At 39.1% G+C, this 121414-nt stretch overlaps 8 protein-coding genes across 11 annotated transcripts; 5 read left to right on the top strand and 3 right to left on the bottom strand.

Annotated features, from left to right (window-relative positions):
- Window positions 1–6921: 6921 nt before the first annotated feature.
- On the top strand, window positions 6922–11842 carry LOC116252197 (uncharacterized). The gene is made up of 5 exons (XM_031626312.2): window positions 6922–7578; window positions 9737–9837; window positions 10660–10773; window positions 10869–10970; window positions 11529–11842. The coding sequence occupies exons 1-5, from the start codon at window positions 7218–7220 to the stop codon at window positions 11697–11699; spliced, it is 849 nt and encodes a 282-aa protein (XP_031482172.1). The 5' UTR covers window positions 6922–7217; the 3' UTR covers window positions 11700–11842.
- Window positions 11843–12615: 773 nt separating this feature from the next.
- LOC116253630 (lactoylglutathione lyase) lies at window positions 12616–17775 on the bottom strand. The gene is made up of 8 exons (XM_031628557.2): window positions 17498–17775; window positions 17222–17344; window positions 17067–17128; window positions 15536–15596; window positions 15316–15395; window positions 14316–14386; window positions 14012–14101; window positions 12616–13006 (listed from the first exon to the last, which is right to left on the bottom strand). Exons 1-8 carry the CDS (start codon window positions 17633–17635, stop codon window positions 12906–12908), a joined length of 726 nt encoding a protein of 241 aa, XP_031484417.1. The 5' UTR covers window positions 17636–17775; the 3' UTR covers window positions 12616–12905.
- Window positions 17776–18790: 1015 nt separating this feature from the next.
- On the bottom strand, window positions 18791–35189 carry LOC116252897 (glycerol-3-phosphate dehydrogenase SDP6, mitochondrial). The gene is made up of 6 exons (XM_031627508.2): window positions 34653–35189; window positions 33400–33873; window positions 26422–26753; window positions 25736–25896; window positions 20920–21178; window positions 18791–19155 (listed from the first exon to the last, which is right to left on the bottom strand). Exons 1-6 carry the CDS (start codon window positions 35026–35028, stop codon window positions 18850–18852), a joined length of 1908 nt encoding a protein of 635 aa, XP_031483368.1. The 5' UTR covers window positions 35029–35189; the 3' UTR covers window positions 18791–18849.
- A 2521-nt stretch (window positions 35190–37710) lies between these two features.
- LOC116252926 (uncharacterized) lies at window positions 37711–51309 on the top strand. The gene is made up of 11 exons (XM_031627550.2): window positions 37711–38004; window positions 38087–38152; window positions 39794–39928; window positions 42360–42462; window positions 43401–43471; window positions 43583–43687; window positions 44851–44884; window positions 48584–48684; window positions 49901–49960; window positions 50738–50947; window positions 51025–51309. Exons 1-11 carry the CDS (start codon window positions 37870–37872, stop codon window positions 51115–51117), a joined length of 1113 nt encoding a protein of 370 aa, XP_031483410.1. The 5' UTR covers window positions 37711–37869; the 3' UTR covers window positions 51118–51309.
- Window positions 51310–52746: 1437 nt separating this feature from the next.
- LOC116252776 (serine carboxypeptidase-like) lies at window positions 52747–60695 on the top strand. The gene is made up of 9 exons (XM_031627301.2): window positions 52747–53292; window positions 53935–54103; window positions 54876–54995; window positions 55905–56048; window positions 56123–56273; window positions 59564–59652; window positions 59757–60015; window positions 60140–60273; window positions 60359–60695. The coding sequence occupies exons 1-9, from the start codon at window positions 52928–52930 to the stop codon at window positions 60482–60484; spliced, it is 1557 nt and encodes a 518-aa protein (XP_031483161.1). The 5' UTR covers window positions 52747–52927; the 3' UTR covers window positions 60485–60695.
- Window positions 60696–64131: 3436 nt separating this feature from the next.
- LOC116252526 (probable 2-oxoglutarate-dependent dioxygenase SLC1) lies at window positions 64132–75321 on the top strand. 3 transcript variants are annotated; one of them, XM_031626845.2, is made up of 5 exons: window positions 64132–64269; window positions 66379–66694; window positions 70576–70823; window positions 72891–73233; window positions 74585–75321. In XM_031626845.2, the coding sequence occupies exons 2-5, from the start codon at window positions 66404–66406 to the stop codon at window positions 74831–74833; spliced, it is 1131 nt and encodes a 376-aa protein (XP_031482705.1). In that variant the 5' UTR covers window positions 64132–64269; window positions 66379–66403; the 3' UTR covers window positions 74834–75321. The 3 variants fall into 3 exon arrangements, with proteins under 3 accessions (XP_031482705.1, XP_031482703.1, XP_031482704.1); XM_031626843.2 differs by lacking the exon at window positions 64132–64269 and adding an exon at window positions 65667–66228; XM_031626844.2 differs by lacking the exon at window positions 64132–64269 and adding an exon at window positions 65667–66233.
- Window positions 75322–77133: 1812 nt separating this feature from the next.
- Window positions 77134–84270, bottom strand: LOC116252527 (protein RMD5 homolog). The gene is made up of 2 exons (XM_031626846.2): window positions 84112–84270; window positions 77134–78441 (listed from the first exon to the last, which is right to left on the bottom strand). The coding sequence occupies exon 2, from the start codon at window positions 78408–78410 to the stop codon at window positions 77244–77246; it is 1167 nt and encodes a 388-aa protein (XP_031482706.1). The 5' UTR covers window positions 78411–78441; window positions 84112–84270; the 3' UTR covers window positions 77134–77243.
- Window positions 84271–86556: 2286 nt separating this feature from the next.
- On the top strand, window positions 86557–92048 carry LOC116252827 (protein METHYLENE BLUE SENSITIVITY 1). Of its 2 annotated transcripts, XM_031627386.2 has the most exons (3): window positions 86557–86839; window positions 87067–87407; window positions 91863–92048. In XM_031627386.2, the coding sequence occupies exons 2-3, from the start codon at window positions 87097–87099 to the stop codon at window positions 91873–91875; spliced, it is 324 nt and encodes a 107-aa protein (XP_031483246.1). In that variant the 5' UTR covers window positions 86557–86839; window positions 87067–87096; the 3' UTR covers window positions 91876–92048. The 2 variants fall into 2 exon arrangements, with proteins under 2 accessions (XP_031483246.1, XP_031483247.1); XM_031627387.2 differs by lacking the exon at window positions 91863–92048 and having other exon boundaries at window positions 86560–86839; window positions 87067–87778.
- Window positions 92049–121414: the final 29366 nt, after the last annotated feature.

Raw genomic sequence — 121414 nt, 5'->3', positions numbered from 1 at the left:
ATTTTGGAACCTATAATATACTTCACGGTTAGTGCTACATACGCAAACAGGACTTGCATACGACCGATAGATCTTTTGATAGGAAAAATATTATATTATTGAAAGGCATGTTATTATAAGACATGCTTGAAACATACTGTTTTTGTTCCAGGCTAGATTGTGATTATATCAAGTGATTAATTGATGAATGTAAGAACAAGGTGTTATGTTAATTGAAATAGGACAAAGTGTCTTCGAAACACTAACATGTGTGTCAATCACATTATTTTTTTCTTGTCAAACACCCTTTGAAAATACTTCTCCTGACATAAATAAAAAAATATTTTAATGCCGATAAATTCTTTTCGTGTAAGATAACACACCTGTTTATCATTCTAATCGTGGATGTGAATCATAGGTGCTGGCTTAACTGGGCGCGTACACAATGAGCCAGTACTTATATTTAGAATCATTTGCATATAATTGCGGAGGTCAAATGATTTGCTGGATGTTGGTTTTGCAAATATTAGTTTGGGATTATATATCAACTATTAGTAAGGCTTTGATACGAAGAACGACGTGCCTTACAACACGTTTCAAAAACACAATGTTCTTATTATATAAATGTCATGAGATCAACTTTTATTACTCTTTCGTTTGAAATGGCAGAATAGGACCTTTTTTAGCTTCGTATTCACTTGTGAACTTTAGTTCGGATGATCAGCTACTTGCAGAATCTGCCAACTATGATTCGTTTGCTTGGCTCATTTATCAGACCTTATCAGTGATAGATTTAGCTCAGCTCAAGCTCAGCTGGCAAGGAGCTTAGGGGAAGCATGGAAGAGGCTTAAGTTAGTGTTGACCTTACCGGAGCTAGTACAGCGTTGAATTGGTCCCAAATTGAAAATATTGCAAATCATATTTTTATTTTGGGTGAGAGTGATTGAATTTGAAAATAAACTTGTATTTAAATTTGTGGATGCATAAATGGGATGCACCACTAGAGTAAACACATATTCAATCGGGTCAGTACAATACACAGTTGTAGGCAACCATCGTCTGTTTCAAATTTTTGTGACGTGAGAGTGCTGCAAAAAAGAAGACATTGATGAGCAAGTTGAAGCATGACAGGGTACATAGTAAAGACGTGGGAGTGCTACAAGCCATATAACCTAAGAGTGCTACAGGCCCTGTAAGGATGAGAGATTGGATGGAAGTTAGACCTTCTACTAGGTGATGGAAAACCTATTATAATCAAAAGTTGTGGGAAAACACATAGTAGTGAAAGAAAAAAAAATATTAAGATCCACCCACCACAGTTACAAATTCAAATCGAAGATAATGAGATCTTCTAACTGAAGAGTCTAACTTGGTTATTGTGTAGAAAAGCCTGAATTTAACAACTGATAGTGGTGAATAGACTATAAAAAGAAAAACGTGAATGATGTCAAGCCGATCTGAATCCAACCATTATGTCTTTTATAGTTATTTCAGAACGTTAAATCTGAATCATACCATGAGAAAATAACAGTAAGGAAGAAGAAGAAACTCAATTGGAAGAATCGTAACTTCTATGTATTGCTATTGACAACTTTTCATCCTAATATACACGGTAGCAAGAATTTAGGGATATGGCGTTACAACGGTTTCTTTGTTACAACAAAATTTGGAAACAATATCTTGACTAATAAAGAAGATTTTATCTTCAAAATCCAAACTGATTCGGTAGCCATCCTGCTAGTCATCCTACACTCCCCCTCAAGTTGGAGTGTGTAGATTTGTGACACCCAACTTGGCCTTCAAGCTTTGGAACATATCTCTGCCCAATGGTTTTGTGAAAATATCAGCCAGCTGCAATGACGTGGATACATGCTGAGGTTGAATTACTTTTTGTTGAACCTTCTCTCGAACGAAGTGACAATCCAGTTCTATATGTTTTGTTCGTTCATGAAAAAGTGGATTTTTGGAGATATGCAAGGCTGCTTGATTGTCACAATATAGGCTTATTGGTTTGTGATGGTGTACATCTAAATTCTTTAATAGTGCCTTCAACCATACAATTTCGCATGCAGCAGTAGCCATTGCTCGATATTCCGCTTCTGCGGATGATCTGGCTACGGTAGTTTGCTTCTTTGACTTCAATGAGATTGGACTTTTATCGAGAAAAACCACAAAACCACTTACTGATTTCCGACTTCAAGGACAACTCGCCCAATCAGAATCACAATATGCTCTTAACTGCATTTCACTAGATGATGATAGAAAGATACCTTTTCCAGGAGATAATTTTAAGTATCTTAATATACGAAGAGTTGCTTCATAATGTGGAAGTCGTGGTGATTGCATGAATTGACTTAACATATGAACTGAATATGTTATTTCTAGACGAGTAATGGTCAAATAGATCAAGCGCCCTACTAACCTTCGATACATAGCTGGATCTTTAATCGGTTCACCTTCTTCTGGAGTTAGTTTCAGTTTTTGATCCATAGGAAAATCGGCTGGTTTTGCTCCTAATAGACCAGCGTCAGAAAGAATCTCCAATGCATACTTTCTTTGATTTAAAAATATCCCGGATGGCGCTCGAGCAACCTCAATTCCTAGGAAATACTTGAGATTTCCTAGATCTTTTATATGGAATCTGGAGTGTAAGAAGGTCTTGATTGAAGAAATACCTTGCTCATCATTTCCTGTAATAATAAGATCATCCACATACACTAGGATAGCAATAAATTGATTTCCAGAGTGTCGAGTGAATAATGTGTAATCTGTATTGGATTGAATAAAATGAGCATCCTTAAGGGCAGTCATGAGCTTGTGAAACCAGTTACGTGGTGATTGTTTAAGTTCGTACAAGGACTTATGGAGGCGACAAACAGTCGTACTGGAATACTCCCCCTCACGAAGAAGACCTGGAGGAATGGTCATATAAACTTCTTCGTGCAGCTCCCCATGTATGAATGCATTACTAACGTCCATTTGATATAGGGACCATTGACGAGTTGCAGCAACCGCAAGTAAAGTCTTCATGGTAGTAAGCTTTGCGACTGGAGCAAAAGTCTCATGAAAATCAATACCCTCAATTTGTGTATACCCTTTTGCTACAAGTTGGGCTTTGTAGCGTTCGATGGTACCATCAGACCTCTGTTTGACTTTATATACCCAACGACAACCAATTTGAATTTTATTTGGAGGTAGGGTAGTAAGGGTCCAGATGGTATTTTGTTGGAGAGCATGGATCTCATCAGCCATAGCTTGGCGCCAGTGTTGATGTTGCACCGCTTCCGCATACGAGGTAGGTTCAGCATCACTCAAAATAGAGGTTAAAAATGCAAAGTGTTGTGGAGAAAACTTAGAATGGTAAAGATAATTTTGAATAGGATACCATGTACCTGAAGATGGCGTCATGGAGTGAGGATCCTTAGGCAGCGAATCTGATACCATTACGTTTGAGCACACATACTGATTGAGATATGAAGGTGGGTGGCTTGATTTTCGTATGATGGGTTCAGATTGGGATGAAATGGAAGAATTATGATGGTTGACTGGTTCTGTAGAAACGAGATGAGTAGGTGGAATGGATGACGACATTGGTGGAGCTGGCTCGGGCGCACTTACAATTGGAGAGTCACTTTCTTCACTCATATAGTCTTCTTGTGGTGTTGGCAGCACAGGTGAGTTCAAACCATCATCATTTTGAAATTGGAATGGGAACCGGTCTTCGTAAAATACCACATCGCGGCTTATAAAAATTTCTTTGGAGTCAAGATTATAGACTTTATATCCTTTTTTATTTGAAGGATATCCTACAAAAATGCATCTATATGCACGTGTGGTAAATTTATCTCGGTGTACACTCATATTTCGAGCATAACATAGACATCCAAATACACGCAAATCTTCATAGATGGATGTTTTATGAAACAAGAGTTCAAAAGGAGATTTATTATTCAAAATAGGGGATGGGAGACGATTAATCAAGCTGTTAAAATACATTCGCCCCAAAACTTAATAGGTAAGTATGCATGAAAACGAAGCGCTCGGGCGACTTCAAGTAAGTGACGATATTTTCTTTCAACTCTTTCATTTTGTTGCGGTGTCGCAACACATGAAGTTTGGTGTTCGATCCCATGCATATAAAGAAATTCTTGCATATTATTTGCAAGAAATTCTGAACCATTGTCACTTCGAAGACATTTAATTTTGGTATGAAATTGGTTTTCTACCATAGCATGGAACCGAGTGAAACAAGAAAAAGTTTCAGACTTAAAACGCATCAAGAAGACCCAAGTTGCACGAGAGAAATCATCAACTATAGTGAGGAAGTAATGCGCTCCAGTATGTGAGGGCGTGGCATATTCTCCCCAAATATCGCAGTGAAGTAATGCAAATGGAAAACTCGCTCTACTACTACTATGAGGAAAGGGCAAGCGAGAGAACTTAGCTTTATGACAAGCATCACATAGAAATTCTTGCTTGGAAATAAGAACATCAGAATTCAAAGATTGAGTTTTGTCAAACGACGGATGTCCAAGTCTCATATGTCAAACATGAGATTTATTAAGGGAAGAAACAGAAAGAGCATGAGAACTGGCCGGTAATCGTAGATGATACAGTCCGCCGCATAAGCTACCCACTCCAATCAGCCTCTTCGACAAACGGTCCTGAAAGAGACAACAAGATGAGAGAAAAACAGCAGCATAGTCAGTGGTTTTGGTGAGTTTAGGGATTGACAATAGATTGTATCTAAATTCTGGTATGTAAGGTACATCTATAAGTATGAGGTTCGGCTGGAGTTCTATGGTTCCTGTATGAGTAGCTGAAAGTTGTTGGCCATTTGGAAGATTAATAAGGCGAACTTTGGGTAGAGGAATGACATTGGTCATCAAGTGAAGTTGGGGAGTCATATGGTCTGAGGCTCCGGTATCAATAATCCATGGTAAATGATGGGAGGAATTGAGCATCTGCGACGTTTGCAGCAGCAGGTTTGTCATCAGCACTAAGCCATGCCGTTAATTTGCTGAGTTGATCTTCAGTCAGCTGAGAGAGAATTGTAGCAGCAGTAGTGACATTTGCCGAGGATCCATGTTGAGTGTGTCCGCCTTTACCCATTTCAGATGAAGCTTTAGATTTGGGATGGTTAGGCGGGTAGCCATGTAATGCATAGCAGCGTGCTTGGATATGCCTAAGTTGACCACAGTGGTCACATTTTGGACGTGGCCTGTTCTTCATGTACTGTTGTCCTCTTGGCTGAAAGTTTTTCTTATAAGAAGGTAACGAATTTACTGCTAAAGCAATATTTTCAGAACTTAAGAGCTGCGGAACTAGTAGTCGCCGAGTTTCCTCTTGCAACACAAGGGAGTAAACCTTGTTAATATTGGGTAATGGATCTATGGCAAGAATCTGGCTTCTAATGTTGCCATACGATTCATTGAGTCCCATCAAAAATTGATACACTTTCTCACGATCTTGACAGGAATTGAACTCTTTAAAAGCACCACAAGAGCATGTAGGAACAGTAGAATATGAAGCAATTTCATCCCATAAAGTCTTTAGACGAGTAAAATAATTTGGTAAGGAATATTGCTCTTGTCGTAGATCAGAAACCATCTTCTTCAATTGGTAAATACGGGAAGCATTACCTTGAGAAAAACGATCTTGTAGGTCATTCCATACCTCACGAGCCTCATTGGCATAGATAACGCTGTTAGCGATTTCCTTTGAAAGTGAGTTGAGAAGCCATGAATGCACCAAATCATTGCAGCGGATCCAAGCTTTGTAGTCTGGACTGTTTAACGAAGGTTTGGGAATGGAACCATCAATGAACCCAAATTTGTTCTTTGCACTTAAAGCCATCTTCATGGCCCTCTGCCATGTTGCATAGTTGTCACCGACTAAAGGGCTGGTCACAAGGATAGCACCAGGATTATTCGAGTGATGCAGGAGAAAGGGTGACATGTTGGCTTCAATTTGATCATCACCATTATTGTGAACACCCGACGCGGTAGCCATGAGAGCAGGACAAAAAACAGGGCACAACAGAATGAGAAACAGGGCACAACAGAATGAGAAACAGGGCACAAAACTGAGAAACAAAAGAGTAGAAAACCAACTCTCTTACCCACACGGGTGCTCTGATACCATGAGAAAATAACAGTAAGGAAGAAGAAGAAACTCAATTAGAAGAATCGTAACTTCTATGTATTGCTATTGACAACTTTTCATCCTAATATACACGGTAGCAAGAATTTAGGGATATGACGTTACAACGGTTTCTTTGTTACAACAAAATTTGGAAACAACATCTTGACTAATAAAGAAGATTTTATCTTCAAAATCCAAACTGATTCGGTAGCCATCCTGCTAGTCATCCTACATACCATTCCGTTGAAGCAGGTTTGCCATTTGCAAGACTCTTTGCTGAAGCCTTTTAACCTTTTGTTGCTTATTGTAGATAATGAACTGTATACCAAATGGAATCCCACATATACCATGTGGGATTCATTAAAAGAAAATATTTTGAAGGACTGAGGTCCTTGTGGACCCATTTTTGCTATAAATACATCTCTATGTTGTTGCAATAAAAGGATGAGGGCCTACCCCAAGCAGTCATTGTCCTGAAAACGGAGTCGTTGAAGTTCACAATCGTTATATAAGAAAAAGGTGATCCAAAGTTTATTACGGGAAGAACGATCACGTTTCTGAAACACGCAGGTGGAGAAGAGTAAGCAACCTGGTGCTAGTTACATCTTTCTTTGAGTTAGTGTCAACAGGGACGTTTTTTTTTTTTTTTTTTGTGAAATTCGCAGTTCTATTCAATGCTCGAATCAAAATAATTTATGCATTCTTTTGGATAAACAAACAGAAACAAGCATTAGCCTTTGCGTGGTTCTAAAACAATAAAATGGCGGAAAAAGGAAAGAAGCTTTAATTTCCGCGGTCCGCGGGAACGGAGGAGCTAACTCTACGGAGGTCTGGATTTTCTAATTTCTCCAAAGGCCGGATGGGTCTCTGTGTTCTTGGCCTCTGTACGTCAACCTTCAAAGTTTTACCAACTTGTCTGCGGCCAGACCTGTCCTTATGTTCGTTAGCACAATTGGCTGCTCCGGACGACGCGCTTGACTCTTGCGTGCTTCTCCAACGAACCCCTGCCACCAATTCTCTCCCCTTCCCCCTCCATATGAAGTCTCCCTCTTCCCCATGAATTTTCTTCTTAGTCTCTCATCGTCGTGATCATCATGTTCTTAGCTTCTCCGGTGATGGCGGACTCCTCTCCTATGTCTCACTTATTGTCGCATTATTCTTCGCTATCGTTTTCCTTCTCGACGTCCGCCCGTATCAGGGAGTCCTCTGCAGCTTGTATTCGGGCGGTGTTTCAGTCATCATCATCATCTTCTTTTTCTTCCCTGATCGCCACGACCGCCTTCCATAGATCCTCCCTTACCTTGTCTTCTTCATCGGATCATCGTCGGAGAAGAAGGAGAGCACGACTAACAATGGTTCGGGGGAGCGCCAGAGATGACGACGAGGGCGAGCCTTTTGTTGGGGACGATCAATTCGGCCTCTACCCTTGGGATCCTTCCTTGTCCGACAATAGCGGTATCTTTTGCTTTTCGTTCACCGCCATTTGCTCTCCTTTCATATGCACAGATTGGAACGTTCTATTGCGTTTTCGTCTCCTCTGTCATGCGTACGCGGGATTCTTACACCCGAAATAGAATATTAACAATTCCAGAACAAAAAAAATCAAAGTGCTGCTACCTACTAAATTCTTCGAACTTCTAGTCGCGTAAACCAATTGGAACCAATCGAAGAATTTCTTTCCATGAAACCAAGTTCATGTGAAATGTGGTCTGCCATATCGTAGGCTTGCAGCAACACCAGTCAAAGGGCATCCATACGAAACGTTCCGCATAAATCTGTGAAGCTCCAATTCCATGAGACCAAGGATTTCATTCATGGAAAATAGTTATAACGTGAAAAGAAAAAAAGGAGAGCTACCACATGATTGGTTTCTATAGGCAAAGGAATGTTGTAAATCTCATTCCCAAAAATCGAAGTGTTGCCCAACTCTTCGTGGTAGATTGAAGCATTATAGTCAATTAGGCCATCATTGGTGTGTATATGGGAATTTGTTTTTGTTATGGTTGGTTTCCATTAGTTTCTGCTGTTCATATATTACCAGATGGCTCGGTTGTCGAGTGGTTGGACATTTTGTCATGGAATGACTGGTGATATGGACATTTATATGACACGAAACAAGAATGGACTGGAAAGTGGTCGGGTAGGATAAATGAAAATTTATTCGGATAAATATTTAAAACATTGTAATGTCTTTTTTTCTTAACCCGAAAGATGAAGCACGCATGGGATGGTAGAGAGGTAAAGTTTTTTTTTTTGGTTGGTGCATCTATGTACTCAAGAATGTGTAAGCAAATATTGTTAGCGAGTCGAAAGCCACAAGGCAATCATGAAAGAATTTGTCCAAGAGGCTCACTGTCGTCTGTCAAACAAAAATTGCTTCCTGAAGGACTACAAATTTTTTTAGCAGTTTCCAGCAGCTTATTGTATACGACTCATGACTCATGCATTTTCTGACGGCAACGCAATTGGATGTCAAAATTGTTTGTTCCAGAGCTGGAAAAACAAATTTTCTTGGTGTTCCTGTGTTCTTCAGATGTAGCATTCATCTGCCAATGCCATTTGTGCTGTACACGTGTTTATGGATGTGTTGGACGTATTTGTTGGCTCCTATTTTGTACGATTTGAGTTATTTCAATTTCCATACCAGGTGGCTTGTGTTTGTACAATTTGAGTTATTCCAATTTCCATGCCAGGGCTAGTGGACGAGATTCTGGATTGTGTCATGCCTTTATTAATATGGGGTTCTGGTCAAATTTATAGGGGCTAAGTCTTAATTCACATGAACTCAACTAGTTAACTGGACAACTGCAGCTTGTTAAAACTTGGTTTGAAGCTGTGGTTGTAATGGGGCCACAGGTAAGCTATCTTGATCATGACCCATACCTTGGTTACCTACCCTGCATGTCACCTAAAGTTTTACCTTATAGATTAACAGTGTAATAAGTGTACTAGTGCAATCACACATTCAAAAAAGCGGTTTCAGTTGAAAGGAGAAAGCACTAGTGCTGGGTTAACCTTATCCTTCAAGGATCAGGGGAAAATATTTTGTGCCAACATTTGTTTTGGATGGCTAAAATGCTGTTACTTGTGCCCCCGGACTCTCGGAATGCTCTATCACATTCAATGTTGTTGTACTGAAAAATTGGTATATGCACGACCATGGAGTATCCTCATGTCAAGGAATTCAAAACTGTGTCTTATTTGAGGCTAGTATGCTCTCTTATGTAGTGGAGGAATAAGCAGGGACAGATACAAATGTGCATACTGTTGACTGGTTCAAATATCTTTCTCATATACTGCATCCTTTTCTCTCCTGAAAAAAATGTTTTGAGTTTCAAGAATGTCCATTATTTCCCTTATGTTACTCCTAGTAAGTTGAGAGGAAAGAGAATAAAATGTCTCACAAGATAAAGCCTCTCTGGTATGGAGTGATCAAAACTATGCAAACGTTGGCAATCTTACTTTGTGGGTTCTTTCCTTCTATTTATACAATGCAACTGAATGTTTAATAACTGAATGAGCAGAGGTGACATTTTTTTTTTTCAACGTCAATGAGAAGCAAAGCTGATATGGCTTTTAAAACAATGACTAATGTTTCTGCTTGCATTTACAGGTATTCAATGGGTGCAGGATGACAGGGTTACACTTTTTACAACTGATGGGCTTGTGCAAATTGGAGGCTCCCTTGTCCCAAAAAGGGTCCTGTCATATGACGTATGGTTGAATGTTTTTCTTTTCCGATCTTCATTGCCAAAAGAGCACTTTATGATTTTATGAGGCTGCCTTCCCTTTTTCAGCAATGCCTGTTTCGATGACAGTCACAACATACCGTAGGATCTGAAACACAAGGAGCTAATTTAAAGCGGCATTTAATTGCTAGTTGCTAGATATTGCAAGTTAGGAAAAAAAAATTCCTATGGTCGTTGACAATGACATGACAAACTTACGTCTTTTGAGCATGTCATAATTCTTAAACATAATTGGAAATTAACTTCTGTATAGAAGAGGTGCAGGATGTGTTATCCTTGAAAAGGCCATTGAGTTTAACTCTGTAAATTTAGTTACCATCAAGGAATTCCTGGGCCCTTCAACTTTAGTCTAAAGCAGTTGCTTGTTGTTTGATTTGGTGTTAGGCTTTTTCCTCACAAGGACTTCTATCATATATTCAGGATTTTATCATACACTGCTCTTTCACTTTTACAATTAAATTTATTTTCTTTGTAGGGTTTGCTTCCATGCCTAAATCTAGAAATGCATGCAGTAGTGCAGTTTTAGCACTTCATTTACACTTGTTCCTGTTCCAAATGGCACTATCGAGAACCAATGATTTTGATTTATTATATAGATGACTCTCTTTTTGGAGGATTTCCAAATTAATATGAAAATAATTTCTTAGTAAATTTTCATAGCTGTTGTGATAGGTGTTGGGATTTCGTATAGCCACTGTTCTGCATCTTGTTTATTGATCTAGTTACTAGTACAATATTGTTTATATGATTCCTCTCAACCTTTATTCTCGCATCTGCTTGTTGGCAGAAAAATGGAAGAAAGCGAGCAACTCAGAGGCTCCAGCGATTTCAGGAGAGTGACTACATGGATCCAGAGCAGAAACTCTGTCTAGGGGCACTTTTTGATATTGCTGCAACAAATGTATGGGATCTTTGTCCCTTCTACGTTTCAGTTACATACTGTTTTCCATCATCATCTGGCACCTAATGGGTTCATCATATGTAACCATATGCTAGGGGCTGGACATGGGCAGAAAATTGTGCATATTTGGCTTTTGCCGCTCCATTGAGATGCTCAGTGATGTTGTAGAGGATGCAGTATTAGAGCATGGTGGGGAGGTATGTAATCCAGTTCCTAATTTTCTATGCTAAAGCAGCAAAGATATGTGCATTGCATTTTTTATTATTTTGTGATTCCGCATTACATTCCTATATATATCTCTCGTCTTAACTGCATTATTTTTATCATTCTGATAGATTATTGCAACAAAACACAATTTATTTCAAAAATATCATGATGTGTCACTTTTTCCCCAGAAAGATACCATTTCTATGCTGCATATTCTTTTCTTTTCTTTTTTTTTTGTTGAAAGAATGATCAATGGAGTTTAATTTGCGCTGCTTAATGTAAAAGGGTTTGAGTTTGGACCCTCGTGATGAATGGGAAAAAGGTTATTAGCATGTATTGTTTAGATACCTGCAGACGTGACACAGCCACTGTCCTGACTGTAGCATAAATAGCCTTCACTCTTCAGCTTTGTTTGGGAGCTACTTTTGTCGATCCCATACTAGAATAACAGTTCCTACTTGGTTCTCATAAAATATAGCACTGAGTTACTCACTAATATTCATGTCCTGAAGTTTTTCCTCAGTCCATGCTATTTTTCTGTGTCCCAGGTGGTGGTTGCAGAGAAATCCAGCTCTGGCGGCCTGCAGGAGAGGCTTACGATGACTGTAGCAGTTCCACTCTTGTGGGGTGTTCCTCCTGCTTCTGATAGGCTCCACGTTGCTGTTCGAAGTGGTGGTGGCATTGTTGAAAAGGTCTACTGGCAGTGGGACTTTCTATAGCCAATCTTCCCCACTCCCCTTGTATATGAATGTAATTTCTGTACAATTATTTATTCTCTGTGGTCATTCATCCTCTGTATATAACCCTCATGATCTACGTTCAGGCTCTATTTTGCCTTGTAATATTTAGCAGCCCTTATGTATGTATGTGTTCCTAAAGCTATATGCATGTATACCTGCAGACAAAGCTACGTTCATGTATACATGCACTGCATGCTTCAACGAAAGGTGAGGCTCTTTTCTTTTTGTAGCGAGAACCCTTGATAATTGATATTATATGACCCTTCCAATATATCACGAAGGAAAACCCCATGAAAAGCTTAGGAATGGTTGAGTTTTTAGAGGGTAAAAAAGGATAAGAATGGTTAGTTGAGCAGGGTCTTTGTATCCCACCTTTTATGACTCCATATTGTTCTTCACGTGTGGTGGTGAAAGGTGAAAATTCGTTACCGGTTTCAACAACCCCATGAAAGGAATGCATTAACCATAGGCTGAACAAATTTGCTGACCTGCGGCAGCTTTCTCCTACAAACTCTAGTTGGTATACATTGTTACATGGTCTTGCAACGAATCTCACGAATTTTCGGTGATGGACGAGGAACAGTCGGAGGCAAAAAGCTCTCAATTATAGCTTCCGTTGACATTGATTTGCTGTTTAATTAAAAATATAAATTTTCCAATATGCTGTCTTGAGTCAAAAGTGAAAAATCTACCTGTATGAATTGGAAATTGAGGTTCACAGATGTCCTCTAGATCTTTTCGTTTGAAGCAATTGCAGGAGTTGGATAACTATTGAATAATTACCATAATCCAAGTAAAGCACACACATACAAATATATATATATATATATATATATATATATATATATATATGAGAAAACAACACGTCCTCAGAAGGGATTGGGCATTGGCCGAATTGCTGCAATTTCCATGGGTTAACTGATAGAATTTAATTTTCCGCAAAACCCAGATCAAGGTCACCAGTTATACAGATCTTAAATCTTAATAGATTGGTTGGTCCCCTTATTTTGATAGTCAAATATACGTGCAGTAGCTGAGATACTGTATTGCTGAGGTTGAAAGTGGGAGGACAAAACATAGGTAAACAGTACATATCATTTGGAGGACTCTTGGCGATCTTCTCACTTCGACCATTTCAGAAGACCATTTCAGAAGATAAAAGAGTTAGCTGAACATTTGATTTCCTCAAGCGGCTTCAGACGTGGTAATTCCAATTCTCTTCAGGTCAAAGATTTCAATCCAGTAACCATCAGGATCCTTGATGAAGGCTAAGCCTTTCATCTTTCCTGAAAACCAATTTGCCCGTGCAGTCAGTTAGTTCATTTGAACATTCATGACCTAGGATCTTACGATAATTGGCATATCACATCATACCCTTAGAAATTGAAGGCTTAACATGGATCTCTAATCAAGCAGTTATACCAACGATGCAGTTGCTAACAGCACATGATCCCCAGATGAAACTTGGATAGCCCAAGCATCATGCTATGATGTCTCATATAATTGAACTTTGGAAGTTCCAACACGCAATGGAAGAAGCGAACGTTATCTAACCAAATATTAACACTTCACTCAACAATGCAATCAGAAAGGAATCACAGCATTATGCCATTATCTTTATCAAAATGCTCAAATATACAGCAGAAGATTCTTAACCAAGAGAAAAGAAGAAAAAAAATTGAGGCTTAAAAATTTGAGAAATACTGAACAATAGCAACTGAAGGAAACTACTAGGATCTACAATTTTGAGCCACCAGTAGACGTGGTCAGGCTGTAGCAACATCAGGACACGCACCACAGATTAGCTAAGCACCTACCGAGTTACACTGTACCACTTGTTCAGGTCACCCTCATGGCCACAATCAAATTGAAAAGGTTGGACCAACTTCACATAGGGGAACAGTCTGAGCCAAACAAGGACATAAGCAGGTCGGACAAGATCTTTTCAAGGTGATCAGTCTTTTCTTCACTAGGATTAAAGCATGAAAGATGTATGAAATGCCAAGGAAAGTGCAGATGGGTGGAGGTTCCGGTTGCTCATATGCTTAACGTCCTTGCCACACAAAGACATCTATGCTACAAGAATTCCCATGAAATCATTAACAATTTTTACAGAAGGCATTCATTCAAATAAAATATCAAACAGAACCTGGTAAGCTTCACGTGTGCAGTTATTTCATACACATCTTAAAGAACCAACAGAAAGCATATATCAAAGCTCCAGCAGAAGAGAAAAAAACTGCAACTGAGATCAATGGCACGTTGATCATGTATGAGTAAATGGAACTTACCATCATCAGGTTTTTTCACGAATTCAACTCCCAAACTTTCAAACCTTTCACATGCCTTGTAAGTGTCATCCACAGTGATGCCAATGTGCCCTGGGAAAAGAAAAGATGATGTCACATTTCTTTGAGCACTGATTTACAGTTAGATTTTAGAATCTCGTATGCAACACATAGCGACTAGTTCTGGGCCTTCTGGCATATTCACAACAAAGTGTTGTGGAGTTGTCAAGAGTCAAGACTTTCTAAGCTTCTAAAACATAGTTGGACCATAATGATCAGGTGAGAATTAACACAGAGAAATACATACCAAAACCACGAGGTTCGGTGTTACCATTATGGTAACCTTTGAACTCAGGATCGCTTTCAGTGCCCCAATTACTGAAAAGATCAATGAACATATTTGGCATTAAGGAAGCTTGGAAAATAGATTTGTGAAAAAACAGGAACGTAAAAGACTCAAAATTACTTAATTCCTAAAAATTTTAGTGCAATTTCAGATAATTTGGAGCTTTTAACGAGCATATAAACCATTTCAGTTATACACTTTACCTGGATGCTGCTACCAGCAAGCATGTCCACGTCCAACAGTTTCGACAGACACTTTTGGATAACTCTTAGTATACCAAATCTAATTTCCTGTAGAAAGCCTCATGTTCTTTTATAATAAATTATTAATAATTATGCAAAGCTACATGCACCTGAACAGGTTCTCATTGTCCTTCACTCATGCTTGACAAATTGAAAAGATATCATTTTTTGTATCACATGCATTGCTCATGTGCCTTATCAAGTTTCAATCTTCCAAAACATATTATACATGAGTGCCTCTATGTATGCATGAGTGTGCATAGTTGCATACTGTGTGATCTACACTAATTGCCCCTCCCTAACTAAGCTAAAAAATTACTGCATTTGGACTGTATTAGCTTTATATATATATATATATATATATATATATATATATATACACACACACACTCACACACACACATATTATAGAAAAAAGTAAGAGATTATTTAAATAAACTGTATGAAGCATGTTCTGTACTAAACAAGCAACGACAAATTATGCATGAGTTTCAGATCACAGAAAACCACAGATACCCATGAATTTTCTCAAGCACTATCGCATAGATATGGACGTAAGCATGTTGCTATGTGTGGACACCATACGCCACTTTTAAAATCTAGGCTCTCATGTCTGTGTATAAGTAGCATGCACATGTATAACATAATAGCAACTGTCAAATAAGCTAATCACCAATAGCACTTTGTCAGCAATAGAAGAAAAGTGTTTCTTTCATTACTGCGTAAGTTCAATAGTAGCCTTCTTGCTGAAAGTCCAGACCGTTCGTTGTGCCGGATCAGTTGGAGCTACCAAGGTATCCTAAATGAAGTCATAAATGGGCAAACATTATAAACAAAATCCATGTGGACCATAAGCTATAAACTAACTGCTAAAAATAACGCATACATTGGCAAAGACAATGAAAACTGCAACAGGAGTCAGGAGCTATAAATATTTACTTCATATCCCATAAAGTATAAACTGAACTTCATCTCTGGAAAGTCCAATCGCTTAAGTAACCTGTTATGATGAAGAGGAGTCATTTAGATAGATAAAATCCCTGTACAACTGAAACTGAAATATTAAGGCCAGACAAATATAACATCGCCTTGTCTGCCAGTGGAAACATGTTCCACATGGAAAGATCAAGTGATCTCCTCGAGAAATAACTTCTTTGGCACTAAAAGAATCATATAATATTGTATTTCAATTGGCCACTTGCTATTTAACAGATCAAATTTTTAAAAGGTTGAAAAACATGGAGGACGGGATTCATGTCCCTCTGAAACATCTTTGTGGCAAGAGGCAAAATAATATCTAGGAGGGATATCTACATAGTACCTGATAAATTATCTTTTACCCATAAATTTTGTACTTAATTGAGTGATCCACAATATGCAAGAAGACAGAGACAAAACTAATGACCCAAGACCAATGCAGTCAACAACAACCTTTCTTGCTTACACGGCTTCCATGATCCTAAAGTTGAAATAGGTTGACCACTTACACCAGAAACCCACACAAACATACTCAACTTCAAAGCTTGAGAAAGAAAAGGCAGCATAATCAGAAAAGATGCAGGCTGCATGCTATGTTTTGACTAAAGAATAATAGGGAACAGGTATTGTATAAAATTGACCATCTACTGTTGTAGCACCAAAATAGAATGAAGCATCACTAGAAAGGGTCACCGATCTATGACTTCTATGGAATGAATACTACAGAGAAATAAAGCATCAATTCAAGTAGATGAAGCCGGACCAAGTAAAATGAGAGTAGCTAAAGATTATGTTTATCATGGAACCATATAAACAATGAACACTATCTGAGAAATAACCAAGACTGCGTTTTGCATGAATTTGGTGCCTGCCTCCCTGTGGAAAAAGGGAAAAAAGAAATCGCCAACTCAGTAACTCAGTTATTCTGCTTGTTCCCAATTCTGATTTCAACTTTCTACAGTCGTTATGGAGAACAGTACAATCCATAGATAGATGGATGATGCACACCAAGAGGTTGCTGAACACCTAAGACTACTCGCACATGCATGAAAGGAACAGTATAACAGTTAAAAAACAGTTTAGATGACATAGCAGACAATCAAAATCATCTGATTTCCTAGAAATGTGGCTCTCCATAATTTATTCAGATGCAACATCATCCAAATCAAATAGAATTGCACTTCATAATGTAGCTCGCAGCTTATGTATTTTTCTGTAAAGTGGAATTCACGTAGTGCCTTGCCTTAAACCGGAGATATGGACTAAAATGAGAAATTTGGACTAAAAACTAAGAGGGACCACGAAGGGATGCTAATGAAGGAAGAAGCTCTCGTTCTATCAGATGACAATAACTCCGTTCTCATTTTTCAAGGTGCTACTAACTAATAATAGTGATGACCAACTAAAGTTCAAGGATGACACAGACTCAACTAGAACACCTAGAAAACCATTACTCAACGAGAGGCAGAATTTTCGAAATGGAAAGGCTTACTTCATCCCCAGAACGCGAGAGTAGAAGTCCAAGCTAACTTTCGGGTCCTTGATTCGGAACATCTGCCATTCAAAGTACCACGACCATTAAGCACAGCGAAGAATGTGCGATGAGAAACTGAAGAACGGAAAAGAATGTACGGATGTACAACTCACAGTCTGCTGCATGATGTATCCCTTGGTGGCTTCATCAGGCTCCTCCTGAAGACCTGGGTTGTTGCTAGCAGCTTCCTTGGGGCCAGTCGCCATCGAGCAAAACGGTCGAAAAAATCGGAACTTCTATAAAAAGTGCCAGAACCAAACAAAGATGAGAAGATCCAAGAAGGATCCGGTCAGAACTAAATCTAGAAAAAGCAAAAGAAAGAAAAGAGGAACGAACCCCAAAAAAATATATAAAAATATAACGATGACGGGAGCAGGTAGAAGAAAAACCTTCTCTGGAGAGGCTGGAAGGAGGAGGATCGGCCGGAGGAAGGAAGATGTTGGTGGGCACCGGCAGAAGCGTTCAACAAAGGAAGAAGAACGTGACAGCGACAAAGAAGACAAAGAAACAATGCCCAAGGAGGTCATCCTAACCAAGCCCAACAAAGAACAACCTCATGCCTCTCTTCCTCGTGGCGCGTAAGCATTGATTTTAGTAAGAAACGTCATAAATTCAAGAGGACACGTGTCCGCTGCTGATTTCGATCTCTATCTCCCGCCTATCCCAGACTCTCTAGTCTGAGCGGTCAGTATGCCCTGTTTCTGACTGATACATCATTCGTGGATTCGTGGTCGCTTAATGGTATCACTGTTAGGACTTGGGCTGGAAGAGTTTGATGATTTAAAAATCGTCCCAAGTATGAAGCATTCAGAAGGCTAAAATTTTGAACTTTACTGGAATCACTCGGTTTCCCTGGGAGCAATGGATGATTTTGTGTGACACCGAAACCATCAATAGTTGATCATGTAAAGAAAAATTTTACAAGAACGTGCTCACCACTTGGTTTGGTCGTAAATTTAGATTGCGTTAATTTAACTGTGTAACTTAAGGATAATAAAAGGGAAAAGTTTTAAACTAAGTATATTTTTCTTACACCAAAATTGGCGTGCTTTTGTAAAAGATATAAGTTCCATTTTCACGCACAAGCACTGAGTGATCTAATCCACTTTGTGACACCGTATCTTAGCGGTAAGGGTACAGTTGGAATGAGAAAGACCAATAACAATAGTGTTAGTTTTCATTTTATGATTAGCTAATGTTGTTCTTACTGTAATTAAAAAGAAAAATTGGACAATAGAACGATTCACCCACATTAGTATCGGCCTATGCAGTCCATTTCGCTGTCTCATTCAGTAAAACGATACGGCTGATACCACAGTACTGAATAAGCAGACACCTTAGTGAAGAAATAAACAAAAAGGGAATGGAAGATACGTGATCCAGTATTGCTCCAATAGCTAGAGAGTTCCCCAGACAAGATAGGCTTTCAATGTAGAACACAACAACATATTAATGCACCCGAAACAATCGGCGACTCTCCAACTTACACGACCAAATGAGAACAATTATCCAAATTGCACTGATCCATCGCAAGTTTAATGAGACTGTAAGGAACGATGGGGGAAATGTACATTTTAGGTAAAAGAAAGAAACCATTATTATTTTTTTCCAGAGAAGGGCCTTTGAGGTGAGGTAACGAGGTATCCCTTCTTTTGGGATACAATGAAGCAATGGTGGAGATATATTAAGAAATTGAAATCAGTTACTTGTTTATATGAAGGTTGTTGTGCTTGGGAATAAATTAGTAACCCGTATGCTTTCCATCACGAAACTGTGCATTTTTTGAGGATTTGAAGGTTTCAAGGAAGGCCCTGGCATTCTGCAGTTCCTGCTTTCGCCGTGTCTTATCCCAGTTGTGCTCATCAGCCAGGATCTCAACTACGCGAGGCAATGCTCGGCCCGCTGCATCAGTGTCAAGAAAAGCAAGACGGCTTCTTCTAGCAATGAAGTCAACAGCAGATTCACAATACTCATTCCGAGCACAGTAGGCCACCTCAGCCTCCAGAAACGGGTATCCATGAGCAAGCCGTTTGCCAAGATTTTCATTCTACAAGACGACCAAAAAGTTCATTAGTGTATTTGGAGAGCTTTCATGATTGCCCAGCTTCAACGTTGCTAAACTTGACATTAACTTTCACAAATGCTGAATAGTAGCATAATGGATTCTGTCATATAGTATCAGACAGTAACACAACGCTTTTACCTCATCCTATTTTGCTGACTGAACTTATTATAGGCACAGAAATCATAAACTAAGTCGTCAATATTGGAAGTCAGTAGGTTTCAAGGTCCTACAAACTTAAAAAGATTAATTAAGTATGGTCATTCCAGCTCAGTCTAAGTCGATTAACTATAAATAATTAAATAGATATATTTATATAAAAACAAATGTAGAAGAATATATGTTATCAAAGAATGTGCATATATATTTATGTCAGTGATTAATCGACTGAGCTTAGGCTGATTATTTGATTGGCTTAACAAATTAGTTGCTGGTTTCAAAGTTGAAACACAGGTCAGTCAATAACCGACTAAACCAACTAATGACACTAGTCAGTTGACTGCTGACTAGTTGAGATTTTGATAACTAAGACAAACAAATAGAACTTCTACCATTGGCGGCAATGCAGAGCTTCACATACAACAGTGTGTGTGTGCAAGTATTAGACAAACTATCAAATATCCTATTTAATAGGAAGTTACGGTCTAATTTTAACAAACCCACAACAGGGCTCTACTCATCCCGTAGGGACAACTTACTAAGATCACCAAAATGACAGGATATCACAAATGTGGACATACATGGGACAAATGTAGGCATTACCAAATCTAATATGGAAGTGCCACAGTCGAAGTCAGACTCAGATTTGTACTAGAACCAAAAAAGAAACTGAAACCTAATCCAAGTCTGACTATTGGGGTGATGGTCGAGTTTCTGTCAGATGAATATGCAGAAAAAGTTTTGGCTTATTCCACAATTGAAAGCTTGTGGTATGATTACATTAAGATGTTGAAAGGTGATCCATGTTGTGCAGTGAGTGGCAAACTTAAATGGTAAGACCTTTTCTCTTAAAGGTTAAAAGCAGTTCTAAGCATCTGCTCGCACCATAGGAAGAACCCGAGTTTGAATCCCAATTTGACTTGATTCTGCATACCAGATTACATCCGCCCCTAATTACTTAATCAGCGCTACAAGTTTACAGCCAAACCCACAAACCAGAGTCAAGTCAAGCAGATGCATGACCCAAATCATTTACATTCTCAATCGCAATCCCATGAGTTTTGAAACCCATGCCGAGACAATGCCTGCCAAGGCCAAAGGTGTGTGTGTTCGGCAGCAGGTACCTTTTTGCCTGTGGGAGTGGACACAGGGGTTTTACCACTTGCAGTGCAATGCCAATGTAAAGTAATCCATAAGACTATTAAAAGAAAAAAAAAAAAGACAAAATATAGGAAAATGTTGCCCATCACAAATTGTGTCCTTTTCCATGAGGAGGAAGTGACCAATCATGTGCCATAGATTATTAGAAGCATCATACGGTATCAGTAGATACCTAAATGCAGTCGTGTATACCAGGGTAGGCCAACCAACAAGTGAAATTCATTTGGTAGATCACATGCCGTATAAGCATATGCAACAGTGTAGCCTCTCTCTCTCTCTCTCTCTCCCTCTGTCTCTCTCTGTGAGCAACAAATTTACTAAAACAGGATTATCATTTCCAGTGATTAAAAATTTGACTAATATCACCAAACAACCCATACAAGAAAGCAAGAGACAAGCAGGAAATTGGAAACAAGGAACAAAACTCACCTGTGCTATAATGGCTACTCTCTCTGCCATTGTGCCATATGCATGTGACAAATGCTTAGCTACGGCACTGTCAATAGCCCCTGGCACAATTTTTCCAGAGGATGACTTCTTCATGCGTGTATACTGTTGAGCAAGTATGGTAAATGATGCAGGATCATAGCCATCTCCACCAAGTATTTGAAGATTTTGAGTCACACAGGAGTTTGATGGATTCAATTTTCCAGATTTTATAGCTAAATTAACTGAATCCTCTGCCATGCTGAAAAAGAAAAAAATGTTAAGACCAGAAAAAATTGACAAAAATAACCATTAAAAGGTCCAAGGAAAACACCAACAGGATGGTTTCCACATTAATGACACTGAAATTGGATATCGTGAGAAAATAAAGCAGTTTTTCAAGCAACGGTTTAACATGCTAAAATTTCATAGAAAAATCTCCGCAAGCAAGCTAGAGTCAGACGAATGCATCTAAATGCATGACATGCAGTATAGAAGCAACTCAGCCAGGTCCTACAGCAGCTAATATAATTGCAAGAAGATGGTGTAGAGTACTGGAAGTCTATGACTTCAAAGCGCAAATCAACTATCAAAAAGAGGAGTTGCAACTCTGGAATAATCATCAAAACTATTTATTGGACACAATACAATTCACATAATTTTAGCAACTATCAAAAAAAAAAAAATTACAAGGTAGAATCTTTAAGCCTCAGTGAAAGAATTAGCATGACTTTTCAGATACTAATCAATCTTCAATCCTATGTCACATGGGTGCGGGTGCGGGATTGGCAAGTTCTAAAAAAAATTGGGTGCGGGTGCGGCGAGAGAATATAAATAAATAAATAAATAAAAATATATATATATATATATGTATATATATATTATACACATATATATGTTATTTGTTATCCAAGTAATTTTATTTGTCTATATGTTTAAACTTTTTTAGTTTTTTTTAATCAATGCAATGAAAACTCGGCCAAAACATTTTCCACAATAGCCAAAACTCATTTGATGCCGTGTCGGGCCGCACCCATACCTGCACCCACATCGGTGCGGGTGTGCCACGATAGTTGGCCGCTTGGCGCACTCGTATGACTTAGCTTAAACCACTGAAGAACTTAGATTGCCAATGTATTTTTCTGTAAGATTAAAGAAATTCACATCCTTGAAGTAACTAATTTAAGGTCCTTCAAACTGATAGGAGGGGACAACTTTGTTGCAGGAGAAGACATGAGAAAATGCTCATCAATTAGGAAAGAATTGATCACTGATCATTCCTGACTACAAACCTAGCATTTCAGTAATAAAGTTTCAGTGCCATGTTTATAAATGGTCTTAAAAGCTTAAGGGGAAATATTGAATGTGGACTTTATAACCATTCAAGATATTGCTGATAGAACTTTACCAAGTTAGTGCTATGAATTGCTGATAACATGAACAGAAGTAGAGAAGAACCCAGATTGATAATCCAAAAAACAAAATAATTGTTAAACAGATGTAGCAAAAAAGACAATGTAACATGTCTAAAACTACTCATAATGTAAGTAGAAAATTACTGTTTTTATTAAAATGATGAAATGACACTTGGTCTACACTTTTATGATTTCATACTCATTGTATGTGAACCTGAAAATAACATCTTGCTGGAATTCATGGATGGAAACTATCAGAACATTGTATGCATCAATAGTGGCAATTAGACAGTCTTTGTGACTTTGCCACAACATCTTTCAGAATTTCGACCTTCATCTACGGCTGGGCCCCGGGCTGGGCCGCCGGCGGGGGCCCGGGTCTGGGCAGAAAAAAACCCGGGCCCAGCCCAATCCGACCTAAAAAATATTATTTTTTATTTTTAATTTTAATTTTTTATTATTAAAAATATATTTTTTATATTTAAAATATTATTTTAATAATTTAAAATTTTATTATAATCGGACCGGGCTGGACCCGGGCCCGATACCCGAATATCGGGCCTAGGCCTGGGCCCAAAACCAACCTGGGCCCGGCAAGGCCCGATGCCCACCCCTACCTTCATCTTTATCTCCTTTAGTCAACCCTCTAATGGTTACTGTCAACAATGAAAACAGTGATTACTACCATTTGAGATCTAGGATGCAAAAAATTGAAATTACAGTTTAATCAGACATTAGCTGATAGAGATAAAATTACTGTTGTTATCTGTATGAAATTATCAATGTTTAATCTATATAAGCCCGTCCACAACTGGAAGAAATGATTTTTCCTTTTTTCAAAGCAAACAGCACAGGTTTCTCAAATATAATCATGGTTTGCATCTGCATTTTCCATTTCTCAAAAGACATGATTAGCATGCAAATACCAAATGAGCGAGCCGTAACTCCTTGTTCATTGGCAGCTGAAGCTAGCAGACGGATGTCAAAGTTGAGTAGATTCACCAAGTCACGGCACAAGACTAGATAGAAACACACAAAAGAAATGCAGTAAAATGACAGCAAGGTCAAATGAGCACTCAAGAATGAAAAAGAATACTGAATTTCTCTCTTAGAATATAAGATAAAGAATTACACACAAGTGAGGAGCAAACCCAATATACACAAAGGAAGGCTAACCGTAGCCATTGGAGAGTCTTCCAATAGCTCTCGCTGTTCTAGGATTTCAAACGGCTAGTTAAGTTTGTTAAAAGACCAAAGTTGACCAAAACAGGAAAACAGAAAAATTAGAAAACAACACAAAGGAAAACAAAAATAAAATACATCTATCGATCTCATTGCCTTATGTAGATAGTATACTTAAGATATTATATATATATATATATGTATGTAATATATATATATATATATATATATATATATATATATATATATATATATATGTTCCATATAATGGTAATGTATTTATACATGTATGTATATACAAAATATACTTGGTATATACAATACCGACTACTATCTCAAGCTTTTAACAATGGAGTCCTGTCTAGCTCTTCCAGAGTGGTATCTCACTGATGGCTCAGGTCCCCTCCAGAAGGAGGCCTTTCTGCCTTCCACCTAAGCTGCATAGGAACGGCCCAAAGACAATCCCAGGGTACAGCAAAGCTTAACCTTCTTGAAGTTGAAGGGCTTTTAGGAAAATCCAGTTAATACGGCATTTCGGTTCCAAGTTTGTCTTTCCCACAAAATATTGAGGCCCTCTTTGGGACCAGCCTAAAGTTGTGCTGTTCTTGTGACAATTTCTGATGGCATTATCATGAATTCATAATCCCCTAATCTATGGTGAGTTTCGCTTGCAAATTTTTAACTACTCCACTGTATTTTCCCTAGAGCACAAAAAATGATCCTTGATAATAATTGTTGGCAGCCATTAGCAATTCGCAAACAAGAAAGATAGTAAGATATGTGAGCCTACGAAATCAAGCAAAGTCGAAAGCCAGATGAAAACTGTGAAGTTTTCAATATGATCCTGCTGCTTGATGACAATCACAAAAGCCGGAGTTTTGAGATTAGAAGATATTGATCACGTGAACTGTAATCTATCCTTGAAAATGAAAAGCCAGCAAATTGTAAATAAGTTTTGTCAATCATAACCTCTCACGAAGATACAACAGCAGAACAAATTTGAACCAAATACCAAAAGGAGATGGAAAATAAACAAGAACCTTGGTTCATAGAATCTCACAGAAAGAACTCCTTCCACAATGACAGTATGAGTGTATGACACTTTCCATGAGCCCCAACAACTTGATGCAAATGCAAGAGCTAAAAGATCACTTCATGCAAGATATCATGGAAGCCCACATCATCATAAGAACAAGTACAGTTCTCATGTTGGCAATAACTGCAATTATGATTTAATCTGCTGCAGAGCTGGTTTGAACAGTGACTCAAAATTCTCAAGCAGACTGTGGATTATAAACTAGCATTATAATACTGATTAGAACCGATAAGTTTCTCATCTAAATTTCAAAAAAAGCAGATATAGGTAATAGATTGCCTGTGGGATGTAATTACACAATAATATGCATAGCAAGAACCCAACTTGCTAAGAAAGTTATAAATTCAATAATCTATCCCTACATAGATATGAACACATTAACACCATATGAAGCAGTCATACATGACATGACAAGGTAGTTCTCAAAAACTGGGACAAATGGATGCATCAACATGCATGTACATATAATTCTTGACATAAAAGAAACAACCTCAGGTACAAACTTCTGAACAACAATGCCAAAGAATCATAACTAAAAGTACAAATAAGGATAAGCTGAAATAGAAATTTAGTGCAATTGATAACAAAATTAAAACAAAAAACGAAATACAAGTGAAGGATAAGCAATCGAAACCTTAAGGAAATAAATGAAGCAGGTGATTCAGGATTCACCGTGTCTATGAAGTTCCTGGTGGGTCCAAGTGCCATTCAGTGTTAATCCAGGACACACATGCTAGGTAATGCATCTAAATGACATCTTAAATAACTGATCTCCTAATCAAGTTTCACAACTCCAACCTTCATCCTCAAATTAGTGACAAACAAATAAGTACTTTGTGTTTCATATAAGCCATCTACCCATTAATAAATAAGCAACTCAAATTAGGGATCCTTTGCCATATTGGCGAAAACATGGAAGATTTTCTGGTTGGCTACAGAGCGGTACCTGAGGGTTTTACATCAAAAGGCAAGGATAACAGGGCACAATAAACATGCACCACATGGACAAGAAGGTTGGATGCATCCAAAAATTTGGTAATGTCCCTCGCCATTGAAGAGAATAAGAAATAAAAATATCACACTAGCAATGTATAGTAATTGCCTAAGCAAATTAAACAAATCATACCCACGGTATGTTGTCCATTTTCCTCCAGTAATAGTGATCAAACCAGGGTAATCTTCACGCACAACATGATCCCTAGAAATGCTCTCAGTGCTTTTGGCTGATGGATCAATGGCTAGTGGACGAATACCACTCCAAGCAGAAAGAATATCTAGTCTTCGCACCTAAAATTTTTCAAGTGCCAAAAGAAACACCTTCCCAGCTTCAGAAATATTCTAAATCAAGAAAAGGATATCCAAATCTGAAATAAATATGGTATTCTAAAATCAATAGTATCAGGTACGTGCTTAAAAAAAAACAGGGAAATAAACAGTCTCATGTTGACTTTCTCGATAGAAAAATACACTCATTATAGGACATTTACAAGCTTCTTAAGAAAATAAGAATGTGAAAAGCAAATTCTCACATAAGAGCACACATGATAACCACAACCTACAATATCATGATAATTGCACTTTGAAACAAAGTACATGAAGTTGTTGATTCAATGTCAAGTGACACTGTGCTTGCTAAGAGAACACAAAAAGTTATGCACATCAGTTATGTCAAGTTACTAACTAAAACTTCAGAAAAAAAAAATATAGAAAAAATGAGAATTAAGCTGAAGAAATTTCAAGTTTGATTATGCTATGAAATAGTATAATAAAATAAGATGAACAAAGCTCGGGGTTTGGACTATTTATATATACCTTCACATTAAGGTAATCACTGATGGCATCCAGAATAAATTGTATTTCATCTTCATGTGGTTCTGGAAGCATAGTTATTGTAGTATTGGAGTCAGTTGTTCCTGCAAGTGTCCTTCCCAACCAAGGAAGCATAAAAACCACGCGACCGTCTTTAGTTTTCGGAACAATTAGGCCCATTCCTTCAGGAGAATAATAATCTGGGAGAATTATATGCACTCCACTGCTAGGGCATATAATTGGTTCTGCATCTTTATCAGCCATTCTCCTAACAGAATCACAAAATGGACCCGCAGCATTTACAATGACTTTAGCATACACATCAAACTCTTTACCTGAAGTACCATCAGCAAAAGGTAAGGGGCATAACAAATGACGAGAAATGAATTTATTAATACAGTAATATAAATTCATAAAAAACAAGCCATTAATGATCTTGCTTTCTCCTCCTCCATCAGAGTCAAACCAATGCCATCTATGGCCCTTTAATAGGCACATGCTCTTAGCAATACCCCTTCAGCCTCCACTTGCTTAGGGCTAAAGGCAACAACTTCAACATCTCATGCCAGCAGCCAAAGCAAGCTTGCTGAGAATAGAAAAATGTCTGCCTCTAAGACCATCCTTACCATGAGTAAAACATAAAACCAAAAAACTTCACCAGTCACTAACAGTAACTGAGAAACATGATTACCTTTGTGCAACTGCAGATACTGCCAAATATGCAATTGAATCAAGCTACAAAATGATAATCTAATTCAACAAACCCATATCCCAGATAGTTGCCTCATAGTAGCATTATCAACCTACAGAGTAGGCAACTTAAAGATGCTTCAACGTATATCAAGCAACAAAATGAATAATCGAACTCAACAAAACCCATTAGCTGCCTCATGTTAGGAGCATTATCGACCTACAGAATAAACAACTTAATGATGCTTTAACATAGATGGTTGCTGCATGGTAGTGGATCAAATCAATTAATTATGCTCCAAATCAAGACATTAATACAAGACCGAAATAATGTGAAAATATATATAGAAAAATTGCTCAATAACGCTTTGAAAGATTTATACCATTGCAAAGAAAAGTGCAGCAGAAGCTCAAATTATATACTTTTTCGTGATTTCACCAGTGCCCTTTGACACCTCAGTTCAATTTGCTAAAACCACAAACTCTTTATTTTTTGCTTGGGAGCTGAAAGGATATTTGCATATTTTGTATACATATTCATGAGTGCCGCCAGCATCCTGAAAAATGTACCAGTATTTTTCCTTCCCGAAGCTACTGAAAAAGTACTCTGTGTTAAAATATAAATCCTTCACCAGCACGTTGAAGAGGAGTCTCTTAGGATTCCACCTCCTTGTAGAATGTGTTAAAATATTTAATGTCCTTGTAACATGTGAAGAGTCTCCTAGGATTCTATGTTATAGTTAATATCCTTGTTATATGGGAAGTCTCCTAGGATTCTATGTTGTAGTTAATATCCTTGTAATATGTGAAGTCTCTTAGGTTTCTATGATGTAATTAATGTCCTTGAAGCTTGTGAAATCTCCTAGGATTCTACGATTGGAGACTCTTAGAATTCTGAAAATGAGATTATAAATAGAGGCCGTGCAAACCATTTTGGCTACGGCTTCTTCTCCTCAGTTTCTTCTTGTTTTCATTTTCTCTCTCTCTCTCTCTCTCTCTCTCTCTCTCTATCTTCCTGCTTGAGTGCTGTTTTCGGGTTACAGATATTGGTGCTACATTTCTATCATGGTATCAGAGAGCCAGGTTACGTTATCTCTACCAAACGAAATGCCCAAACAGGTCTGATCTGGTTAGAACTCTTTTCTCATCTTGTCTCTATCCTGAATTTACTTTTCTCTTGCGCAATTCTTGTTCCTTTTTTCTTCTTGCTTACCAAGGACACATCTTGTTATATCGTGTCTTCTTTCCCTCTCATCTTCTACCTATATACCATTCTTTTCTGCTGTCATGGAAAACCTTTCGCATTCTGGCATGTCCTCAAGTTTTCTTCCTCACCTTATTACCGAAAAACTCAACCATGAGAATTATCTGATCTGGAAAAGGCAAATCATGCCTTTCATAAGAAGTCAAGGCCTCTTTGGACATCTCGATGGTTCAACAAAGGCTCCACCAATATCCGTCTTACAGGAAATAAAAAATGAGGCAGGAGAAGTTATTGCTGTTCATGAAGACAACAATCCTGAACATGCTATGTGGATGAGACGTGATCAAAGTCTGGTTGCGTATATTTTGTCCACTTTATCTCAACAAGTGTTACTTTCAGTTTCTGATGATTGTACTGCAGAAGAATTATGGGAAACCCTTGCTGATACCTTTTCCCAAATATCAGAAGCTCGAATTATGTACTTAAAGAAAGAATTTCAGAATTTGAGCAAAGGTTCAACGTCTATCATGGATTATTTGGGGCGTATTAAGGCCGTCGCAGACCAACTTGCTGCCTCAGGGAATAACATTTCTGATAAGGAAAAGGTGCAGCAAACCTTGAATGGACTTGGGCATGATTATCATGCTTTTATTACAGCTCTTGAGGTCCTTCCTGTTCTGCCTTCCTTCAACGAACTACAAGGTAAACTTCTCCAACATGAAATGAATATGAAAAGAGTCATTGAAAGGACTGATCAAGGGAACTCCCAAAATGTGTTGGCTATGAATGTAAAGTTTGGTAAGAGCCATGGGAACTCCAACCATGGTGGTCGTGGCATTCTACCAACACCACATAACCAAGGTATGTCTCCTTTGGATACTTCAAGAAAAATACCAATTTGTTTTCAGTGCAACAAGAAAGGACACATGAAGGCACAATGTTGGTTTAATCCTCAAAATAAAAACAAAGGAGTAAGACATGATTATAAACAAGGAGGACAAAGTTCTAAATCCACCGCTGAAGATATGCAACAGCTATTGATGGCCGCATTCTCAAAGATGACTATAAAGCAAAATGAGCAGGGAGAATGGTTCTTGGATTCAGGTGCAGCTACCCATGTGACAGGAAATGCAGGTAAATTGACTAACTTATCCCCTCATTACGGTAGAAGTTGCATTATAACAGGTGATGGAAAATCTCATCCTATTACACATATTGGAAATGCACATATTCCATTGTCATCCTCGTCTCTATCACTGTCTAATGTTGTTCTTGCTCCCAATATCAAAAAGAACATCATATCCATTTCTAAACTCATTGATGATACAAGCTCTTCTGTTGAATTCACACCTTCTTCTGTCTATGTCAAGGACCTCCAAACGAAGAAAATGTTCGCTAGAGGGGAGCGTCAAGGGAATATGTACGTCCTCAAGGAATGTCTACCCAAGGATTCATCCACTTTTGATATAGGATTGAAGACATTTTCTCTTTCTCATAATGCGTCATCAGTGCCAAGTTCTTGCCATTTTCAATCAAAAGTAAGGGGCCCTAACCAATTTTTGGAGTCTGATTTGTGGCATAGTCGGCTAGGACACTGTGGTCGACATTTCATTGAAAAACTTGTCACAGATAGTCTCATTCCAAGATCAAGTTTACCTCTTACTTCAAGTGTCAAAAAATGTTCAAGTTGTGGACTTTGTAAGAGTCATGTTTTACCTTTCCATAATATAAATCAAAGGGCTTCCAAACCTTTTGAAACTATTTTTTCTGATGTATGGGGGCCAGCCCCTATTGATTCCATGTCTGGGTCAAGATATTATGTCTTATTCATTGACTCTTACTCACGTTTCACCTGGATTTACTTCATGAAACACAAATCAGAAGTACCTCACATATTTCGAAACTTCTATGCCATGATTCAAACTAAATTTTCATCCAATGTGGTGCATTTTCAATGTGATGGAGGGGGAGAATATTCCTCGCTTGATTTTATTGAATTTCTACGTGAAAAAGGGATAACTAGACAAATTTCCTGCCCTTACACACCACAACAAAATGGTGTAGTTGAGCGGAAACATCGACATATAGTTGAAAGCGCCATGAGCATGATGCATGATACTAATGTGCCCATTTCCTTGTGGACTGAAGCCTTCCATACTGCTATATACATAATAAATTGTTTGCCTATGACACTCTTGATGTCTAAATCGCCATATTTTACACTCTTAGGCAAACAACCTGATTACAAGAACTTGAAGGTTTTTGGTTGTGTATGCTATGTTCACGTTGATGCTGCCTTGAGGAACAAGTTTCAAGACAAAGCTATTCAATGTAGATTCGTTGGATATGCTGATGAATATAAAGGTTTTCGATGCTATGATCCAACAACTAAACGTATCAAAACTTCAAGAAATGTCATTTTTGATGAACATAGTTTTGATAATACAAATGAAATGCCTATGACCATTGAATCTTATGATCCCTGGACCAGTACACAGTTATTCAATGCAGATCCTGTTATAGAAAATGATGTGCCTCAAAGTGAAGATTCAGAGAGAGCAATACAACCGTCGGATATGGCTCAAAGTGAAAATCAAGAAGATCCAACACAGTCATTAAGTCATCACGAAAACAATAATGAACAGAGCAACGATGCACATCGGTATTCGGGTCTTATCTACAGTCGACGACTAAGGGACAGAGATGCTCACAGTGAAGAAGACAACATGCCCCACCTTAGAAGATCCCAACGCATTCGTCATCCCATTCACAGGTGGGTTAGCTATGATTCTTTATCACTTGATTTTCAGTTATTCATGGCAAAAGTTGGCAAGGAGGAAGAACCTACTTCATTTGATGAAGCATCAAAATCACATCATTGGAGAAAGGCTATGAAAGAAGAAATGGATGCCTTGCATGAATGTGGAACATGGGAGATCGTTCCGAGGCCACACGAAAAGAACGTAGTGGGCTCCAAATGGGTATACAAAATTAAATACAAACCTGACGGCAGCATAGAAAGACACAAAGCAAGGTTAGTAGCAAAAGGGTTTACACAACAATATGGAGAAGATTATGATGAGACATTCAGCCCTGTGATCAAAATGGGAACAATTCGCGTGATTATATCATTGGCAGTTGAATATGGATGGAGACTACATCAAATGGACGTGAAGAATGCTTTTCTTCATGGTGATTTAAGGGAGGAAGTATATATGGAACAACCTCCAGGATACACGAAAGGAGACTCTCATGCATGGGTTTGCAAACTAAGAAAATCTATTTATGGACTTAAACAGGCCTCACGTTCGTGGTTTGACAGTTTCTCTTGCAAGATTCAAGAATGTGGTTTTCGGAGATGTCCTCTAGATCACTCTCTTTTCATTTATCGAAAGGAAAACATATTTACTTTACTTCTTATATATGTTGATGATATTGTTATCACAGGCAATTCAGAAAAACACATAGAAGAAGCTAAAGTTTTGATGATGCAAAACTTCAAAATGAAAGAGCTTGGTGATTTACGATTCTTTCTTGGAGTGGAGATTGATAGGCACAATAATCGCCTCACATTGACACAACAGAAATACACGTTGGATTTGTTGAAAAAGTCAGGTATGTCTGATTGTAAGCCTGTTGGAACTCCTAGTGTTCTAAATCAAAGACTAAGTGCTCAAGATGGGGAGTTATATGAAGATCCTACGCAATATCGAAGTATTGTTGGGGCACTTCAATATCTTACATTTACTAGACCAGATATTATATATGCTGTGAATCAAGTATCCCAATTTATGCATGCACCTAGAGATACTCACATGGATGCTGTCAAAAGAATATTAAGATATCTTAAAGGGACAGCAGGAGATGGCTTAGTTTATGGTAAGAGTGAAAATATAACTACTGGACATCAACTTATGACATTCACAGATGCAGATTGGGCTGGAGATCCCGATCAAAGAAAGTCCATTTCTGGTTTTTGTATTTTCATTGGACGTAATCTTGTGTCTTGGAGTTGTCGAAAGCAAAAGGCAGTAGCAAGATCCAGCACTGAAGCTGAATACAGATGCATGGCTGCAGGTACTGCTGAAGTTACATGGGTTAGACATTTGCTAGAAGACATTGGAGAAAAGATTAAAACATCAATGTTAATGTGCGATAATCAAAGCGCTATTAACATTGCCTTTAATCCCGTACAACATGGTCGAACAAAGCACATTGAGATTGATCAACACTTTGTTAGACAAAAGGTGGAAGACAAGGAAATTCAGCCTATTTATGTTCGTACAGATGAACAAGTTGCAGACTTATTTACAAAAGGATTAACAAAGGAACGATTCTGGTTTCTAAAAGGCAAGTTGTACATGGTGCAAAACCATGCACAACTTGAGGGAGGGTGTTAAAATATAAATCCTTCACCAGCACGTTGAAGAGGAGTCTCTTAGGATTCCACCTCCTTGTAGAATGTGTTAAAATATTTAATGTCCTTGTAACATGTGAAGAGTCTCCTAGGATTCTATGTTATAGTTAATATCCTTGTTATATGGGAAGTCTCCTAGGATTCTATGTTGTAGTTAATATCCTTGTAATATGTGAAGTCTCTTAGGTTTCTATGATGTAATTAATGTCCTTGAAGCTTGTGAAATCTCCTAGGATTCTACGATTGGAGACTCTTAGAATTCTGAAAATGAGATTATAAATAGAGGCCGTGCAAACCATTTTGGCTACGGCTTCTTCTCCTCAGTTTCTTCTTGTTTTCATTTTCTCTCTCTCTCTCTCTCTCTCTCTCTCTCTCTCTATCTTCCTGCTTGAGTGCTGTTTTCGGGTTACAGATATTGGTGCTACATTTCTATCACTCTGCCCTGATTACTAACATTTATCATTACAGCAAAAGGGGAAAAAGATCTTTTCCTAGTTGGTCAATTTCATAATTACACATCAAAGTAGTCATTAGACACCTATTTAGGAATTCGTAATAATAACCATCAGAGAAAAGGAGCAAAGGCACTAGCCCATATTAAATTTCAAAAGTAACAAAAATATAATATTATTTTATTAAGACATTGAAAAAGAGTGACATAGCCTTGCACCTGTTAGGTTGTTGCGGATGCGAGCACCAGTTATTCGCTCAGAGACCTCGTCCTTATGAAAGGAAATTGCCTCTGCATGGTTAAGAACAGAAGCACCAGCCAATGCAGCAGTACAAGCTAATCCAACATTAAGTCTCGAGTCATTCATCTGCCCATCATAATATACAACTGTTCCTTTCAGATTTCCACTGGGACCTTTCCTTGCAAGTGTAGGAAACAGTTCTACTGACTCATTGGCTGAGTAATAGCGAGATAGATGAAGCATTCTGGGACCAGCAACCAAATCGTATAGTTTCAAACCCAACCAATAGTATACTGCATCAAACCAGCTAAAACAAGGAGTCATGCATGGCAAAGGATGGCATAGATGTGGTGCATTCTGGATAACTTGCTTACGCTCTTCAAGAGCATGGAAAACCAGCCTAAGTTGCCCATAATCAAGATTAAATACAGCTTTCTCCAAATAACGCACACCTGAAAAAGTCCGAAATGAAAATTCGTACCTGTAAACAAACTGAAACAGGTACAGAAAAATTAGACCTCGTTACAACCGCATCGAGGTTTGTGCGTCCACTTGTTCATGACGACCAGCGAACAAACATCACATCTCGCATAGCATCACAGTGTCTCGCCGGTAGTTATCCCCACGTGGTGATATCAATAATTTCAAGAAATATCAATAATTAATACACTGCCCCCCTTGCGATTACCCAATGCATGAACGGAGATACAACGAAATGCTCTGCTTCCTATACATGTAGGTGTCTCTATGTGCTCCATGAGTTAACCCCACGCAAAAATAAATAAGCTGTAATCTTCGTAACATATGCGAATTTTCTTCTTAAAATAACTGCCGATTCCCAACAAGTTACACAATCAAAATCGTAATTGCTTTCAACAAAAGCCAGGAAGTAGGAACTAAAATTCGCATCAGCGAAGAAATTAGTAGGCAGTTGATCTCTTTCCTCTACTCTGGCGAAGTAAGAGAACTTGAACAAATAGTGTATTCCTTCACGATTAAGCTAGTAAGAACCCGTAATCTGTCCGAGAACCAAACAAACGAGGAGAATTGCGATCGATGCTCCAAAAAAGAATTAAAAAAGGGAATAATTAAAAGGAAATCGGGGTGGAAGAAAAACTATATCGATAGGAACCGCCGGATAATAGTATGTGCATTTTCCACTTACCCTCAGAGGAATACAAATGAAATACAAACAGAGCATGAACAACTACAAATGTAACGTATGGCGCACCTCCATGGATCAATTTGGTCGACCTGGAAGAGGTCCCAGACGAGAAATCATCCCTCTCAACTAGCCCCACGCGGAGTCCCCTTGAGGCTGCGTCGAGGGCGACGCCGCAACCGGTGGCGCCGCCACCGATCACGAGGACGTCCAACGGATTGATCCTGCTGCTGCCCATAAGCGACGCTTCCTGTACCTGCCTGCTGGGGACGACCCCATCCGTGGCCTGAATCCGCCTCCTGACGCTCTCCAGGGCGCTCCCTCTCTCCCCACGCTCATTTTCCACCAACCCCCTCTCACCACGCTGCAGAGCCACCACGCCAGCAGTTGCCGCCGCCGCCGCTGCGATCGTCGCGGCGACGGGCCTCACCCTCGACGCAGCCATGTGCCCGCACCTCTCTTCTCGGAGCCCAATTCACCACGTTCCACGACCGTTCCTCCGTCGATGATGGTGGCGGAGCAGGATGAAACGAGGACTGGTCAGCCAGCAGAGCGGGAAAAACCATGCGTAGCAGCGTAAGGAATAGAAAGAGCACAAAACCGACAATTGGGCCTCCCGCATTCTGATTTATTCGTTTTCCATTTCTAGTATTTTTCAAATACTCCTAAAATTTAGGAAATTTTACAGTAATTGATACAAATTGGAAAACTCCCTCCGAAACTTTTTTTTATTTTCAAAAAAGTCATGAAATTTTCATGGGTTGGCCAGTGACTGGAGGGGATATGAGTCTATCATCCGATGCAGGATATGAGTCGGATGTGAGTTATTCTTTTGGGTGATTGATGACCTTATATCTCATCGCTTTTGATAATTCTCAAGTTTTTAAGATTCTCATATGCAATGGGATTCTCCAATTTATCTAGAAACGTATTTTGTTTGAGTTAAGTTAATATTTGTTCATGCTCTAAGAAAATTAGGGCCACTTGAGTGTTATGGGAAGTCATGCAGAGAGCCCTCTCCAATTTAGTAATGTTGCATGAATCTACCTTAAAATTTAAAAGATTCACAAAAAAGATTATATGAATTTATCTTAATTTTAAAACAAATTCATGAAACACCCATACTTTGTCCCTAATGCCAAAAAACCTCTTAAAATAGGCACCAACAATGAAAAATAAAAATAAAATAGTTATCTTGCAGATTTGATCATGAGAAATAAAAAGATTCAAATAGTTATCTTGCAAATTTGATCAAAACAACGCTGTCTTTCGAATATGGACCCCAATGCGAGGATCCCGTTGCAATTAACCCGGATCGTGCCCTGTATGCTTGTTTTACGTGGGCAATGTGTTCCAAGTTGGTCCACGATCGACGAGCCAAGCTGTGGTGGGTCCGAGCATCTCTGCTTTTACAGACGCGAGCTTCGGTTCTTTAATTCTGTGCACGATTGCTGAGTGCGGCAGCTTACGAAGTTTTAGTAGAATAAAGCCGCTTGTATTTTTCTGAATCTTATGTGTGCAGCGTATTTTCATAGTGTAGATAACAATAAAGAACTCATTCGTGACATCCTCGACAGACTAAAAGGGAGTCCAGTCAAACTAAATGACGGGTATGACACGTTCTTAGCTCTGCTTTTTAACTCAAACAAATATAAAACTGCGAAATCCTGCATCATGTCGTCGACTTAAATTTTAGGCCCATCGACAACTGTTTAATCAAAGCTAATTAGTATCATAACTTTCAGTTTTAGCTAAAAAATCTGTCCAAATTTTTTGAGGCAGATTTATAAAATACTTACTAAGTATCATGTGGCCAAATGACCCCTAATTTTATTATGTTACTATCTGGTGAAAAGAATTTGCATTTATATTGCACTTCACCCTCATAGTGCATATAACCCTCATAGCGCGTATAAGAATCAAAGCGTCTTATCGGCGACACCAACCCACCGAAAAGTTATGCTAGCCCCCACGGCACCGACGCGTTTTAATTGGAATGGGTTGTTGTCATTTGTTGTTCAAATTTTCACTAATACGCATGATGATTAGATTATGAAGCTTATCATGTGAATTATAATTATTTGTGATACATAAATGCATATTTATAACAGCTTACGGACTGCCTATAATGTCCATACCGACCGTGGTAACCAATAATAGTATAATTTTATCACCGTATCATAAATCTGACTAGAATGAGGTTGTATTACCCCGCATATTCTCTCCAGTCGGTAAGGTCATTTGAGCATAGAGGCATTCCATGATGGGTCAACATACTTGCTTGATATAGACTTAATTCTCTGAACAAACCCAAGTTTGGAAATTGTAATGTTGTCTAACTTGTAAAATTAAGTTGTTCACACATGTTTAGATGATATCCTCTCGCGTATCGCAAATTGTATTATTTTGCATTAATAATATTGTCGGAGGCCTAAACTCCAGCAGGGTTTGATTCGGCAAATCAAACTCCTTCTTCCTCCCATCTGATGGATCTCGTGAAAGAAAGAGCCTTCCAGTGGCAGAGCCTCATGGTGGCTGTCTACACTAACCTCTGAAAGTTAATTTAATATCATGTCAATATTTTGATATATTTGATTGTTATATATTTGCATTACGGCATCATATGTGTTGATTTTAAATTTGGAGTAATCCAGCGGTTCAAAAACGGCCACATGGCATGAGAATTGAGATGGGCGGCAGCTTGGCTCGTGTCTCTGCTCCATTTGATCGTCGGCGACTCAGTACCGTAAAACTCGCCGTCCGACGGAAAACCAAACATGAGGGTCGGTTCAACTTCTTCCCGTTACGGTTTTTTATTTCCTATCCTGTGATATATGTTTGATTTTTATCTAATTCACAAACTATTCATTTTTAATGTTTTATTAAGCAGATCCCGAGATCACGTTCTGCAAGTTCTTTACAAGCGGTCGGTGGTTTTATCCCCTTTGCTAAGTATTAAATAAATTTTTATTTTAATCAGACTGCTCCATTAGAGGTACTTGGTGCGGACCGAGATGTGAACTCAACCCAGGTCCGTTTCTTGAACGGGCTTGCTTTTCCGGATCCGAATTCTAATCTTGCTTTTGATGATCCAAATCTGGAAACGTTCCGATCGTCCCATTTGCAGGTGAGTGCAGATCGGACTCGATTGAACTCCGGGACCAGTCGGCTCGGACTCGAAAAGCCCCGCTTCCTCACCGGCTTTTGTGGTCATCCATAGCTGTAGCAGCAGTAGCGGCAACAACGGTAGTAGCAGGAAGGGAAGGCGCGTCCGAGAGTGGGGGAAATGCCGCCCTCCCCTTCGTCGCTGCTGGTTGGCCGACGCTTCTGCTGCGCATCGGGATTAGGTCCGAGGGGGAAGAAGGGCTTGGATGACAATGTCTTCAGCAAGAAGCGACTGGTCTTCCTTGGTTCGCCTCAGGCTAGTTCTTTATCTTTCCTACTCCATTTTTACTTCTTTCTTTCCCATCTCCTTGCTTCTTACTCGCCCTTTCATATGCCAGGTGGTGGCTGTGAATGTTCTTGGTAAGATTATGGATGCCTCACAAGCCGCGGATTCCATCTTTGAGGTGGGATTTTCTTGAGTATCCACTCTTCTTTTCTTGCTCATCTGAGACTTTTCATCCGAACAACGTGCTGTCGTTTACTCGATTAAAAACTCGATCGCCAAACGACGTAAGGAAGAAGTCGTTTGGATGTGGTGACTGTTTGTCGAGTAGCGACAGGCATTAATGTTGCTTCCTTCTTCTTTCGCCCTACCACGATGAGAAGATGCTTTATCTAGAGATTTTTAGATTGGCTATTGAGTTCCTTCATATAAGGCCTGATAGTGTATGCTGAAGCCTGAAGGTGAGCATGCTGGGACGACCTACTTTTGAAATGTTAAGCTTATAGTTATCTGTCTAATGAAAACGCAGATTTGAGAAGACTTAAAAGAACGATAGAGTTTTGCAACACGAACGGGTTACAGCGCCAAAGTGACTTGGTTCCAGATACAACTGTCTTCAGGCATCTGTTATGTGTACATAATACATATGGAAAATACATAAAAATAAACGCATGGATTCACATGAGGAAATAATCCGATGTGAATCCATGTGTACATAATCCGCTGCAACTCGTGTTGTTGTCCTTTTCCTTCCTTCATATTATTTATTATTATTTTTTAAAGTCTGCAATACAAGAACTTCTTTTTTCGTTTAATCAAGCAGCACTAATCATGATTTTCAAATTTTGAACGACATTTTGATTGTCATTGAGACTTGCTTTGGCCTAAAACTTTAACTCATTACTGTACTCATCCTTTGCTTTTGTTTTTCATCTCAAATTACCAAACCCGTTGCTTGTGGAAGCTTAGCCTTGTTATCCATTTTGTAGTATTCTGCCCTCAGAAAAATAGGAATTCTTCCTGAAAAGTAGAAGACAGACTAATCTAATGATTAAGAAGCCCAATCAAGGCTAGATAAAATCATCAAGATCATAAGAGAAGCATAAATGCCTACCTGAAGCAGTCCAAGGGGTCTGCTAATTGCGTTAATATAAAATTAAAATGCTTGGATACCATTGATGCAGGTTAACTCAGTCTATAATGACTTGGTTTTGCTATTTGAGAAAGTGAAAGAAAATCACTAATCAAAATTTTAGACGCTTGAAGCAATTTAAAATGTTAAGACCAGAGGAAATACCAGAGATCCTTGGAATGTTAATTCTCAACATGGTGTCAGTATCCAGGTTGCAGGTCTCTTGATTTAAACAAAAGAGAGCATTGATGTGTAATAATCAAACAGGCAGTATAGTCTTAGGGCAGAGAACATTCATATACCATCAAATGTTGCCAAGGTAGAAGGGGAGAAAAGCTAGGGTGGTTGTTGATGTAACCTTATGCTTAACCAGATTCCTTTTGTACTCCTTTCACTGGATAGTGCATGTTGCCTTTAAAGTCATCTTTTGTTGTTGAAGAGGATATGCACTCTTTTACCACTCAAATATCAATCATCACATGTCAATATGGTCATTGTTCATCCATCATTTCATTTCAATATCATAATATTTGAACCAACTTCCAAGTTAGCTGCACTTTTTTGTTAGTTCACCCAATTGTTGTTATTACATTTTGCATGGATTTCCTGTAAACTTCCAAATGCTGGTACGGTGGTACCAGAGGGTGTTATGTTGCTAGCGTGATGGAAGTAATTGATAATTCCTTTTAGTTGGTAGCAATTGTCACTCAACCACCTTCTGCTAGGCTTAGAGGGAGAAGGCAACTTCCATCCCCTGTTGCAGAACATGCTCTGGACAGTGGCTTTCCTCATCATCTTATTTTTACACCTGAGAAAGCTGGGGAGGTAAACTTTTGTTATCTGCTTCTTACACTTAAAATGTTAATTTGAGAATGTTTGTTGTTGGCTTATTATTAAATTTGACTTAACATAAATTTTATTTTAATACTCTTTTTCGATTATTAGCTTATTGGATTTGTCTAATAAGTAATAACATTGTATTGTCTTCTTAAACATTTGTTCTTGTATACCAGGAGTTCTGCATAGAATGTTTTGCTTTTCCATACCATATATACACGTTATGATGAACATATTTGGGGTTTCTGTTGTAGATATCCTGTTTAGAAGGCACATTTCTCATTGTTACTTTTTATGCATTTCAGGCAATGTTAGTCACGATAATAAGAGTAATGGTATAACTAAATAAGAGATTTAGTAATTATAATGCTAATGAATGAGAAGTAACTTCTCACTATCCTTGTTGCTTTCCCCCTCTTGTGCTACATAATATGGTATTTGGACTAAGGAATCATATAACGAGAGGTTGCAGCTTGAATTGGAGAGCAGAGGAAACATTATTTATCATTCTTGAAGCTGCGATAAGAAGGGAGAACTGGATTGGCTTTAATTAGTTGACATTCATTAGAGTGTGAATATTGAGAATTTTTGGAAATAAGTCTCATAGTTTGGACCACTGTTGGATCAGCTAGAACAACATTATATGGTTAGTATAGGAATTTTGGCCAGACCGGAGAATAAAAATATGGGTAAAGTTTTCAGCAACGGCTTCAATTTTAATCCTTTGTTGTTTTTTCTGGTAGGAGGAATTGAAGAAATCAAATTAGCGAAGAAATTTACATCTTGTGAACTTATGTTATTTTCATCCAGTGCTGACTGCTATTGGCAAGAGCTTGTATTACTGTTTGAGTTGGAAATTGGTTTGGCTGTTGGTTTTAATGCGGTCAATGCTATTCACAATTTTTATTAACTGCTGTTGTCATTGAGACAACACTCCTTTGAGGGTCAACTTTGGACATTGTGATGAAAGGGATGTAAATCAGTCCCAATCTTGAGAATGCAAATGCTTCAAGAGATACACTCTTGAAGATCCCAACACCTTCAATAGGTAATGCACAACCAAACCTCAAACTTGAGGAGAAGATATCAAATATACTAATCTCAAGAGAAGAGAACACAAGAGAGGCCTAAAAGCCTTAACAAAACAAGGGACAACAGTCCCTTATTTATAGTACAATGAAAGGGAGAGAAGAAGGAGGAGTTGGCTGTTGGGCCAGCTCCAACGGCTAGAAATCTAGCCGTTGGAAGCTCTCCCAACAGCTAGTTCCCCTTTACAAAATAAGAAAAGGTAAAAAAAGAAAAAGAAAAGAAATAAAAAAAAGTACATAAAAAGGAAGAAGAAACAAATAAAATACAATACATAAACACCTATGCATACATAGATATTCATATATACAAATCATACATGAAACTAGATGTATGACAGTATATATGAAATATACATATGTATACTTACATAATGTCTAATCTTTAAATTCTAACAAGGGAGGTTACCCCTGTTACATCTAATGATAACAACTATGCTTGAAAATAATGATTCCTACTTGGTTTGGCAGAGTAAGAATTTGCAATCAATCTTACTAAACTTTGAATGGCTAAGGATGCATGGTGCATCCATGAACAAGGGTAAGCTTAGATACATTAAACGGGGAAAATGTCAATCCATGCAGGTGCTTAGAGCATTTATGCAAGAAAATAGTTTTACAGAATTTGTATGCCGAGATTCAACAAGTTTGTATATGGCAGAGTAAAAAGGCAAGAGATCAATCATGTCTTTGATTTTCATATCCAAATAGAAAGAAATGTCAATTGTTCATATGGAAGATCAGCTAAGCAGCAATTTCTATGCCTTTGGTTGAATTATAGCATGCCCTTAGGGCATTCACATGATAGCTTTCTGGAAAAGAGGATAGCCTTCTGCTACAAATGACATCTTCTATGATGCTAACATTTTCTCCAGCTGTCTTGATCCAGCAAACGACTTAAATATTTTATGGTACCTTCAGTGTGGACAAGGAACATCAAAATGAGGATCTTTCCTACTTTTTGGCTGGAACGAAGTTTACCAGACCTTTAGATTGGGTCTAAATGGTTCACAAATTTCTGTTAACATGAACTGCACCTTTCATAGACTTGTACTAAAGTCTAAAACAATCTGCCACCCTTTGCTTTCTCAATTAAATGTGCAGCTTTTGCTTTTAGCTACTTTATCTTGTTCTCTTACTAAATTTGTTTGTATTGATGTTAACATCACTACATCATTTCAATTGAGCATTTTGTGAAATTGTTTAAGCACAATCCACAAGCTATCTTTTTCCCTGTATGATACTTGCTTTGGTATTTTCTCCTTGGCCTGTTTGTTTCAAGAAAAAAAATTAAGGCTTCTTAATTCCTGAATCTTTTTTGTAGTTTTATGCAGGAAAATTTTTTAGCTGATTTAAGGGCCCTAAGACCGGATGTTTGCATTACAGCAGCTTATGGAAATATTTTGCCTAGAAGGTTCCTTGAGATACCACAGTGTGGTTAGTTGATAACCTGAATTGAGCTTGTTGTTGATAGTAATTTGTTCTTTTGTTCTGGTCTTACCACATGAACCATGTTATTTTGAATCACCATGGTGGAGTGGGTGATATACTTGTAGTTTCCCATGAAAAGGGCATCTAAAATTTTTACAGGTTATGTTCCAAGTGGTTTAGATTTTTTGGGCATGCTTGGAATATATGCCTTTCTAGGCTGATATTTTCCAGTTTATTATTTTATGTAATGAATTTGACCATCATAGGTTTAATAAGATTTGGTTCCTGATACCAAAAAAGTGGACTTTTGTATATTTGGTATCTGATGTGAGTCAGTGATGCACAAATTTGTAAATAATCTGTGGATGACTTCTTGTGCTTCTGAAATTAAAGTATTCAGCATTTTTTCAGTTGCTTAGTAATTTTCCTGTGCCTTTTATTCAAAATATTTGCAGGAGACATGACCAGTTCGTAAGGTTGATTGCACGACATTTGAAAATGCATGCAGAAAATTATTAGTTAATAGAATAGGGGTACCATACTAAGCACTACTGTAATGTCTCAAACAGTGACTTTGCCTTTGGAAAACCTGTCTGCTTACAGCGAGGAGCCAGCATATAAACCATCCTCCTACATCCTCTGTTATTGATTGTAGCATCTTAATGGTTGTCAGAACAAAAAATATAGTAAAAACTTGGGTTGTTTTGCAAAAGGTCCTGCCTAATGGAGTAGGCTGTGAAATTGCCCCTGCCTTTCGAAGTTTGTAGTTCAGTCCTTACTTTTGCATTGTTGATGCAGATTGATCTTTTATGTGTGATTTTAACAGTCCTTTCAACAATATGACAACTTAAGCATCATATTGATTATTGAAAAGAACCTCTGATTTTTTAAAAATCTTGTCCAGAATTTTGCTTGTGGAATGATTAGTTCCATAAATTTCGTAGGCACTCTTAACATTCATCCCAGTTTGTTGCCGTTATATCGTGGAGCTGCTCCTGTTCAAAGGGCTTTACAGGTATTAGGCTATTAGCTACAAGTACAAGCTCAGATTCAATTAGTTTTGTTCTTCATTTGGCTTATATTTGGATGCCAATCATATTACATGTTTCTTAAACTTTGGCAACAGGATGGTGTTAAGGAAACTGGTGTTTCACTTGCATATACAGTTCGAGCTTTGGATGCTGGACCGGTTATTGCAAAAGAGAAGTTAGAAGTTGATGACCATATTAAAGTACATCCTTGCAACTGAACAAGGAACCTTCAGAATTTTATTTTAAAATATTCATGTCATCTTCGTATGTATTCATGCCACAAGATGTAGATTATTGTCCATATGTGGTGTTTGCTTTTCTATTGCAGTGGCTGGAAAAACTAACTCTAATTAGTTATACTGTATTGGGACATGTGTACTCTCAGGTAGATTGGTGATGGATGCAAGAGTATATTTGTCAGGTTAAGTAGATGAAATTTAGTACTACTAATGAGAGAAAACTTAAGATTAAGTAAGATATTATGAACAAATACAGAGATACAGATAAAAAGAAAGTTTGAGGAAAAGGTAACACACATGAAAAGTCCCAAGAATTGGGGAAGAAATAAGAAAAATTTGTTGAATAAGGGAACAAGATGAAACAAGAGGACAACAGTGACACCTTCCCTTAACAGAGAGCTGCCGTAATACAATATCTGAAAATGCTTGCATAAAGTAATGACCTCGCAACCAACAAAAAGGCCTCTTCTTCGAATGAACTAGACTTGTGTGAACCTGATTAATCTGGAAGATGATGCATAAGAGCTGAGAATGCATCCATATTTAATATGACCCAAACCAATGTGGCACAAGTAGTTCTTGGATCCTCATGCATGAAATGGCTGAGATAAGTAAACCGGTTAGCTAATAAAAGATTTCATGGAACTCAAACCTGTAACAATGGTGATGACATGCTGTGAGAAGAAAGTTAGCAACTAACTGCCTCAAGAAATTACCTGATTCTTCTAAACGAAACTGTGGCATTACAATAACAAGTTTTTTTTTTTTTTTTTTTTTTTTTTTTTTTTTTTTTTCACACTTCAGGCAAAGAAATTCTTAATGTAGTCAAATAAATGTATAAAGTTATAAACCTTTACCTGTACTCCATAGTGGGGCATTGCCAGATGTTACTTCTAGCATTATCGATTAAGGGGAAGTTTGTCCAAATGCATATTTTGGATAGTTATCAGTCTATTCTATGATCATGGTCCTTAAAAATTCACGGGTGAAAAACGTAAATTTTAACCTTTGACATGCATTAAGTTCTGTATTATTTCTCTTTTAAATTTTTATATATTTTCTAATGCATTTCTGCTGTTTGTTAGTTGCATGAATTATTAAGCCATGTCAATCTTCCCATGTAGGCACCCGAGTTGCTTTCCATACTGTTTGATCGAGGTATTGGTTTATCTATGTTGCAGTTTTTTATTTCTAGCAAGAATACACAGTCCTCTTGTTATTAGTTTGCATTCTTGTTGTTTTGTACTGACGTTGTATATTTCCAATGCTAAAAGTAAGCATTTGGGCAATTCAATTGAATGATAGTTGGTTGTCCAAAGGAGCTTCAAGGAATTGCTGATTTTCTTGATAGTGTGAGTACATTTTACCGTTATCTTTAGAAGCTCAACTAGATGAGGTGTATCCATTCATTAGGTACTGTCATTTAGGAGTAATGCAACTTCCACAAGGGCAGGTCTTTTCTGTGGTCTGATATTCTTTGGGCAGTTTCGTATGTTGTGAACAATTAAGGAGATAGAAATAAAAAAGAAAGTTTGAGGAAAAGGCAATAGGCATGAAAAAGACAAAGGATCAGGGAAAAAGGAAAAAATTGTTGAATAAGGAAAAAGGGATGAAAATAAAAGTTCATATATATACTATATCATATTTTGATACTAACAATTTAAGAACTTTTCTTAAAACGGATCTTATCATGCTTCAAAGATTCATGAAGTTCATGACTCCTTTTTGTTAAAAGAACTTTGGAAGACCATGAAAACTCAAAGAACAAATAGTTGAGAAGAACAGTTTTTGTCTGTTGACCACCACTGTGAAAATGGACTTCGTGCTTTAATCATTGATACAGGGTAACCAAAAAAGAAAAAAATAAAATCTGAAAGAAATTGAAGAGAGAGAGAAAGGGAGAGATGAAATTTTTGGTTACTGAGTATGTCGTTAAAAATTCACTTAGGCTTGTGCCTAGGCCCTTAGGTTCGTGGCTTGACCTAGCTCTTCCTAGCAAGCTACCATATGAAAGCACCTAGTTACTTGAAAGCCTAGGTTTTTTTCTTTAGTAGCCTATTTTTTTTCTTCTTTTTAGTCTGTTTTTTTTTGCTTTTGCCATCTGAGGCAGATTTTTTTTTCTTGTGCTACTTGAAGTAGTTTTTCCTTTATATATATTACATATTATTATGTCTGTATATATGCATGGCGTGTACATATGTATGTATACATATATGCAGTTATGTACTCATATCTAGAACTGCTGCTATAGTTTATTTTACTACTAAACTTTAAATATTTAGTGTGTTGTTTTAAGTTTTTTACTGCTCTGAATCAGTGTCACAAATGACATGACAAATGACATTCTCAGGTTCTTATTAGTAAGATTTTTCTCAGGTATTAGTTCAAAATATTGTTTTACTTGAGAAGATCTTGATCAACTGAAAACTTTTAAAATGTATAAAATGTTAATAACTTAATAGAGAAAACCATGAAATTACAATATTTCTACTATTTTTTTTATAGAATTATGAAGTTGTGAAATCACAAATAAGGTTGTAGATGCCCCAACATTTTTCTCCTTGTTTTTTTTGTTTCATATGTTTTTTGTCATTTTTTTTCACAATACTTTGAGAATAGTCAAATATTATTGTTATTTGTAACAGTGCTTCACGCACACACACAATAAATATATACTGATTTTCCTAATACTTTTATTAGTATTGTATCAAAAGACAATTATAAACATGGAAGTTGTGATTATGTTAGGGATTTATATTTATTTTTCTTTTTCTCTCTTTTTAAATTAGGTTAGTAATGTTAGGCTTTAGTTTAGGCCTTTAGGGTTTCGAAAGTACATGTGGTGAGAGAAGAGAGCTGAAATGATGTAGCCTGCATGGCTATGTCACCTGAGTGAGGGGTGTGGCAAATCCCAAAAAAATTTCAGTGTAGATCCGCATATATATATATATATATATAACACACACACACACACTATGGATAATACTTTTTAAGATCTAATCAATAAATATAATCATAAAAATAAGTGACAATGTTATAAGCTATAGGTATAACTAACCAATAAATATAATCATAAGAATATGTCAAATACTCAAAATGCAGCCATGCATCATCTTATCCTTTTCCAATCTACCTAGTTTCCTTCATGTGCAGAGAGTGTATTGCATGGCTGCTAAATAATTCTTGCAGCAAGCAATGAGAGATTGATAATTGTAAAACAAAAACTAAACCCAGCATTCAGTAAAATTAAAAAGTAAAACTGCAAAACAAAAAAGTTATGTGGAATTAACTAATAACTGACATATAACTAAGAACAACATTCCTCAACAGAAAAAACGTGGCTCATACAGAACAGAAATACTGAAATTGATTAACAAATAACATCATAACAACTTAACAAAATAAAGAAGCAAACGAAGATAAAATAACTTAACGACAAACAAATAACAACAATGAAAAAGTGACTCAGAACAACATGCATAAATTGGGGCAAATCAGTAGGAAACAGGCCAACACATAAAAAAAGAACGAAATAAACATGATATTAAACATGAAAACATTTGTAAGAAACCCCAAAAAAGAAAAATGAAAGATTTGTAAAACACAAACCCAGTTACCCAAAGACGAAATCACTGATTTAGGTTGCCGTCACTAATTAATGCTCACTGCCATGCCCGCCGGTCTTCTTTGAATGCCTGAGGTCGCTTTGAATGAAGGACGGTTCACCGCTGGGAAAATCTGCTGCTCGCCAGAGGTAGGACACTTGGTAGTCAAAGACATAGGAGGGAGGTGCTCACTGCCCACACGTGAAAGGGTTAAAGCCTAAGTGTGAGCCTTTCAAAACTTCAAACTTTAGTGAAAAAAGAGGACAGATTGTCCTCTACGCATGCTGACCGCACCGACTCGTCATTGACAGGAGTCAGGTGCATGTCAGAAAATGGACAAAGCCGTGCGGCTGACCGCATTGGACTCTGCTGGAGCTGCGTCGGAGGCGAATCCGATGTGAATCTGCACCCACACCCACATGCTTTGCGTCGACGCACGGGGGGGTGCCTAACACACATGCTCAAGTGACTTAGCCGCATGGCAATGAAAGTGGTTGGGCAGCATCAGGTCTTATTGATCGGCTTCATTAGATCCACCAACTATGTCTATCACACAATCTGCAACTGGTGTATATAATTTTTTAGTGGATCTGTGTTTGTCTGGAACTGGTATCTGTTTCATGTTAAGCCCTCACTGGTGGTGGGTTAGATCAATGAATGAGGATTTATAATGCAATCTCTATGTATTGAACTCTAGGTTTCCTACTCACCTTTGTTCTAATCATCATTAAATAAAGAAATTTCTAAGTTAGCAAACCGAAAGAGTTGCATGTTTGATAATAGAAATGTATTGGTCTGTCATTGGTTTGGTGCAAGTATAGGGGATTAGTGAATAAAAGGTTGGTGGCTTTTGAAAATTGCACAATTCAGGCTGTAGTCCACCTTTATTTTTTTATGTTAAAGTTTATATCTATATCTAAACCCTAGGTTTATACAAGAGCTTTGGTTATTTCTTGTTCTGGGGATGGTTCTTTTTGTTATAATATGGACAAGCGTAAATACTGGAATGGTAGTGCTAGTCTCCATATAGTTGGGAGCAGTCTTGGTGATGATAGTCATGTGATTAATACGATCACATGGAGTTTAATTTGTTATCCTGGAACCACGGAGCTGACCTCACATGTACTTGCAAATTGACCAGATAGCTTCAATGATGTAATACCATGATTTCTGGGCTTCTATTTTATTTTCCTCTCTTTTGAATTCTATTTTTTCAGCTTGAGTTTTAGGCCAATGGTGTTATATATTGCAGGATCTAATTTATTATTAGGTAAATTGCCTTCTATATTGGATGGTTCAGCAATGGAGAAAGCTGAAAAGCAAGATGACACACTGGCCACTCTAGCACCTAAGGTATCATGAACATATGGGTGATCTGAAGCTACCTTTGCTCATAGTGGAGTTCAATTGCTTTGTTTCCAAGAGAACCTTTGCTGTTTTATGATGCATAAATATTGCAGAAATGTGTGCGTTCTTACATTCGCAGCTAGGATTCTATGTGCATATATTGTGGGAACCATCATTGGCAGCGGTTCCAGCCTTTATATCAACCTTTATCCATGTCTTGTCTTTGAACCTTGGGGATATGAACCTTGGCACGTTATATGAATATAGTTGATTAGTTTAGGTTAGACTTGCTTTCGTTACGTGTTGCCTGCTGATATTTTGGTCATTTGTCTAGTACAGACCCACTTGATTGAGGATAGTGTTCTTCACACAAATCTGTAACAAAATACTCTCCATTGCAGGAAATACCTAAGACTTGTTCAGCTGTTATAGTTACTGGAAATGAGTATCATTCATGAAGGATATCGCTAGAAACTTCATGTAGTGATGTTCTCATCTTTCACCATGCTATCTATGGATTCTCCTGACTTTGCTTAGTGTGCGTACATGTAGTCTAGAGTGGCATGTGGACACACACAAACACAATATGTGCATTCTCTCTCTGACCTGTCACACGTGTACTCTTGTTTGTGCTCTTCATCTTGTCAACAATTTATTTGGATATGTTCCTCTAGTTTGTGGAAGGAACACGGTAGCATTTGGCTGCTAAAGATTAAAAAAGGTTCAAAAGACCTTCAGTTATTGGAGCCTACAGTGCAAAATGCCCCTCATGTTAATGTCATGATTTTTGAAGCTTGTTAATGCGGCAGCCTTGTGCATTTACAATTGGCATATGAACAATGTTAATATCTAAAAATAGCTGTCAAAAATAAGATTTACCAAGTTCCGCATTGGCATTGAACTGCTCTCTCTCTCTCTCTATTTCTCCATACATTCAGCTTTTGTAGCTCACTGTATCTATATATATATATTATTATAAAGTTGTGCATAAGAAAAGATCAGAGTGTGATGGATAATGAAAGTGATAATTTTTGGGCTGGTGTTATCTTGGAACGGTAAAATATCTTTCCATGATTTCAGCAATTATTATGCTTTTACACCTGCTAGTGACATTCTTGACTCACTTCCATCTTGAAGCTGCAAGGATGGGTTTTTGATTATTTGTTGCTTCATCACTCACTTTTTATCGGTTATTACATGCTGTTTGATTCAAATTAAGCAGGTGAGGTCAGAGGAATCATGGATGAACTTTGATCAAGAAGCACTGGTCTTGCATAACAAGGTAGTGTCTTGAACCAATGTTGTAAAAGGTGTAGGGTAACGCGTATCGGTCCGGCCGACCTGTACGCCGTATCGTAACGTATCGCAAACGTCGCGTAGCGTATCGTAAAATTAATTTTTAATTTAAAAATATTAAAATAAAAAAAATAGAGAAAAATCATAAAAAATCCGAAAAAATAAAAAATCAGAAATCAAGAAATATGTATTCAAATATAAAAAAGATCATTATACATAAGGAACATTCATGTGTATCAACTATCAACAACACATTCAAAAATGAGAAATCAGAGATTCAAAGTAACGTAATAAGCATCCATCACAATTTTAAACTTTGAAAATTTTATAGAATCTTAGGACTTAGATTGTTAGGACTTAGATTACATCACAATTTCATAAGTTCAAAACATATAGTTATCATATTTCATGATTCAACTGTAATATCTCCCAAATCTATGAATCCTCAGTTATTTTTGATGAAAATGGGCAAAATCTCTCCCTCCCACATCTCTTGGAGTCTTTAAACACAAGAATAGAGAGAGGGAGGAGCGTTTAAACTTTCAAATATAACAAATTTTGTGTTTTTTCCCGTATCGTATGATACGGGCGATACGCTTATGATACATGAGCGTATCGTGTATCGTAAGCGTACCGTATAGGTTTTCTAAACCTATACGGTACGTATCTTACAATACGCATGCGTATCGTACAATACAAATAACATTGTCTTGAACTCTAGTTCTATATACTTCGTGTACTTCAGAATTGACTATTATTGCAGGTGCGTGCATTTGCAGGCTGGCCAGGTACCCGAGCCAAAATTCAAGTGGTTGATAACAATAAAAAGATCAACACTATAGAGCTCAAGATCATTACCACAAGAGTTGGTATTCCCCACAATAATGACAGTAACTGCAAGCATGATGAGATGTGCATATTTTTTGATGGAGAAGCCTTGGTGGTCCCATGTGCAAATAGTTCCTTGTTGCAGGTAACCTTGCACTTTTTTTTTGGGTTTATGACATCTTTTGCCATTGATATCAGATGAAACTCTCCTATGTGGGCCAGGTTTTAGAGCTACAACTTCCTGGAAAGAAGGCTGTAACCGCAAAAGCGTTTTGGAATGGTTTACGGGGTCAGCAACTGTTGAAGTCTCGGTAGCGGAATTGCCATTATCTCTCTTGTGGCCATTCAACGCGTTTAATTCATTAGAATTCTTTCTCATGAAAGTTGGATCCTTTTTGTTCATGTAACAGGAAATGATGATTTTATGTACTCATAATCCTATAAGTGATAAGGTTTTTGTTGTATTTGCAAGTTTGATTTTTAATGGAATGATCAACTGGTGCGATATCCTTAAGAACATGCCCAGTACTCTCCTGTTCAGCCATGCCCTGTAATTTCAGTGTCTAATTTGAGGAATTACGACCACGAATTTAAGGTGCTAGATAAGACATCGGTTTTGTTTTATTCCCAAGGTCCGTGGGCAAAATATGAGCAAAAGAACGTCTGAGAATTGAAACCCGGTCTGTTAAGCAAGCAATTCGATCGGTTAAGACCTACATGACTTGATCTTTGCAGACCCATTAGTGGACTTAGTCTGAAAGCACGATAAATGTTCGAGCTATTTCTATCCTTCACGGTAACGTGGACTATGAAAGCCTTGCTCGCCCAAAGCCATTGATTGGTGCAAGCCCGAAGGTGGCAAGTTTCTATGCTGGGATTTAAAATGAGTATTGAAAGTTTTGAAAGAAGAATATTGACCAACTTAGTTTTTGCTTCTAACGCAAGTAAAGTTCTTCCAGGATATAATATCAGGTTGCAATCTAAAGCCCATGCAGGGTCGTCCGCATGAGGTTTATACTTTGACCACTCTTTCTTAAGTCCTACCTCACTGAGCTAGCCCTCTTGGAACTTGGTCTGCTCTTTTGAAACCTTACATGATTTTATTGCACAATCTTAACCTCCTTTTTTTTTATTTTGTATAAAAAGTTAGGCCTCTAAATGAAATTTTCCCCTTTAAAAACGGTTGGCCCACCAGAAGGCTACCAGCCGTTCCTCAGGGCCTCCCTAGTTTCAGATAGACCAGGAAAAGAGGCCGTTAGGTGGCGCTACGTGTGACGTAACAGACGGGCACTTGGGTGCATGCGGTCCAGGTCCCTTGTGCGCATCACTTTCAACGTTCTAGAAAGAAATGACGTTTCCAGATAAGTTCTTCGTTTTATGCTAAATAATGGAAGAAGGACGGTTCCCATTTGCATTTTCTCACTTAAAAGCTTCTGTTTGATAAAATTCTACTTCAAGCTACCAACATCAGTTTCATGTCCCTCGTCGCATGTTCAGCATGTGAATACCAACTGAAATCAGATTGACACAAACAAAGAAACGAACAACAATTAAATATTAAGATCATCAGATTGGTGTTGAGATGAAGAAGCAGACACGGATGTGGGCATTGAACTAACTGCAAGAAAAGCACAATGACTATGAAACCTGACAACCACAGCCTTCTGATTTTGGGGTTATGTTAGCGACTGAAATCAATAATGCAATAGATGCAGATAAAAAACTCAAGAGAGAGAGAAAGAGAGAGTTTTATTCAAGCATACCCAACATCATGAATTCTTGCCGGAGGAGTTGGTGTACTTGTGTAGGCGTAAAGAAAAAAACTATGCACGTTAAAAGGACGAAAGCTATGAGGCGATTAGAAAATTTGAGGAAGTATGCGGTTTTTACAAAAGTTAGTTGGTTCTACATGTTAGACAAGAAGAAGAATAAAGTCTGGACTCTGAGCAACGCCAAGCGTTCAACTTTCTTTTCTAATTTTCTTCCATGTCTTTGTGATCGAGTGCCTTGCGGCGTTGGAGAAACAAAATCATCTCCCTCCTCGGAGGACGATTCCCATCCTCTTTCCCCTTAAGACATAAAATATGGCGTCCCCTGTCTGAGATCGAAGAAAGAAGAATATCAGATGGCTGGTGGTGGTGCTGTCTTCTCTCTACCCTCTTTCCTTCTTTCCTTCTCTTCGTTATTGCTTCTCCTCATCTCTGTCTTTGCGTCGAGGCCATCGTCTTCCGTTGATGACGGTGATTCCGGTCCCCTTTCCTTGAGGTCGAGTTACCCCTACGGCCAAGCGGAGAAGCTAATCCGCCAACTGAATCTCTTCCCTGGAAACCAACTGCTGGAGAGGGAACCGGAGGGCGAACATCGCCTTAAGCGTTCTCCGCTTCTTGTTGAGAGGAGATTCAAGTTCCCCAACATTGCCAGTCCCGTCTCCATAGAGGATTTTGGTCACCATGCTGGTTACTACCGTCTGCCGCATACATATGGCGCCAGGTAGTTGCTTTTTCCATCTGCATGGTATTCTCTAGAATCAGACGATCACAATGGTCCTTTGTTGCGCATGGGGGATGCCATCCATAGCTGCTCATATTAGCCATTTGGTGCCGATGAGTGGGCGTTAAATTGAACAATAATGAATCGAACTCTTTCAGAAGGCGAATTAGATTAATTTATAGATTCTGAAGGCCATTTAGAACGCGGTTAAATCTTTCTAATAAGATTGTTTGGAAATGAATGCCTGATTTGTACTTGCGAAGAGAAAAAAATTATCGTTTTGGCATATCCGCAGTTTGCTCGTAGTTTCTACATGAATATGTTGAAGAAGGGTCATATTTGTATGCACCGAGGAGTATTTACAACGCAATCAGACCCAGCTAGATACTACTTTCGTGAAGCTTAAAATGTCTTTTTCATGAATTCATACTTACCAATGGGAAATCTATCATTTTGGCATATCGCATTTGCTCGTTGCTGCTACATGTATATCGATAAAATATAGAAGAAGGGTGATATGTATATGCACCGAGGAGTATTTAGAACACAATAAGACATTGCTAGATACTACTTTCGTGAAGCTTTTTCATGAGTCCATTCACAAAACTACTTTTGATTCCCTTCGTGTTTTCTTTTTTGTAGTATGTTTTACTTCTTCTTCGAATCTCGTGGGAGCAAGGATGACCCCGTGGTCATCTGGTTGACGGGGGGCCCTGGCTGCAGCAGTGAATTGGCGCTCTTCTATGAGAATGGACCATTCACCATAGCTGATAATATGTCTCTCTTATGGAACGATTATGGATGGGACAAGGTAATGCTTTGGTTCTACTTATTAAGCTATTTGTATTCCTTCTTTTCCTCAGATGCGCAATCCTACTATCTATTTATGCCATTTCCATCTGCTTTATAGTTTGCATTATTGAAGTGAACTGAGAAACTTGCAAAATCAAGTAGTAGACTCTTCTTCTAGGTACTTTTCACAGAAGTCTCTTACAAGTCTGAACAACTTGTTGTCTTGCTTATGGGTTGAGTCGTTGAGATACCAGCCATCTGACAGTGCCACTTAGTTTTTGCTAACTTTCTTTGGCAATCAGATCTAAGACCAACTGAATGGCATGGGAGAATTTTCGTGTAGGGCAAGCAAAGGTTCACTACCTTTTTGGCATACTCTTGACAAAAAAGAGTTTGAACGAAGTCCACTGCAAATACCATTCATCTGTCACTTATTGACTTCTAAAACAGAGCACGATAAATCAGGAGCATCACAATCTTATTGTGAAAACCATCTCTCTCCCCCCCTCCCCCCTTAACACAGACACCCTTGCGCACACACACAAGGAGGTAATGGGTTTGGGAGGTGCGATTTGAAAGTTACTACTTATTTCCATTAAAGTTCCCAATTTGCTATATGTTTATGTTGATTAAATTTTAAACTGAATTGCCTCTATACCTTCCTTGACATGCTCATGCACTTGGTGTAGCTTTAATTTGGAGTAATAGTATCTAATGATGCACATTCTGGATTCATATTTTTTTTATCCAAGGGAGATATCTTAATTTGGTTTATTAATGTACTGTTCCAGGTATCCAATCTCATATATGTTGATCAGCCTACGGGAACTGGTTTTAGTTACACCACTGATAAAAGAGACATTCGTCATAATGAAAAGGGAGTTAGCAATGATCTGTATGACTTCTTGCAGGTGTAAAAATCTGTCCTTTTTTATTAATTATCCTCATGCACTTGAAGTGATTCTGTTAAATGATCCCATGGGAGCTCATGCCCCCATAAAAGTATTTATGGTGTTCATTCAAGATATTTCAATGAAGTGAAAATGTTAGGTTGGTATACATACCTGGTGCTACCAGCTATGCTGAATGGTTTAAAGTTTAAACTGACATGGTTATCTCCAATCTTTTATGGCAGATTAGTACGTGTTATATTATTACTTTAATCCTGGAAAAGAAACCTTGGTCAATTGGTTTCTGTTTCATGCATTTACTGCAGTGCATCACTAAGAAGGAATTTGTCTAAACATTATTACTTGTGTTCTCGTCATTATGTAATTTTCAGAAGCTTCATATGTTCTGAAGTCTCCAAATGAGACATTTTTTGTTTGAGCAATTTAAAATTAAACATCGTCTTACTTTTAGTTTTAGCATTCCCAAGTCCCAACTCCTTAAAATTGAGTTTACATTTCTGAGTTAAGTTCTGACTTTGTCATATTATTGTTGTCAAGAGATTGTTTTTGTCAAATGAATTTGTGTCTTATGCCAGAAATTGGCTGGCTAGTCATCTACTTATGTTTTTTGGGCCTGTAGTCCTATTTTACTACTAGTCTTATTGAAGCAGTGGATGGAGCACGTAGTCTCATGAGAGATCTTCGTCCACTATCCTCCTTTTCCAGTGATGGATAGAACTACTGATTTTCTGAGTTGCCAGGGGAATTTGCATTTTTTACCTCTTTCTAACAGAATCCCTTTGAACTTGATGCTAATTTCAGAATTTTCCTTCTGTTGATATGCATTTTTCTGTTCTATTTCTGTGGGTTATGTATTCTTTTTAATGCTAAGGCATGCAAAAAACCTATTACTTTTGAAATTCCTGACAGGAATTCTTCAAGGAGCACCCTGAGTTTGCAAAAAATGACTTCTACATTACTGGAGAATCATATGCTGGCCACTATATTCCTGCATTTGCAAGCCGTGTTTATGAAGGAAACAATGCAAACGAAGGCATTCACATAAATCTGAAGGTTTGTCTGCTTCCAAGATGTGGACTATTTCTTGTTTATTTTCCTTTACTTAACCTTGAAATCATGAATTGCAGGGTTTTGCCATTGGTAATGGACTCACCGATCCAGCAATCCAGTACAGAGCATATCCAGACTATGCACTGGAAATGGGATTAATCAAGGAGTCTGATTACAAAAGAATCACCAAATATTTACCAGCCTGTGAATTGGCAATAAAACTTTGTGGTAAATTCATTTTTTCCACCAATCTTCTTGCTTTTCTGATGTTATATGTTCTGTTTTGTTTTTGTTTTCAAGTATGCACTTTACCAGCTTCTGAATTGTTAATAAAACTTTGTGGTTAAATTCTTTTTTTTTTTCCCATCAGTCTTCCTGTTTCTCTGATATCATATGTTCTGTATTTTTTTTGTTTTCAATTATGCGCTTCCACGTCCTCTGCACAGAGTTGATTTTACCAATTGAAGGGAAAAGGATTGACCATTCCAAACTCTTGGTCATAAATCTAAGTATTCATTTCAAAATGTACATTAACTGTTCTATTCCAATGCATTGTCACAGATATCATGATATCTTCGAAAATATCTCAATATTAACAAGAAAAATGAAAAAACCTCCAAAAACACAAAAATATGTCTATTGCATTTTCATCCCATTTTTCCCATTTTTGTTATTTTGAGCCTTGGATGGTACAGATCTGGTGATTGTTCTATTGCTCCTGTAGCCTAGATGGAGAGAGATAGTATGGGTGAGGTGTCAGGAAGCTAATTTTCCATTCTAGAATCAAGTTATTGGGAGTGGCTTGGACCAACCTTTATGTTCTTGTTGTTAGCCTAGCAGGTCGATTGCTTCGCTTGACTGTTTAATGTTTTAAACACATTCCCACTTTGCTAATACGACCTGTTAATGAATGGGTTAGACTTCTGCTAAATACTAGCGGCCAAAAGGCTAAAAGAGTTCACACAAATTATGGGTTCAGGCTGATTTCCCAAACCTATTTTACTATTTCTAACCATATAATTGTTTGGGAAGGTTTTGGATTGCTATTTTCTTGTGTTACGGGCACCTATGATTGTTATTATACACTACTTCTTCCCACCCTTTTAATTATATTCTCATCTATATTCTAGGAGTATAGTTGCCATATTTTCATCTTAGAATGTTGGCCCATAGTTTAAGAAGGTTATAATCAACTGCCATAGGTTATGGTGGTTTGCTTGAGCTAGAATCATTTGTTATTTACCACATCAAGTGCTGGTTGCGGACCATTTGAAGTTCATAAATGTTTTAAAGATATGCGTATCGTCTTTTTACCCAAAAGTACTTACACAAGATGCATAGAATCGGCAGTTTCGTCCATACAAAATTTATGATTCTTAGAATATCTATTGATTCCATTTCTTGTGAGATAATGTCTTTGCTAAGAGTCAAACTAATCTAGCCTGCCAACTGCAAGGCTGTTCAAAGCTTGAAAACAAGTATTTAAAAAATTGTCATCTAAAAGTAGGTTTTTGTAATGGAGTTTTTGAACTTCTGGAAACCAGTTTTTCTCGATGGCATTGCCAACTTAGTTTTGCTTTATAGAACTTGGTATAGTTTGGTTGACAATGACACGGTATTGTGAAGAACTTGATCAATTTAATAGATATTAGCATAAGAAGTAAGAACTATGTCAACTTAAATTTCAAATCTAGTTGTCCAAGACTCCAAACTACTTCAGTGTATCAAAATTCATGCACATCAATATTTGGATTTTGGTCTATATTAAGATCCAAATTTGTTTATTTTACATTTATTTTTCCATCAGATGGTTAACATTAAAAAGTCATACACATTAAACATGCTAAATATGTAATAATGAAACCAACTATGAGAAGTTTTTCTATTCATTTCTAAGAAGGGGAGAACCCTCTAAAGAATGAGAGTAACTTTTTGAATGTTTTGATGTGACATGGTAAATTGTTTAGAATTTCATTAACTAGTGGTTAGTGTATAAACAGGAAATAATAGGATTGTAATGAGTGTGCATGTTTGCTTTGCTGTAGAATGTATTGAGAATGTGGAAATCAATCATTCTTCGTATGATCTTTCATGTGCCCTCACTAATGTACTCACAAGGGGTCAAACATATATCTTCTGATCTAACAGAAAAAGTAGGTTTTCTATTAAGAAAGTCATGTTTGTGATGAATATAATAAGCTTGATATGTTTTCTATAGCTTAACAGAAGATAGGGGTTGCGTATTGTTGACTGTATGTTCCTTATTTGAATCTTAGCTAATTTTCCACAATTATTTAGAAGCCAAACACCTCGCAGTAAATACAACACAAACGCAAAATGCAGAAACAAAAGCATACCTGAAAAAAACCTGAAAATAGAAAGCCTAAAAACTGCAAAATACAAAAAAGTAAACAATACAAATGAGATGTAGAAATAGCACTAGAAAAAACAAAGAACACAAACGGAACTAATAGAACATGATAGAAGCACAAATAAACAAGGAAAAGAAATGAATGGAAACCTATAACAATATCAAAGGTAAATTTAATAACTATTTGAGGTTTTTGAATGCAAAAACCACTGGTGAATTTTAGTGTAGTTTGAAGTTTGAAACTTTGATCTACCTTTGAACAAAAGGTATGACCTGATGTTAGGAACAATCAAAAGCAATCAAGGAACTAGGGTAGAAATTACAAACTATGTCACACATACTCTTCAAAAAAAGGCCGCACCCGTGTCGGCACGATGCTTGTGCTGGTGTTCATACGGATGCGGCTCCGACATGCACCCCAACTGCACCCTCTCTTATTCATGTTCAAAATATTTTTTATTCTTTTTTTTTCTTCTCTCTTTCTTCCTTTCTTTCTTTATGTACAGTAATAAAAGTAGAAAAAGGCACCTGCACCCCGCACTCTTGTGAGTTGTGACATAGGTTACAAATGGCCATCAGCCTCCATATTTCTTGCTGCACCCGATTGCTGAAGAAGGGTTGCAACTCAACAGTGGCACAAAGAGAGGAGAGAGAATTTTGTCAGAGAATGTGATAGTTGGCATACTGTATACCTAGACATGACGGTAACTGAAATGATATCTGAGAGAGAGGATTGCTGGAGATGCCCATACAACCACAAGGGAGAGAGAATTTTGTCAGAGAATGTAATAGTTGGCATACTGTATGCCTAGACATGATGGTCAGTTGGTCACTGAAGATGATATCTGAGAGAGGATTGCTGGAGATGCCCATAAAGCCACAAATTGTGGGAGTGAGCCTCACCAAGCAAGGGAGTCTCAAAAACCTGGTCGGCCTCATGAATGATCGGGGTTAAACTTGGTTTACATACGGCCGAGTTTTCTCTTAATTAAGTTAAGTGCATCGTCAGAACAACCTAATACTGAGTTTTGATCACCTAACTCGATTTTAACTTAAAACTCATTCTCTAACCTGGTTAGGTATGTCACCCAAATACGCCATAAAGGTTTCTAGCCAATTGATTTTCATTTTTCTTTTCTGGGTTCAGGCACAACTGGAACTGCTGCGTGCTTGGCTTCGTACTTGGTTTGCAATTCTATATTTTCTTCAATCTTGGGAATTGCTGGCAAAATCAATGTAGGTATTCAGTTCTTGTAGGCTTATAGATTTTCCTTTTTGGTGCTCAGAAAATTTGAAGTTCCAATTTTTTTTTATTCTGACATTGTCTATTATGAGTACAGTACTATGACATCCGAAAGGAATGTGAAGGGAACCTATGCTATGACTTCTCAAATATGGAGAAATTCTTGAACCAAATGACTGTCCGAGATGTACTTGGTGTTGGTGACATACAGTTTGTTTCTTGTAGTCCCACCGTATACGAGGCAATGCTGACAGATTGGATGAGGAATTTGGAAGTTGGTATTCCTAAGCTTATCGATGATGGAATCAAGCTGCTAGTATATGCTGGGGAATATGACCTCATTTGCAATTGGCTCGGTAAGAAAGCAGACCTTGTCATGCAGAGGCCAGTATTTGGTTGACGAAAACTTTATCCTGAATTTTGCCTTTTCTACTTCAAGGGACCTAAATCTACAGCTCATAAATGTGTTATTGGTGGCAGGTAATTCGAGGTGGGTGGAGTCCATGGAGTGGTCTGGTCATCAGAATTTTGTTGCATCACCTACCGTTCCATTTACGGTTGATGGTTCTGAAGCAGGACTGTTAAAAACTTACGGAAATCTGAGTTTTCTCAAGGTTCTGTATCTATCTATGTGTGTGTCTTGTCCGTGTGTATATGTGTGTGCGACTTGTGAATTTTCTTTTTTGGTGCATGCAACAGGTTCATGATGCTGGTCACATGGTACCGATGGACCAACCAAAAGCCTCACTTGAAATGTTGAAGAGATGGATGGAAGGAAAACTCAGTGATGGCGTTACCTCAGACGCCCTCGTTTCTGCCCTGTGAAAAAAAGAAAGTACTTGTTTTTCCTTAGCAACCACATATATACCATGTTATACGGTGTCTTAGACAGACGGTGGTGTTTTCCCTCTCCCTGTAGCTCTTTAAGGGTATCGTAGATGCCGTAAGTGACTGATTTGAAACTAAGCATCGGAAAGGTGGCTAATGTCATAAGAAAAGCAGTACAAAGAACGGGAAGGAAGTTGCTATTAGTTACCGCTCGCTGTCATTTGGCAATGGAGAAAACGAGTTGCATCTACCATTTGTCATGATCTCGTTTTATTTTGGTATAGAGTATTTTTTTTTTGGATGACGAGGGACTCATGTAAGTTTTCTTGGACGCGATGGACGAGAGAGAGAGAGAGAGAGAGAGTTCCTGTTAGTTGCTCCAGACGTCACGCTCATCCTCCTACTCTTGGTTCTGCTGCCAGGTCAGGGAGACAATCATAAGGGAAAGAGGTTTCTAGCACATAAAAAAACCTAGTATCGGAGATGACAACCGATTTTATTCTCTTCCGAATAATATATTCACAAAGAAAATACTTCAGTATTTCCGAATCTCATTATATTATTATGACTTGGTCTATAATCTTCCTACATGTCGAAACTGACGCAAGCTAGGGTGTATGTGGATTAATCAACCTGATTCAACTGTATCAACTTTGGGTGGAGTTACAAAACCTCTTTGATTGAGGCGACAGTGACTGTGGGAGAGTTTTAGCCTGAGGGGCGTGATTGATGAGTTTCACGCAGGCCTGGTGAGATCAGGAGGATGAGAAAGGGAGAGAGGACAGAGAGAAAGAAGGAAAATAAGAGGCTAGGGACGACAAGTAAAACAGGAATAAAGAAGAATGGGTAGGGTGGGAAGATTTGTAGGTAGGTACTAGGAGATTGTATGCATATATAAAATTTTGAACTGGTTTGATGGTTTTTTTTTTTTTGAGGGAAACAAGAAGAAAGTAAACCAATAGACATCACCGCAGACATGAATACACCAAAAGTGGTATACTTAGAACCATCCGTCTGCATCGCGCCACGAGAGTTGGTTGTACATTTATTATATATTTTGAACATTGCATCTCCCGTTATACAATGTCTCGAAGGCAACACTGTTTGAAACACTCCAGCAATTAAACAATCTTAAAGCATGGTTTACAGTGGTGGAGAACACCCACCAAAGAAAGCAGCACTTTCTTCTGTCCTACCAAATTGGTGGAACTCATAAAACGCATTCTGCATTCTATAACTAAAAAGGGATGCATACTAGTTATCCCTTGTTCTGTGCCTGAAAAGCCAGCAAGAGAGCCGAGAAGGGGGTGTTTGGAGGGGGCTCCAGGCCTTACTGTCGGGCCTCTAAGAGCATATTTGACAACAATAATAATATGTTACTGTTCCATGAATGTTCGGAGCATAGCAAAATAACATACCGACTGCTGCCAAAGGGTTCGGCCTTGGTGTGGTTTCCTTGAATTATAAACCAAAAAGAAAAAGAAAAGGGAAAAGAACCTACAGCCATGCTATTCCTATGCACTTATATGCAACATGATCGAGCAGTCTCTGGCTTTATGCGAGAAGCATGCGAGAAGTTTGAATTTAGAAACGTACTCGGGTCATGACAAGCCTGGGAGAGAAGAAGGAATGGGTAAACGTGGAGCATCTCATCATGGAAAACATCATCAAACATCAAATTTTAGTAGAATTTCCAAATGTTTGAGAGTATGGAGGCGAGAACCAGCCGCTTTGTTGGACAGGTTGCATGGACTCAGTTGATACGTCAAGTTTGACCTGCACTAACTAATTGACACGTTTCCATCACTAGACTCTGCTCGAGGCTTTGGTCTAGTGGAAACAGTCAAGTCAACAACGTAGCGACCATGATGGGGACATAGCCTGGGTTGGAGATGCCGACATGACCTACCTAGCGTGGAGGTCCGCACCGTAATTTCAGGGCAAAAACTTTCTTCACCAATAAACTTAAAATTGTCATACTTGAAGTTAACTATGAATGGTTTGGTGCAATGGTTAGGACAAAGACCGGTAGGTGACCAGTTTTCGTTTTGAACTCTCATTAACCTTTTGTTGTGTTGCAAATAGGAAGTCACTGCTATGTAAGTTGAAGTATTGTTACACTGAACACTACAAAACAGCCTATATTCTAAAGAGCTAAAGAGAAAGAAGTGTTGATGAGACCATCAATACCACTACCCAAAGCTAAAACCTAAAAAGCTCAACGATGACAAAAACTCACTGCCATCGTGTAAAATAGCCTTGTCATGTGCAAAGTTGTCCAATCATATACAAATATTCGTATCTACATATTGATGTACAAATATTCATAGCTACACATTGGAGTCACTTAACTAAAAAATTTACCATTCATAGTCGGAGGAATGCATCCTTCCCATCTATTCAGCGGTGCGGTGAGTCGGCCAGGCAAATTCACGTAGGCGGTTGGTCCACGTATCAAGTCACGAGCTAGGTCAATCAGATTCACGGACGGCCGTGTCTGACTTCCAGCTAGAGCTGGGCAGCTTGCGGGCCACCTTAGTCTGGCCCTGTATGGCTGGAATTTTTGACTCGGGCCATCCCCCAGCCTGGACCCGGCCAGGATGGGCAGGACTGTCCTTGTCTCGAGTATGCGGGTCAGCAAGAACGACGACCTAATTTAGATAGATACATGAGTAGGTTACAGGTTCGAGGCTTGAAATGATTAAAATGTCTCGTGATAAAAAAGAATTCCCCGTAAAGATAGACATACAAACTGGCACACGGTGCCAGCAACAATTTTATTTTGAGTCGCCAACATGGGTCTAATGTAGGCATCACATGTGACGGAAACCAGGTCTAGCTTCACTGTAATGAGAATTTTAAAGACTGTCCGCACCAATCACACTATAGCTCCGCTACTGCCTGGCTCTCTCAAACCCAAGACTGGTGTATTCGGGCCGGAACACCGGAGCCGCGCCCTTAAGATGCCAGCGACTCTCAAACCACCCTTTGCATTGCAACATACCTACTCGATGACGAATGAGCATGTTAACAAGGCCAAACAAAACAAAATCTATGCACACCAAATCAAAATATTCTCCTTTTGGCACCTAATTTTTCTAATCAACTAATAAATTGATCGAGAAAAAATAAGACTACGAAAAGCTTTTTCCAATTTAAACAGTGGGGAGGGGATATTTCCTCCTTTTTCCATTTTTCGTTAGAAACTCCAATCAAAAGATTGTCGTTTTGGCACCTAGTTTTTGTATCAACTAATAAATTAGTGATCGAGAACAAATAAGATTACGAAAAGTTTTTTCCAATTTAGACAACGGGGAGGGGATATATATTTCCTCCATTTCTTGTTAGAAACAACAATGTCTGTCAGCAAGGTGGTAGCTGGAACGGGGGTAGGAACGGAGATAAGATTCCGTCTGCCATTATTGAAGTCATGTCTATGGTGTTACAGGTTGGGGCCCGACCTGCCTGATGGACCCTCTGCCATGACCGGAGTAGGGTCAACTTCGTCTCACAGGCAGCTCTCAGTACGAGCCGGGACGGTGTTTCCAAAACGTTTTTGTTTCATTCTGACTTAGAGAATAAACTGCATATAAGAAAGTCATAGGATCATTGCTTATCCAATTGGAAGTTCTTCATCCCCATCTTCTATAAATACCATCCTAAGAACAACACTTGCTCCCAGTACCTTAGTTAGATCTTTTAAGGATCCTCTTGACTCGCTTCGGCTCGGTTTTTCTCCATCATCGGTCCCCGTCGATCCTCCGGCGTGGCCGCCTGACAAGGTTAGTCGGTTCCATTAGCATCTAATTGTTATGTTTAGAGTAGTGATCATGCAAAATGGGTTGGATGATCTGCTCACAAGCAAACTTTGGTTCATGTACTGAACGCTTGTGCGGTAGATCCGACCTGCCGGCAACCATGGTTCTCATAGTGGGCCTGAATGAATCATATGGCAATCATGTTAAGTTGCAGAAGCATGTGCCTGGATTGTGGCGTGTCGCCTTTTATTGATGAAAATGGTCGGCATGTCCAAACTTGCTGAACATGTTCACACATGGTTGCTGCCTTCTGGCCGGCTTTCAGCTGGTACGTACCTAGTATATTGCCTGCAGGATATAGGCCTAGATATGTTTATATTTTTTTGGATCAATTTAAAAATATTTTTAAATTATTTTTCAAATAGAAAAAAGGGACGGTAGGCCAACAGAGACAGACATGGGCTGATCAGATCTGATGCACTCACTATTCACCACAGCATGGGGTGTCAGCTCTTTGACAATGAATCATCAATCATGGGTTGGTGTGGGCACACAAAATTTTGCATGGGGGTTAACCAAATCTGAGTTTAGGTTTGATATCCCACTGATTCCATATAGAATCCTTATTCTCATGCTCTAAAAATGAGAATTGTATTACCAAACAAAGAATTTTGATCATGGAATTATATGCTCATTACAGAATTGTGGAATTTTTCTATCCCTCTTTGGGGCACAAGACAGAAGGCTTTAATTCAAAAATTTCAGAATTTTAATTTTCTTTTCATAAAACAAGTTAATTTAAATTCTAGAATCAAAACTCCATGTTATGGAACGCAAAGGAAAATAAGAACTAGAATTCTCATTCCAATTCCAGGTTGAAGTGAAAATTCGCTTCCCCTTTAGTTCAGGGCTATTGGTAATAGAAGTATAGTGTTCTGCGTTTACATTTACATTTTGGAGATTAGCAATCGAAATCTGGAAGCAGAAAGATGCCTGATTATTGACCACTCTTTACCCAGATACAGTTTTGGTCGGTTTCATAAAATTTCAAATGTTTAGCTCTGTGCACTGTTCCCTGCAAAAGATTCCATGCGACACTTGAACTGGCATGAGGAATCCATGGAGGGTAGACTGGTAGTCTAATCAAAGTTCTCTCTTCGGAACTCCTTAACCAAGAAGCAGGTGGAGCCAGAAGCCCACTGGTATCTCTTCGGAAATCATACCTCCGCCGAAGAACTCAATTGCTTGCCTAGGATCGTAAAACTCCGTGGCTGGTAATCCTAGTTGTCAAGGCTTTAGTCCATTACGTCAAACTCGTTTTGTAATTGAATGAAGGAGGTTGGTGTATATACTTATCTGAAATGAATGAAGAAGAAGAACTTTCATAAAATTAGAAACTAATTCAAAATAAGGAAGTTTCTGTGCGTGAGAGTGGAGGAAGCTCAAGGGGGATACATCATTTCTTTCCCTTGCTCTCCAGTCTCCATCATCCTCTTCTACCATCGTTTTGATTTTCTTTTTATTTTACAGTTTTCTGTTTCCGTTCCTTCGTTTTTCCTCAAATCAGGGTTAAAAGAAAAGGGGCAGGACCCACCCTGGATTATAAATATTTTAGCTCCCTTGCATGCATCAGTGGCTCCATACATTCAGTCCGATCGTCCTGCGACATGAAAGCCATAAAAGCTTCGTATTCCGCCATGTGGGAGCTTCATGTAATCTTTAAATGATGAAGAGTTACCTCAAAGTTTTAATAAACTCCACATCCGCCAAGTGGCGACCAGTGGTTGGGACGAATCCTTTGAGGCCCATCTGAGAAGGAAAGGAAAGGACAGGCTATTAATATAGTGTTGACGCTATGAAAGTGATGATATGGAATAGAAGTCTGACAGGCAGTTGATCTCTTAGATTGTCTTGCCACAGAAGACTTTCCAGCAGGTCTTGAGATCTAGATGCAGAAGAGAAGGGAAAAAGCAAATCGCTAGCGTGACGTCCTCTTTCTAGTTTTTTTTAATACTTTTCCTTGTTTGTGTTTTTTGTTCAACAGATAAACTGATGGAAAAGAAATTTCAGAGTTCAGTAACAAGCTTCTTAGAATCTGATGATGATCTTTCACTGTGCTGAAATTGGTGGCAGGTAATAAATCTGTCCGCTGCTGTCCATGGCTTTGGATGTGAAGTCTCCAGGCGACGACGAATGCTTGGAGAAAGGGGTGAGGCATCTCTGTGAACTTGGAGTAACGAGGGTCCCCCGCAAGTATGTATTGCCTGCAGCAGAGCGCCCTTCACTTGGTTCTGGTGCTGCCAGAGTGCAGAGTCACCTGGAAGATATAAGTGCCGGAAGGGTCGCCATTAACCTTCCCATTGTCGATCTCGCGGAGCTGGAAGGACCAAACAGGGAGAATGCCCTCAAGTCCCTGGCAGCCGCGTGCTCAGAGCACGGCTTTTTCCAGGTTTGCCATCTTTTTGCTGCGGCCATATATGATATTAGAAGTTGGCAGATCAATTCGAAATCGTGAAACTGCATGCCCCTTCATGGTAGTTGTTCAGAAAAGAAAAAAGAAAAGCTATTACTATGCTTGATTCTAAAAGCTGAATCCTTGCCTTTCGTTTACAAGTTTCAGGTTATGTCAAAATTCTTGCACCTTGTTTTTGTTGGTTGTGATTGGACCACACCAAGGCTTTGTGAAAACTTAGTTTTTAATCAGTTTCTGCAACCTGGTTTTGGTATTCCAAAAACAAGACCAAGACAAATTTTATGTAGAAAACGTAGAGTTACTTATTCACTCTCTTTTAAAAGCATCATTTTTGTCAAAACTGGGTTTTTCATAAACCTGCTTTTAGCGATCACCCAAACAAGCATTTTATGTCCTTTTTAATCTTTCCTGCTTATTGGAATTGTCTGTCCACAAAAATTGGTCTGACCATGTGAAAAAACATTTCACTGTCATGTGGAACAAAAAAAAAAACCCTTCCCATCCTTAGTTGGGGATTTACCGATCTAGGTGAGCCCTCTTCAAAGGTCTATTATAGGGTAAAAAAGAAGAGTAACCTATCAAGTTTACTTTAGATACTTCAATCATTAACTGTTACTGAAAACTTAGAGACACCCAAAAACAAAATCTCCAACCAGAATGTGGAGATGTTGGCCTGCACATAGATACGTAAAGATATACACAGGCTTTTAAACTTTAAATTTTTATGTTCCCTTATCATTGCATCACTCGTTCGTAATTACTTTCAAGTCCCTTCCTCCAACACTATTTGGATGTACTTCATACTAAACCTAGATAGCCGCAGAAATAAATAATTGAGTTTAATATTTCTCCCACAGTGCACCATTTCATATTACACCTATAACCATGAAAATAAACCATTGGTTTCCAGAGTGACTGCATTTTTCTAGTAAGAGCAATCACATATGCCACCAAGGTCAAAAGGACGTCAGGTGTTCCATCTTTATCCCCAACCACAGGATGGAAGTTGCGCGTCCACCATGGTGAGCAATGGGATTTCAAGGAATTTTACGGTTCCGGACCGGCCAGGGTACTGAAGCAAGCAAACGATGGGTCTTCTCCGATAAAGAGTTTTAACCACATTGGTAGGGTACATGTGGGTTCCCCTTTATGGAATACAACCAGGAACACTGGGTTCCACCACCTTTTAAATCGTTTGCGCACACACACTCAGACAAATAAACGATTTTGGATGCGTTTGTTTTGACATATTTTCTTGCGAAAATCGGCTAGTTTGCTAAGAAGGTGACCAATTTCTTGAGTTGCGGGCAGCAAAGATTAGGGGAAGAAAGTAGGCAGCCATTATTAGAGAATCCAATCCTAGTTCTCTCATGTGACCGCTTCTTGTTTACATCAAGATTTGATTTCAGAAATTTTCATGCTACCCATGATTGGAACAAATGGGGTCTTAGTGTGTGTGTGAAAGAGAGAGAGAGAGATTATGATTAGGGCCTTTGTGTGTGTGAGAGAGAGAGAGAGAGAGGGAGAGAGAGAGAGATTATGACTACCCAAATGAAACACCAGCTTGCGAAGAGAGAAAGAGAGTTGATGACTACCCAAATGAAAAGCCAGAAAGAGAGAGAGAGAGGGAGAGAGAGAGATTATGACTACCCAAATGAAACACCACCTTGCGAAGAGAGAGAGATAGTCGATAAAATAAAAATGTATAACAAAATTTAAAGATAACCACAAACAAATAGAAGAACCAAACATACAAGTTAGCAGCACAATAAAACAAAATAAGAATAGTGAAAAGAGAGTGGATAGATGGAGCGGCAGAATCATTTAGCAGCAGACGAAGGACGATGCCATAGTTGAATAGTAAAGTAGACATCTCCATGTACAAGGCGTGTCATAGACTCCGACGATGAGAAGGTGTCCTTAAGATCTTGTTGTTGCGTTTCTCACAAATGTACGGTCAAGAGGAAATGAGTCACAACCTCCAGACACAACCCAAGGAAAAAGACATGTGGAATGACAAAAGAGAAAAAAAAAAACGAATGGAGGGCGGGTCTGAAATGTTACTAACAAAGGAATGCCATGTAAAGGCAAGAACACTATAGAAGAAAGGACATAAGGTAAAAAAGTGAACTTGAGAATCAGCCGCGGCGAGACAGATGGAACATGGATTAGCTAAACAAATGCCAAGTAGGTGGTCAAACGTATTGATGTGGCCAGCAAGAAGAAGCGAGACAAAAGTAAGGATGCGAGGAAAGGGATCAGGGGATCAAAGAGACCGGGGTGGGAGCGATGCAACAGAAGAACGAAAGGATGCCAAGAGCAAGAAGAAAAAGTGAATTTACTGGAAAACGAAAGAGGTCAGGATGGGGGGTGAGCGATGAGATGTCAGCAAAGCGGACGAAAATGAGACAGGTAGAAAGCAGGCCGCACCAAAAATGTGAGGGAGAAGTTTGAGAAATGAAAATATTCTAATTACTAGGGGATGACATGTTATATTTTGAATAAATGAAAATGGTGTTGGAAAAATGTTCAGTTGCTAGACACCAAAAACACAAAGAGGATTCATACCCCGACTAAGGTTGGTAACCTCGGCACCCCAAGAAGACATAGGAGGGCAACCATAGCCCAACAAGCAAGACAATCCACCAATCACCATCCCAAAGAGAGAGAGAGAGAGAGAGAGAGAGAGAGAGAGAGAGAGAGAGAGAGAGAGAGAGAGAGAGAGAGAGAGAAAAAAAGAAAGAGGAAAAAAAAAAGATTGATGGGAGTATTTGACTCATCCATTCACCTTCCAACAACCGTGATTGTTCCATATCCAATGCTCTCACTTCACGGGAGATGCGTAGGTCCCATTCAGATCTCGATTCTGAGGTGTGCTTTTCAGTGTCACTTCTTTTCTGTTCCTTTTAGAAAATTACGCGCTCCCTTAGCCTTGGATAGATAGACGGCTGCCACTATTGCTGATATATTCTTCAAACACATTTACCTTCTGTCTACTGTTCGGGGACGATACTTCTTGCCGCAGACTGCTGCCATGTTAGAGGTGGCTAGTACTTTTGGGTTGAAGACCTCAATGGTGTGAAATCCTGAGGTGAAAGCGCTTTGATCTTCAGGAGTATACACATGCTTTTACCCGAGCCAGCTCGATATTGCAGCACAGTCCTGCGAAAGGCCAAAATGGGATTTTAACACATGACTATTCATCTGCTGGCCGGGGCTTTCCTTGCTTGCTTGCTAATTCTTTGGGGTGTTTGCATGGGCGGGTTAAAAGACAACAGGGTGAAAAGAAATACAATGAAAATTTTCTTGGGTATACTTATGTTGGGGCAGAAAATTTTGACATTTTTTATTTTTGCATTCCTACTTACTGTTTACCCTAAAAACTTGGGTCAATATTAAGCTTGGGCTCTTATGAAAAGAAACATTTTCACCCTCTTGTGACTTGTGAGGTTATAAAGTGAACATGAGTAAATGTTAACCTTATTTGGTAACTATTCGATACACCACCTTCAGCTCTCTCTCTCTCTCTCTCTCTCTCTCTCCATACCACAACAAAATGAGATCAGTTTTTTATATCATCAGAATTACATTTTCATGTCTTTCCCAAGGTTTCCGTTCATTTTGTCAGCTTTTCTCATTTTCTTAATGAGAGTGACTTCCTCTGTTGGCAATCGAGAGGCATATATGAAAGTCTTGGAATATAGAGACCTCTTCAAATTCCTATGTTTGAATTCAAAATACTCCATAATTCCATTGAAAGTACATGAACGTATAATATATCTTTGAATGATGCAAATTGAACTTTTTTGTCTCTAACTGCAACCGTGTACGCACTTTTGTTGCACCATTACATGCAGCTGATTAACCATGGGATCCCGGACGAACTGATAGGGGCCATGATTGATGTGTCCCGGCGATTTTTCGAGCTGCCCTTCAGCGAGAGGTCGAGGTACATGACATCAGAAATAACAACACCAGTAAGGTATGGCACGAGCTTTAACCAAAGGAGCGATGGAGTGTATTGCTGGAGAGACTTTCTCAAGCTTGGCTGCCATCCCTTGCGTCAGTACTTGCCTTTCTGGCCTTGTTCCCCAATTGATTTAAGGTAAGTCATGCACTAGAAAAGTAAGTTAAAGAGTTGGATTGGATATATATGTATATTTATATATCGGAAGTTGAGTTCAAATTGGATTCGTTGAAGCCAAAAATGACAAAATCTTCCTGCCATATATATATATATATATATATATATATATATATATATATATATATATTGGAAGTTGAGTTCAAATTGGATTCGTTGAAGCCAAAAATGACAAAATCTTCCTGCCAGATCTGGCTCATTAATAATTCGTACCTTTAATTTACCGGATTATGCTGTTTTTTTTTGCCCTCAGATTCACTGTGTAAGGTCAATCATCTTAACTGAACATGTATATGTAGTATTATGTACACACACACAAAAGAAAGAGATAGAGAGGGGCCGGTGCACTTGAAACTGTGTTTCCAAGATTGTGGGGTGGAAGGTGTGGAGGCAGAGGTAGGCTACATGTGGGCAATTGTCCACATGGATACAAAAGAAACTTCTTTTTATATATATGTATATTGATATTTGTAAGCAATTTTTCTCATTTATACATTGGTGCCTATTAAACATTTAAAATATTATACCTAGTGCCCATTAACTAGAATTTTCTAGCTCTGCACCTAGTTGACGGCATTAGGTATTCAGCTTGCTCAGATTGCATCTGAGTTGTTCACTGTGTTACCGTCATGCACATGCACATGCGCATGGGTACGTCATATACACGCACATACAGGAAGAGGTCTTCTTAAAATGTGCACCATTTTGATTAGAACAGTTGTCGGCAGAAGAAAGGATCATGGTGTTCTCTTCTGTTCATAATTTAAGCTTTCGACTTCTGTACTAGTTGTCACATGGACTTAGGCTAACAAACACACTTAAGTCTTAATAATTTTCTTTTACTAAATCAATTACAAAGTTCTGTTGCAAAGCTAAATTGAGTAAAAAGTAACATGTAAAACCACATCAAATGGGTGCCCGACAGGTCTTGTATGCAGAAAATCCTTTAATTTGATCAGGTTTAGTATGACGCAGCAGATCTTGGCAAGTGGCAATCAATATTTCACATTAACTTCCTAATTATAAATCTCTTCAAAGCGTCTAGCTTTTCTGGAAAGAGATTTACATGTTGGTGTATGGAAGTTGATTCATACTGGACACTCATATGTAATACCGCTGTATGTAAGGGCATATATGTCATTTTGTACAAATACGGGTTTGCCCTAATCCTTATGTTTTGAGGATGGCCGCCGCTTGTGAGTGTCTGTTCTGTGTGTTCATAGAGAGAGAGAATACAAGTGATCTGTGTGACCGTGGATGTAGGAGATTGTTGCTCTGAACCACGTAAATCATTGTCTTGTTGCTTCTAACCCCTTCTTGAAAGTGCGAGAAGAGTGTTTATTGTGTTGTTCCTAACATTACACGCCCTTCCAATTCGCTGTGGATTAGAAGTCCTACTCCTATCCCAAGATCTCCTTGTGAAGTGCAGATAGTAAATGGCTTAAACAAATCAGGTTTTCATTCGGGAGAAGTTTCCGTCCCATTCTTTCCTCTGAGACTTCTCTATCAAATGTCACTATAATCCCCCACTTTATGCGTACAAGATTCGTCACTGTTAGAGCAACCTAAACAACCGAGTAGTCAGTACATCTGTCTTCTTGTGGACTTCTCACTATTCATTTACTTATTTATATTGTAAGATATTTGTCGGCAAGTAAAATGGATCAAGCGGAATATCAAAAGGCAGAGCAGGTCGGTCCGCATTGACAATCTGTGGGTAGGCCCTAGGCGCCTAACTCTTGTACAATGAGGCCGCGCCGGCCATAAATGCAGGTCACGTATTCACTGCAGCCAGCGTTTTCAGAAAACGCAGAGCACCACAGAGCCACGGCAAAACAAAAAAGAAGCGTCCTCGATCAATCGGCCGTGGGCCTGGAAACAGAAGCATGGGCCAGCTGAAATAATTAACACTTCAACAACAACAACAAAGCAAAAAAAAAAAAAGTCAAAAAAAGTTGAAAGAATCAATCTACAGTGCTTTCAGTTTGTCTTTCGTTTGCCAATGTTTTCTGCCTACACGTGATGCAGGGAGGCTGTGGGATCATACGCGAAGCACACGAGAAGCTTGTTTCTTAAATTGGCGGGCAGCATCGTAGAGAGTTTAGGAATATCTCCGTCGTCGTCATCTTCTTCGTGGGGAGAGATCATGAGAGAGCTGCAGGAGGGAAGTCAGCTCCTGGTCATGAACTGCTACCCCAGCTGCCCGCAGCCGGAGCTGACGCTAGGGATGCCGCCTCACTCCGACTACGGCTTTCTTACTCTCCTGCTGCAAGACGGCGTCGCTGGCCTCCAAGTGCAGCAGCAGGGCAGATGGGTAGACGTCCAGCCCTTTAAAGGCTCCTTCGTCGTTAATGTTGGTGACCATTTAGAGGTAACCCTCTTCTCCTGCTTCCAGACTTCACCTTTTTTCCGTTCAATATCACGTTGCCCATCAGATTAACCTTCGAAAGAACAGATTCAATTTTTAGTATTAGACGCTAGAAAGCAAAATTTGAAAAAGTAAACTGTTTTGGACAAGGGTAAAAGTACCTTTAAACAGAAAAAAAAAAACTCAATTACCCCTCGCATGTTGAGGTAATACAATGTTAAAAAGGTAAAGAAAAGCTAAAAGAAAACATGTAAAAAAGGAGTAGATAAATGGTGACTATGGCTATAGAGAAGACTTGAGGTCTATAAATTTCAAGATGCAAAGTTTCAAATCTAGGATGTAATCCTTGTACCTTTCAAACATGAGGTTCCAAATCCTTATTAGAAATTGAAAGTCTTAGGAATTTTAAACACATCCTACATTTGCCAATATTACCAAAGAGTCTTAATTTTTCTAAAACAAGCCATTACCTTTTTATTTGTTTGTGATTTCTAAAGCATTAGCTATCGGTCATCCTGCAAATCTTTAAAAACAAAAAGCCTTTTCGCCATTCAAAACTGCTTATGATGTTAAATGAACATGTTCGTTTAAACTGTAAATTCGGTCATCCAGTGAATACTTTTAACAATGCCAAACGAGAAGGTTATCATTCATGTATTCTGCAAATGTATTATGGAGACCATGTGACACGATCATTCATTTTCTTTGTACTATGGTTGCTGGACTAACAGGGCATGTACATTTCCCATTGCAAAATTAAGCTCGACATCCATATGCATTTAATTATCCAAGATTGGAATAATGCATTACTAGTGTTCCATCAATCTGTCTCAATCTTTGGAACAATACTTTTTTTTAGTCTTCAAGTACTTTACTAACGCTGAGTATCTAAGGCCAGTGCACTTGTCTTGCATTTGATTGAAAAGGATGTATTCGTTTCTTAAATGAGTGCAAACGTAGCGTACGATGCAATTCTAGTACAAACTCGGAATTGTTTTTACAAATCACTGGCTTTAATTAAGAGCGAAGAAGATAGTATGATTTCCACAGTCTATTCAAGATGTGGCTAGTGGCTACTCTACCTCATGAGTGTCATGGTTTAAAAGGGAATAGACCAGCAGACGAGCTAGAAATTCTTTGGTAGGATCAACTGATTCTTAGCAACTTAATTTATGTGGGTCTATGTGCTCGTCGAATACATAGACACAGTGAGCACAGTTTGGAGTACTAGGGATAGTTCACTTATATCAATCCTTTTACATTTGAATTTTTTTTTTTGTATTATATATAGTGTGTGCTTGTGTTCGACTGTCAACGTGTTTGGTGAAGGTGAATTCGAACTTTATATTGGCAGATCTTCAGCAATGGCAAGTACAAGAGCGTACTGCACCGGGTGGTCGTGAACTCAAGTATGTCCCGCATCTCGGCGGCCTCCCTTCATAGCCTGCCGTTCTCGAGCGCGGTCCGGCCGGCTCCGGAGTTGGTTGATGAGCAGCATCCTCGGATGTTCAAGGACACCGACTTCTCTACCTTTCTCAACTACCTCAACTCTTGTGAAGCCAAGTCCAAAAACTTTCTCGAGTCAAGAAAGCTCGTCTCTTAGGCATAAGACTACATTTACTTCAGATAGGATTGAGCACTGGAATCAAGTAGCCTGATCGAGTACTTTTGTATAAAAATGTAGTGCTTGGTGGGTCTTGTAGTACTTGATACACCCATGCACACATTACTTATCACATTGTAATTGAAAGAAAAGGTAATAGAACTGACAATTCCGGCCCACAAGTGAGAGATTCTCTCAAAGATTATTTTGAAAGAGACTAGATTGTTTGAAAAATGAAAGGAAAAGAACAAGTCTTGTGTCTCCGTCCATCGTCGTCGCCATCAATATTGTCAGTTGGTGGACGAGGGCCTGAAATTGCTGGGCTATCCGTTTCAGTCGATCGCCAACGGACGCTTTGAAAGGAGCCGTTCCTCTTCAATTTCTTGCCAACGGGCCCAGCTTTTAATGGGTCATTGTCTGGGAATCTCATGATCATAAACGCTAATTCAAAACCAAGCTTTCCGGAGTACTTATGTCATGTGGGCGCCTCGAAAATAGTTGGGAAACCTGATTACAATTAAATGGTTCTCAATGTTAAATTAGATTTCCTTTTTGAATGCCAAAACTGTATGAATCAAGACGCCATTGCAACTTCTTACCACAATAATAGAGTTCTGACGGGAATCCTAAGACTATGAAGCCTCTCTCTCTCTCTCTCTCTCCCTCTCTTGTCAACTCTTGGATTGGCTGATAGATTCTGGCAAATTCTGATTACGTCGGTTCCTTGCACACCACCCAAAGACATGAACTAGACTAGGTAAATGATTTTTTTTTCCCCCTCTATATAAACTGAGGGTCATGATCAGCCTTGTAATTAAAATAGTTAGTGAACAGCTTACATTGTTAACTAAAAGCACCGAGTGACTGCGACTCCATTCAAAGTTGAGAAATAATAGCCCACCCTCATTATACGTGGTGGTCTGGTCGCGATCTGCTTGACTTGGACAAATAATAGCATGAAAATACCAAGTCATTTACACATCACACCGATCCTCTTCCTCACGTGAGGCCACAGTTGCAGATAAATCGGCAACAGATAATAAATCTACAGGGGATCATTAGGCAGCGACGATGCTGCTGTTCCTCCAGTCGCGATACATCTGAACGTGATTTTGAGAGGAGATTGATGGTATCGCATCCGTCCATCCTAAGACCATGTTAAGATGAACGGTGAATAGAAATTTCGATCCCCTGCTGATACTAGGCAATAGTCCATCCAGCCTACGGATGCCATTTTTTGTGAATGTTCCAGTTTTATTGCTGGAGAGACATAAAGATTCTGCAAACTTATAGAACACCGGCTTCTTATTAATCCGGAGAACGGCCGAGGTCTCGGATGAGTCCACGACCTCCAAGGAGAGGTACGGCTCGGGGGAGAGGGAGAGGCAGGGGCTGCGGTCCCCCCACTGGAGCCTGGCGCGGAGGAGGGGGTGGCGCCATTGGATCGGGCGGAGGGCCTTCTCGAGAGCCGCGGGCTCCGGCGGGCGGGAGAGGAGGATCGTCAGGACGGTGATGCCGGTGCAGCTGGCGACTGTCCTGCACCAGCTGTACTCCGTCCCGCCGACCGACCTCTCCATGGCCCTCTCCAGAATCCCGGCAAAAGCCTCTACACTGGCAGAGGAGCAAGAGCTCGCTGCTGAACTTCCAAGCCAAAGCCAAATAGCGCCGGCAGAGATAATCAGTACAAGGCCGAAGTTCAGTCCACTAACGCCCGTTATCTCACCCTCTCATCCTCTTGATTCGACAAATTTCATGCAGATGCGAATTAAATAATCAATTTTGTGGAAGCTCTTTTCTCCTTTTTCAATAGTCGTATGAATTGTTCATACTCGTCTCGTACATGAAAATGCATATGGTAAAAATGAAGACGATATTTCAAGAAGACCAAGTTTCATTTTTGTTTTCATAAATGTTATTTCTAAATCTAACAATCAAATACTAAACATAATGTGTATATTTTATAAAAATAACAACATGGCATTTGTAAAGTATGCATATATCAAGAGCATGCATTCTAGAAACCTAAATTCTTTTTCTCGAAGTCTTGTGGTCTCGTCCAATCTCTCTCTCTCTCTCCCTCTCTTTCTCTCCCTCTCTCTCATGGGCGCTCAATGCACAAGGGCAGGCGATTTACTAAGAACGATAGAACGAGCCTCGTGAGAAGCGATTCATTTCTCCCCTGAGATTCTCAATTGCCCAAGGCGTTTCACGTGCAACAGGTGCCACCAAATGCACAAGTTGTTTCTAAACATAGCATCAAATTTTTAGCGTTGGAACCAGGCAGATTTTGTTGGTATCAGTGAGAAAGAAGAATTTTGTATTTACACAACATAATGCAACTGCATATGCAGCAACCAACAACAAACAGTTTCCTTTCGCCTACCAGTAAGTACATTTGAAGCTGCATTCATCAGAAATACAACTGCCTGCAGTTCCCCACGTTGGCTTCTACTGGGCAGTATGGGCATTTGAATATCCGTGTGTTGCTCTTGGACAGCTTTGATATGGATTGCTTACAGAGTACATGCCCACATGGCAACATCATCGGGGGGTTCTCCTCGCTTCCTTGGTCGCGTGACACAGGACAGACGAAGATGGAGTGGAACTGGAACTCGCTGCCTAAGTCCACCGGAACAGGCAGCTGTTTCATCGTCTGCCATTCCTGCTTCTTGGCAGCCATTACGTTTGCGAGCTTAAGCAGTGTGGGCAACCCTTGAGTTCCAGCTGCTATAGTGACGTACAATGGACTTTCATAAGATTGGCCCAGCAATCTGCAGCACTCCTGAGTGAGTTCTGCCGACACTTCCTCCCAGTGAGGAGATGATAGCAGTTCTGCATAAGGGGAAGACTCTAGGCGACCCACCCACAAGAGGCATGCCATCAATTTCTGGATCTCACACATGTGAACTGCTGCAAAAGGAGCCAGATAGCTCCTAGCATACTTCAAAGCCTCATTCCTGTCTCCCTTCTTGAGTATTTCAACGAACTGCAGCCTGTGGAGCTTAAGCTCTAGCGTGGATCCTGTCTGGCACAGACGGTCATGATGGACAGATACCCACTTTAAAGCTGGCTCAAGGTTCTTTGCTTTCAGTTCCTCAAGTATTTGATACATCTCAAGGAAAGGGGCCTTAAGAGCAGATGAGTCGGGTGCACCAGCTTCATCTATAAAGCAATCCCCCAGATCAAACAGGCCTTGCCTGTAAAAGTGTGTCGCAATGATCTGATTAACAATTTGCATGTCAAACTCAACATTTCTGTATGACTTGGCAATATCTGGGATGAAGGCCTTCTCAATGACCTTCCCATATTTGCCCAGTGCAACATTCAATTCCTTTTGTGAACCCTCAAGTTGGCTAGCTGGGCTAACCTCAGTCAACCTCTTGTTCAGGTCTGCAAGAATGGACTTAGCAGGGCCTGCACCTTCATCAGTGGTCATGGTAGAATTCAGATTTTCCAAAGCCTGCACTATTTCATGACCCACCTGATCGATTACTTCTTGGGTTTTAGAGGCAGATAGCTTCTGTTTCTTAGCAACACGGTCAAATGCATCCTTGATGGTGTTAGTGTTGAGCTCCATAAGGTGTCGCCCAAGCTCTACAGTGAATCCTCTGCAGCATCACAAAAATTGGTGACTACTGCTACAAAATGGTGTCCAACATTTCTACACCACCAATACCATAGCTATCGCATTTTTGTTTTCAGATTTCTCAACAGCCAAATGAAATGTGCAACTACAAAAGTCTATTGCTTGAGAAGCAAATTTATTTAACAAAAAGTTCCTATATTGTCCCTAGTCCTCTACAACGAAGTGCTATTTCTAAATTCTACCCACAGCAATATCTCCTGGAGCTTGACAAAACGTTGTGATACTAGATTCTGTTATTGGGAAACTGAAATATATCTCTCCAGCAGTCTAACGTAACCATTTCAGATTTATCAAATTACACAACATGAAGCAGGTTTTGTTTCCAAAAGAAAGGTGCTTCCAAGAATAATTGGCTATTTGGCTGTTGGTAAGGAGATATGAAAGAGAGGGAAAGTAAATTCACAAACATCAATATGGATTGACACGTTAGAAGTGGACCTACACACATAGTTATTACCAGATCTAGCTATAATCTCAGACTGCAAACTAAGGTTAATTCACAACATGCAGAGCATGAACCTGACCAGATCTACCTAAGTAATTTTTCCAGTTCTACCAATTACAACTATACCAACATATGGTTGATCAGTAGATCCATGAGTTTATTCAGTCAAATTTTCAAGCACAATTGAACATGCAAGCTTACCTATAAGAATAAATTAATAAAGAACCATTCAATAGATACTGCCCATCTAAGATTTGCATCCACCTCAAGCTACTGATCCATTTGAAATACATGCACATGCTGCAGTACTTAGTCATGCAACATTTCCATCTAGGTAAAGGAAACACATCCTCCACCTTCTGTTGGACACTAACGAGCTATTCAAATGGCTCCAGCAAGTTATATAGCTTTAAATGCCTGGTACATGAGACTGCAGTAAAATTATCCTAATAAAATGTCGAACTTAAGAAGCGCGACCTAAATATCCTCTAGTCATCTCATCCATAGGGCTTCGCCATAGAAGAAAAACAGAGCCTATTATCAAGAAATCATTGATGCAAAGAAACAAAGTTTGAAAATGGCTTGCACATTTCCAAACCCACCAGCCGAACCACCCCAAATAAGCAGTAATACACTGACAACAACAAGGAAAGCACTGGATCCATGCAACATTGTCTTGTGTAAATCTCATTCGGCTCACCTATAGAAATGTGAGTACCACAAAAAAAAACTAAGAGTTCAAAGGCAGAAATAGGAGACCAATCAAAATGGAATTCACTTGCCAAAACAATGCAATCAAACTTTTCATCTGTCCTGAGAAATGATTACACTTGGACACAGGTTGAGAAAAATAACCGTAAGTCTCAGATCAAGCTTCTGCTGTGCATGAACATGTCAATAGCTATTAGGCAGATAAGCAAGAGCAAATTTTAGCAGTTTTTTAAATAACGTTATCGGGCATGTGGCAACCAAGGGATTTTGATCACTTCTGAGATGCAAATTAAGCAACAGCACTCTCTCAACCTTAGACCTTGAGTGCCATATTGGTTATGGGTGGTAAAAAAATGGCTCAAAATTCAACCGATCACTACTAGCAGTTGTAGTAAAGAGCAAACAGAAGGCAGAAAAAACACACATACATGGAGATATTTATTTGGGGTTGCTGAGAAAGGCACAGCTTCCTTTATCTATTAAATGAGAATAATCTCCTCTTATTCCACTTTTTTCTTTTTTTGGAGGTTCCATACCGAAGGAAGGGGAGAAAATGGGCCTCTTTCCAAGGGCAAGAAGGCTCTTATCCTCATCTTTCACATGGATGTAAAAAGAAAGGTTCTAATAGCTTTCAACAACCATGTTTTAAACTTCTCTCTTCAACAAAGTTTGTTTCGAAGTTCAGCAAAGTGATAGAATAGCAAAAAATATGCAATTATATGGTGATACAAGAAGTTTGTATGATACTTTCAAATCCTATTACAAAATAAATTTTGTTATTCTTTCATTAAGGCATTTTATTAAAGACATTTTCCAAAAAAATTGTTGAATTTTTCAATAGTTTAAACTAAACAGCTACTTTTCTTTCACATCAGCAAACCTGTCTATAGACTCTATACCCATATACAAGTTTGTGAAAGAGAGGGAATAGAGTCAATAGACTGTAACATAAGCACATTCCATCACAACACACATCATGACTTCCACCTTAGGAATCGACCACTAGCAATTTATGTAGGCAGTGGAATAAGTACATAGACATACAGCTTGATATTCCCCTCCTCATCTACCCATACATAAATATCCTAGTGTAGAAGAAGAACAACTCTCAGATAACCTGTTGCTTCTAGCGTGAATAAGGAAGAGAACCAAGATAACAGAATAGATCTCAACCAGCAGAAACTTCTCAGTCTGGTCACTGGGGTTGAAGCAGCTTGCTTTTCTATTTATCTAAAGCACTAGTCTGATAGGGTGATCAGTGGGACTAGTTTAAAACAAGCCTATTATTGAGGGTCTTCTTATTCTACTCACCACCTGTTCACAAGACATTTTCACGCATGAGGTGTTGCATATAGTATCCTAGTTTTAACAGAAAAATAAACATCATGCTTAACAAATAACCATTGTGATCCCAAAAGGCTTCAAATAACAATCAATTTGCAGGTCAACTGTTCCCAGCATGGAACCACCATCCACCCATACCAAATGTTTATAAAAGCATGTATGTGGATTGTGGAGCTAGCTCACACAAGAGGAATGCATTCAAGCTAGCATCCCATCAACTTTCCTCCTCAATCATTGCTTTTAGCAACCATAGGTGATATTATGCTAAGGCTACACAAACACATAGTACACGAGAGTGCATAGTACACGAGAGTGTGTGTGTGTGTTTGTCTACATTCATAGTCTCTTCTAACTTTTGTTTTCCAATGGGAAACAAATTGGCAGGAAAATGTGTATCCATACAATGCTGTTCCTACCTTTTTACTGGATAAATATGCCATATTCTACCCAACTAAAGCTGTACCAACTTTTGAAGCCCTAGAACATTGTTTCCATCAAGAAATTCATACACCTCTTCAACTAATAGTCATTACCACATAATCATATACAATGGCCATATGGACTTTATCAAGCATAAGCCAATCACAATTTAGTCATGAAAACCTTATTCAAAAACTCCAATCTCTTCATATTTGGTCCACCACCTTTACCAATGATACTTCCAGAAGTTACAGGCTACGTGATGAATTTTGTTGTAAGTTGTAACTATACCATTCCAAAGGAAATAAAAGAAAATTCTGGTCATTGACTTCCCAGCATGACGAGGACCCAAAATGAAGTGTCAGTATGTATTATGGGAGTCAGGCCATGCTCGACAAATGATTTCCTGCCTGCAGGAAAAGGAAATCCCAGCACCAAGGTTATTAAAATTGTGATATATCTCGCAAACCCAGCAAGTCGATTCAGGAAGAACCCAAGTCAACTCGACTCATCAAGAGATTGGAACAACTTTTTCATTTCTGATCTATTTGCAACTGATTCCTAGAGAATTGGGTCTGACTTACCTGACTCGGCAAGGCAGCAGCGGGCTGCCATGGGATAGGCCGATTCTAGTCCGAGTCATTTAGAGACAGTACAAAACTGGGTTACATTCACTAGCATACAAAAAAATCTTTTAGGCATCAGGTTTGATGAAATGGAGTTCCTTCCCCCCAATTGTATCTACGGCAACTCACCAATGCTGGCCATCACCAATGATGACAGGTGATGGCATTTGACGGCAGTACCCAGAATGCTATATGAAGCATGTTCTCAACTAATATATGGTAATCAACTCCACAAATTTTTAATGTTTATGAATCAAAGAATGAAATCAGTTGTTCAATATATGTTAAAAATATCATTCGCTGATTGTAGTTAGTTGTCTTTTGTAGTTGTGCTTGTAAATTATTGTTATCTGATTGTAGTTAGCTGTTGCTTTATAGTTATCTTCAACTTGTTCATGAACTTGTAGTAAACGATACTAGTGAAATGAATAGCCTGACCTGACTGAGTTGCCAAGCCAACTCACTAACCAGCAACTTGGTTGTCAGTGACCTGAGTCCAATCCACAGCATTGCTAACCACAAATTAAATTTCCTCTAAAGCCAATTTAGTAAGTGCATCAAAAAACAAGGAAATAAGCTCCAGGATACAACCGTCTTCATCATAAGGAACAAATTCACATATGAATGAGCACAAGTACAATGATGACAAAATGTGCCCAATGACGTGTCTAAGGGAAAGTAGGAGCAGGAAATTGGAAGGGAAACCACAATTTAATTTATGTAAGCACACCATATTCTGAATAAATTAAGTTATCAAAATACTAAAAAGTGGCCTCAGCGTTCATTTAAGTGGGCTATGCATGCAAGCAGGAAGACGAGCCTAGGCACCCACAGGCTCAAGGATATTTAAATTTTATCTTAAGGTGTGCCCTTCTGGTTCCACTTTTCAGCATTTGACATGTCAGCTGACAAGGGGGACTTTCAAAATGATGATGCTGTTCTTCTTTCTTGGTATTCTTCTTCCTCCCCTTCATGTTTCTTCTTCTATCTTCATTCTTTCTTTCGTTCCTTTTTGTTTCTTCTTTCCTCAGACTCATCTAGGGCTAAATAGGTTTGTGTATGTCCAAAGACTCAAACTAGGTTTTTCTAAATGTGCCACTCCCTAGGGAGTCCTCTGGCACAGTCTGACAACATGGTTTACTAGAATCGTGGGCAAAGTAATATGACACCATGTATCACAAAGCACATGGTCACTAAGATGGTAAGAAAAATGTACAAAGACATGGAAAAAACAACAAAAAAGCAAAGGCAAAAGGGTTCATGCCATTCAAAAGTTACGGTATCTGCAAGTTGTAACTCACGTTGCTATTATCTGGCTCTGAGAGAGTGGATGTTTGAAATTCCTAGGTTGCAACTCATAACCACAACTTGAACGTGAAAGCATCATCATGATTCTTTAAAAAATGGTTGCCTGTTAAACCATGAGTCACCATCAGCATCACAATAACAGGTTGGTTCACTGTAGTCTGTAGTGTCAATGCCTTGAAATTTCTCTCCACTCTGATTACCTACTTTTAGAATAGACTTCGATAAAATTCACCTAGTTCTTCGAATATCTTCAGTCTCAAAACAACTCAACTGAAAGAACCATTCAGGTGCTTGAAACGCACAGCGGAAATTAATCATTTGCGTTGGCAACAATAATCACCTAGCCTTAGAAGCACGGGTTCCATCATTGACACCACAAGTCCCGTATAAACCAATTCGATCCCCATTAGATATACATTTGCAATTCCAGATTTTTCAGGTGGTTTCCGGGGTAAAAGCTCTAAATCCCCACATAGACGCTGTTCGGGGTTTCCTTTTCGACCACTCCAAGTATAACCGAAGAAAGAAATTACAGCCTTCACATCCAATTCACGGAAAAACAAAGGAAAACATGAACAAATAAAGGAAAACTACCTCAACAACCAAAATTGGTCATGCCAAAGATGCAGAAGAGAACGCACCCACATAACATCATGAGCAGTAGCACAAAAAATGAAAGAAGAAAGAGATAATGGATAAAAAAGGAGAGTGGTGCGAATTTTTCTTCGTCTTTCTTTTCTCGGAAAAAAAGGGGGAAGGAGAATAGAAGGAGACAAACCTTGAGATGATGGTGATGATGATGATTGAGGAAAAGGAGAATCCACCGCCACCAACAGAATCCCGGCCCTTCCTCGACTCGCGATTACGGGAGCAGCGATGCCTGTAGGGAGAGAGAAAGGGAAGGGGAAGGGTCGAAAGACGGTCGGATATGGAAGGGGGAAACTGAGAATGATTTTCAAAAAGAGACCTGAACAGCCAATTATTTACAGAAGAACGGTTGAGGACCGGCGTTTAAAATTGACTGAAAAAATATTCAGTATTATTGGAGGTGCATAATTATTTTACTAGTTTGCGTTTCTGGAACATCGTTCATGTTGACTAATTATATATGAATTTATTATTGCGAGATATTTGCATCATTCAGTGGAGTTTTTACATTTATCTTCTAATTTGGCTAAAGTTTATGGGGGCGCTTGTATGACATCTTCAAAAACCTGAATTTATGAAAAACTTGATTCTAATCAAGCTTCGTTAATGAGATTTTAACAACAGGTTTTTGTGTTTAGATTTTTCTTAGACATAGCTTTGATGTCATCCCAACATTTTACCTATGGCATTTAGGAGTATCATCATCCAAAAACCTTTATAATATTCAAACCTTTAATGATCGTTTGTAAAAGCAGGAAATGCAAAAAATCAACTTGCTAATTTTGATACTAGTGAAAGAAAACTAATTTAGATATGGTTAAACATGAGTTAATAATATTATTTGGAACACTTAGTCTAATACAAATTAATAAACGTGAAACCGGTTTACATCAAAAGCATCTCAGCTATTTTATCCGATCGACTCAACTTAATAGCGATAATCTATAGTTAAATTGAAGAACTTGTCATCTTAAAAAGTTAAATATGTTTTTTTTTTTGTATTGTTTTCCAAATCTTTAGTTGTGTATTGTTTTTAACGACGGTGAACCCTTATAAATTTTAAATATGGGACGAGTTCTTACGAATTGAAAAAGCTAGTGAATTCTTTCTTCAATCTAACCTTATCTTGCGATTGATCAAGTAAGAAACTGATGCTGAGTCAAATGTTTTGCTGGTCGAACACGTTATTAGAGCCACAAAATCAATTTGTATAGCAACATAAGCAACCTTTTTCTTTTTTTGTTTACTTCAACTAAAATATCATTAAGAGTTTCAGATATACGTGTGAATTAGATTTTTGCCTGTCTAATTTATCCCTATTCACTTTAAAGCAAGACAGTTGATGAAAAATAGAGCAATTTCCATGTTCTGGCCGTAACATGAACCTGGGAAGGCGTGTTCTCTTGCTTTAATATGGCATTTTGGTAAATTTACATTTTATTTTATATAAAAAAATTTTAGAAATTATATATTGGTTCCTGTCAAAAACTTAAAACTATAAGTTGGTTCTTTCAAAAACAAAATTCTGGCTCCGCCCCTTGAAGATATTTTCCATTTAAATTACAAGTTGCGATCCAAACTCGTAAGGAAAAACATACAACTAATGTTAGGGCAAATAGCAGATCAGATAGCAATTTTAAAATGCATGTCTATTGATTGAAAACATCAATGTTTCATATAAAAATAACAAAAATACTGCTACCTAGTCCAAACGAGGAGTGGTTCCTGTGCAGGTGCATATTGTTCTTTTATATTGAAAATGAATGTTTTGTGTCAATGGGCAGCTTTTAAGAATTTATGTTGAAAACTTGAACTTTTCGAGCATAGATATGTTATTTGCCCAAACTTTACACCCATTTTTTGTAATTTTTGTTTTGTTTGTGAAAAAAAGGCAATTCTAACCAGCTGTTAGTTTTCTTCTTACGAGTTACGACCTTGGCAGGCGTATCGAATCTTCCATCATTAAATTTGCAACAAAGAATTCGAAACTGGAATATTTCATCATTATATATAGATCTCATCTAATCTGGATGCACGCGTAATAGGACATTCAATGAGTATTAAGCAATATCAAAAGATGAAATTAGTCGGAAATATTGGAATAATTGCAAATTAATCGAATTTGCCCAATGCATTAAGGTTCAACTTAAACATGCAAATTCAGGCCTATGAATCGATTCATGAGAAGAAGAAGTCAAGATAAGTCTTGCACATGAGGATACGAACTAGAAACTCGAAACATGCTGATCTGACAGATTATGATAAACCAAATTTAATTTTTTTAGTCCATTTGTTTGAACTTAATTATCCAATCTATGTTAAACCCCACATAAAACTCATTAAAAAACTTGAGTCCTATAAAACCAAGTTTTAAAAAAACTGAATGAGATGAGGGCATCATTCAAATAAGCAGCAAGGAGGAAAAATTAAAATCATCCGCTTGCTCGGTGATTAAATATTTAAAATGTGTTGCTAAAAACACCATAAATTATTATTAAAAAATATTATAAGTTATTGCTAAACCATAAACAATTATTAATACTGACATGGCTGGGGATTTTTATTCGCTGCGGTGGCCGGCCGGCTTGATTGGAGGTCTTTGACAAATCGTAACTTTTGCCGTCGACGACCGACGACGCCTGAAAGCGGTTCGTGCCGGGCACGGATTTAGGTCTTCTCAAAAGCGGCGATGGTACGTACGTAAATACCATGAAGGCGGGGCAGAGACGGCCTCATCTTTGATCATTGTCCACGCTGCGGCAGCCGGCACCGTGTCTTCCTCTTTCTCTGCGACGACTCTCGCGGGAATCGGTGGTGGTCCTTCTCCTTTGTTATCCCTGCCTCCGAGTCAAGCTCAGGTTGGTTTCGATCTTTTTTTTTTTTCTTGCTCGTCTTCTCTCTCTCTCTCTGATGGATGATGATGATGATGAGGAGGAGTTGATGTTGCCCGTGAGATCGTCATCCAACCGAAAGAAAGGAAAAGAAAAGAGAGAGGGGAGATTGTGATTCAGGATTAACTTAAGTCCTTACCTTTCTTGCTTTCTTTTTAATCTTCTGTTGGGTGGTTTCCTTCTGTTGAAATCAGAGCCTAGCAGCTGCAGCGCAGGGAGTCGCCATGACGGGGAAGGCGAAGCCCAAGAAGCACACAGCCAAGGAAATCGCTGCTAAGGTCGATGCAGCGACGACAAACAGGGGAGGAGGGAAAGCCGGCCAGGCCGATCGGAGCGGCCTCGACAAAGGCGGGCACGCCAAGTTCGAGTGCCCTCACTGCAAGACGACTGCTCCTGACATCAAATCTATGCAGATACACCACGACGCCAAGCACCCGAAGATCCCTTTCGAGGAGGATAAGCTCGTCAATCTGCACGCCGGCCATTCCCTTGATCCCGTGAAGCCGAAGCCTGGGGTTCGCGGCAGCTTCAAGAAGTAAGGAGGGCAAAGGATCCCCCCGTCTTCCTTATATATATGTGTAGTCTAAACCGAGAATCAAGAGATCGACTGGATGAATAGGGGAATTTGGGGGATCTAGCGTGTGTATCGTTGCTTTCCTATGATTTCTCTTATGTATGCGGTCAATATGGGACAAACGTAATCTTCTAGGGCGTACGCGTCTTCGTCCTAGCACTAGTTGGGTATAGATGAAATGGGGGTTTCCGTGTTTTCCTCTGAACATTTTCTGTCATCATTGTCATCCTGGTCTTGATCATGTGGTGTGGCCTTGTGGTGCTTGTTTCAGTAGAATGACTATATCCAACTTTTGCAGTATCAAGATGCATCAACTCCCAACTTGAAAATTATGTGCTCTCTCATTTCTGCTGGCATGCACCGTTGTTATTCATTTCTTCCATGTCTGACTATGAATAGATACTCCTTGGTTGCCCTTTTTATCTTTGCTTCTGGTTGGCCATCATTTTAAGCCTTTTCATGTCAAAGTTCTGTAGACACTTACGCGTTTCGAGAGTCTTAAGTTGACAACTCAAAATTTATATAGTTATTTTTATAATTGGAGTACTTATTTTTGTCCTTGGAAATTTGTAAGTAAACTGTAACAGGAACCAGTTTTCAATCTTGACTTTGGTTTTGCCTCTTATCCCTGTTTGTGCAAGCATATTTGGATAAATTTTGACCATTTTGTATTACTCGTAACTCCCTCTAGGAATGCAAAAACAAAATGGTTTGGTTAAGTTTGTATTAATGGGCACTGGCTTACATCAAGGCTCTTCCTTCATTGTTGGAGTAACTGTCATAAATTATTGGCAAACCTTTTCATTGTGATCTGCTGCTGTTGATGCCTGTTGCAATGTTTAGCTTTAAAGTTTGATATGACCTTTATTATCGGTTAGTGAATATGCCGCTGTTAAAGCTTTTTCCAGATCTTTTGTTGTAACCATGTGACCTAAAAAGAATGATGGCAAAAATGAATGTTGGTGAAATAGATTGCAGGATATAAACCAATTAGCATTATCTTTTTGTTTGGTACATAAAAAGCATCACGGTCGTTTTCATTGGCTGATTGGGAGGTAAATGTTTTGAAGGTCACTGATCAAACAAGTCTTTAGCAGTTATTGGAAGTCTCTTATAGGAGGAAAATGGAAGCTAAGTATTTTGCTAGATGTGGATGCTCAGGCAGTTTCTGCCTTCATGTTCCCTTTTATTTTGTTATCGGCATGTTGAATTCAATATACTTCAGGAACTATGTACCCTCCATTTTTCCACATAAATATGGCACAAAGTTTTCTGACTTGGCTTGTATTCTCTTTGTTTTGTTCCCATCGTCTGACTCCAGTGGCTATAGTATTCTGTATCCCTTCCTGTAGTTGTAATTCCAATGTCTAGAATCTCCAGCCAAGTGGATATGTTTTCACATTAGTTAGTTTTACTGTCAGAATGCTGTTCAAAATTTCTGATTTTCTTTTTACAGTTTGACCAATTTCCCTTTTTCATTTTTGTTCTTTTCATGCTGCAGTGAACATTTTTGTGCTAAGTCTATTCTTAGTGGTCCATAATCACCAAATAGCATTGCCAAAAAATGTGTCCCCAGCTGTGCTGATTTGCAGTTGAGAACCTCTATATTGAAGCTCCAACTCTTAGAACTCTTTTTGATTTTGTTTGTTGGCTCATCAACCTTCATCTTTATACTATAAAGTGGTACCTGCTGGAAAGGGGATAACTCCTTGTCTATTTCATCATTACTGAGAGAATCTGATTGCACAACCTAGCTGATTCTTTTGTTTGGCAGTCTCAGATGTTTAAATTAGAGTTGTTTGGGCAACATGTCAGATTTCTACATGGTCTTCCGGCTTCTTCAGGGAGTACATTAAAAGGACTAAGTTGTTATTCTTCCAGCTATTTAAAGGAAATATGCAAGCATGTTTGAGATTCAAAGATTGCAGATGCCTTATGTTCCTATCCTCTTTCCAATATCATAGGCCTTTGAGCATTCTGCACATATTCTGCCCCATTGCCAAAAGTTTCTACTTGGAAGTGCGTTAGTAGGCACAAGCGGAGGTATTATTATGGAACCATTATGTTGACCCTATAAGTCATACAGTACATATAGTTCTGAGAATGTTTGAAACCCTATTGTACTAACTCAGGATGTATCCATCTTAATGCAGGTCATGGCTTGAACTAATGATTGTTAATCCATCGTTTCATGTTTAAACAAAATGTTCTCATGAATTTTCTTACGTTTCAAGAAGGTTCTCCCTGGTGAACTGGGTCCTGGGATATCCCTCTTATGATTCATCTTGACTCTAGAAATAAGTTTTTCAGAAAGTTGGATAAAGTTATTGAGAAAAATTCTGTAAATCTGTGGCATCATGTGCCTTAGGAATCATGAAAGCATTGTAGCACCTGGCTTTACAAAACTTTCTTTTGTTCCAGTGAAGGGTCATTCATGGCTCTTGTTCAGTTGTTTGTCGACATTGTGTATTGTGCATGTGAGCTCAACTGTGGCTCTGCCTTTGGCCATTGGTCTTCATCATCACTATCTATCAAACTAACTACCTTTTTCATAAGTTCTTGTTTTGTGATCACCTTGTGCAATTCTATTGTGTTTGCACTTGACTAAGTGGACAGTTGACCAAAGTGAATAAAGGGGAATAGCAATTGTTTCTTGACCTACTCTTGAACTCAAAGGTGTAGGAGAAAGACTGCTTAAGTTGTTCTATGGCTGAAGATATTGATAGAATTCCAAACAAAGGTTTTGAGAGAATTGCCAAATATATTGGTGTGCAACTATCCATTTGTGACATTCATATATGTTATTTGACCCTCTCCATCCTTCAGGGGGTGTTTGATGCCCCTGAAAAATTCACCAGTTACAACCCAGTGCATTCATCCAGTGTGTAGTTTGCGTCCTTAGTGTTGGCCATGATGAATTAATGTTGTCACCTTGAGTCTTTTTGATCATGCAATTTTAGAATGCTTCGCCATTTTCAAGAGCCAAATCAGTCTGCACCTTTTTATCACTTTCAGCATTTATAGCTTATGTATTCCCCATTTACAGCTACGGCCTTTATTATACTCTCTGTACTCTATTCAAGCGTTGCCATGAGAGTAACATTCACTTGGTTGTAGTTGATCTAGAGTGAGGGGCAGAAGATGGCTTGTTTTCGGTAGTTACTATTTTGGAGCAAATTGTGGCAAATAAGATGAGTTTGCAGTTACAATCCAATAATCTTCTCTTGCTTATATTCCTTTACCGTAGACAACTGATTTTGTTTATTCTTCTATTCTTGTGCTTTTCATTCCTATTGCTTCAAAAATTAGGAATATGAATTAATTTGACCTATCCGTTGGAAGTGTGAGTCTGTTTAAAAGTATGACATTGAGGAATTTTCAGATAGAAATCTAGGTCACGCTTGATGTGTGTGTTCTACCCTAATGAGCAAAACGTGGCTTTACATCTTTGGAGGTGTATCCAGTCACAGTTTCACTCAGAGATAATGAAACTCTGTCAAAGTCCTGGCTTGTTATGCTTTCCTACCAACATACCGATATTGTTGGTTAATAAGGCGTTCTGTGTCCCTAGAAGGCATAATGTCATACAAACATACGTTGAAAGTCAAAATGGGTTGTGTATATGTGCTGATATTTGATATGCCATTTCTTGTGGAGACACTTTTGTTAGCACCTACACGAGCGGCTGATGAAAGTTAAAAGTTGTGTGTGTGTACTGAGATTTGATCTGCCAATTCTTGTGATTGAGCCTCTTAAGTGTTTTGTGTCATCCCATATGAACTTTGAAGAAAGTACTAAATATTTTCATGCAGTTTTTCTAGGTATTATAGCCAAACAGTGAAACTGACATATTTTTCCTATCTGTCATGATTTTGTTTTTTGTAGTATATTTTCCTATCTGTAGAACTCATGGACAGAAAGAGTAGAAACATTACTTGAATAACCTTGCATGCTTGAATTTCTGTTGCCCAATCTGTTTCAAATTTTCTTCACTGTCGTTGGATCTCATGGACAGAAAGAGTAGAAACATTACTTGAATAACCTTGCATGCTTGAATTTCTGTTGCCCAATCTGTTTCAAATTTTCTTCACTGCCGTTGGATAATTAGCTGAAAAGAATCTAGAGGAATCTAATACAAAGGCGAAAGTAGATTAGCTCATGAAATGAATTGATTAAGAATGCTCTTATTCCCAAATATTTCTTCCTGTACTGTAACGAATAATTGTTTTCGTGTACCATAACGAATAATTGTTTTCGTGTCTGTGCTTTCGTATTGCTGCATGTAGTACAACTAATTTAGGGTTTTCCCCATCATACGGGCCAGCCATGCAGAACAGGGCATAGCAAGCGTTCATTTATTATTACACCGCTCGTGGTTTTTTTTCCCTTCTCCTTAACAGTTATTATTCATAACAGGTGTGGAGCTTAGACAAACTCAATCTAAAGTAGAAGCAGAACTCAATTGCTTCAGCTGCATTTGTTCTCACGTTACTGCATCTGCCTTGTACTTTCTATTTAGCATTCTTAAATCTGTTTATTATAATTCTGAAGGAATGATAGGGTTTTCATCATAGTTGCAATATGTCGGAATAATTTATGTTACTGTGTGTCTTCCATGGCTGTCTTGCGGTGCTTGATTGGTTAATGTCGTTGAGTTCAAATGGCCTTTCTCTTTCTCTTGGGAGTTTTACATTGATGGGATTCTTGGAGGGGCCTTCATGCTACAAAAGAGAAAAGGTCAATCTTGAGGGGCTCGGTCTGGTGAAATGACACATGAAATGACATGTTATAAGTTTGGTTATCGTGGATTCTATGCCCCTAGGCTTTATGGAGCAGTCGATGCAGCACCAAAATGATGGTGTGCTTTAACCTTTCAGACCCTGAAGTAGTCCTAGATGGCAAAGGGTGGGGATTCTGGCTCTCTTTTCTTGGGCTGCTCGTTGTTTAAGCATGTTTTTGGTATTCGATCAGAATCTGAGCATGTTTTTATAAAATTGTCATAAAAGAATGTGTCGAAGGCCGAATCTATCTAAGCCGAGGGATGCAAGGTACAGACACAGAAGAAAACCAGAACATCTCTCACCTCCGGTCGTTTGACATTTTTCGGTGCACCTCCAAAGCCGGGGTCCTCTTTTCAGAATGTAAAGAAGCCGGGCACCTCTTCCAGAGACCAAATGAAAGATCATTGAGAGAGAGAGAAGAGAGGAAAACTCTACTTGTGGCACCTGTAATCTTTTGAAGAAAGAGGAAAAGTGGCCACGGAGTGGGGAAAAGTGGGGAATTCCATCGCGATAAATTGCGTCTTTTATAAATTGGTTCTTTTATAAAGGGGTGAAGGTCCGTCCTCCGATTTACTTCTAAGCCCGTTTAGCCATTTTTAATTACTTAACAATGCTTCAACTTTGTCATTACGATAATGCATACTATTATAATCTATGTCACCACAGTGCCGGTGCTGAAACGGCACATACCAAAAAATTTAAGTGTGGCGAAGGTATTTTATTATATTATTTTTTTTAATTTATTATATATATAACAAAATAAACATATTATTATAATTTAGTTATTAATGTATATGTATTGCATAGAAAAATACCAAAACAACATATATTATATAAGTAATTTAGTAATATGACATTTTAATTAGGTTCGGGTGTGAGTAAGAGTCGTACCCATGTTTGGTGCGCACCCGATTCGATGCGAACTCCGATGCGGTAGTAAAATAGAAGAGTCGGGTGACTTAGGTTATAATTGAGTTGAAGACAGAAACTAGCGATCTTTTCCTAACATCCCTCTCAAATATAAAACCGATGTTCTTCCTTAATAATTTCACCTTTCGTAGCAGATGGATAGAAAATTTGTATGAAAGTTTTATAGTCTGAGACAAAATTTTGTCTCTGAAGTTGAAGTCGGGTTTCCTTTTCAAGTGGCTTATTTGTGCATGGAAGCATGAGTAACATATGTAGGTCCATTAGGAATGGCGGCCATGATTGGAGTCGGAGATGGTTAGAGTTGGAGGAGGAAGAAAAAGAAAAAACAGAGTTACCAAATTACCAAAGACCAGCGAATTCTTGCTGAAGAACCGTCACATGAATGTCAGCAAATCAAAATAAGCATTACAAACATATCTAATCAAAATGTCAACTGAAGATCACTGCATTGCCCATTCACAGAAAGAGTCAAAAATTAAAAGATGGGGATATGAAACACATAACGAGAGTCGAAGTCCCCTCCACCCTCCCCCCACTTCTCTTTTTCCTTTGCCTTCAGGGTTTAGAATTGTGTCGGTACGAGACTATGGGATGCCCACATGCTTCAACTTGCAAGCAGTGACCAACTCGGCAACCACGTGATCCGAGGGGGAAACTCGATCTACTGGACCTACCAGATCTTCAATCGTTTCTAGCAATGTTATAGGTATCAGTTTATCACTCGTATATGAAACCTTACAAAGAACTTGTACTCTTAAAAAAAATGATAATAGTTCTGATTAAACTTTTACTAATACATTGGCCGTATTGATTTTTTGAAGGGTTCATATTCGCCACAAACTTTACACATTTGCGTATTGATCGTCGGCCCAAATTATATATTCATTCCCCTCAATCGGTTGCTTATTTATATCTGTGAGCCTCTCATTTATTTTGCTAGCTGTTTGAAGGTTCTAAATGTTATTGAATTAATGTCCATCGGCCAAAAAATTCCGACTTCGTGCTGGTGCCGACATTACATGGATGGTTGAGAATAGGGTTGGCCGGTTCAGGCCCAGGCCCCTTTTGACAGCCCCGGCCCATACAACCCAATTTTAATAAAGGTTGTGCACTGTGCACAACATGCACGTAACCCATTCTCGTAAGGGCGAGTGTCAAAATGGCGCGACACTAGGCAGATCTTCTAGCCCAATTGCTAATATTTGGAAAGATAACCAAGAAGAAGAATGAAGAACAGAGATGGTGAAAGCAAAAGGAAATCAGTAATATTGCTGCAAACAAATATGATGGGATATGTCATAGATTCTCAATATCAAGTGGCTGATCGTTGCAAAGCAATAAACGGGGAAGGATATCTGTCGAGTAGTCTGTCAAAGCTGATAAGAGTGCTAAAATAAAAGCTATGAATACTTGAAAGAGCAGGAAATGTAGTCACAGCTCAATTTTTAGGAGGATTTTGTGGAAGCCGTCGTGAAAACCATTAAATACAAGGACCCAGCATTATCAGCTTCAACGTTTGATAGATGCCTTCCCTGGTGTTGTAAACCACTTAAATCTTTTCTCTTTCATTTACTCTCATTTTCCAAGGGGTGGTTGGAATGGAAAGTTGATCATGCTGTTTTTATCAGTTTTTTTTCGTTATTCATCAATCTTGTAGTTCCCTCCATTTGTGAAAGAAAAAATGGGTATATATAATTATACGATGTAGGTCCTTTCTTTATAGATGAAAAGCGACTACCTCTCTCTTTTTCTCTCTCGCTTTCTCTCTCTAAGAATTTTTCCTTTCCCATGCAACCCCGCGAGAACACCACACTATTTGAGAAACTCTCTAGAGTGAGCGAGAAACTCTCTCGAATGAGGGAAATAACTTCTATTGGTTCAAGTTTAACTCGTACATGGAGAGCTCCTACATATTCGTAGTGAAATCAAGGGAAACATATCCATAGTGAAATCAAGGGAAGCTGGTTACATGCACACCAGTTGTTTTGCACAAGGTTGCTACACAGTATGAAATTAGTAGATGTTCAATCCCTATACTTTTCTTCTGTCCTAACGTGTTTTGATACTCAGTTCTTTCTGAGATCTTGTCCTTGGGAACTCATATTGGACATAACATGACTCTCTGAATAATATAGCAGAAGAAACCAATAACCTTGTCTTAAAAATTATCAAATAACTTAATTCGAAGGTTTATGTGCCGTCTTTCATTTCTTTTATTTTTACTGGAGTTCCAACTGCTGCTGTTACTGTGATATTGATTTCATGTGGTTGGTAGGGCGCTGAAAGGTGAAAATGAACCGTGATAGATGGTTACTGTAAGTATCAATTGATGTGAAAATTTTGTCCGCATGGATCATGTTGTTAGAATAAGCACTGCAGAATGCAAAGTTGAACTCCACAATATCATAGTCCATAGTTAATGTGAGAAATACTGTAGAATTCCACGAAGTTGTTCAGTTGATTAAACATCATTTCCTCCGGACCTGCTGAATCCGCCGCAGATGTTCCAAGAAGGACCTGCTGAATCCGCCGCAGACGTTCCAAGCAGGATTGACCTTGAAGTCTAAATAATGAGCACTGTCTTAGCATCTTCCTCTACTTTTAAAAGTCCATCTCTGTATGTGATCATTAGTAAAGCAGTTCGTAGGATGTGCTGTATGCTAATGGCATCTATAGTTGATGACTGGATTCGTCATCTTTTCTTTATGTCCTGGTACGTCGAGGTTTCTTGGGGATGTTTTGAACGATTGAAATATAATAAAGATGTTCCTACATATCTCAAAGAGTTAGATTTGGTGAGAAAGTTCAAACTTACATTAGTGTTTAAATTGGGGTTTGCTATAGGATTGTCCAAACTGAATCCTAATTATTGATGGACATCCATTTCGTGTTAGATGTCAACATTCACATGTATATTGTTTTCCGTCCTGCACATTCAAATTTGGGACTCGACTCTGAGCCCAATTAAACAGTATCGGATTGATCAGTATAGTACTGAGTATATCAGATGTGCATACTGTTGTTTCCGTCCGATCCTAAACAAATTTTCAAGTTTGGAAAGCGATTTCAGATCTCATTGATAATCAGTAAATATGCAGTTCAATCTGTGCTCAAGCGTAACCCATATCTGACTGAAATTCAAGTCTAAATACATGAAACCAATATTGATTTTGAACGAACCAAACTGAATTTTGTTTCGGAAGAAATCTATCTCATGGGTCGGGTAGAATGCTGAACGTGACCAAATCAAATCCAATTAGGTGGCATTGGTAAAGCTAATTTCTATCCACGTCCAATCCCGTATCGATTGCTAGAACTGCCACTACTTAGTGTCATCAATAATCGGATCCATCCAATACTTGGCTGGATCATGTCGTTCCATGACAAATCATTTGGTTGAGAAGTTGTGATACAAAAAAATTGAGAGGCACAGGTTTTCTTTTTATTCTGCTCATTGCAAGCTGAAATTAAAGACCCAATGAACTAATCACCCTGGTGACGGGCACTACTCTCGAGTAAAAAGGAGTAACAGCAACTTCACCTAGCCTGATGCAGCTTCAGACTCCAATGGCAGGGGAAATGAGGGAGGGCTTCGGCCTCTTACCTGAGTGATAGGGTTCCCTTCTGCTCAACAGGAAAGGCAGTGAAATCCTACAACTAGCAGAGACACACACACTCACTCTCACTCAGACACTATACACACCACACACACAAGTACTAGTACAACAACAACAGCAATAACTTCTACGGCTACTACTACTGCAGCCGCTGGTTCAACAATTAGAGAAGCTGGATCGTTTGGCTAGAACTTTGAATTCCAACAAAATCTACAAAGTCAGATCCGACCATGAGGTCATATCTTCTTAAGTTGAGTTAATCACCATCTTACTAATGCGGGAAATTGTTTTGACTTGGTGGTTGTTTCTTGGTAAATGGGTCCTTCACCGGGTGACTTATAAATCTCTACGCACTCTTAAAATTGACCGAGTTGGTTAAGGCGGCCGAATCATGAACCTCATGAGCCTCCGGGAAGAGGCTATGCTTATTTCATATAGTCATCTCTCTGTCTAATGTGAAGCGAGTGCTAGTATAATGTTAAGAACATATGCTAAGACTAGTACGGGTGCTAACATGATTTTATCGAACTTCGTTTTTTAAACATAGTAAAAAAGAAGCAGGAAATTAAGCTCAGTGTTTGGAAAAATAGGAATTCTAATTTCTAAGCTATGATTTGTATTTGGGTTGAGAACTGTCAAGTTGGTTCTCCATTTTCAGATTTTTCAAACTCATATTCTATTATGTATGAAGTCAAACGCATTAAAATGATGAAAAGTTTTTCAGATTCTTTAAAATGGATCGACATTAATATGCGGAAATGAGCCGAATCCATTAATTGCTTAGAACTCAATTTCTCAGGCACGAACAACCATATATATGATGAAAACTCATCATTTATGCCGGTAAAAGTTTTGTATTGGAAACTTGATAAATGTGAACAATTTTTGATCCGCAAGAAAAGGTCCCTGGCCCAAAAGTCGAGCGCTGATCGAGTCATTTGTATACAAATGCCATCACAAGCAATAATACACGGAGAAGACGAGTTCAACTGCTCATCTTGAGTACTACCCCATAGCCTCTATTTTACGAAACATAGCCGTGAATTTCCCCAACTTGGTTACTTTTGGCACACCGACTTCTATTTTTGAAATAGGTGCACCAACTTGATCAAAAGCGTCATTGCTTCTTTCTACCATTTCTCCTCCTCCAATTAGTCTATAAGTATACTTGTGAATTGCTCGCCTCTTAAATCGTGAAGATGATTCCTTATATATCATGCATCTAAGGGACATACCTACCAATATACACACACACACACACCTACCAGAATCTGGAAAAGATCAAGTTATCCAAGTAACCAACTGGACCAACTTGGACATCGGTGGTGCCAAATTTGCAACCATGACAGGTTAGCGTGCAGTTCTCAAACTAAAAAAATTCATTGTAGATAAGCACCAGCAAGCAAGTCAGATGCAATTTGTTTTGCTTATGCCACAACTAGAAGAAATGAATATATTTCACATTGGAAGGAAAGGACACCAAAAAACTGTGGGGGCACAATCTTGACTCGATACCCATGTGAGAAAGATCTTAAATGATCAGGTCCTATTCCGTGTCCCATGTGGTTCTATTTTCCGTATCATGCACACCATCCAGAACTCCTCGCTTACTTTGATTGGCAAGTTCAACTCAATCCCTTCACGCTGAAAGTTCAAGAATGCAATTCCCTTCAGCACTCTACTGACATTGTTCGGTGGGAGTTTGGCGCAACTAAAGCTTTCCCCGCTAATTAACAGGAAATGGAGCAACAAATTTGCTTTGTTTGGTTCGAGATCACAAGCTTATAGTTGCTTAATCCAATCTGAATCTGATCTTTTCTTAGAGAGCTAGATTGGCATAAGAATCTTAGGGGGAGAGAGAGAGAGAGGGCTGGGCTTGTTCATGATCAGGATTGAGGAAGCAACTGGTAAATGGGCGTTGCTTTCGTTATCGGTTGATCGATCGGATGGGGGATGACACCTTATCCCGGCACTGTTCCTAGTGCTTCTGCCATTGATGGCGTCATCATCCATCATTGTCTATATCATTGCCATTATGGGCTCCATCCTTATACCCATTGCCCTCAGTCTCTTTCATCTTCGCCTCCACACGTACAGACAAACGCTTCACCCACTAACAGATGCTAAACTGCTTGCAGGGATTTAATTCAAACACTTATCGAACCTGTCCACCTATAATTCTCAGTCAAATGATCAAATTCCTGGCATCAAGAAGCCAATGCATTCACGGGAAGCCGCCATCTCTTTTTCATTCTCTCTCTGTATGAAGGATAGGGGGAACCAACTTTTCAACGCGAATTATTCAGTATATATTCCGAATTCTAGATGGGTGTGAACTATTTAGTTTTATTCCTGTTTCTTATTTTGATTCTTTGATAATATTCGTTCTTCGATTTCAATCATGCACATGGTAAGAAATGAATCATTTGTTTAGTGGGAGCAGTCTGCTATTTTGCCATCCAACTGTAACAACGAATTGGAACGATGCAAATTCTTCACGACCCAACAGTTTCTTAAAAATTCAGATTTTCAAGTGCTCAAAAGGCATCATTTTTTATAAGTGAAAGGTTCAAAACTAAAAAGGTTATTCATGATTACATCCACTTGACATACATGATTTGGTAGCATGCATTGAACGAGAAAAAGTCGCAACTGTGCACAACATTGTACGGGTGATCGGACAAAACTCCTTCCCTCTTCTCTCTCTCTCTCTCTCTCACTCTCACACACACACACACACACACACACACACACATATATATATATATATATATATATATATATATATATATATATATATATATATATATATATATAGAAAGAGAGAGAGAGAGAGAGAGAGAGTATCTTCAAGGGAAGGTGTGAAAAGCAGACCATGGGTCCACGGATGGTTCAAGTTGATATATGATTGGAGGGAAAAATTCAGAAGTTCGCACTCTACGGCGGGATCTTAATAATTTTCATGGTATACATCCAACTCAAATTAATTCGTTCACGTTTGTCCACCTCTTGACACAATTAGTCTTTCTTAAGGTCTATATTATTTCGAGCATTAAAAGAAAAACGACAAACTTAGTGGATAAAAAAGGTATAAAATTTAGATCTATTAGATCGAGATTAGTATAAAATGATTTCCTTCATTCCCCTAAGAACTGAAGTCACTGTACATAATCAGTGCAGCATTAGTGCTAACTTTGCCACTGATCTCTGTCTCTTTCTCCTTGTTTTCAGTACTTCATGGTGACTTCTCGTCATCCTGTTTTCACTATTTTTTTTCCCATGTGGTCGGCTCAGACATAATCTCGGAGAATTTCTTTTACTAAAGATTGTGTCTGATTTAAATGTTTGCTCTGCCACAATTCTTTTCTTGGCCTTGTGGGGAAAGGAAAAGTTTGCTTCCCATATTTTATTCTTGAGATAGTGATGGTTCTTCTTCACTAGCTTTCATTTGATTGGAAGGCTGGGTTCAGGCCAAGCCACTTTCAGATTTATGCCAAAGAGAACCTATAGCTTGTGTGTGAAACTCTTAATTGTCTTTAAGTTAGATTAAGTAAAGAACTTTGGGTCCAACCTTTCATCATTAGGATGGAGCTGTTGCTTCCTGCTTCCGAATCGCGTCAACCGATGCGTCCCGTTCTGTTCTTATATGTAGCACTCAACGCCCCACCTGTGGATCCTCGTGGGATTTCCTGCGTCCCCACCACAGACGGGAAAAAGAAATTAAAGCGCCCCCACCATGTTCAACGTTTGCCCACGATGGCATCACAAATCGACAAACCCAACGGCGCCGAAGCATCAGCAAAGAAGAAGAAGCAGAGGAAGAGAAGAAAAGGGAAAATTGCCACCGATTCTCACATTAAAATGAACGTTTTCCAGCAGTACTGGCAACTTAAAAGATTCAACTTCCCTTTTTCCTCTAAGAAGCCTACACAGCAGATGATCGTCACATCAATTCATCGATCCCATCATGTTGATCATGCCCATAATCTAGAAAATGCAAAGTGCAATGATGAGTTATGAGCATGTCATGATCGTATCATGATCATAAGCAGCACCCCACCACATTATTCTGCAACAAGAGCTAGTGGGTTTCTTCTGTCACTGCTGTATTAGCCTATTATGGAGATGGATGATTCTCCATGGAAGCACGTCAGGCAGCGTCGTTCTCAAATCCGACAGCAAAGAAATGAGTTTTTAACCTTCTCGAGATGATGAGATTTTTGATTTGTATGCGCGTGCTGCGCGGTGTTCCCCTTCGTCATCATCACGGCTGTCGCAGTTGATATCCACCAAAGAGAGGGGGGACCCTCCTACGACCAAAGACTGGAGCCTTTTGGAGAACTGTTGGGGACATATGAGCGAGTGCCCAACAACAGTGGGGGATCGGAGATGATCTCTTTACCGGATTCTGCAACCCCATGTGACTTGCTGATCTTCTTAAGATTCTGCTGATTCTGTAATTGCAGATCGCAATCACAATAATTTCTTCCGGCCGGCCGGCTCGTCAGTACTGCCACTGGAAGAATACGATGCCTTTGTGAATGCGGATCGAACGCCGAAGTTCTTGACTGTTCAAGGGGCTTTGATTTGTTTTCTTTCTCTGTGGTCGGTCGATCTTCCAAAGATTGGTCAGTTTTACTTGCAGAACGCATTCACAATGAATTCCCCAGCTCAGAGGAGCATTGAAATTCTGTGGAACAAACGGCTGCCGACGCCTAGCTCTTCCATATTCTGGGCCAGGTTCGATTTTGTTCTCGAAACCATGGTGGCGGCTAGTGCGGAGATCCGTTAATTAATCACGAACTTCAATTTGGAAGTGTTCGTTTGCAAACTGACGCTTTTTGAAAATGCGGGAAAGCAATGGAGTTCCTGCTTTGAATGATATAGACTTGTCGACTTTAGGAATGCATGATTTGATGCTTCGCTCTCTTCTGGTTGTCCCTTGCAGTGAAACCTTTGGGTAGGCCATAATTTCCCACTAAGGAAGTCTCATCCGTTACCTTGACCTTATCTGGGAGGAAAAATTAATGTCCGTAGAATGAAAACACCATGCCCCCACGAATTTGAAGCATTCGACCAGCCTTCCACTGCCGTCTATAGAGCTTTGTGTGCTCGCAATGCAAAAACTTGAGAGGAGAAATAACCGATTCTTGAAGTAATAAATTATTACCGCTGCATTGAACATCTAAAAGAACCGCATATCACAAATACAGTAAAATAAAATAAGATAAAATATATAATAATAAACATGTGTAGAGCTATATTCTCTTATTTATTCCATCTCCAGCTTTTTGGCTTGAAATTGCTTCAAGCATAACCGAGCCCTTGGCCTTCAAAGTTAGGAAAATATTCTCAACCAGTTTCATTTTGAAATTGGTGTGTGCTCTCTCCTTTCTACAGATATATAAAAGGCGCTCACACTAAGGAATGGGGTCCTCAGCCACGGGATCTTCTAGGCAAATTTTGTGTATAATGCTTAGGCGTCCTATAATTTTTCCGGCTGGTGGTGGGGATTTATATTTTTTGGCATCCTATAATTATCCTTATGGTCGTCGTAGCGATTTATGTTTTTTGTCATTCTATAATTATCCTTGCAGTGGCACGCATTTACGTTTTTTTGGTTGTATATAAGATATTTTTGTTAATAAAGGAAGGAAGCCTTGTCACGACCCAATTTTTGACAACAAATTTTTTTTTTTTTTTATTATTATTAACATAAATCATAGCGGAAGCAACACTGAGTCATGACCAAAACATAAACAAATGCACCGTATTAAAATAAAACATATGGACCCAAACAACTAAAATAAACACAAGTCCCCAAAACCGACGCAGTGTCCAGAATGCCAATGCCCGTCCATCACAAGACCAATGTCGTCACTCCAAAGCCAAAATCTATCAAGGACTACCTGTAGAGATAGAAAGAAAGGTCAGAATTCCTCTGAGTATGAGAAAATCCAGCCATGAATGAAACATGGCCCAAAATAATGTTTAATTTCGTATAACGATTCCAAAAAGGCCTTATAAACTACAATCCATAGGTTTTCTAAAACTTAACACATATCATATCACCAAAGACAGAATGAGGTGTGCACAACCTCCAAATTTTCGTAGGCTTCCAACCGTGGTTCTCTGACAATGTCATGGTCATCGTGCCGAGCAACAGAAATCCCCGTGGGCACTCACGGGCAGAACAGAACATCTCTTCACCAGGCGATCCAACGGATCGAGGGCACCTGAAGTGAAGCCTCCTGAGATATCCCAGATCGCCGCTGCAGCAGCATGGTCTCTCTAGGAACCCGGGTGGAGAGACCAGGAGTCTCGCTCCCAAACAGAAACAGAACAGAATCCCGAGCCCTTGTGCCGCCCAATACCCTGTGGGCCCTCCAGTACAGCCAGAGGAGTGTGACCACTACCTCCCGGGACGAAACCAAACACTGGGTAAAACAGAAAGCTCGCACTCGCATAAACCATCGCACAAAGCCCACGTTTCGCCTTCGAATTTCAAAAGTGAGGGTTTCTCCTTACTAGACCTTGTCTAATACCCCTCTCAGAAACCGCCCTCAGGCTCGGTTTCCCAAACAGAATAATTCAACCATTTTAAATCTTAATTTAATGGCACCAAAACAAAATCGATAATACGTGCACTAATATAGAGCATATCACATCCAGACTAAACACAACAATCACCATTTCAAAACAAGGGGGTTCAATACCCCTATTCCTGAAATTTAAATAATACAAAAGGTACCACAGAGCAATAATACATAAAATTACGGTTTTTCCATCGAAATTGCAAACCAATTTATAAAAACCCTCTTTTGACAATTTTAAGAATTCAAAGGGTACTGATTCACAATTTCGAAAGAGTTCTTTGGTTCTTATAGAAAATAACTTTTGCGGACCCCTTTTTTTGAAGATGTTTTTAGCAAAAACGTTGCGGCATGAATGATTAAAAATTTTAACAGCCTTTTCGTGAATTCTGCTTAAGAGGTGGACCCGCTTTGTAATTTTTGAGTCTTGTTATAAAAACGAAACCCACTCGTTTTCTTCATTTCTCACCCGCGTTTTCTCTCTCTTCGTAAGGGAGCTCCTCTTCTTTTTCTCGTTGGCTTTCTCTCTTCACAACAGCACCTTCCTCGCCCGGCGGTGGATCTTCCTCCTTGTTCAAAGGGGGGAACAAACCAGAGAGAGAGGAGCGCCTTCCTCTCGCGAGCTCCAACGCTCGGGTCCTATGGCGCCGCCCACCGACCGTCCGACATTTCCCTCCTAAAAATCGCCGCTTCCTCTGCCCTCATTTTGCACCAGCGTGGGGAAGGCAGTCTACCCAAGAGCCGATGCTTCAATGGCTCTTAGTCTCCACCTTCGCTGCGACGGGGATGAACCATCAACGAAGAGAAACGGTAGGAGGAGGACGCTGCGTTTCACCTTTACTCAACCAGCGTGAGGAACAATGGCTGGTTTTCCAATTGGTTGGGCGATTGCCTCTATTCGTTGGCAAACTCATTGTGTTTCCTTCCTTTCCTCCTTTCTGTATGTTGGTTTTTCCTTTACTGTATGTCGAGCAGAGCAGGCGTTGCCCTCTGTCGACGTCGTTCTGGACAATAGAGTCTTCCCACTGACATTCTATATATCAAATTCCATGGTCAAACCCTCCGTGAGGGTTCTGTATATAATTTTATTGAAGTTGGTTTGATTTCTCTAACGTCTCCTTCATCTCAGAGATATCTGCTATGTTACTCTAGTCTTGATTTCTCATGAATGAAATAACTACAAGAAGAAACAACGTAGCAACATAGAACGACATGCATCACCTTCATATCTAACATGCTCTCTTTAAAAAAAAATCAGAAAAGAGAAACAACATCACATGAACATCCGAGAGGTTCCAAAACCTAACAAAGACTAACATGCCTCCGGTCATAACTTTCATGCGGTTTGGTCAAATCCTTGAACGAAGCCCATAACATAGAAATTCATACTCAGTTTTAGGGTTCTCACGGATGAACATAAGTAGCATACGTACAGAAAACCAAAATACAGAGGCTTCACGTTTATGACTGAAATTTCTCTACATGGATTCATCTTCTAAGTATATAGGTATCCATAAGAGATCAAAATACATGGCTTCATGCTTCAATCATGGCTGAAAATCCCCATACCTTCTAATCGAGATTGATTTCCAGCAGCAACCTCTTTTTGCTTCTCGTTCCTTTCCAGCAGCACAAATGAGGATCTCTTCCTCACCTTCTCCCTCTTTCTCTCAAAGTCTTTGCCGTTGAGCTTTTTCCTCTGTGAATGCAGTAAAAGAAATGATCATTTTCTGAAACATGGGGTTAAATAACCCTCTACAGGCCTTCTTAATTGTCATCCGTTTTTTTCTTTTCAGTTTCTCACAAGAAAGGAAACGGCCTCTTGATTTCCTTTCTCATCCCTTTAATTCTTTTCAGTTAGAAAATCATTCGTCTTCTTTCCATATTATTCCTTTTATAATGAAAATGGGCAGTTTCAAAAGAAAACGGAAGGATTAACGTCGTGGGTTTTACATCCTCCCCCCCTAAAAAGAAATTTCGTCCTCGAAATTTGAGCGTACCTTATTGAAACAATTGAGGGTAACTCTTTCTCATGTCTTCTTCTGGCTCCCACGTGCATTCTTTGATGCCATGATGCTGCCATTCCACTTGAACTAGTGGGATTGTCTTCTTTCGCAATACATGCTCCTTTCGGTCTATGATTCGAAACGGCTTTTCCTCGGTTGTCAAGTCCTCTTGCAAATCGACTTCTTCATAGTCTATCACATGCGAAGGATCAGGTACATACTTCCTTAACATCGACACGTGAAATACTGGATGAACATGACTATACTGCGGTGGAAGTGCAATTCGATATGCAACCTCTCCAACTTTTTCCAAAATCTCGAATGGACCAATGTATCTTGGGCTCAATTTTCCCTTCTTTCCGAATCGAAAAACACTTTTGGTGGGTGATATCTTGACAAAGACATGATCTCCTGCTTCAAAAGCCAACTCTCTTCGTCGTTGGTCTGCATAACTCTTTTGTCGACTCTGAGCAGCCAAAAGTTTCTTTCTAATCATATTGACTTGATCAGTGTAGTGTTGAATCACCAAAGGATCCTCAATCTTGTTGTCTCCTATCTCTGTCCAACATGATGGTGATCTACAAGGTCGGCCATAAAGAGCTTCAAACGGAGCCATTCCAATGCTAGAGTGATAGCTGTTGTTGTAGGCAAATTCAGCCAACTTCACATGTTTGTCCCATTCACCCTTCCATTGCAAAACACAAGCCCTTAACATATCTTCAAGAGTCTGGATGGTTCGCTCAGACTGTCCATCTGTTTGCGGATGAAATGCTGTACTCAGTTTCAATTTTGTTCCCAATGCTTCCTGTAACCTTCTCCAAAACTTAGATGTAAATCTTGGATCTCTGTCAGAGATTATTGATTTAGGGATTCCATGAAGTCTCACAATTTCATCCACATACAAATCTGCCAGACTTTCTAGTGATTGTGAAATCTTGATCGGAAGAAAATGTGCAGATTTTGTTAGGCGGTCAACCACTACCCAAATAGCATCGTGTTGTCGTCGAGTACGTGGTAACCCCACTACAAAGTCCATGGTGATGTCTTCCCATTTCCATTGAGGAATTTCTATCTGTTGCATCAATCCACCTGGTTTCTGATGTTCCACTTTAACCTGTTGACACACCAAGCATCGTGAGACGAACTCAGCAATCTCTTTCTTCATTCCTGGCCACCAGAAGTTTATCCTTAAATTTTGATACATCTTTGTGCTTCCTGGATGTATGGTGTATCTTGTCTTGTGTGCCTCTTCTAATAACTTGTTCTTCACTTCAGGATCATTCGGAACCCACAATCTACCATTGAACCACACGGATCCATCCTCGTCCTCCAAATAAGGAGTTTCTTCTTTCTTGTGACATTCAAGTTTCAACTTCGCATATTCCGGGCTCTGTTTTTGTTTCTCAATAATTTCATCAAGGAAGCTATCTCGAATTATTCCTGCACACTTCACCTTTCCATTATCATCTCGCAATGGATGCCATTTTTCCAAGTCTTCCACCAAATTTCATGTCTGCATTAATAGTCCACTAGCTTTAGCAGTCGTCTTTCTGCTGAGTGCATCGGCTACCACATTGGCCTTTCCTGGATGATACTTTATTTCAAAGTCGTAATCTTTGAGATATTCCAGCCATCTTCTTTGTCTTAGGTTTAATTCTTTCTGTGAGAACAAATATTTGAGGGATTTATGGTCAGAAAATACTTCAAATTCCACACCATATAGGTAATGTCTCCATATTTTTAGTGCAAACACCACCGCTCCTAATTCCAAATCATGTGTTGGATAGTTCTTCTCGTGTTGTTTTAGTTGTCTAGAGGCATAAGCTATAACATTGTCCTTTTGCATAAGCACCGCTCCATATCCTGTTCCCGAAGCATCGGTATACACCACAAATCCTTTCCTCCCATTTGGCAGTGTTAGAATTGGGGCACTAGTCAAACTGTCTTTCAACATCTGAAAACTCTTCTGACAATCCTCTGTCCACGTAAATTTCACTCCTTTCCGTAACAGTTTAGTCAATGGAGTTGCAATCTTCGAAAAATCCTTGATGAACTTTCTGTAGTAACCTGCCAAGCCAAGAAAACTTCTGATTTCTGACACATTAGTTGGCGCATTCCATTGTTGTACAGCTTCCACTTTGGCCGGATCAACTGCCACTCCCTCCTTAGATATTACATGTCCCAAGAAATTCACTTTGTCAAGCCAAAACTCACACTTGGAATATTTGGCATACAGTTGATTTTCTCTCAAAATCCTCATCACTAACTCGAGATGTGCCGCATGCATCGCTTCACACTCGGAGTATACTAGCACATCATCAATGAATACTATAACGAATCGGTCTAAGTACTCATGAAATATCCGATTCATGAGACCCATAAAAGCTGCTGGGGCATTTGTGAGTCCAAAAGGCATCACTCGAAACTCATAATGCCCATAACGTGTGCGAAATGCTGTTTTGGGAATATCTTCTTCCTTAATTCGCAATTGATGGTATCCCGACCTCAAGTCTATCTTAGAAAACACCTTTGCTTCCTTTAATTGATCGAATAAATCTTCGATTCTAGGCAATGGATATTTGTTCTTGATTGTAACCTGATTCAACATGCGATAGTCAATACACAACCGCATTGACCCATCTTTTTTCTTTACAAACAAGACTGGTGCTCCCCAAGGTGACACACTTGGACGAATAAATCCTTTGCTGGCCAAATCTTGGATCTGTTTCTTTAATTCTTTTAGTTCTGCTGGTGCCATTCTGTATGGAGCCTTAGAAATAGGTGCAGTTCCTGGTATCAATTCGATGCCAAACTCCACCTCTCGTACAGGAGGTAATCCAGGTAAATCTTCAGGAAACACGTCTGCATAGTCCTTCACCGTATGCACCTCACTAATGGGTTTTAATTTCTGCTCGATTGCGTCCATGCTAACCAAATATGCAGTGCACCCATTTTCCATGTATTTCCTTGCCTTAACTGCTGAGACAACTAACTTTCTTTGATCTTGGGGTGTTTTTACCCTAAATTCGAACCTTTGACCATTCTCCAACTGAATCTTCAGCTTCTTTTTTCTGCAATCTATCGTTGCGTAGTGATGGTATAACCAATCCATTCCTAGGATTACGTCATACCCCAACATATTCATTACCACTAACTGTGCTGGTAATAAATGTTCATGTATTTCTATTTTCACATTTTCTAAATACGTTCTGCATGTGTCTTTGTTTCCCATAGGTGTAGCGACTAACAATTGATAAGGCATATTCTTTCTTTCTAACTTTAAAAGTTCAGCAAAACTCTTAGCAACAAAAGAATGCGATGCTCCAGAATCAAACAAAACATGAGCCCAATGAGATTGTACAAGAAGGGTACCTTCAATTACGTCAGTAGGTTTCAACTCTTCAACCGTGGTCGCGTAAACTCTGCCAGGTACCTTCTTTTCTGCTGGCTGATTGGTTGCACTACGCCTCTGCTCTACCTCTTTCTTCTTTGGGCACTCACGAATAAAATGACCTTGTGCTCCACAGTAAAGACATGCTCCGATATCTCTGTAACATGGTTTACCAGGATGTTGGCGATGACACTTGGGGCATTCACTGTCCCCCCTGGATGTCGATGGCCTCTGTCTCTTGAATCTGTCCCATTGGTTTCCCCTGTCACTGCGCCTTCTCTTAAACATGTCAGGTCCCGACCTGGGTCGCAGAGATTCACTCTTCCTATCTGTCCCTTGCATCCTGTTCCAGCCTTCCTCAAGACGTGTGGCCATGTCGATAGCGTCGTCTAGATCCCTCGGACGACTACTAATTACTTGGTTCTGCAACCCGTCTTTAAGTCCTCTGACGAACTTATTTGCTCGGTCCGCATCAGTAGTATACACATGTAGGCAATATTTTTCCAGATGTCTGAATTTGACGACGTACTCATGCAAACTCAAACTCCCTTGCTGAAGCTCCAAGAATTCTTGCATGCGTTTCTCCCGTGTGAAAGTTGGGATATAGGCATGTGTGAAGGCTTCCTTGAATTCTGCCCAAGTCGCTTCGTGATTTGCGAACTTCAATTCCCGTTGAGTCCGCCACCATTCCTTAGCATCTCCTTTTAGCATAAAAGTTCCATATCGAACCTTCTTGTTGTCAGGCACTTCCAGGGTGGAAAAGATTTCCTCAGTTTCTATTATCCACTGTTCAGCATCATCAGCTGTGCCTTTCCCATGGAACGTCGGAGGGTGCAAGTTCATAAACTGTTGGTGAGTTACTCCCCTTGCCTCACCATTAGTCGTTCTGTTTGTATCCGTACTTGTTCCTCCTGAAGATGTATTCTGCGTCAGGCCATACATCAATCCTGTCATCATCTGCAAAGTGTTCATGATGAATGTCTGTTGTTGTTGGATGTTTCTGCCAGGCGTCCTAGGTCCAGTAGGATGAGCCTCTGTGTTCCGGTTTCCATTGTTGCGAGGAGTTCTCCTTCCTCCACTAACACTCCCTCCTCTAGTGCGTGCCATTGAACTACACCGCACAGAGAAAATAATTATGAATACATAAAGCACTTTATTAAAACTACCACAAAAATATGAAACTCAATTTTTACATCGAAATCTAAACACCCTTCTTTAACAGGTTTGGATGACCTTCCTCTACTTGTGATCGACACTGGCATTGGACATGGACTCTAGACACTGGGCTCTGATACCAAAGTTGTCACGACCCAATTTTTGACAACAAATTTTTTTTTTTTTTATTATTATTAACATAAATCATAGCGGAAGCAACACTGAGTCATGACCAAAACATAAACAAATGCACCGTATTAAAATAAAACATATGGACCCAAACAACTAAAATAAACACAAGTCCCCAAAACCGACGCAGTGTCCAGAATGCCAATGCCCGTCCATCACAAGACCAATGTCGTCACTCCAAAGCCAAAATCTATCAAGGACTACCTGTAGAGATAGAAAGAAAGGTCAGAATTCCTCTGAGTATGAGAAAATCCAGCCATGAATGAAACATGGCCCAAAATAATGTTTAATTTCGTATAACGATTCCAAAAAGGCCTTATAAACTACAATCCATAGGTTTTCTAAAACTTAACACATATCATATCACCAAAGACAGAATGAGGTGTGCACAACCTCCAAATTTTCGTAGGCTTCCAACCGTGGTTCTCTGACAATGTCATGGTCATCGTGCCGAGCAACAGAAATCCCCGTGGGCACTCACGGGCAGAACAGAACATCTCTTCACCAGGCGATCCAACGGATCGAGGGCACCTGAAGTGAAGCCTCCTGAGATATCCCAGATCGCCGCTGCAGCAGCATGGTCTCTCTAGGAACCCGGGTGGAGAGACCAGGAGTCTCGCTCCCAAACAGAAACAGAACAGAATCCCGAGCCCTTGTGCCGCCCAATACCCTGTGGGCCCTCCAGTACAGCCAGAGGAGTGTGACCACTACCTCCCGGGACGAAACCAAACACTGGGTAAAACAGAAAGCTCGCACTCGCATAAACCATCGCACAAAGCCCACGTTTCGCCTTCGAATTTCAAAAGTGAGGGTTTCTCCTTACTAGACCTTGTCTAATACCCCTCTCAGAAACCGCCCTCAGGCTCGGTTTCCCAAACAGAATAATTCAACCATTTTAAATCTTAATTTAATGGCACCAAAACAAAATCGATAATACGTGCACTAATATAGAGCATATCACATCCAGACTAAACACAACAATCACCATTTCAAAACAAGGGGGTTCAATACCCCTATTCCTGAAATTTAAATAATACAAAAGGTACCACAGAGCAATAATACATAAAATTACGGTTTTTCCATCGAAATTGCAAACCAATTTATAAAAACCCTCTTTTGACAATTTTAAGAATTCAAAGGGTACTGATTCACAATTTCGAAAGAGTTCTTTGGTTCTTATAGAAAATAACTTTTGCGGACCCCTTTTTTTGAAGATGTTTTTAGCAAAAACGTTGCGGCATGAATGATTAAAAATTTTAACAGCCTTTTCGTGAATTCTGCTTAAGAGGTGGACCCGCTTTGTAATTTTTGAGTCTTGTTATAAAAACGAAACCCACTCGTTTTCTTCATTTCTCACCCGCGTTTTCTCTCTCTTCGTAAGGGAGCTCCTCTTCTTTTTCTCGTTGGCTTTCTCTCTTCACAACAGCACCTTCCTCGCCCGGCGGTGGATCTTCCTCCTTGTTCAAAGGGGGGGAACAAACCAGAGAGAGAGGAGCGCCTTCCTCTCGCGAGCTCCAACGCTCGGGTCCTATGGCGCCGCCCACCGACCGTCCGACATTTCCCTCCTAAAAATCGCCGCTTCCTCTGCCCTCATTTTGCACCAGCGTGGGGAAGGCAGTCTACCCAAGAGCCGATGCTTCAATGGCTCTTAGTCTCCACCTTCGCTGCGACGGGGATGAACCATCAACGAAGAGAAACGGTAGGAGGAGGACGCTGCGTTTCACCTTTACTCAACCAGCGTGAGGAACAATGGCTGGTTTTCCAATTGGTTGGGCGATTGCCTCTATTCGTTGGCAAACTCATTGTGTTTCCTTCCTTTCCTCCTTTCTGTATGTTGGTTTTTCCTTTACTGTATGTCGAGCAGAGCAGGCGTTGCCCTCTGTCGACGTCGTTCTGGACAATAGAGTCTTCCCACTGACATTCTATATATCAAATTCCATGGTCAAACCCTCCGTGAGGGTTCTGTATATAATTTTATTGAAGTTGGTTTGATTTCTCTAACGTCTCCTTCATCTCAGAGATATCTGCTATGTTACTCTAGTCTTGATTTCTCATGAATGAAATAACTACAAGAAGAAACAACGTAGCAACATAGAACGACATGCATCACCTTCATATCTAACATGCTCTCTTTAAAAAAAAATCAGAAAAGAGAAACAACATCACATGAACATCCGAGAGGTTCCAAAACCTAACAAAGACTAACATGCCTCCGGTCATAACTTTCATGCGGTTTGGTCAAATCCTTGAACGAAGCCCATAACATAGAAATTCATACTCAGTTTTAGGGTTCTCACGGATGAACATAAGTAGCATACGTACAGAAAACCAAAATACAGAGGCTTCACGTTTATGACTGAAATTTCTCTACATGGATTCATCTTCTAAGTATATAGGTATCCATAAGAGATCAAAATACATGGCTTCATGCTTCAATCATGGCTGAAAATCCCCATACCTTCTAATCGAGATTGATTTCCAGCAGCAACCTCTTTTTGCTTCTCGTTCCTTTCCAGCAGCACAAATGAGGATCTCTTCCTCACCTTCTCCCTCTTTCTCTCAAAGTCTTTGCCGTTGAGCTTTTTCCTCTGTGAATGCAGTAAAAGAAATGATCATTTTCTGAAACATGGGGTTAAATAACCCTCTACAGGCCTTCTTAATTGTCATCCGTTTTTTTCTTTTCAGTTTCTCACAAGAAAGGAAACGGCCTCTTGATTTCCTTTCTCATCCCTTTAATTCTTTTCAGTTAGAAAATCATTCGTCTTCTTTCCATATTATTCCTTTTATAATGAAAATGGGCAGTTTCAAAAGAAAACGGAAGGATTAACGTCGTGGGTTTTACAAGCCTACCCTTAAACAACGGATTTACACAAATTGGTATTTTCTTACTTTATGATTTTCTTAGCATTTCTCTTCCTAACTGTTGTTGGTAGGGATATATATGTATATAAAGATCTGTTCAGTCGGATTCTTTGGCCTCTCTCACAAGTAGCCTAAAGCAACATCAGCCTACGTTTGTGAAAGGCTGGAGCATCAATGAATTATGTCTTGTGTATATATATACATGTATAAAGAAAAAAAATGCGATGAGGGGAAAGAGAATGAGGAGAAAGACTCACCATATATATTTTTATATTCAATCATGTATGTTTTTATATTCAAGCTCAACTTCTATAAAAAATGATCGACTAGTTATGTTATGCCACTTTGAAACTAGAAAGAAAAAAAAAAGATGGGAGAATAGGGTTTACGATATCGACCTTAGTGGGAGAGTCATAATTCAACGAAAACATTGGTCAAATTATTTGAATGGGCGCAAATGCAAAGCAACGTAGATACGAGATGCACGTCCGGATGGTCACATGACTAGGAACCATGAGATGAACACAAGTCTGCCTCTACATGATTCTATTATATATTGTATGAGTCGTCCCCACCAATCTCCAAGTGCTTGTAGTTCGACGAATGTGGCACCAAGAGTAGACGTTGGTGGTCTATCCCCCAAGCCATGGCCAGTAGCCGTCGCATGTTTACACTCTTCATCATCACCAATACGACTAGCCTTTGATACATAGAACGAACGTACCATGGCAGCAGGCTTTCCGACAAGGCTTAAAATGGGCAGCACGAATGAATTGCTACAAGATTCTCTTCTTGTTCAAAAAGACATGAGAGAGAGAGAGAGAGACATGGATGATCTACGGAATATATTGCAGAAGATTTTATGCGGTAGCAGACACTTTTTATATAGTAAAACAAAAACTATTGCTTATTGCAATCAAAAAATGAGCTACCATTGAAGTCTATTGGATTCGAATTCCTGTTCATGTCAATTTAACGTAAAGGCGCATTTGTTTTCTTCTTCTGTGAAACGATTCAGGCTGAGGGCTTAAGGTCGGCGACTCTCTCAACAAATCCGACAACAGTAGATGGTGTGCCGTCAAGAGACGGCAGGCCCTACACACAACTTTTCCATCGAGTCAAATCACGGCCGGCCATATTTCCTCCCTCCGCAAGCTCCTTCCGTCCCTTCAAGACCAATTGCCACTGTGTTCGGTGTTTGCAAGAAAATGCGTCCTCGGACGAATGATGAAGCTGCTGAAATTTCGGGACCTCAAAAGCAAAGGGCTGGCGGAAGTGTCAGGAAAAGGGAAGGGGGGGAAGATAGAATTACAAAATGAAGGAAGAGGGGACGGTTCAGCAGAAGCTCCCCAATGGGGATACCGATGGAAAGAGCAAACCACGGGCGCCGGTTGATTCCTGAGACCTTTCTTTCCAGTGTTCTGCAATGGTGGTGCGCTTTGGACGCGGCTTTTCGGAACTCTGTGCTTTTTGTGGAGGAGGAGGAAGAAGGTGTGGTGCGTTCCTAGGCTTTCATTAAACAAAACTGTAATGATGAGCGAGAGAGAGAGAGAACAAGTGCACTGCTTTTGTTGGGAAAAGAAAATTGATGGTAAAAGGTAAGCAGATGGACGACCACTTGACGCAGCAAAGACAGAGAGTTCAGCACGTTCTCGAACGCCACTGTGAATGCATTTTCGCATCTTACAAACAGTTGTTCTTCATCAGGCGTATTTTTGTTGTATTTTTGTCTTTCGAAATTTCTGCCACTTCATTCCCAAAAAAATTGAATTGGTTGATCTCCTCTCCTTCTTTCATGTTTGTGGGTATATAGATTTTTAAGCTTTTTACAGGATATAATAATTTGGGCCATTGTTTTTGTTTCTTTACTCATTATTTAGACACTGAAAATAGAATATTAGGCACAACAACGGCCAGAATGATATATTTAAGATAGAAAAGATTTTTAAAATTTGAACATTTTTTACTCCTTTTTATGTATGCCATTAAAAGCTTCCTTGTATATTTTTTGTACAAGTACGGTTTCCCAAATAAATGAATTGCTATATAGGCCCCCAACATCGGTAGATTTTAGCTGGACATGGACCCTATAGAACTATTTGCGTTTAGTTTCAGAATAATATTACTTTCATATCTTTATCTGTAAATGAACCTGAAAATCCAATTAACGGCAGCTGAATCTAAATTGGGGCCAGGATTGGGCTATTGGTGGGTCATGTAAAGAAGGTGCTCGAATTATGGATTTGGATCCTCTAAAAGTAATCAACGATACATTTGGGTCGGACTTTTATCCGGATACAATCCGAATCGATCCAAGTAGGGAACTCAATCCAACATACCAAATACATATATACTCCAACCTGTGTTGGTGTATGTTGAAATTCCGTGATCAAGAAGATCATATTAAATGACTGCCATAATCAGTTGGGGTTTTTCTTATTTCCCTTGAAAGGACTGTACATGATCCGAATTGACCTCTAGCTTCGTAAGCTCGGCCCGGCTCAACTCACATATTGCTCTGCTCAAGCTCAAGTTCAGTTGTACAAGGTCAACTCGAGTTCGACTCGGTAGATGTGTTCAAATTAGAATAATTTAAGCTCATTTACCAACTTCCCATTTGGCTTGACCCTTTTTCTCCTTCGTAAATGTGCTAGAGAATATATATATATATATATATATATATATATATATATATATATATATATATATATTACCAAAACTCCCTCTTATATGCAATTAGTATAGTGACCACAGAGGGTCATGTGAATGTTATTAAACTCAAACATGATGATTCTTGTAGTGTGAATTTAATGAATAAGGCTACAGATTCAACCATTCAGGTCAATGGTTTGTGAAAACCAGTGAAAACATTTAAAAAAAATAAAAAAATTAGAAATTTCTAATAAAGGTTGGGAGTCTACCTCCTAGATCCCGATTGGAACGAAAAAGTTTAGAAATTAATGTTGATAACATTAATAGATTGAAGTTACTGTCTTACGGATAACCCCCTTGCCATTATATTGATGGACTCTCCTCTGGTTGCTTAGCCAACTACTATACCTGTATCCATTTGGAAGGTAAATTCACTCACTTGTGAGCATAGTTTGCCAACTCGCCGAGTTGGCCTGCGAATCGTCGGACTCAACTCAAATCGTTAGAAAACCTGGCTACGAGACAAGATTGACCTGGCTTGCCCCTGACTCGGCTCGATTGGGCCCTGACTTGTCTTGAATCGCTCAATTCAGGTTATCTAGACCAAGTTGGTGAGTCAACTTGCTGACCCGGTGACCTGGTAATCAGCCGATTCGAGTCCGAGTCACGAGTTTGCCAAATATGCTTGTATGTGCTTGCATCTCTTTCATTTATATGAAGATTTTTAAGCATATAGACAGGGGGCGAGCCAGGGCAGGTAGGTGCCATGGTTCCATGCATTAAACCATTTTAAATGCTAGAAATGATTGCATGGTCCTGGGCCATTATCAACCTTACCCTATGTAACCCAGGCCTAGAGCCCTAATTAGCCTCCTCGAACACCATGAACTTCCCTTATATATGGGTTCTAAATTCTGCCTCAATTATTTCTTTTTTGAAGATAGTGTTCCATAATGCCTCAAGAACAAGGGTTAGATGAACTTGGCACCAAATACTATGTTTATTATTATCGTGTCTCTTGGTGCTGCTAGCTAGGTTAAACCTAATATTATTATAATCTTGCAGACTTCTTAGATCTTAATGCACTTTTTGTGATGGGTCCATAGACTCCCAACATAAAATATATGCGATATTCTTTTGCCAAGCATGTATACACTTCAAAGTGATTTCATATCATGCATTATACTTTATGCGTACATGTGGACAAATATCTTGCACGCTTGAGTAGCATAGAGCCTAAGTAAAACATCGTAGCTTTGGTTTATATATTAGATTATCACATTACATCCTTTTTCTCTTGTTGCTTCACATGTCTAAAACACTAGTAGTGTACCTTGGCTACTTCATAACATACTTAACTTGGAATGTTTGATACTTATTGGATATCACTTTGGCTGCTCCGCCTTATGAGTGGTGTACATCATTTTCTGCCTGAATTTAATCGCAGATTCGATAAGCACGAGCTGGATCTGCATGCATCTAGAAATCTGGAAAGCTCATTGAAGAGACCAGCCAGGGAAAAGTTGGTGTGCGCTCTCTTTAGCTCATTAGGGACAAATATACTTTTTAGGATGGTTGGATGATCATCTAAAAGTTGGTCAAAAAGCCTTAAAAGCATGACCATTTGGTTCATTCAGAGTGGTGGATTTGTTTATCAGGAAAAAGTTTCAGCACGTTATAAAGCTTGGTGTCATTTGTTTGAAATGTTTATGTTGCCAAGATTTGTGAATCATCTCTAGATGACGAGGAAGAAACTGTTGAGAAGCTTGTTGAAAGGGGATCATGAAATAGTTGATTGAGTTGTGTAAATAACTATGATGCAAAGTTAAAAATTTGGCATGTTCAGATCCAATGCCGTAGGGGGAAATTAACATGATTATTATTCCGGCAAGGAAAAGCTACATCTATCTAGAACAAAGCATCTTGTGGGATGAATTGGTGGATATGCATGGAATTGGTTGATGGGAGTGTGAGATTAGACAGACCAACCACTACGTTCGGATTGGATGTGCGCCTACCTCACCATGTCAAGTCTTCTTACTAGAATGTTTACCACATTCTTGCTTTTGACCTATGGTTTCTTTACCATCCCTATGTTTGACGCCCAAAATTTTCTTAGCAGGATAATCCATGTCGTGTGTGTAAAATCTTGAGTGCATACCCAATCACATATTTATTGGGAAATTCAAATCTAATCTAGAAGATGTTACCAAATCACTAAAAATTATAAGTGAAGAAAGAACTAGTAGTGGGTGAGCTATACAACTAACGTCAATTCAAAATGCATCAAAGTCCGTTGGCTAAGCAGACATACCTTTATCGAGAAAAGAGGGCCGTTGTACGAACATTAATTTCTGGTTAGCCACGGTTGTAGCCGTGGCCAATGCTTCTATCCGGTGTGACCGATACGCACCACATCGGATCCTTGGGGACGCGGCACAAAGCCGATACATATTTAAAATGTTTACATCAATTTTAAATTTTAAATTATTTCTTAAATTCAAAAATTTAGAAAAAATTCTACCTTTCATGGCCTACCATTCACATTATTAACATTTTACTTGAATCCCCAGTTCATATGATGTGTTCCTTATAGTTAATATGTAATGGAAAGTGAAAAAGACGAAAATGCCCATACTTTTGGAGTGCCCAAAGAATTGAGAAGAACGTACGGTCATGAGGCCATACGGCAACCGGCCATTGGATGAAGTTCGTGGGTCTATTCTGTAATTTTATTCAAGCTGAAGCCGTTGGTTGTAGTTTATTATATGCTCAGTCCGACCCCATCTAGATGGCAACATGGGCATTATATTTATGCATAGTAATAGTGCGTCCATTTTCATATACATCTTAAATCATTAAAAAGGTAATCGTGTGCTGCCCGTTAACTTTTCATGAGATAGTCTTGGATTCTTTACTAAGCATAGAGAAGTTCAGGTCCCCTCCAATCTTGGTCATTGATTCAATCATTTTTTCTAGAGGTTGCAGCGTCGATTCAGCAGCTATTACCAGCTTTATTTGTTTATATATTCTATTTTTCTTGCAAATTAATTTGCTTGCACCTTAAGTTCCTTAAAACTGCTCTAAGAGAATGTTTCTTTACATTTCGTCTGCTTGCAGTTAGTCTACGTTTGATGGTCTCCGATTTGATATCAAAGGTTGGGATCTTAAAACTGTGGATTTATAATCAGAACATCTTGACTCCAGACGTAGGGCTTTTATAACCTAATTCGGACCTTAAATCTATGGTTATGGAATTCATTTTTTGTTTGAATAGATTTGAGAACGGCCTCAGACCACTTATACGAGGCTATCAAACATAGCATTTTGAGATCCATAGGATGTGAGGTCCATAAATTTGAGATCCAACTCTCTCTGATGTTAAATCATATACATTTTATTTGGATTTCAAGTGTGGATCTTAAGTCCAGTTTAAAATCTTTGGTTTTGAAAAACTTACTATGGCTTTTTAGAGTCACTCAACCATCTAACTAGAGCTGTCTGATCCAACATGATGAATGACTAAGAAAAAAAACTAGGAGAAAAATGTGATGAACATTTTTGTTATCTAACCTTAGTTCACATAAATTTTTTTATTGTTTTTCTAGCAACCATCCATTTGTTATATATGAATAACCTTGGTTGGATGACTCTGAATAGGCAAAGCTATCATCATTGTCGACATGTGAATTTAAAATACAAGGTTGGGCAACACCCTCTCAATACCTGAAAACCCCAACTCGAGCGCCCTCGCCGATTCTCACTTTGATTATGGTAGTTAACATCTATACATACAGCAGTCGTCTATAAAATATAATTAATGCTTGCCAACCATTTACATGGTCTGGTATGCTGATTTAGAGAAAATGGAAGGTTATGTTATCTTACTAGTGAAGCAAAATAAAGAACACCGTAAAGCGCACATAGATAAACGAAAAAGAAAGAGTTGAAGAGCTCTTACTATTTATTAATACCCATGCATGCATGAACCTTCTCTTTCAGGAGAGACATTAATACAACAATGGGATACATCTGTTCTTGCTTTTATTGGCGACATTCCCCAATGCACTCAATTCAAAGAATAATGAAATCCTACTAACTAGCCAAAAGGCCTCATTTGAGGGACTGTGCATTTCTCGATCCTAATTACCAAGATATTGGTTAAGCCACGATTGGATCACTTTTACTTTCTATTATTTTAGTTCCAGACCTGCCTCTTTAATTTCCTGATCTACAACTCAAGGAAGCTTAGTAATATTTAGTATGTCTTCGTATTTCAAACTATGTGATACATATTCTTAGGAGCAAAAAGTAATCAGGTCCACTCCCAATTCACTTTCTTGACTCGCCCGGCCGCAAGAGGAAGAACCCTTTTTCGGAAAGGTTGGCAGTGGAATCTCGTCGGTAAACTGTTATGGTCTTCCGGTCCACAAGGTGTGCTGTCCCATTTGCTGGGCCAAACGCGGACGGCCACCGGATTCCAATTATACCATATTCTGTTTCAGACTGTGAACTGTCCTCCTCGCTTTGGATTCGATGGATAGCGATGAACAGCTCAACCTCTTTAATAGTGTGAAGCTTTGCCAGGAAGCTCCTGCTTGCAGCACAAGGCCTTGGCTCTAATTCTACAACACACCAAACTACTTACAGCTTTCACTTCTTCTCTTTCATTGCCATTCTAAACAGGGGCTAACCTACCTCTTTCATATAACCGACTAAGTTTAATCAAAGTAAACACTTGTTAATCTTAATGGGTTGTAGTGCACTAGGCAGCAAAGCAGTTCACCTCAAAGGGGTTTGAAGTTCAAATCCTGTGGTCTTTATCACAACCCAATGTGCTCATCTTCAACACTATAATAGGTTCCGACTCAAACTCTGTGAACCTTAAAAGTGATGGGCATTCCACTCACTCTGAAGAGAAAAAGAAATTCATTGGAAGCAAACACTTGTTTATATGCATCATCATTGATTCTCATCTCGTCTTTAATCATATGCATGTATTGAGCATGCAATATTAGGTATTAGGTGCATTGATACCATAAGCTTTGACTTTCATGAAATGAAAGACTTTTTAGAAAGATGAGGACGATCTAGAGGTGCTGTTCGTGGGTCTGAAGGGCAGGAAGGGGCCATAGCCCTCCTTTTCATTATTTCCAGATTTCGGAAAATGAAATTTTATCATAACATTTTAGAAAGTTGGATTTTGGTCCTGTATAATTAAGTTTTGAAAGATACAATGGCCCTTGTAATGGCCCATCCTTGGACTTTCTCTTTGGCCCGGTCGAATCAGAGATCTCTTGGGGTTTAAGGGTAGGCCTGCGCATCGGGCCAGCCCGGCCCGATAAAAAACAGGCTTGACCCTGCTCAATGCCCGAATCTCGAGTTTGGGTCAGCCCGACCTGCTAAAATATTTTTTTAATATAAAAATAAATTTTTTTGAATATAAAATATATTTTTATAGTAAAATATATCTCATTATTAAATAAAAATAATATACACCGGCCGGATTCACGGGAGGGACTTCAACCAGTACACGGTTATGCGTGTTTGGGTCGAACACACTATTCCTCATCACACATCACGTTCTAACTTTTCATTTTCGCGTTTTATATGTCCCCGTTTTTCAACTTTTTGATGGCATGCATTTTCATAATTTCAAGCATGGCCTGCACATGTTTCTTGAACTCAAAATCGGCTAGAGACTCGGTGAGATAATGTCATGCTATACCAGACATTTTTACATCCAAAGATGCTTATATCTCTCGGTTCAAATTAGATAATGGCATGACATT

Source organism: Nymphaea colorata, chromosome 4 (genome assembly GCF_008831285.2).
Source record: "Nymphaea colorata isolate Beijing-Zhang1983 chromosome 4, ASM883128v2, whole genome shotgun sequence".
NCBI classification, from domain to species: Eukaryota; Viridiplantae; Streptophyta; class Magnoliopsida; order Nymphaeales; family Nymphaeaceae; genus Nymphaea; species Nymphaea colorata.
This window is presented reverse-complemented; position numbering and strand designations above follow the sequence as displayed.

Excerpts from the sequence above, each read along its gene's own strand:
- LOC116252197 (XM_031626312.2), top strand. The coding sequence starts at position 7,218 with ATGTTCTTAGCTTCTCCGGTGATGGCGGACTCCTCTCCTATGTCTCAC. Across the intron at positions 7,579-9,736 it reads TTCCTTGTCCGACAATAGCG|GTATTCAATGGGTGCAGGAT; the intron begins GTATCTTTTGCT and ends TTGCATTTACAG. Across the intron at positions 10,774-10,868 it reads TTGATATTGCTGCAACAAAT|GGGCTGGACATGGGCAGAAA; the intron begins GTATGGGATCTT and ends ACCATATGCTAG.
- LOC116253630 (XM_031628557.2), bottom strand. The coding sequence starts at position 17,635 with ATGACCTCCTTGGGCATTGTTTCTTTGTCTTCTTTGTCGCTGTCACGT. Across the intron at positions 17,129-17,221 it reads GATACATCATGCAGCAGACT|ATGTTCCGAATCAAGGACCC; the intron begins GTGAGTTGTACA and ends TTTGAATGGCAG. Across the intron at positions 14,387-15,315 it reads GCTACTATTGAACTTACGCA|TAATTGGGGCACTGAAAGCG; the intron begins GTAATGAAAGAA and ends TGATCTTTTCAG.
- LOC116252897 (XM_031627508.2), bottom strand. The coding sequence starts at position 35,028 with ATGGCTGCGTCGAGGGTGAGGCCCGTCGCCGCGACGATCGCAGCGGCG. Across the intron at positions 21,179-25,735 it reads AAATGGACAACATACCGTGG|CATGGCAGAGGATTCAGTTA; the intron begins GTATGATTTGTT and ends TTTCTTTTTCAG. Across the intron at positions 19,156-20,919 it reads GAGTAGCCATTATAGCACAG|AATGAAAATCTTGGCAAACG; the intron begins GTGAGTTTTGTT and ends GTCGTCTTGTAG.
- LOC116252926 (XM_031627550.2), top strand. The coding sequence starts at position 37,870 with ATGCCGCCCTCCCCTTCGTCGCTGCTGGTTGGCCGACGCTTCTGCTGC. Across the intron at positions 43,688-44,850 it reads AAGTTGATGACCATATTAAA|GCACCCGAGTTGCTTTCCAT; the intron begins GTACATCCTTGC and ends CTTCCCATGTAG. Across the intron at positions 48,685-49,900 it reads TGGCCACTCTAGCACCTAAG|GTGAGGTCAGAGGAATCATG; the intron begins GTATCATGAACA and ends CAAATTAAGCAG.
- LOC116252776 (XM_031627301.2), top strand. The coding sequence starts at position 52,928 with ATGGCTGGTGGTGGTGCTGTCTTCTCTCTACCCTCTTTCCTTCTTTCC. Across the intron at positions 56,049-56,122 it reads GCATTCACATAAATCTGAAG|GGTTTTGCCATTGGTAATGG; the intron begins GTTTGTCTGCTT and ends CATGAATTGCAG. Across the intron at positions 60,016-60,139 it reads CCTCATTTGCAATTGGCTCG|GTAATTCGAGGTGGGTGGAG; the intron begins GTAAGAAAGCAG and ends TATTGGTGGCAG.
- LOC116252526 (XM_031626845.2), top strand. The coding sequence starts at position 66,404 with ATGGCTTTGGATGTGAAGTCTCCAGGCGACGACGAATGCTTGGAGAAA. Across the intron at positions 70,824-72,890 it reads TGTTCCCCAATTGATTTAAG|GGAGGCTGTGGGATCATACG; the intron begins GTAAGTCATGCA and ends CACGTGATGCAG. Across the intron at positions 73,234-74,584 it reads ATGTTGGTGACCATTTAGAG|ATCTTCAGCAATGGCAAGTA; the intron begins GTAACCCTCTTC and ends TTATATTGGCAG.
- LOC116252527 (XM_031626846.2), bottom strand. The coding sequence starts at position 78,410 with ATGGAGCTCAACACTAACACCATCAAGGATGCATTTGACCGTGTTGCT.
- LOC116252827 (XM_031627386.2), top strand. The coding sequence starts at position 87,097 with ATGACGGGGAAGGCGAAGCCCAAGAAGCACACAGCCAAGGAAATCGCT.